The sequence below is a fragment of the Carica papaya genome, chromosome 2, assembly GCF_054855325.1.
Source record: "Carica papaya isolate Zhongbai chromosome 2, ASM5485532v1, whole genome shotgun sequence".
Classification (NCBI taxonomy): Eukaryota; Viridiplantae; Streptophyta; class Magnoliopsida; order Brassicales; family Caricaceae; genus Carica; species Carica papaya.
The window spans coordinates 2,340,948-2,473,946 of NC_142310.1; the positions used below are offsets into that span (position 1 = coordinate 2,340,948).

General features: G+C 32.0%; 13 protein-coding genes, 1 long non-coding RNA gene and 2 other non-coding genes across 19 annotated transcripts; 10 read left to right on the plus strand and 6 right to left on the minus strand.

The window, feature by feature from the left end:
- The first annotated feature begins 4,942 nt into the window (after nucleotides 1–4,942).
- LOC110809190 (transcription factor TCP15) lies at nucleotides 4,943–6,723 on the plus strand. The gene has a single exon (XM_022034946.2). The coding sequence runs from the start codon at nucleotides 5,262–5,264 to the stop codon at nucleotides 6,423–6,425; it is 1,164 nt and encodes a 387-aa protein (XP_021890638.1). The 5' UTR covers nucleotides 4,943–5,261; the 3' UTR covers nucleotides 6,426–6,723.
- A 3,776-nt stretch (nucleotides 6,724–10,499) lies between these two features.
- Nucleotides 10,500–12,581, plus strand: LOC110809164 (HVA22-like protein c). Its single transcript, XM_022034897.2, has 5 exons — nucleotides 10,500–10,769; nucleotides 10,898–10,924; nucleotides 11,015–11,137; nucleotides 11,891–12,134; nucleotides 12,346–12,581. The coding sequence occupies exons 1-5, from the start codon at nucleotides 10,711–10,713 to the stop codon at nucleotides 12,412–12,414; spliced, it is 522 nt and encodes a 173-aa protein (XP_021890589.1). The 5' UTR covers nucleotides 10,500–10,710; the 3' UTR covers nucleotides 12,415–12,581.
- Nucleotides 12,582–12,752: 171 nt separating this feature from the next.
- On the plus strand, nucleotides 12,753–12,825 carry TRNAA-AGC (transfer RNA alanine (anticodon AGC)). The gene has a single exon. It is a non-coding gene; the product is annotated as a tRNA-Ala (tRNA).
- A 67-nt stretch (nucleotides 12,826–12,892) lies between these two features.
- On the plus strand, nucleotides 12,893–12,965 carry TRNAA-AGC (transfer RNA alanine (anticodon AGC)). The gene has a single exon. It is a non-coding gene; the product is annotated as a tRNA-Ala (tRNA).
- Nucleotides 12,966–13,287: 322 nt separating this feature from the next.
- Nucleotides 13,288–20,753, plus strand: LOC110809123 (Regulator of chromosome condensation (RCC1) family with FYVE zinc finger domain-containing protein). 2 transcript variants are annotated; one of them, XM_088212600.1, is made up of 9 exons: nucleotides 13,288–14,226; nucleotides 14,500–14,586; nucleotides 15,208–15,297; nucleotides 15,606–15,686; nucleotides 15,854–16,018; nucleotides 16,100–18,208; nucleotides 19,321–19,467; nucleotides 19,865–20,139; nucleotides 20,328–20,753. In XM_088212600.1, exons 1-9 carry the CDS (start codon nucleotides 14,179–14,181, stop codon nucleotides 20,419–20,421), a joined length of 3,096 nt encoding a protein of 1,031 aa, XP_088068726.1. In that variant the 5' UTR covers nucleotides 13,288–14,178; the 3' UTR covers nucleotides 20,422–20,753. The 2 variants fall into 2 exon arrangements, with proteins under 2 accessions (XP_088068726.1, XP_088068727.1); XM_088212601.1 differs by having other exon boundaries at nucleotides 16,109–18,208.
- Nucleotides 20,754–21,097: 344 nt separating this feature from the next.
- Nucleotides 21,098–23,147, minus strand: LOC110809154 (Pentatricopeptide repeat (PPR) superfamily protein). Its single transcript, XM_022034887.2, has one exon. The coding sequence runs from the start codon at nucleotides 22,848–22,850 to the stop codon at nucleotides 21,108–21,110; it is 1,743 nt and encodes a 580-aa protein (XP_021890579.2). The 5' UTR covers nucleotides 22,851–23,147; the 3' UTR covers nucleotides 21,098–21,107.
- Nucleotides 23,148–23,501: 354 nt separating this feature from the next.
- Nucleotides 23,502–30,502, minus strand: LOC110809113 (mucin-like protein; the record flags this gene model as incomplete). Its single annotated transcript, XM_088213096.1, has 4 exons — nucleotides 23,502–24,124; nucleotides 24,514–24,703; nucleotides 28,710–29,159; nucleotides 30,285–30,502. Coding segments are annotated over 4 exons (1,065 nt in total), but the record flags the coding sequence as incomplete, so codon positions are not given.
- A 1,480-nt stretch (nucleotides 30,503–31,982) lies between these two features.
- LOC148268659 (uncharacterized) lies at nucleotides 31,983–34,220 on the minus strand. The gene is made up of 3 exons (XR_015816704.1): nucleotides 33,740–34,220; nucleotides 33,148–33,244; nucleotides 31,983–32,184 (listed from the first exon to the last, which is right to left on the minus strand). It is a non-coding gene; the product is annotated as an uncharacterized LOC148268659 (long non-coding RNA).
- A 6,682-nt stretch (nucleotides 34,221–40,902) lies between these two features.
- Nucleotides 40,903–41,776, minus strand: LOC110814475 (uncharacterized). Its single transcript, XM_022041985.2, has one exon. It carries the CDS (start codon nucleotides 41,656–41,658, stop codon nucleotides 41,158–41,160), a length of 501 nt encoding a protein of 166 aa, XP_021897677.1. The 5' UTR covers nucleotides 41,659–41,776; the 3' UTR covers nucleotides 40,903–41,157.
- Nucleotides 41,777–58,606: 16,830 nt separating this feature from the next.
- Nucleotides 58,607–61,885, minus strand: LOC110807115 (F-box/kelch-repeat protein SKIP11-like). 2 transcript variants are annotated; one of them, XM_088212602.1, is made up of 2 exons: nucleotides 61,543–61,885; nucleotides 58,607–60,775 (listed from the first exon to the last, which is right to left on the minus strand). In XM_088212602.1, the coding sequence occupies exon 2, from the start codon at nucleotides 60,724–60,726 to the stop codon at nucleotides 59,128–59,130; it is 1,599 nt and encodes a 532-aa protein (XP_088068728.1). In that variant the 5' UTR covers nucleotides 60,727–60,775; nucleotides 61,543–61,885; the 3' UTR covers nucleotides 58,607–59,127. The 2 variants fall into 2 exon arrangements, with proteins under 2 accessions (XP_088068728.1, XP_021887835.1); XM_022032143.2 differs by having other exon boundaries at nucleotides 58,607–60,883; nucleotides 61,543–61,884.
- An 11,937-nt stretch (nucleotides 61,886–73,822) lies between these two features.
- On the plus strand, nucleotides 73,823–84,405 carry LOC110807112 (Cyclophilin-like peptidyl-prolyl cis-trans isomerase family protein). Its single transcript, XM_022032140.2, has 8 exons — nucleotides 73,823–74,023; nucleotides 74,706–74,819; nucleotides 74,896–75,044; nucleotides 82,168–82,240; nucleotides 82,339–82,428; nucleotides 83,082–83,121; nucleotides 83,863–83,945; nucleotides 84,030–84,405. Exons 1-8 carry the CDS (start codon nucleotides 73,916–73,918, stop codon nucleotides 84,048–84,050), a joined length of 678 nt encoding a protein of 225 aa, XP_021887832.1. The 5' UTR covers nucleotides 73,823–73,915; the 3' UTR covers nucleotides 84,051–84,405.
- A 6,686-nt stretch (nucleotides 84,406–91,091) lies between these two features.
- KDR (basic helix-loop-helix (bHLH) DNA-binding superfamily protein) lies at nucleotides 91,092–92,416 on the plus strand. Its single transcript, XM_022032167.2, has 2 exons — nucleotides 91,092–91,565; nucleotides 91,950–92,416. The coding sequence occupies exons 1-2, from the start codon at nucleotides 91,440–91,442 to the stop codon at nucleotides 92,100–92,102; spliced, it is 279 nt and encodes a 92-aa protein (XP_021887859.1). The 5' UTR covers nucleotides 91,092–91,439; the 3' UTR covers nucleotides 92,103–92,416.
- A 1,391-nt stretch (nucleotides 92,417–93,807) lies between these two features.
- On the minus strand, nucleotides 93,808–100,644 carry LOC110807124 (BRCT domain-containing DNA repair protein). Its single transcript, XM_022032158.2, has 9 exons — nucleotides 100,499–100,644; nucleotides 100,215–100,344; nucleotides 99,170–99,610; nucleotides 95,892–98,119; nucleotides 95,540–95,809; nucleotides 95,382–95,462; nucleotides 94,684–94,795; nucleotides 94,531–94,597; nucleotides 93,808–94,176 (listed from the first exon to the last, which is right to left on the minus strand). Exons 2-9 carry the CDS (start codon nucleotides 100,333–100,335, stop codon nucleotides 94,077–94,079), a joined length of 3,420 nt encoding a protein of 1,139 aa, XP_021887850.2. The 5' UTR covers nucleotides 100,336–100,344; nucleotides 100,499–100,644; the 3' UTR covers nucleotides 93,808–94,076.
- A 1,108-nt stretch (nucleotides 100,645–101,752) lies between these two features.
- SUT2 (sucrose transporter 2) lies at nucleotides 101,753–109,862 on the plus strand. 2 transcript variants are annotated; one of them, XM_022032145.2, is made up of 14 exons: nucleotides 101,753–102,495; nucleotides 103,354–103,419; nucleotides 104,960–105,058; nucleotides 105,142–105,206; nucleotides 105,296–105,380; nucleotides 105,475–105,508; nucleotides 105,646–105,745; nucleotides 105,848–105,923; nucleotides 107,194–107,550; nucleotides 107,750–107,893; nucleotides 108,060–108,293; nucleotides 108,391–108,454; nucleotides 108,542–108,585; nucleotides 109,233–109,862. In XM_022032145.2, the coding sequence occupies exons 1-14, from the start codon at nucleotides 102,205–102,207 to the stop codon at nucleotides 109,401–109,403; spliced, it is 1,830 nt and encodes a 609-aa protein (XP_021887837.1). In that variant the 5' UTR covers nucleotides 101,753–102,204; the 3' UTR covers nucleotides 109,404–109,862. The 2 variants fall into 2 exon arrangements, with proteins under 2 accessions (XP_021887837.1, XP_021887838.1); XM_022032146.2 differs by having other exon boundaries at nucleotides 102,423–102,495; nucleotides 105,167–105,206.
- Nucleotides 109,863–118,714: 8,852 nt separating this feature from the next.
- ATHB13 (Homeobox-leucine zipper protein family) lies at nucleotides 118,715–120,800 on the plus strand. The gene is made up of 3 exons (XM_022032177.2): nucleotides 118,715–119,114; nucleotides 119,214–119,590; nucleotides 120,164–120,800. The coding sequence occupies exons 1-3, from the start codon at nucleotides 118,985–118,987 to the stop codon at nucleotides 120,545–120,547; spliced, it is 891 nt and encodes a 296-aa protein (XP_021887869.1). The 5' UTR covers nucleotides 118,715–118,984; the 3' UTR covers nucleotides 120,548–120,800.
- Nucleotides 120,801–125,209: 4,409 nt separating this feature from the next.
- LOC110807123 (NAD(P)-linked oxidoreductase superfamily protein) lies at nucleotides 125,210–126,071 on the plus strand. The gene has a single exon (XM_022032157.2). The coding sequence runs from the start codon at nucleotides 125,259–125,261 to the stop codon at nucleotides 125,856–125,858; it is 600 nt and encodes a 199-aa protein (XP_021887849.2). The 5' UTR covers nucleotides 125,210–125,258; the 3' UTR covers nucleotides 125,859–126,071.
- Nucleotides 126,072–132,999: the final 6,928 nt, after the last annotated feature.

Genomic DNA, 132,999 nt, shown 5'->3' on the forward strand with positions numbered 1-132,999 from the left:
TTTTAATCTATAGTTTTTGAATTTTCTTTCAAAAATACTTCTCGAACTCAAGTTTTTACTTTTTTTTTCTAAAATTATTTTCAATGTCATCTTCCACCTATTTTTTTTTCTAATTTTGTATTAAATAAAAAAATTTACAAATCTAAATTTTTTTATTTTTTATATATTAATTTAATTTTTAAAATTAATTTCGGATCAAATTTTTGAGCCAATTATTACAAATTTAGCAGGAGGTTGAAGAAGAAGAGAGCGCGAAAATCACAGTTTTTCCCAAAGAAACGAAATCATCAAGTATGTAAATATTTCATTTCACCTAAGATATATACGAGCTAATTACAACTTCTAAACTAAACACTGTATATTATAACGATTAAAATATTTTTTTTATAAGAAATTACGAGTTTGAGTCTAACTTTGATTCTATATATGTCTATATTCAAAGATTATTTGTATTGTGTCATTATGTGTATATTGTATATTTTTTAATTGATAAATGTATACATGCTTTTACAAAAAAAAAGAAAATTACAATCTCTAAACAATATATATATATATGTTTTGTTAAATATAAAAGAAATAGATATAAAATTAAAGGGAATATTCATGTATTTCTACACCATCCATTGAGTTGCATATCAATATTATATGTACCTAAAAAGTCAAGATCTGCTCTTTAAGTAAAAAAATATATATATATACCAATTATAATTATATATATATATAATTTTAGCTAAAAATGCTGGCAAGGCTAAAATCTAGTGAAGATTGATTGTAGCATATGTATGCATGTGTGTGTGTGTGTGTATATATATATATATAATGTAAAAGGTGAATTGAAGGATATGAATGGAGGCCCATGGGTGTGCTTGAGGTTGGTTGGGAAAGAGATCACGTGAGTTGCCACCTCTGCCGGTGATGCCGATGGCTCACCTTCCATTTTCCCCAAATCATTTATTCATTTTTGTCGGAATGTTGGCGGTTGATCCCCTCCCCAATTTAACTCTTTCTTTTTTGGTTAATTTCCCATCTAATCCGAACGATCATCTCGATCTGGAAATATGTATATATATATATATATTTACATCTTATTAATTAATATGATGCCAATTGACTATATATATATATATCTCTCTCTCTCTCTATATATATAATTACAAAGGCAAATTAAATCTTCACCTGAATATGTATATGTATTTCGCAATCATCAGAAATTTATACTCATTTGATGATCGTTACTGTTTTTTCACGGTTCATGACACTCCATCGATTCTTTTATTTTTACGTGATTATAAATTTTTAAAGTAGAATTTTTATGTACTTTATTAATTGAAGAATATATATATATATAATAATAATAATATAATTTTTTAATAAAACGTATAATTAAAAGTTATTTTCTCTTACTATTATTCCGTAGATTCTTCGACTTCAATCAATCTCATAAGAAAATTTTGATCGGACAAAAGATGAAGAAGAGAAGGGTTATTTCTTCTACGAAAACCCTAGAAACTGCACCAAAGAGGGAAGAAAAGCAAGAAAATCACAAGTCACCATTAAAGGAGAAAAACCCTAACCCACCAAAATGCACATGTTTGTCTTTCTCTTATTCAGAGAATTTCTCTCAATCTTTTCTCACTTTCTCAACCATAGATGAAGCGAACTGGCTAATGATTTTGGATTTGGAACTTGCTTTTGGGTGTATATATATATAGTTTGTATTTTAATTATGATCTATGTATTATATATCCATCATTTTTTTTTATAAAATATAACAATCGTTAACGAATATCTAAATTTTCAATTATAAAACCGAAAGAAAAGATTTCAATCTCCTCCAATTTTCGCTATACATATATAAAAGTTATTTACATGAACTTAAAATTTTCTTTTATACTGTGAAAACCAATTTTTTTCCATTAAAATCCCTTCCTAATTTATATGCTTATATGATTCTTCAAAAGAAAAAAAATTTAAAAAATAAAAATTCCCTCTGGTTTATGGCAAAGGGAAGCATTAATTTGCAATTTCGGAGGAGAAAATTTTTTTCCTGGTTATGATTATTTTTGGTGGTAATATTAGAATTATATATATATATATGTATATGTATGTATGAGTTGGTGTAGGATTTTCTGATACACAATAATTGCCAGTCCTTAATAAGGGTTCCAGAGGCAACGTGATTATGTCGCAGGCCGTGGTGACAATTCATGAGAGACAACCTACATATTATTGCTTTCCTTCTCAACAACTATTTAGCTACTATTTACAAGAACAGCAAAGATATATATATACACACACACACACGCACACCACATATATATACACACACATATTATAGGGAATCAATTGTGTCTTATGCTTATATATATACGTGCTATGCAGATTGAGACAAAGGATAGTAAAGGAGGGAAAAGATTTTAGATAGATATGGGTGCATGGAAGGTACATATATATATTTTCAACAATAATTTTTATAACATATATATATATATATATGATTATGTGATATGACTAAGTGTCAATTAAGTAAAGTGGGAATTATAGTACAAATCAAAACTTAATGTGTTAATTATATAATTAGGGTCTTGATAAGTGTAGTGAAGGATCATTATTGGGTTCAACAACTCTTATGGTGGTATTTACATAATTGACTTGAAAATTTAGGGTTCATGATTGGGTTAGGTGTGCTGGTTGTTGCATACTATATATATATATATACATATATATTTATTTATTTCAAGCATTGCCCATTTTTATGGCAAGGTCTTCTTGATTTCATTTTATGTATTTTCTTCCCTTTTTAAGTGCTTTGGCCTGTTTGGCACATGGCTTAGACACCCCATGATCTCTCTCTTTCTCTTATGCCTGGTGGGTCTCATATACATATAAATATGCATATACATATACATATACATATACATATACACATACACATATACATAATTTTCTATTTTATTTATATCCCATTTTTATTCTCATTCGTTGATATCGAAATTCAAATCAAACTAAAAATTACCATAAAGATTGGCCTCCTGCAATTTTTTTACCAATCATTTTAACTTTGTGGGTTCTGTCAATATCAATCAAAATGATCTATACATATATATGGGTTAGTATATATTTGTTTTGGATTTTGTGGGTATCATTTTCTAAATTAATGGTTAAAAAAAAGCTAAAAGTAAAATTGAAAAATATGAAAGCAACTTGTGTATACTTTTAGATGATGAAAATGAAATGAATTAAGAAATTAAAGATTTCTTAGATAAGAATTTTATGAGGACCACATACATATATTATCTTGTTAAATATGGTTCACATGTCCAAAGATGGAGACTTTAAAAAGTTTTGGGTATTGACTCAGAAATCTACTGAAAGGATTTGCAAAATCAAACTACATGTATATGTGTTGATCCCTTCTATCAAACATATTCCTCCATTCACACACACACACATATATATATATACATACATACACACACACATATATATATATATATATGTGTGTGTTATATAATTTGTAATTATCATAAGAGTTAAAACTTTTTTAATTTTCAAATTATGTTTGAACTTTATTCATAGGTCATGATCGAGTTGATTTTGGGGTCTTTTTGACAATGCCATCTTAAATTATGGCGAGGAAAGTTAACTTAATTTCTTTCTTTAATTTTAACGTGTGTGTATGTATATGTATATAATCCATATATATATATATATATAACTTTTTTTGGGGGAAACAAAAAAGTAATGTTTTTTTGTATATACGGCCAAATAAATATCATGTTATATGATTTAAATGTTGAACTTTAATTTAAACCATATAGTTGAGAGATTCAAATTTTTAAATTTTATAAAACCCTATTTTTCACACACACACACACATATATTTATATAATTATAAAATCCAAATATCTTTTACATCTCAAATAATAGCATTTCATAAAAATAATTTACTAAAATATTTTTTTAATTAAAACTTACCCATTAATCAATTAAGTGACATATAAATACTAATTATTAATATAATATAAAACAATTTTGAGAATAAGACCTCTCAATAATAAATTATTTGGAAGTTGACAAATTGGTTGAGTGTATAAAGAGAATCATAATTAAAGAAACAATTAGATATGCATGGTTGAAATTACTTTAAGCAAATTATAACTTTCTTGACCCAGAACTCATAATTCACTCTTGCATATATATATATATATATATATATATATATATATATATATATATAGTATTTATATTTATGTTCACACAATTTTTTTCTTGAAGAAAAGAAAGTTTTGCAATATCATAAAAGTAGCTTTTCTCAAAAGGCACAATTATGAAGGAGAAATTTTCAAAAAATTTAAAAAAATAATAATAATAAAAAAAAATTATTATATCATGCAGTTGAATAAATTTAATTCCCGAAAAAAAAAAAAGAACCAATGAGAAAAAAAATTAAGAAAATAAATAAATGAAATTAATTAAAATGGAAAAAGGAAAAAGCAATCATTACTAGTGATTGTTAATTGAGAAATGGGAGCCACGGACAAGATGATTATTATAATTAATAGCTAATTAAGATTCTAATTAAATTTAATAAAAAAAACTCTGATCACGTATGCAGTTTGGACGGTGATTGTGATTGTGTTTAAATGAGATGGGATGTAGCGTAACAAATCTGTGGTTCAGTATTTTTGACTTGGAGAAAGTGGGTCCCAGCAGTGGCCACCACTGTGGACTCTTGTCTTTATGGATTGAATGATAAACAGCACCGCACGTGGAGTCTGAATCAAAGGTCTGAGCAACCACAAACCCAAATTTTAATCTCAAAAAAACCAAAAACCATCCCAATAAAAATCTACAACATACATACACATTCATATACATACATGTATGTATATATATACATGTATGGATATATATGTAGGAAAAAAAAAAAAAAGGTTTTGCTTTTGTTATATCCCATCCTTATAATTCTCACTCATTGTATATGTTGCTTTAAGCTTGCCCACTTTTCCTTCTTTCTCTTTCTACAGAAAACAACTCAGCTCCCATTCGCGAGGAATTTTCAAGCTTTCCCTCTCTCTAATCTCTATCTTCTTGGTACAGTAAAGAAGACAGACCCACCTGGCCACCAGTTCACTGAATTTAGGGTCACCCCTACAGATATGTACTACTAAACAGAAAAAGCAAACAAAAAAATTTAAAAAAGAAAAAGAAAAAGAAAGAAAGAAAGAGAGAAGACATTGACATAGTCCCATTTGAACATGGATTCAGAAAATGGGATCCGCAGACCCAATTTCCCTCTCCAGCTTTTAGAGAAAAGAGAACACCATAATCATCAACAACCTCCATCTTCATCTTCTTCCTCGGTTTACAACACGTCTTCTTCTTTACTGGGTTCGACTGAATCCAACCCCAACGTCAACGCCAGCCGACAAGCAGTCAGTAACGCTCAAGAGTCGGCCGCTGCTAAGAAGCCGGCGCCCAAGCGGACCTCCACCAAGGACCGACACACCAAGGTTGAGGGTCGAGGGCGCCGGATCCGCATGCCGGCGACATGCGCAGCTAGGGTTTTCCAGCTCACTCGAGAGCTTGGCCACAAATCTGACGGAGAAACCATCGAGTGGCTACTCCAACAAGCCGAACCCGCCGTCATCGCCGCCACCGGAACAGGTACAATTCCCGCCAACTTTACCTCCCTCAACATCTCTCTCCGCAGCTCCGGTTCTACTATCTCAGCTTCCCACCTCCGCAGCACTTACTTCCACCCCAACTTCGCCGCCCAACAGCTCAGGATCCGAAATGAGTGGGAGAGAAATTTCGTCCTCGACGAACAACAAAGAAGAAGCATCATGTTCCCCGTAGCTTCCGACGATAATCCCTTGTGTAATTTCCCCGGTAGCAGCAGCACTAATAGTAACAACAATGTCAGTGCTTTCTTGCGTGCCAAGCAAGAGCTCCGGGACGTGACAATGGAGGTAAGTCATGACGGCGGAGACCATTCCAGGAAACGGAGACCGTTAGTGGAGCAAGAAAACCAGATGGGTAACACTTATTTGATACAATCAAGCACGGGATCGATTCCGGCGAGTCACAGTCCAATTCCGGCGACGTTTTGGACAGTGGCGAGTCCTAGCAGCAGTCAAATGATGGTGGGGAGTGATAATATGTGGCCGTTCTCATCTATGAGTGGTAGTACTATTCCTAGTGGGGTGCATTTCATGAACTTTCCTACTCCTATTGCTTTATTGCCTGGACAGCAAACGACTCATAATAATTCGGTCGGGGGAGATAGTCATTTAGGGATGTTAGCCGCGTTAAATGCTTACCGTCCGGTTCCCACCGGCACTGGTAATATCTCCGGTTCCGATCAGGCCAGCGGGTCCCATCATCAGCACCATGGAGGAGGAGGAGAAGAGGGAGCATGACGCAAGTCAGAATTCTTCCCAATTACAAGTAGTGTATGGCTTGAATCTTGATAATATATCATATATCATATATATATATATATACACATATATATGGTTTTAGCTTTCTTACTTACCCTGATTAATTTTTGTTTGTTTCTTGGTTTTTATTATTAAGTATATATATATGTATATGTGCAAGTATATTTTTGCAACACAGGCGCAAGTTTGTTTGCTTGAAAATTGAGAGCTTGATACATATATATATGGTGTTCGATTTTGGTTGTGAGAGTAATAAAAAATTTTAGGGTTTGATGAATGACTATATACATATATAATTAACAATGACGTTAAATTATTCATCAAATTGTCTTGATTTCTTGGTGTGACTTGATCTTATCTTGGTGGGTTTTGTTAATTAATATATATCTTCAAGATTAGCTTTGAATTACATACATGATTCAAGAAATAGCTACTTAAATTATATATATTTCATGCAATGTTAATGTCATTGATCAACATTAATACTATCAGTCTTCTATGTGTATATATATGCATATATGTATGTATATGTTTGAATTTAATGGCTATATGATCAGTGACAGTAAGCAATTGGGTGTTTTGTTGCTGCATTTGGGTGCCCATGAAATTAACACATTCACCGGCCTCCATCCATTTTGATTTGTATAAATATATATGTATATATATCGGCCATGAGCATTTTGTACCCTCTGATCACATAAGCAAAAGGGACCCATCCAGTGGGATTCTAGGATGTAGGAGCCCACGCATGAGCTCTCTCAGGTGTTGAGGCAATTCTATACATATATATATGTGTATATATATACTTGTGTATACGACTGTACATGTCCATATTGCTTAAAAGAAATGTACAGTCTCTGGGAAGAACCCAAGAGGATCATTCCTCTTTTCTCATATATATATATATACACATAGATGCGGAAGTTTGGTGAGCAAATATATTTATATTGATGGGTATTGACCCTACTTGGTTTGTCCCATACATTCAACCATCTCTGATTAGATATGGATTATGATCATTTGTACTATAATATACAGACTATAAATAGTATATTTTTCTATGTAATTAGTGAGCCATGCAATTATATTATATAATATAGCTGTAGAGTTCTTCTGAAATAATTTACTATGTTTATATACATGGCAAAATTACATGTACAAAGATAGGTAGGATTATTTAATCAGTTGGTTTTACTTTTGCTGCTGTGGTCCAGATAGTGTTATCTTAATTTGGTTACTTGTTCATTAATTTGGGTTGAAGAGAACCCAAATCCTTCTTTTTGGGATTTTCAAAGGGTTTTTTTCGTGTAACTTTATAACCACCCTAAATATCATAATAGATTAAATTAAAACAAGCATCGATACCTGTTTTATTAATAGAAAAATATTTTTTCTTAACTCTGCATATCGAAATATATCACAACAGTATGATATAATACTAGATTCTAGATAAATTTCAGAAGAAAAATAAGACAACCAACGAAATGAGGTATGACCCAACCATTGATGCCATAATGATCAACACACTTCTCATGTTGCCAACAATGTGAAGATGTGAATTGTTTAGTAAATTTACTAACAGGTAATACGTGGTATTTGAATTTATATATATGTAAAATAACTTTGGCAATGAGGTTGGAAGATACTTTATCGTAACTAATACAGAAAACTAAAATAGAAGACCCATTAGACAATTGAACAAGTAAAGGGTGAGTCGATGAAGTAAAATAAAGGAACTTAGATAAAAAAAGATATGATATGTTCATATGTACCACCATCAATTATCCATTCATAATCATGATTTTTATTTAAGAAAATCTTACCGTTAATATGAACTTAATCATCTTGATCAAGGTAGAGAAGGAAGATAAATTATTGACATTGTTTTGGTGTGAACGCAAGTGGTTGTTCTGATTGCATATTTTTATTAAAAGGGTGGCCAATTCGTGCGCAAGGGATTATTTGTACGTTGTTGGCCTGGATCGCATTATTGATAGCATGAGGAGTGTTTTGATCATAAAAGACCCCATTAGAAGTTGTAATTGCATTATTAATATATGAAAATTAGTTAGAATGAGGTCTTGATCCAAGGTGATCAAATCTGTCTCGGTTTTGCCAATTAGCAAGATAACTAATAAATTTGAAACATTCGTATTTGAGATGACCTGGTTATGGCAATATACACAACATTCTTTAGATTTGAAACATATATTAACGCTAGTTCTAACGGCAAAAGCAACAATCTCAGCAATTTTAGTTTAATAAAAAAATGTATAATTATTATTGTTCTTCTTGAATGATCAAGGAATCTTCTTTAAAAAGAAAAGGTAAAGGTTAATCGTTTAGGATTTGAGAACATACAATACCAAAGGCATCATTAAGTCCACGTAAAAATGGTGCACCTTTCTTGTTCATCCTGAAGTCCTTTCAACTTGGTATGATAAGCAATAATAGAACAATTTTCTTATTTCAAGAAAGATAATGTTTGTTTTAATTGATAAATATACAGCACTTTACCTTCAAATAATCTTTTTTCAAAGTTGACCAACATTTCGTAAGTCATTTCATTATAGGTTATGTTATTTTATAAATCTCTAATAAATAAGTTAAAAAGTCATGATATAACTATGAAATTATAATTTTACTGAATATAAATATTTAGTGAATCTACTGAAGGTCTTAGTGAAGAACAATCAATAAAACAAAATTTATTTTTGGCACGAAGAGCATCAGTAAAAGCTCTTGTCAAGTAGAATAATTATTTATATGGAGAGGATCTGAAGTAAAATTGGCTCTTAAATTATCATAAGACTGTGGAAAGAAATGTGAGAAAGGATTAAGCATAATTTGAGTTGAACATTGGAAGTTTTTTTTATTGTTAATATTGGAAATTTTAGTGGTAGAGTCTTCGTCAAAATTTTGCTACTGTTATATTGGCTAAGTATTGGAAAAAAACGAAGAAAAAATTAGAATTTATGCTCCGATACCATTTAAAGATTATATCAACTTATCTATTCATTGATTTGATATGAATATCTATATGTATACAATACAAGAAATAAATATAGGTATGAAATGGCTAAAACTTAGTATGTAAATCTCTTAAAATCATTCAAATCTAAATCTATTTGTATGGATAAATTATTGAAGTTATATTCTAATACAAATCATTGATATCATATCTTAATATGTCTAATAAATCTACAAACATATTTGTACGTCTACCTGATATGATCGATCAATTTATATAATTAATAGAAAACTTCTCGATCATTCTAAAATAATTATCAATGACTCAAAAATTTACTTTGAAGCTCAACATCTGCTTTATACTGAAAAAAGTCAAACTTCATTAATTTTTTAATAATAGAATTTAAATCACGAAAGACATTACTTTTAAACTAGCAACTTTATTATACATATATATATATATATACATGTCATGCTTTTGAGTATGAAATTTTATGTGTACATGCATATACATATATAAATATATGATGCATTATGGGGACATATAATAACTTGAAATGCTTTCCAGTACTGTCTGAGTTTGTGTTGGATACACCATCTCATGTCAATAACAATTTATATGTATACATCCTGCTGGCATGAATTTATATAAGAATTAATACAGCATTCGGCACGCAATTATTATTGTATTAATGAGTCTAATCAACATGCTTGTTTAATTATTAATTATTAATTATTTTTAAAAGAGACCTAATCATATTTACTCAATTCGTCGCTCTTTCAATTTTTTTGTAAATTAATTTTTTTCATAAATTTATATATTTTTTTTTGTAAAGAAAATGATAATAATATATTTATTAAAAATATAAAATAAAATTTATTTTACAATAACCATGTACAGTACTATTTAAGAGGAAAAAAAACGTTTCGCCCCAATAATTTAAAAATAAAATAAAATAAAATAAAAATACATGTATACGTGTAGATGACATGTAGTGCATGTATATATATCCATGACCCGACCCGTTTGAGGTGGCAACTTATAATTGGCGAACAGTCAATGAATTCAAAATTCGGTGCCTCTTTTCTCGTGCAAATTAGATTTTCCCGGAAAATCAATTGCTACCCAGAAAGTCCAAACGAAAACATTTTTCCTTTCCTTTCTTCCTTTTTCCTCTTGTCTTCTTGCTTTTTCCCATCCCCATTTTTTCTTGTTCCCTCTCATCACTCCTTAATCTTCTCTCTGAAACAAACAACTAATCAACAACCAACCATTTTCGCTCGGATTCAGCACATGAGTTCCTCCAATAATTTTCTCCAAGTTGTCGCCAAGAACTTTGATGTTCTTGCTCTGTATGTCCGATTTCACCTCCATAGATACATATATATATATATATATATATCTCCGATCGTCTAATAGATCGACAAGCTTAGTTTATCATACAGAGTTCTGACTCGAATTCTTTGTTTCTGATTTGTAGGCCTGTAGTCACTCTTGTTTACCCTCTGTAAGTCTAGTTTTCTACTGTTTTCCATTTATCACTCTTTAATTTACAGAGTTTTAGAGTAATCTTATACAGAGTGTGTTAGTTTATCAGATATGCTTCAATTAAGGCTATAGAAACCAAATCTATAGCCGATGACCAGCAATGGCTTACCTATTGGGTTCTCTACTCTTTAATCACTCTCTTTGAACTTACATTTGCCAAAGTCCTTGAATGGTAAGCAATCTGTTCATCTGACCACCAGATGCCTGTATATCTATATATGTGTGTGTGTGTGTGTGCATGTACTTCAACAATGTGGTTCGATTCTTGGAATATTTTATGTATATTTTAGGAAATATTTTGGAGAAAAACCTTACTACTTTATCTATAAAGAAGTTTACAACCTATCAGTGATTGACTTTCATTTTTATCATAGCATAAAAAAAATTTTTGGTCTTAAGTACATTTATTGTAAAATTTTGTGTTTTTCCTTATTTTATTCTTTGCTTTTACGTGATTGTATGCATATTGAGAATTTATTTTCTTAGCAGTTAAAAATCTGGATTGTAATTTATGTGATCTGAAAGATCTTAGATTGATTCTTGGAATAATTTATGTATGTTTTAGGAAATATTATGTGCATATCCTGGAAAATATTTTAGGAGGAAATCATATTACCTTAACTGTTTAAAAGTTTACAACTCTATTAGTGATGAACTCTCATTTTTATCATAATAGAGTTTCTTCTTGGTATTATCTGTAGATATAGATATATTTGTCTAACCACATTAAATTTTTTATTTTTTATTTATTTTACTTTTTACTCTATGTGATTGCATGTATATTAGAGATTTATTTCCTTAACGTTTAAAAATCTGAATTATAATTTATCTGATCTGGAAGTTCCTGGATTGTAATTTACGAAGCAGAGAGTAGAGAGATCTGGTAAATTTGAAGTAGAAAATGTGGTGTTGATGGTTTCTGCAGGTTTCCCATTTGGCCTTATGCTAAGCTGATTGTGTCGTGCTGGTTGGTGTTGCCGCATTTCAATGGCGCAGCGCATGTTTACAGGCGATTCATCAGACCTGTTTATATAAACCCACAGGCTAGTCAGATCTGGTATGTTCCCAGGAAGAAGAATATATTCAGTAAACCTGATGATATTCTCACTGCTGCTGAGAAATATATTGAAGAACATGGCACAGAAGAGTTTGAAAGGCTTATAACCAAGGCAAGTAACATATATTCCCACCATAGAGATGCTCTGTTTCTTCTTCTTCTTTTGAGTTTGTTTTTCGAAAAGTACAATTGTTTCTTTAAAATCAGCACAGTTTTGCTAACTTTTACTCAACCCCAGTATAAAATAAAATTCCAAGAAAAGAAAAGAGTAGCGATCTAAAATGCAATCTGATGTTGGGTTAATTTGTTGGTGTATTTTGCAGGCTGATAGAGAAGAAAGATCAAGGAATAGCAACAATTACATGTTGTTCCAAGATGACTTTATATACTAAAAATTATGGTGTCTGTATAAATATGATACCTGCAAATGCTAGTAATGAATTTTTATGGACTTGTATCATGTTCCAGTCCTCTCAATTTCTCTGTAAGCCAGTAATCCATGTGTGGAAATGCTGCAATGGCGTATTCTTGTTTATCCGTAATTTTGCTTTCTTTCTCATTTTCCCATTATTTTTACTTTTTCCGTTTTTCTCTTTCTGTTTTTTCTTTTATTTTTCGATTAATTGATATTTTATTCTCATAATTTTCTATTATAATTATTATCAATTAAATTCTAATTTTTTTCTCAAGTAGTATTTATTATATTCTAAGACATTAAATTTTCTCATTCGGGGATGTAGCTCAGATGGTAGAGCGCTCGCTTAGCATGCGAGAGGTACGGGGATCGATACCCCGCATCTCCAATTTCGATTTTTTCTTCTCTACGGTAAGTTACTATATTATGTTTTGAAGTCATTGAAAAACACAACTGGGGATGTAGCTCAGATGGTAGAGCGCTCGCTTAGCATGCGAGAGGCACGGGGATCGATACCCCGCATCTCCAATATTTATTCTTTTATCTCTTATATTTCTTTGTCACTTAGCCTCAATAAATGCATATTCGTTTTCTATTTTTCATGTTACTTCTAGTTGATAATTTCATGTGAAGACATTATTATTCTCAATGCGCCGGTACTAAGTAAGATATTCCAAATTTTACTGAATATTTTAAATTTTCTTGTATATTAAAGAATAATTTTTATCCATATAAAATTATTTAATTATTTATTTTAATTAATTTTAAAATTAGTTTTTCGAAGTAAACCTCCGACAAACAGCTTTTTTTTATTAAAAAAAAAAAAAAGGTTTGAACTTCGAGTGTGCAGCCGACAAACAAATTGAAAATGACCGTTGATGACGTGGACAAGAAGCCGAAAATTCCCAGGATCACGGAGATTCAGCTGCTGACGTGGATATTTCGCGCTTTATAACAAGAACCCGAAAATTAAGTTGCTGATTCATTCTCTCTGACAGTTAAGCTCTCCGTCCACAGAGAAACAGAAAAACGAAAACCAGAGAATTTATTCGATAGACGTAAAAGCCACCGAAGAGCAAGAGCGCGCGCGCGCGCACAAGCTAATGATCCTCGCATGAAACCTGCAAATTCTCATTTTCTCCTTTAAGCCTTGGAACCAAGCTTATTTTCATCCACGATCTTTCTGCCGCGCGAATTCTTTACTAGTTTCCGATTATTTGGCTACTCAACGTTCCAATTTAACCCAATATGATTCAATTTTGCCGTTTAATCCATTGCAATCTCATGTAATGTAGGTAATCTCTCTCTCCGTTGCTTTATTTTCAACTCATCTTCGATTTATGGTGCTTCCTGGATGCTTATTATCTGCTAATCGAGGAGTCCTGTGGAGGATTTTTACGCGTATTGGGAATTTTAGGGTTTTTGTTTTGTCCAAGAAGTGAACTGAGCTGTTTTTGAGCTGATCATTGTTCAATGGAGGTCGTCTGTGGGGCTCCTCTCGCGTTTTTTTATTGGCATTTGGTGATTCCTAGGGGTTTCTGACGAAGTTCATGAGCTGTGACTTCTGATTTCTGACGAGCGGTTTAGCATTATGCTTATGCTTTCAAATTTTAGAGTGGGAGGTTGGTGAAATACGATTTTTGAATGGGGCAACGTTGGAGTTTCTGCTTTGGTATGCATTACAGTGGGGCTGGTCGATGTTCATATGGGTATTTCATCAACGCGTGGGCCAGCACCTTGAATGGCTGATTCTCTGAGAAGTGGTCTCGTCGAGAGGGATATTGAGCAGGTTTCTTATGTTTCTAGTAATTTTCAATTTTTCTTTGGGATAAATTATTAGTTCATGGAAATGGTTGCTACTAGATGTTCAAAATGTTCAATTTTCTTTTTTAACTCAAACTCCTTTTCTTTATGCGCATAGGTCAGTTTGATCCATTATTGGCATTCTGATATAAACATAAATATAACGTGCAACCTCAACATGTCTCTACAGTTGTATGATTATTCCATTGTCTGAACATACTAGTTCATGAAATGACATTTCCTTTGGATTCGTTTACAGGCCATAACAGCACTTAAGAAGGGAGCGTACTTGCTAAAGTATGGTCGTAGAGGGAGACCAAAGTTCTGTCCATTCCATCTCTCAAATGTAATTTGACTGCTCAATTTTCAGTAGTTTGGAAATTTTACCTTACCGCGCCAATAGTGTGTAAGATCATTTTATAGGAAAATACGGTGAAGGTCCTCCAAATCAATCAAAACAATGAAATTTCCTCATGAGCCTCATTGCTGTAGTTATGATGTTTCAGTTACAACATTTTGAATATTGGCTTTGCCCATGGATGCCACCAGACACTGAACCTGTATATTAACAAACCTTTCTTCTTCTTCTTGTGTGCATATGATGGTTGGGGGAGCTGGGGCAGTGTTCAGAAAGTAGGATCTCAAGCAAAGTGAATTATTATCTTGAGTAATACTCAAAAGTAGGAAAATATTACTTCTCTAGGTGCTATTGTTGACCATCATTTGTATTCAGTTCTAAGTGGAAAAGCATTAGTGTGAATTGGGTCAGAAAACTATTACAAAAGGCTAGAAGTTTTTTTGGGGTGAATAGATAAAGCAAATATTCAAAATGTTTAGGGTGAATAAGGTTTCTGATTCTTATGCAATATGGCATGTAAGTTTCAGTCCTTAAGTTTTTCTACCTACATAAAAACAGTATTAGAAAATGGAGTTCTCTCTGATTACTTAGTATTTGTGGTTATTTCAGGATGAGTCTACATTAATATGGTATTCTGGCAAAGACGAGAAGCATCTTAAAATCAGTCAAGTTTTAAAGATTATTCCTGGACAGCGTACTGTAAGTTTGTCTTAGTGGGCATGTTTATATATTTTATTACGTCTACATACTTGTCCATTTAATGGTTTTGAAAGTATCCTCCAAGATACATCTGAAATACTGTTTCAAACTCTTAATGAGTTCTTAATATGCACTTGAAATGAATTGAAAGATCAAGTTACTAGAGGAGATTCATTTGGTATGTTGACCTCATAAGTTTGCAAAATATGCTTTTATCCTTTAAATAGATGTATTCTTAATTAAGTTGAATGTTCTCTATCATCTAATTCCCAAACCTTTCATAAAATTAACAACTTAATTATTTTCAGGCAATATTCCACCGATATCCTCGTCCTGAAAAGGAGTATCAGTCGTTTTCACTTATATGCAGCGATAGGTCCTTGGACTTGGTGAGTCTTTGTGGTAATATATTTCAGGACAAATTACTCGTTATAATCTGAATGCCATAATGTTACTCTTCCAAGAGTTCTATCTGGTTAATATCCAGAATGGATTCACATCCTGTGTAATTAGAATTTAAATATCTTAATTGACATTGATGCCAATCTGTGGACAGATTTGCAAAGACAAGGACGAAGCTGAAGTTTGGTTTGTTGGTCTGAAGGCATTGATTTCTCGTGGTAATTTCAGCAAGTGGAGAATTGATATAAAAAGTGACAGCACATCGTCAGAAAGTCCGAAAACTCGTAATAGAATTGGTCCTTCATTTGAAACACCATTTGTCAGTAAAGCCCCTTTGTCTCCCTGTTGTTTTTGAAGATATGATGACCTATTGACCATTTATGGAATTTAATTTTTTCAGTTCCCACAGGATTCGGCAGATGCTCAAGGAAATCAAGTGCATTCAGATAGTGTTCCACAGAACAGACTGGGGAAGGCTTTTTCCGACGTGATAGCATTAACTGCACCTGCCAAGGGTTCCAATCAGACAGATGCAGTTGCTAATTCCAGTAGCTCATTATCACAGGGTTCTGTTGAGAATTCAAATTCAACTTTTCGAACTTCTGTGGCTGAGGCTGCTCGAGTGAGTTTATCAAGTGCTGTAAGCTCATCAAGTCAGGGTTCATACCGGGAAGACTTTGATGCTGTGGGCGATGTTTTCATTTGGGGAGAAGGTTTTGGCGGTGGAGTGCTTGATGGTGATGGACAAAGAGTTGGCAATTTAAATAACTCCAAGACAGATGCTCTTCTACCAAAGGCATTAGAATCAACAGTGTCTCTGGATGTTCACAATATTGCATGTGGTAGCAGACATGCTGCGTTGGCTACCAAAAAGGGGGAGATCTTTACTTGGGGGGAAGAATCAGGAGGCAGGCTGGGGCATGGTGTAGAAGAAGATGTTAGCCACCCAAAGCTCATAAACACTCTTAGCGGCTTGCACATCGAGTTAGTGGCATGTGGTGAATATCACACTTGTGCAGTTACCCTCTCCGGGGATCTTTATGCATGGGGTGATGGTACTTACAACTCTCGTATGCTTGGGCACAGAAGTGAAGCAAGTCACTGGATCCCTAAAAAAGTGGGTGGCATCATGGAGGGTATACATGTATCATATGTGTCCTGTGGACCTTGGCATACAGCAGTTGTGACATCTACAGGCCAGTTGTTTACATTTGGAGATGGATCGTTTGGCGCCCTTGGCCATGGAGATCTAAGCAGCACAGGAATTCCACGAGAAGTAGAAACTTTGAAAGGGTTACGGACAACAAGGGTTGCTTGTGGTGTATGGCACACTGCTGCGATTGTTGAAGTAATAATTGAATCACCTAGTTCTGGAGCTACCAGTTCCACTAGTCACCTGTTCACATGGGGCAATGGCGATAAAGGCCAACTTGGACATGGTGACAAAGAACCTAGACTTGTTCCTGAATGTGTCGATGCATTCGTTGATGAAAATATCTGCCGAGTTTCCTGTGGACATAACCTTACTGTTGCTCTGACAAATACAGGTCAAGTCTATACGATGGGGAGTACCGTTCATGGACAGCTGGGAAGTTCTAAATTTGACGGGAAGTATCCTACTCATGTTGAAGGTAAAATAGCAGATAATTTTGTGGAAGATATTGCATGTGGTTCTTACCATGTTGCAGTGTTTACTTCCAAAGCAGAAGTCTATACCTGGGGAAAGGGTTCAAATGGACAATTAGGCCATGGAGATATGGATGATAGAGATACTCCTACGCTTGTTCAGTTTTTTAAAGATAAGCAAGTTAAGAGTATAGTATGCGGATCTAATTTTACAGCCATTATATGTCTCCATAAACGAGTAACTAGTGCTGATCATTCTATATGCTCCAGTTGTCGTAATCCATTTGGTTTCAGAAGAAAACGCCATAATTGTTACAACTGTGGGCTAGTTTTCTGCAAAGCATGCAGTAGTAGGAAATCCCTGAAAGCTTCTTTGGCTCCAAGCATGAATAAGCCATATCGAGTGTGTGATGACTGTTTTGTCAAACTGAAAAAATCAATGGAATCTAGTCTGGCTGGACGAACTTCTAAAGTTAAAAATGGGAACAAGCATCATAGATCTGTTGAGCCAGCAGATAAAGAAATTCTAAGTCCTGGATTACTTGCCCAACTCCCTAGACCATCATCTGCTGATTCAGTCAATCACTCAGAAAGTAGGCGTCTCAGGAGTGATTCGAGAGTAGAATCAAATGATCGCAATCTCTTGCTTCCTATGAATGGTAATTTTCAGTTGGGGTGCTTTTTTCCATGTCAGGCATCAACTTCTCCAGTTGGAACTGCAAAAAAAGTTTTATCAATTACCATTCCTAGTTTGACAATGAGTTCTCGGTCCACCTCTCCTGCGTCAGCAAGATTTACACCTCAGTCTTCTGAATCAATCAGTGATAATTTGAAGCAAATGAACGGCACTTTGAGCCAAGAAGTCAAAACTTTAAAGGCACGGGTATGTCTATCAGAAACACTAATAGCTTCTTCTTTCAAGTACACCTTTTAAGAATTAGTTGGGTGTTATCCTAAAGATTTAAGTTGACAGGAAACAATCAAATTTTCTAACTTGAATATTTCTATGGTGCAACTCAAACAAAGTTTAACAGGTTCTCCACAAACATACAGTTGTGATCAAAAAAGTAGGGAATAACACAGTGAAATTTCGTACAGTTTAGATTCAAACATGTTTTTGTATTAAGAATTAGCTGATTATTTATGTTTGGTTATCAAAAAGCTATTTATGATCATACTATTCTTTTTACTTCAAAAAAAAAAAGGTTATCAGAAAACTATTTAGGTTCGGTCACTGTATATTTTCAAAGCTGAAAACAACTCAAGGGAAGAATTATTTGTAGTGATAAATATTATTGATAAGTTATCCTTTGTGTTAAATTGGAGTGTAGATAATGTTTTTTTGGCTTCTGCCGTAGAAAATGCATTTAGTAATTTTATTCAAATTTCTATTTTGAGGGTAGTTTTAGTTTCCTATTGATAATCTTTTCTTTGTATATAATTCAAACTTCAGTCCTGCCATTTTGAGAGATCAGGACATGACCAATGGGCGAAAACCCTTGGTAATGATAGAATTCAGTTTCCTATATAACAGCATTCTTTATGAGGGTGCATAGACAGCTTGTTTTTATTTTTCTGTGGAAGTTTCTGAAGTCCTATGATTGATATTTTATTGTTATTAAGAGTTTGAGATCTTAGATGTCTTATTTGTATCATTTCTTGCCGAATGTCAACTTCTCTTTGCTCTCCTATTTCTTTCTTTCTCTGCCTCTAGTTTCTTCTATTTTCTCCCTATTTCCCATGTTCCCTTTTTCTTGCTACATCACAATACCAAGTTGAAAGAACTTTCCGGAAATAATGTTAAAAATCATCTAGGATGCATGTATACAAGAAGACCGCTCTAAACTAAGCTCCAGTTCTGGAAGCTGGGGAGGAACCTGAGGCATATAGCTAACAGCTAGCTGAAAGAGTGATTGTTGATTTTACTTATACTCTTTAATTTGATATAAATGATGAGAATCTCCTAAGTGGAACTTTATTTGATATCTTCTGTAGGTAGAGGATCTTACTCGAAAATCACAATATCTTCAAGGTGAACTTGAAAGAACATCAAAACAGTTAAAAGAGGTCACCACAATTGCAGAAGATGAAGCAGAAAAATATAGATCTGCAAAGGAGGTTATCAAGTCTCTAACCGCTCAGGTTGAGTGGTCTCTTTGCTTTATACTTTCCATTTCAGAACTTGGAAAATTAGGGTTTTGCTTTTTTTTTTTCACTTAATCTGGGAGTATCACTTATAGCTTGTCAGTTCCAAGTATCTGAATATTCTATGTCACGCAGAAAAGTAAGGACTAGTAAGTCCCTCAATTTGAGTCAACAGAAGTCAATGGCATGGCTTGAAACTTTTATGGTTACCTTATGGAAAATTGTGACAAAAAATATAATATCATCCAAAAAATCCCATTAGTCATCTAGTTGTTTCAGATTTTTCTTTTTCTTCTTCTGGAAGTTTATTTCATGTTCAGCAATTGCTTGTGTATTGAGCATTTTGCATATTCTGTTCTGATCCGAACTCTAGGTAGCAACATTTGTTTTACAGTTGAAGGAGAAGACTGAAAGACGGCCAGAAACAAATGGTGCCAACTCCAATTCATCTTTGGCTGCCAGACATTCCTCTGGTGTACAAAATCAGGTCCCTACCGAAAATCATATAGGTAGCATCTCTCATAACTCTCGAATTTCAATAACTCAAACATTTGGAACAAAGACACAAACTGAGAAGGTAGAGCGTGTGGTGCAAGATGAACCCGGTGTGTACATAACTTTATGCTCCTTGCCTACGGGTGGAAACGAACTCAAGCGCATTCGCTTCAGGTATTGGTATACTACATCTCTTCAATGTTTTTATGCCTTTCGAATAGTCGTCTAAGGTTTCAACTTTACCCTATCACACATCTACGACGTTATTTATATTTAGGCCAAGGAAAGTGATTTAAAGTGACTCTTGCATGATCTTTTTATTCATCCTCTTGTTTACTAAGAACTAGGATATTTTTTCCCAGTCGGAAACATTTTACAGAAGAACAAGCAGAGAAGTGGTGGGCAGAAAATGGAAGTAAAGTATGTGAACGGCACAGCATCCGGAGTTCAGTGTGACATTCAGGATGGCAATTCCCTTCCAGGAAAGGGAGGGGCTTTATTGACTGAGGTTACCATTTGCCATAACACAGAGTCTCCACTGAAATTGTAAATTTTTTTTTCTCCAATTACGGTGGAGTTTTCCCAGGGATGCTGGGTTGAAAACCAGTAGGTAGTCTCAGAAACAGTGGTAAGACAAAAACAACCGTAGGTAGAGTATATAAAAGAAGAATATGTATACAGACAAGCATTCTAAAGAATGTTGGTTCTAAATTTCCACTTACCCAAAAATCAGTTACTGAAAATTCATTTTTTTTAATTTAGAGTGAATTGTTCATCATTTTTTCAAAGCATATTTATGTGAGATATCAGCAAATTGCTATCTGACAAAATCGCAAGCATATTTATGTGTGTCCTAGTGATTTTCTTCTTCCATCCTTGAGAAAAGAATTCGCTTGATAGAAAATCATTGTCATCTTCTTTATAGACCGAAGATGTGTGTATATATATGTATATAAAAATTCACACAGACAGAATCGATTTTAACTAATAATTTTTTACCTCCTTTTGTGTACAACTAAAGCAAAATTTTTGCCACGTGGAGGGTGGTCTCAATCTTTGCCATGCCACCAATTCATAACTTCAAACCTTTAGCAGCCTGAGCTTGAAGGCATTAACAACCATGCTTCTTCAATTCTCAAGTCTTAAACACCCATTTCAATGGTGCTACATCCAGCTTCCTTCTTCCCAAGTGACCTATTTGCAGTATCCTTCTCCTCTTCCAATCTCCTTTGATCTGCCAATCTTCCAGCAATTGCATAAGTTCCAAATAGAAGCATTAAGTCAGCAGGCAGTGCATCATCAAGTTTGTCCAACACACTTTTCACTCTTTCACCTAAACTGACATCTCCATATACTCTACAAGCTGCAAGTAAAGATCGCCATGCAGTAGAATCGTCTTTAATAGGTAGCTTTGTTATTAGATTATATGCTTCCTTTAGCAACCCTGCACGGCCTAAAAGATCAATAACACATCCATAGTGTTCTACCTTGGGCATAAAACCATACTCCTGAACCATCCTCTCAAAACATCTCATGCCCTCCACCACCATCCCTCCATGGCTGCAGGCATTTAAAACTGCCAAAAAAGTTACCTCATTAGGTCTACATCCTTTTCTTTCCATCTTATAGAACAGTTCAATTGCATTTCCTGCCAACCCATGAGTCCCATAACCCGAAATCATGGCTGTCCAAGATTTAACATCCTTACTACTCATCTTCTTGAAAATGTCAACAGCCTTTTCCAAAAACCCAAATTTAGCATACATATCAACCAGAGAGGTTCCAAGAACTGCATCCAAAGCCAATTCCTCCTCTTTGACATAATCTCCAATTCGTCGGCCTACATCAGCGGAACCAGAAGCAGCACAAGCAGATAGCAAACCTACCAATGTAGATGAATTCGGTTTCACTTTTTCACATCTCATTTGCTCTAGAAGAGCTACAGACTCCTCAAGCAGGCCACTTTTGGCATACTTATCTATCATACAATTCCATATGATAACATCCTTTGCAGTAACATTGTCAAAAATGCTACGCACTAAATCGATATGCCCGATTCTAGCATACATATCAATCAAAGCAGTGACCACATTTAGATCAAAAAGCAAAGCTGTCTTAATGCATTGGGCGTGAAGAGACTCCCCTCCAAATGAGTCTTCCAGATCACCAATGGCTGACAAAATGCTCAGCAATGCAGTAACACTGACTCCCAAACCACTCCTGTACATTTCCTTGAACAAAATTGTAACTACATTAGGTTGAGAGACATGAAGATACCCTCTCATCAAAGTGTTCCATGACACCAAATCATTCCATTGAGGAAATTCATCGAACAGCTTATGGGCATTTTCAATCTGACCACAAAGAGCATAAACATGCAACAGAGTATTCTTTACGTTAATAAACAACAGATGCCCAGATCTCAAAACAATCCCGTGAATCCCCTGACCGGTCTCAATGGATGATTCACGAGCACAAGATTTAAGAGTTGCGACAAAAGAAAACTGGTCCAACGTAAATCCTTGTGCTCTCAAGTCACTGAAGACACCAAAAGCTTGTTTCGGGTTATGGCTGATTGAGTAGGCTCTAAGCATGGTATTAAAGACGAAGAGATTTCGGTTCTGAATATGCTTAAATATGGAGGCAGCATATTGGATGTCTTGTATGGAAACAGCAAGGAGCTTGCTCAAAGCGAAAGAGTCCTGGTGAAAACCAGCCTTGATCATAAAGCCATGAATTTGAGAGACTTGATTGGTATTCTCGCACGATTTCAATGCAGAAAGAAGGTTTTGGTATTGCAGGGATGTAGAACTGTGTATTGGGTAAAGATTTTTGCGCCAAAGCTTGAAATTTTGAGTCAAGAATAACGAACTGGCTAAGCTCATGGGCTGCGGCCAGAAGCAGTGACTGAATTTTGAACGACCGCGTTAAGGATGTTGTAGCTAAATCGCCGTCGAGACCCAACTGTTTCTTTTGGCATACTCAGCACTTTTATATCTGCTTCATCTTTATTCGTCGAAAGCAAGACCAAGAATCGTGGAGTTTACTGAGATTAGCTTATTTTTTGAAATTAAAAATACCATACCAGATGATTGAAAACCCATTGAATCTTACATTATGATTTTTTTTTTTTTTCCAAATTGGATTTTACAAACTGTTTAATTTGATTCAGCTGTTTAATTTTTCAGCTGCCATTTGATTAATTTAAAAAGAGAAATCGGTCTCCTTCAATTTTTTTTTCTCAATCTCTAATCTGTTTCTAATATCTTTCATACTTAATTTGAGATTCCTGGTTTAAGAAACCATGATTTCCTTTTTCTTTTTTTAGTTTCAGTTACTTATATCGCATTTTAAATTATCATTCTCAAAAAATTTATATTCAATGTTAAATGGAGATGACTCATATTCAAGTTTAGTGTTTTTATTATTTATTCATTGACAAACGAGAATTTACATTTATTCTAGAATAAAAAATAATATCAAATACGTAAATTATAATTGAATTCTATATTCCGAACAATTAAAACATAAGAGAGTTAAATAAAAAGGTAATATAATTGAATTAAACACAAGGCAATTATTTACTGAATCCCTTTTTAACTCATTCAGAATATAAAAATTGCAGAGGACTTGTTCCTCATGGACATCAGGTTCACAATCCATAGTTTTTTTTTTTCTCTTTCTTTCTTTCTTTTTTGGGTTACTAAACCATAAAGATTGGATAATATTCCGAAGATCAAATGGAACATTATATACAAATAGCAGGATCCGAAAAGCCACCAACTTCAGAGAAAATTCATGGGAGAAACTTCGCTAATACCTTGAGAAGTAGGTTTTTGGTACCATACTACCCTAAGATAATACCGCATCAAAAAACTGCTAAAACTGCTAGAAATGGTAGCGCCCCAGAATAAGTGCTCAACTGGATAATGACAAGAATTCAGAGACAAAGCTACCTGCCTCTTAAGGGAGTGAGATTGCCACTGATTGGTGTTTTCTCCTCTTTGAATGGTTGTGTTGACGCATCCGATAAACTTGGTAACCTTGAAACACTACCTTTCCCTTTCTTGGCATTTGGTCCTATCTCCTCTATCATATATTTCCAGCCATCAATTGGTCTTCTTCGGCTAAATATGTGTTGTTTAATAAAACTAGCTATCTGCATTGCAATTGCAAAAATGAGAAGGCCGCACCAGCTTGAAATGAAAACTTAAATGGAAATAAATAATCATACAACTATTGGAAGGAAAATCATGCATATATATGTCAACTTATTTATCATCAGAGCTTCTGTAATTCAACATATACATCTTGAATCTACAGATTTCTTCACAAACAACATGATGCACAACACACAGGTAGCTGTAAAAGCTGGAAGTTGGTTTTCCTGCTTTATGCACATGAGAATTGGTTTTTTAATCCTTCTTTTGCCGCCTATGTTCATTTATTAGTCAAGTTTCAATTCCAATTCCTTGTGTCTTAACTGCTAAAAGATCTGATTAAGCTGAAAATTCTAGTGCACCAATACAACAGATTATATTGACAAACCTGAAATTTGCAGTATGCAATTCGACGATCAAATTCTTGGAGTAGAATATCTTCTTCCCTCTGTGACATCTCCCATACATTTTCATCTTGTGCCTTTGATGTTGTTTCCCATCCATCGGGCTTGCTTTTGAAGTCCGAACAACCTGAACCTTCAGTGTTGTTGAAATCATGGGTTACAGAGTCAAACATCCTGCAATTGTTAAGCGGTAGATATATTACATTCACTTATATCCCAGAAAACATTTGCAAGTCCAATTCTAAACCAAAAAAAAAAAAGCAAGTTTCTGATAGTGTTGTTTGAAACTATGATAGTGTTCAGATAATGAGTATTGAAGAAACTCTGGGATTAAATTTTATCATGTGAACATAAACAAACATCAAAGATATTCATCAGCCAGTAATGCGATTGATATTCCTATTTCCCTATCATACAAATGACACAAACAAGACTAAGTTTTGTCTATCTTTTCATTCCATTTGTAAATATTTCTAGCTCTAGTTTTCATATTAGGGGTGATTTGCAGAATTAGAACTTGATTTTCTGCTTGAACTACTCCAACAACCTTGATTCCTTTTTCCTTTTTTAACAAAAAGACCACACCTTGAATTTGATTGGAGGTTGAGAGTAACACAAAAAGATCTTGTTATAATTACATATACCAAGACTGTAGGCAGTCTGATCAAGAAGGTCAATGCATCTCATGGAGTACCTTTTCTTTTTTGACTGGGAAATGGTGAGAGGATGTATCCTAAAAATGGACAATCTGATCAAGAAAGAAATATCATCATTAACTGGATGCTACTTATGCAAGAGAATTGCAGAGTCTGTCAACCACCTTCTCCTTTTGTGTCCTTTTTGCTACTGGCTGGGTGAAGTGTGTGTGACTGTTCAGTCAAAGAGATATGGGCTTGGAGAGGCATCGATGAGGAAAAACACTACATCAAGAACTTAGGTCTTATCTCTTTACCTATCTTATAAGTTATTTAGAAAGAAAGAAATATAAAAGCTTTTGAGGCTGCAGAATTGTCCCTTGATAGTATTAAGAACACTTGGTTCCAAACTGTCAGGAAACCATTTAGGGTGTAATAAGAGGGGTAAAATAAGAAATTCACGAAAGGCAAATTGGTAAAAGCATAGAGCCAGTTAGGGTCAGGTCTGACAAACCCTAACAGGCTCATCAGTTCAACCCGCAGCCAGCGCCCTGGTCATCATCATCTCATTCTGCAGCCAACGCCAAGCTCATTACCATCGTGTGATTCCGGCCACTGAGGACGTTTTCTTTATTGCTTTTAGGCCTATAATAACCCCTTTTCATTGTTCTGTAACCATCGAATCAGAATCAATAAAATTTACCTTTATCCCCATCTTCAATATTCTTCTTCGTCTTCTCTATCTTCTTCTTCTTCTTCCTCTTCTTCTTCATTAATTCACAAATCAGAGCCATGTCCAAGGCTTCTGACACAAACCTAAGATTTTTTTTATTAAGGATCATCTTCTTTACACTTGTGAGTACTTAGAAGACCTAATTTAGGTATCGATAGTCTTGTAATATTTTTGTATATGTATTTCAAAAAATATATATATTTTTGTATATGAGTTGCACTTTTTTGGTGCTTTTTTATACTACATTTTTTAAATATATATATATATAGACCAACAGTAATATGAATACTAAAGCTATAAATTAGTTAGGAATTAAAGAAGAAAAAAAGCAAACAAGTAGTTCTAGAATTGGGATTTGAGATTATGCATTAATTACTCCAATCAGCATATAGAGAACCTGAAGTCTTTACTCAAAATAAGGCAGAAGGTAAAGGACAATCTAGAGCAACCTTTACTAATTTTCCCTGATGTTCTTCTACCACTGTTCTTTGCGTCAAAATGATGATATCTCATCTTGTATCCATATAGCATTTTAAAGAAAAATGTATTTGACCCCCGCATGGCTTTCAACTGCTTGTTTAATCTTGTGACTTGTGTTACAAGCACAATTGCCAGGGATGGCAACAGGTCGGGTTTGAGGCTGGTTTGGTGAAACCCAAACCTGACCCATAATTATAATATACAAGCTCGAGTCTGCTTCGAACCCTGAAGAGGTTCAAAAATATAATTCTTATTCGGACCTATTCGGCTTGCGAATTAAACCCGCCCGCCCTAACCTCCCCCTTTCCTCGCCATGAGAGTCAAGAAGTTTGGATTTTTCAGTTTATATATGTATATATATATATCCACACTCTGAGTGTATATATATATATATATATATATATATATATATATATTTGTATACTGATTATACATATATAACAACCAAATCCGAACCCGACTCGTCCTAGTTAGGTGAGATAAGAAAAACCCACCCTGCTCCAGCCCACCCCAATACAGTTGAGATCCTGCTTAAAACAGCAACGAACTCAATGGATCAGCTGGGATTTGAAACATCATGGTTTCTTTTGCCATCTCTAACAGTTGCACGGGAAGAGAAGCCCGAAGGGAACAGGTTTACTAGTTTGTTATACAGTTCTGGGACCCACAGGAAGAACAGGGAGATCATGGCTGCAGCAAATGATTCCACCTAATTTGGGATTCAGGATATATGCATAATTCCAATGTAACACTAGAATTACCCTTTATAGTTTAGTCTCTCAATTCCTACAATCTAGACTAGTTTCTATTTCCTGTTTTCATCCCATAAATTAGGACATAAAGTGCAGCTTCTTGATCCCAGAAATTAGGAAACAGAGAATGGTGGCTCTCCCAATAGCATCCGACTATTAAGAAAACAACACAGTATTCTCTAGAGATTGTAACTTATCCTCTAAAGAGAGCTAAATGCAAAGGCTGAATTTCAATCAAGCAAGTCCAGGACACCAATCAACTTAGTATTGAAGTGGAAAGTCATGGGGGCTTTTCAGAAATTCTGAGAGCACTTTGAGGTCTTCTTCAAGGCACATAATGAGTATCTCATGCAGATTGAGGAAAGGAAAATGGAATTCACAATTCAAATTAGGGCTCTATCTTGAGAACTCTTTGCAACCAAGTCGAGGAAGCGCCACAGGGCCAAAGCCAACAGTGTCATTCACTAGGATAAGCCCCCTCTAGAGCTGGCGAGCAATCTGAGGAGGAGGGATAATACTTCGATATGCTAAACGCTTTCCATGCATTAACAACAATTCAGAACCCTTACTGGCTAAACCATTATAACACTTCTTTTTCGGTATCAACGAACAACAAACAAAGAGAAAGTTGGGATAACTTCTTTACATTTAGACGGGGAAGCAAAAGTATAGTTCCTGAAGTTGGAACCAAAAAAACCAATTTCATGGAAAAATTCAAGACCCATTGCAATTTGCACTTTGGTCCCCTAATTTCTCAACACTTGTACGAATATCGAAGTGACTGCGGACAGAGGGCGACAGGCATCTTCCATCCTCCCCCCGCCCGACACCAGAGCCCAATTTCCAAAAAATATATATAACAGAGCCAAAATGGAGGATCAGTACCAGACAGGTTTGTGTCTCATTTACGACGAGCTATATGTGCCCAAGCACACTTGCAAGCAGTATTATTGTCACCAAAAGTGGACCGGCAGGTCCAACCAACAACCGAACTACTTCAACCTTAGGTATTTGTTAAGACAACAAGTGCTCACATCTCTCCAACGATATTGATTCAACGAATTAATGGATTTTGATTCTACCCTACATATGTGGAAGCTGGTCAGTAACATATCTCCACTGCAGGCAGTTTTTCAAGGTTATTTCCAGCAAAAACCAACAAACACAACTAACATGAATGGCTAACCTCTTCCCCTAGACAATTACAACATTGCTCCAACTGATCATTCTGAAATATGCTCGTAACATGGCCTCTCAATAGCAACTTAGAAGCTTAGTTTATCACAAAATTAGCAATTCTGAATAAAATATCATTATTTATAATTTCAAGGTACGTTTTCTCAACACAAAATCCAATGATTATAATCATTCACAGAAGAACTAGCTAAAAATTTCTTGCATATGCAGGCATAGTGCTTTGATACCCATTTTCACCACAAAATCAATGAAACCACACATCGAATTCGACAATAAGCAATTATGTGACACCCAAAATAAAACAAAAGAAAAACAAGAAACTCCCCAATTGCTATAGTGAAACAGCATATATATATAGCAACAAACAGAAAGCAAGAACATACTCAGAGCAGCTATCGAGCAATCTCTCAATATCATCACCAACACCGCCACCTGAATCCCCCAACTTAGCCTCCTCTTGCTTCTCAATCTCCTTCACCCACAACCCAGCATGGATCCTTTGCTTCTTCAATCTATAATCCTTCTTCATAGTCTCCAAGCTATAAAGCGAATCACCATTGACATTCTGTTTCGTCTCCTTTTCCTCCTCGTTCTTTGGCGCTCTTCGCCTCTCATTCCAGTTTTCATTCATGTCCTCAACAAATGCCTTGGTATCTGGGTCAACATCTGATGGCATCACAGTTGTTGATGTCATGGACGGGAAATTGACATCCGTTTCCCAAGGAGCCCGATTCTTGCCCGTGAGGTCCTCTGGAAGCCAAGCTGATTCCCAGGCATCATTCCAATCATCATCGTCGTTTTTAGAGTTGGTAGGCGACTTTGTGGACCAAGAACTGAAAAGAGATGTAGCTGAATTTGAAAGAGGATTTAGAATTGTTGAAGAAACTTTAGGAACTGTGTTCACTTTTAATCTGGATGTTTTGGAAACGGACATTGCTACTCGTTGAAGGGAATGCATCTTGTAAATCTACTATGGGGCTTTGGATTTAAACCAATAACTAACAATAAAAACTCATGTTAAGAAGAGACACTATAAATCCTTGCCGGTCTGAATCCAATTGTTCAATAATTTAGCAAGTTCCTGTAAATAAAACCAGTGAATGAGTTGAACAATGTAGCGTCATTCACAATCTTGTATGAACATGTCATAGCTAGAAGAGATTTTTTCACTTAACAAAAAAGAGATAAAACAATATTTACCTTATTCACCTAAACGACATCTATAAAAATTAAAATAGCAAGCAGTATGTATAAACTCTCGAATAAAATACATATCCAAAAATGAATAACGAGGTTATAGATCAACTTTCTTCTACTTGAACACAAGCATATGTGAAATTAGTAGACTAATGCCCAATACACGAGATGCAGGCACGCAAACTTAAATGTTTGCTTCAAAAAGTAAAAGAAACTGCAGCACTAACTGAGAACTAACGAATAATACATTTGATGATCCAAACTAAACACCAACATCACTAAAATCCCCTACCAAATCAACCATGACAACCAAACTCCAGATAGTTAAGGGAACAAAGTTAAAAACAACAAGTAAAAATAAACATTAATATTTCAATTCAAACAGTGTGGAATGAATAACCTGATACGCTTAACCTTAAAAACCCAATGTTAAATTACTACATTATCTAACACTATCAAGCATCAATATTTTAAATCAGCAAGTCCAAACGGGCAGCAATACATGTAAATAAATGGCTCAAATGTGTTCATCAACGGTTTTTATATCTAGAGAAGCAATGCTAGTGGTGAGTCCGTTTGCAGAGTAAATAAAACGAATTTAAAAAGGAAAAAAAAATCTGTAAGATCAAATGCTAAAAGATAGAGAATTCAAATCAAAGTAAATAAACTATTTTTGCTAAACTAATTCGTAAAAGTATACTCTTTTCAGCTAGGATGAAAGTTCCAAGTAAATATTGAGAGAGATAGAGCAGAGAATTCACCAACTATACTGCTGCCGAAGAAACAAATGGAAATCAACTGAGAAGTGGCCAAGTCTTGACAGTAATATTGCGAGGTTGCTTCCAGAAAGGAGATTAAATTGAAACAACAGCGAAAAGTTCGCGACGAGAAGGAAGTTGCTGCCGGCGATACTACAATGATAACGTGATGATCGAAACAGATGAGAGACAGCGGAAAAGGAGAATGGAAATGGCGGAGATTACTTGAGACGAAGGAGAGAAAAGAAAGAGAAGATTGGAAGGAGCATGAGCCGGTATGGCGGAAAGCGAGAGAGGGCGGAGAAGCCGAATTGGGAATTTACAGAACGGGGAAAGAAGAAGAAGACTTGCAGGTGAATGGGCCGAAGTAATTGGGCTTTTTTAATTTAATGGGCCGAAGACTTTGGGCTAAATTTCCTTTTTAATTTTTATTTCTTTTTTTATTTTCACTACTAATTAAAAAATAAAACTCTTAAATTAGTTAAAATTTGGTAAAGTTTTTACTTATATTGAAAAATTAATAAAGATTAAATTATTACAATAAAATTAATTATTTTTTAAGGATAAAATTTTTAATTTAAATATGAAAAAATATATATTTAAAAAATTTTGTATGTCATATAAATCTATTGCATTTGGGCAAATAAATTCAAATATAAATTTATGGAACTCCATTTAGAAAACATAATACGTGGGCGGGCTCTCCTTGTGAAATTTGTCAAGGAGATTAGGATATTTAAATCGAAAGAACTTAGTCGATGATTTTTTAAAGTTATTTCACATGTAAGATTAGATTATCTACGTTAATTATTAACCCGTGAAATTAAGATGATAATACGTTGAATTTCAACCGATTTAAACTTAATAGGGACCCTAATCTTATATACTTGTGTTAAATCTAAATTGAAATAAGGTAAAAGAACGATAACCAACTCACCATGTTGGGATGTTTGAAATATTTACGATCTATCTTAAATTTTAATAATGAGTATGTTTAACGTACCTATATGATTGAATAAATATATACAAGACCATGATTGAATAATTGAAAATAATACCTATATGAATTGATTAGTTTTTTTGTTTTGTTTTTGAATGATTGACCTAACCTAAATCTGATTTTTGAATCATCTTATTGAAGATGAGACAGTATGATTGCTCCTAAACTATAGCCACCATTAGGAATGATCATATAGATTTGGGACAATATCTAAAATAATTGAATATGAATATCTAAGAATTCAGAAAACCTATATACAAACACATTTAAATTTTCAATAATTTTATTCCAAAAAAGTTTCAAGTGACCCATATATCCAAAAACTTTTACACATACATTATTATGATTTACACTAATACACATCTAATTTCATAATTTTTAAATATATTAAGTATTATGGCATTATAATATAAATAATAGTTGAAGTAGAGAACAAAGTATAAAAAGTAAGATCCATCCCTATCTAAATTAAATCGGGAATTCAATCCTACCCATAAGAAGAGATGTTTTTTTTATTAAAAAAAAAAACCGAACGAAACACAACAACATTCGACAAAATTTAAAAGTATATACATATATTATGTTAGATGAGTTAATATTATATTATCTTAATTCACTAATGCATTAATAGAAGTATAGTGATTTAGTTGAATTAAATTTCGAATGTAACGGCCTCGGAAATTTAGAATGAAATATGTGTATTAAAAATGTCAAATGCGGAAGTGTAATAAAAATTTTGATCATTTCTTACACAGAAAAACTAAAAACGTGCTCAAAATATAAAAGAACAACTAACTAAAAAAGATACTCGAAAATAAGAACTATAAATATAACTACAGAGTCTTTAGGCGTCCTCTTCACCGTCTTCCTGCGGAACGGGCTCGGGAACAATGTCTTCATGATCTGAAATGGTTAAATAAGGAATGAGCTACACCAGCCCAGTAAAGACATCACACTATCTCACCGCCACGAAGGTAAAGGTGAGTAAAAAATACAAAAAGACCAATGGAGCATAATTTATAATAAATTTTTTTATTAACATAAAAACTTTTACTGTCCACTTACCTCGGTGAGATCCATAAAACAACATGTGAAAGCAATAACATTATCATCATCATGAAATCATATGAACTTTATAACATAACATATATCACACCTTTACATTTCAATCATCAGAAAACAGATTTCATCTTTTACCAGCCTACTAGTATCCCTGGGGATCCATAGGGGGTCCCCTCTACACGTGAACCTTAACATTTACAACCTGATTCCAGGGTCGTCCCCATACCCCGTCCGGTATGGGCACCAAAATCATGAACCTCAATACCCCGTCCGGTATGAGGGTGAAACGGGCCGTCCCCATACCCCGTCCGGTATGGGCGTCAAAACACATAAGGTCTCCATATCCCGTCCGGTATAAGAGACCACGTTCCCGGTAGGGTTCCCTACGGACCCGATCCGTCTACCATCTCCCAGGATATCTAGTCAAGTTGTCCACATTATCCACTTATCAATTCACATAACCTTTTTTTGCCCTTTTTTCTTGGTTTCAATCATCCAAACACACACAACATATAAACTAGTAATGAACACCAGACAAGACAACATAGTATCAGGTTCATTATAATACAAACTATAATAAAAGAAACCATGATTCATGCATACGAGACCATAACATAATTACATCAAACATCATGTTGCATTTAATACTGAAAATTAAATCAAACAATAACAGATCAACACTGTATCAGACTCGGGCTCCATTGACAACCTTAATCAATTATACATTTATAAAGTCACACAGTACAGTTTAATTATTTATTTAGCTTTAATACCGTGATAGGAAATAGGGTGAGGAGTCCTTACTTATTTCGGGGTCTGAATACGGCTCTACAGTGCGCCTACAGGCTGTCCCTAATTTTTCCTGAATTTTTCTTGGGGAACTGAAACGTACTACTGGTACCTGCACGTGTCCCAAAAAATCCCAAATTAGACCTAGGGCCCCTTTCGGCCAATATCGCAATTCCGGCACGGCGGCTCTGTTGTGCTCCGGCGACGGCGATTCGCCTCAGGTTGGCCATTTTCGGCCGAATTCGGCCACGCTTGCATCGGTCCCTGCGATAGAACAACCCTAGGACCCTCGGTGGGCCGAAAAATCACGAAAAACCGAAACTTATCGACGGCGGTGCTCTCGGGTGCGGCGGCTCCTCCGGCGTGAGTCGTGTTTTGATGTTTGGCTCCGATCAACATGTAGAGAAAAGAACGGTGATCACAGTGGTATAGAATTTGCATCAAACGGAGGCCGGGAAGGGCCTCATCGGAGGCAAAAATCGAGGAGGGGCGCGGCGGCGCCGCTGGGTTTCGGCTGGGTTTTTCGACCGTTTGGCCGGTGGTTTGGCTCCGGTTTGGCCATAGGCGGACTCAGAGTCGAAAAAGGAGCAAGGGAGAGAAAAATTACCTCGATTGGCGGTCGGAAACTTCTCCGGTGCGGCGGCGGGTGGCGGCGACCGGCTCCTCCGGCGTCTGGTTCTTCTTCTCCGGCGATCATTGGCGGCTAGGGTTTCTTTGGTCAGGTGTGAGTGGGGGTATTTATATCCTTTGCCTTTTAATCTCGACCGTCCATCAAGATTGAATCTGGGCCGTTCGATCGCGATTTAATTGGGATTAAATCTGAACCGTTCATCGCGATGCAATCTGGGTCGTCCGTGCCTGATTGAATCTGGGCCGTCCGTGCGCGTTAATCTGGGCTGTCCGTGCGCGTTAATCTGGGCCATCCGTGCGCACGTTTGATCTGGGCCGTCCGTGTGCGCGGGAACGGATCTGGGCCGTCCGATCGCGCGCACGCGGATCGCCACGTGGCTCGTTCCCTGGTCAGCGTTGCCTTGCCATGCGGCGCATTCTGGTTGGTCGGGGCCGCTGACATGGTTGCTGACGTGGCACAACTTTTTTAAATTACGTTTTGACCTCCCGGTTTCTGATTTTCTTTTCAAAAATACCCACATAATCTAAATTTTCACCTTTTTTTTCAAAATCAATTTCAATTAAGATCAAATAATATTTTTAACCAATTTTATTATTTTTATTATTTATATTTTCATTGAATTAAATTAAATTAAGTTAAATAAAAAAAATTAAATAAATAAATAAAAATAAAAATAAATAAATAAAATTTTTATTATTTTTTTTTATTTGGTTGTTACATCGAACACCCTTTTTAGAATTTATTAATTTCAGTAATTAAAAGTACATATATTATATTATATTGTATTGAAATGAACTAATTATTTAGGTTGGAATAGGATTGGTGCACGGCAGGAAGTGGGTTTTGGACCAAAAAAAAAAAAAAAAATGAAATGAAGATAAGAGAAGATCCTCAAGATCTCCTCCATCGAAATGTGAAACGTACAGATTTTGTTTTCTCTTCTTTTATTTTAATTAATTAATTAAAGAACCGACAAAATATAAAGTTATATATATATATATATATAAAGAGGTATGAAGACAGGCTGTGTATTGATAAATAGCCATGTCGTACACGTACTTTAATTAGCAGCCTTGCTTTTTGTGGTTTTGGATTCTGAAATTGACATCCAACCATCTAAGTTTTTTCCTCTTAACCAACCATTTGATCTCCCTAGTCTCTTCATTTTGCTTTTTTAGGTGTTTGTATTTGCTCATTAATATTTTTTAAAAAAATAATTATATTACTTTTTAAACTTTAAAAACTAGTTTCAAAATAATTTCGATCAATTAATAAAATATAATTAGTTAAAACTATTATTTTAAATTAATTATCATCTAATTATCTTATTTTTTTCATTAAAAATTCAATAAAAAATAATATAAAAAGTTAGAATAATATGAATTATTGTTTTATATATTTTTTTTTACGAGATGTTTAATATAAAAAAATAATCAAATAAAATATATTATGTATTATAATCGATAACGCATGGCATCAAATATTAATAATTTTAATGATAATTGATAAATAATATATTAAGAAGTAATTAGTTAAATATTGATACATGAATCAAATAAAAAAAAATATTTAAACCTAATTTTGGATCACAATAAACACTAGTAATAATTGTAATTACGTAATAAATATTTTAAATTTCTAATAATTGATATAGTTAGATATTTTTATATAAAGGAGACAAAGTTAAGTAAAAGTCATAATATATATATATATATATATAATATTAAAATATTAATATTAACGAAACGTGGAAATGGATCATGACCATGCATGTGTGTGTGTGTGTGTGTGTGTATATAATCATGCTATACAACGTGAGGCGTGATATAATACTTTTTCCAACACGTTTGTATGACAAAATAGTCAAAATTAAAACAAATAAATTTCTCAATTTACCACCTTTCTCCAATTGCTTTTTTGAAAGTTGATAAAAAATAATTTTGAATACGTATTGAAAAATTAAACTACGTGACTTATGAATACGCAACAATAGCATGCGCCAATTTAGACCTTTACCCTTTTCATAAAATTAAAAAAAGAAAGTAAAACATTACTCCACTTAAGTTAATAGTAATTATATTATATCACTATTTGTAATATCTATATAAATAATTTGTTAATATACAAAAACGTGTTGGTAACTAAAATTCTTGACCTAATTTTAATTGGTCATGCCAAAAAAATTAGGGAGAAGAATAACCCATTTCAAGTGGGAGAAAGAACAACCTTAGTTTGAACGAAGTGAGCAATATCCCATATTCTATGTGGAAGATATTTTTATGTTATATTATTATATATCGTATGCTAATCACGCTCAATCAATGCGAATATACGGTGTTCACACACATATATATATATATATATACATATATAGACGTATACACACACACACACACATATATATATATATTTATTAAATTTAGTGTGAATTGTAAAAGGGATTTTCTTAATTAAGAGGGAGGCCCCACAAATTAAGACTTTATTTAGCGAAATATCTAACAAAATGTCAAAATAGAAGAGAGACGTAACGGGATGATACTCACCTGCCAGTGCAAATACGCACACACCACCATCAGGGATACGGGACCCACTTCCCCAACTCCATGAGTGGGAGATGGCTAAATCAGGATCACACAAAATGATCACAGGTCCACCTCATCTTATCTATCACGATTGATCATCGCAAATCAATCTAACCAACCATCCATCCATCCGCGATGACATAAAACGACATGGCAGACAGCACTTAGCCAAGTCATCAACTCACAATCAATTGATGGACCCCACCTGTCCCGGTTTGCGGGCCCCACTGAAAAAGCAGAGTCAGAAAAGAAATCCAAGTTGTTGCTGTTCACGGAGTCTGGGGCCAATAACCTTCTTTTTCTTTTCCGGCACGTCAATCGATGCTACTGTGTCGCACCTTGTCCAATTTACTCAAAAAATAAAATTAAATTAAAAATTTCTTTATTTTTAAATATAATAAATCATACCTAATTTTCATTAAATTAAATTAAATTTAAGATAAATTTTATTTATCGACCTATAAATTTTCTTCGATTCTTAATTCCGCACCGGTATAATCTCAATTAAGAGAATATAAAACACTAATTTAGTAAACGTATAGTTGTCAACACAAACGGTAATGCTTAATACATATATTAAATCAAATAAAAATATTATTTTGTTAAAATATGCGATGTATAAGGTATCTTATTCGAATATAATATGATATTTTTTTAATAAGCAAGTGGTATAATTAGAGTTACTTAAAAACTCCCACAATCAAATTGAGAAGGTACGTATGGGCAATCAGTGTCTTTGAATTTTATACAAGTGGTGGTTATCGTAGAATTTTGAGTATCCGTCTAAAATAAAATAATAAAAACTATCAAACTATCAATAATTTATGATAGAATTATTAACGACTATCACGAACTTATAATCTCTTATCCAAATTTTGATGACAGTAATTATTCACAATTAGTAATCAAGTAGAGAGAACATATAATATAAAGCCATCATTTATCGATAAATCGTATAAATGTCTCTTGTGATAAGTTCAAACGACAATAACTTATGAATTATTTTTCCTTTATGCATTTCTAACATTTGAATTTATTTTATTATTTTAATATTTAAATATATTTCATAAACACTCGAGATCATTTGTTTTTGTTTTGATATAATATAAACAATAGTATAATTAGGGCGAACAAAGTATTGACTGCTAATAGATTGTCTCTGAGTCATGTTATACCGAACATCAGTTTTTATTTGTTGACCATCTATCATCACATAATTGTCAATCCTTTAATTTTCAATACAATCATTTGAACTTTTTTTTTTAAAAAAATTAACATCATTAAGACTGTTATTAGTTTTTTTAAAAATAAAAATAGTAATTATATAAAATATAAATTTAACAAAAATATATAATAGAATTTATAAAAGAAAGTAATATTTTAATTCGTGAATTATTACAATAAATATATCATTAAACTTATAATAATACATTAATAATAATAAATTGTTATAAATTTATCTATATAATTAATTGTTAAAAAAATATTATGTTGAACTATTTTTTAAAATATCTAAATATGATATAAGTATTTTAATTTTTTTGTTTCGAAAATAAATTGTGACAAAAAAAAATAGATATTAAATTGTAAAAAGTGTTAAATTTCGAGAACTAATTTAATAATTATCATAATAGTTATAAAATATTGCTACGCAGATAACAAAACAATCAATAATACTATAATTTTTTAAAAATAATGCATATTAATTATAATTTAACTCACGCTGATACTATCATAAAAAAAATAAAAATACAAATTATATAATAAAAAATTATTAAGCTAAAAATAATAATTAAGTGTTGATTACAATATAATAATTTAGTTGAAGTTTCTCCACTAGTTAATCGGGTTAATTGGATAACTATCCCACATTAAGATAAGAGATATAAATAAATATCGTCTTTGACATAATTAGTTTTCTTAATGAAATGTAAGGAACTATATCTAATTGTATATAAAAGTACTAACTAAACTATACATATATTTGTGGTATTCATTCAATTATAGAAGTTGTTCTTACTTATTTAAATGTTGTTTTAAAATTATTTAAATAATTTAACTACAACGATTGAGTGATGTGATATAAATATTTAATAGCTAGAGATATACATATATATATTTATTTATTTATTGAATTCAACTATTGCAATTATGTACAACTTTTTGAAATATATATATTTTAATTTTGACTCGAAGACATTAATCCATCATTGAACTTTATATTTTTTGAAATTGAAATTAATTAAAAGGGTATTTTTATTGATTAATGAGAAATAAAAAAATAATTCGCCTATATATAATTAAAAATTAAAAGAAAAAAGAAAAGGATATTTATTAAAAGCACACCAAAATGATACTTTTATTTTTTCAAAGTCTTATACGAGATTTCGATAAATTATTTTGAGAAAAAATTTAGAAAAATATTTTAAAAAAGAAAAAAAAAAACAGATTTAAATTGTCAACAAAGGAAAAATGTGTTAATTTTAATTTTTTTAAAGTATAAAGTAATCTTATTTAAAAAAAAAAAACAATAATTGACATTTTTGTGGAGAATTTTAAATATCATTATGCATTTTGACACTTTGCAACATGTGATTATAATTTATTATACAATTTATTTTGTTTTTTTTTCAAAAATTATTATAATTTTAATAAGGATATCTCCACTATCAAATATTACAATTATATGGGCATGTCACCAAATAGTAAGTAAAGGTCTTGTCATAAATTAAATTGATTTAAAATTGAAGTTTCCTATTTTATTTTTGAAGTTTCCTAATTCAAATTGCAATATTGCAATTTCCTTTTCTAAGTTTCTTCATTCAAATTCCCACCTTAGTCAAGATTAAAAAACAAAACAAAAAAAAAATGGAGTTTCTTTGTAATTTATAAAGAAGAAGAGAAGACAAGAGGGGGTTATCCTTGGAGAGCTACAATTAATCAATGGGGAGAAGTTGTGGCCATTTGTTAGATAACTACAAAAACATCTATATCTATCTATCACAAATTTAATTCAAATATATATATATATATATAAACAAAAAAAAAACCCACAAGATAATATGATTAAAAAATTTATTTTCCATCACTAAAAAAAAAAAAATGAATTATTTATTTATTTTTATTACGAGAGCAAAAAAATATTATTTAAAAAATAAATATAACACGAAGAACTTTTTAAAATTTAATTTAAATAAAAAAAAAAGAACCCACAAGATAACATGATTAAAAGCTTTATTTTTCATCACTAAAAAAAATACATAATGGGTATTTTATTTTTTTTTGTTACGAGAGAAAAAAAAATATTATTTAAAAAATAAATAAAACACCGAGAACTTTCTAGAACGTCACTCGTTTTAATACTGTTTTAACCCAAACACTCTTAACTTCAAAGTTTTGATAAAATTTAGTTCTGAACACGAGAATTTTTGAAAAATCACCCATGCTAACACAATTTTTTTTTTAGAGAATTTGTGTTTAATAAGTTTCGGTACGAGTTATACATTTTTATCACTAACAATTATAAATAAATTAAATTTATTAATCGATTTACCCTTAATTCATAATCTACCTGTGAAATTGGGTAATTAAATTGTATTAAATTTAAGATAATTTATTATTTTTATAGGTAAAATGAACATTCTATAATTATACTCTTAAATAATTATATTATCATTTTGATATATACATATATATTTATTAGTACAAATACATTTAATAATATATTTAAATTAATAAAAATTAAAAGTTATGTAACAAATAATTAAATTTATCGATAAGAAATATGAAAACTGAAATTCGGAGATGTCTTTTAATTAAGTAGGCAAACTAAAAGTTCTCTTTAATTAGAAATCCCACGTGGATACTCTGTTGCGTAATGCGCCGAGCGGCTCATGTTAGCAAGAGACCATGTTTTGGAGAGAATTCAATGCCGAGTGTGAAAGATTCCTACCAAGTTGGTACTTGTACAGGCATGGGAAAAAAAGAAATTAAAAGATAAAAACTTTAATTTTATTTTTTAAAAAATTAATTAATTTATTAAAAAAATAAATATGATAAGACAAAATTAATTACATATTCAACGTATAAATAAATAAATTAACTTTATTTATAATTTTCCTTTTTTTTTTCCTTAAATTTCGATCTCATTGAAAGTGGTTTTGTGTTTATGTTAAAGAACAAAAAAAATATATAATATTAATAAAATTATAAAAAAAATTAATATAAATTAATATTCTAAAGAGAAAAAAAAAAGATAATATTAAAAGATAATATAAATTAAAATATTAGAAACTAAACTAAAATAAATTATATTATTTAAGATTAATTATAATTAATCTGAAAAAAATTAATATTTAATAAAATATAGATGAGTCAAATCTATTTTCGACAGAAGAGAATGATATGGACACTACCTTTGACACTTTAAGGGCACCCATGAAAAGCAAATTACAACTGGGGGCTAAAATTGTCTTTTCCCCATGTTTATAATGTGGGGACAAAACTCTTGCCATAGCCACTGCGGGTGCCCATATCAAAATAAATTAATAATAACAATGGTAATAAAATAAATTTAAATTACTTTTGTTACGGTAAGAATTTTAATTAATTCTTCTAAGCTTTGTAAGAAATAGGGACATTTTTGAAATTTTGACAAAAGATGAGGGCATTAAAATGAATACACAAAAATAAGCTTCATTTCTTCTCACTCCTTCTTCTTCTTCTTCTTCTTCTTCAGATTTTAGCTTCTTTGTTTCCCTATTTAACCCTAATGTTTTTCGTCATTTTCCTATTTTAAGTCCTCCGCCATGGCTACATGAACAGCTCAGATTGCAGCAAGGCGTAGTAGTTAGCAGCTTCATCTTCAAGCTCCCATAAACCATCACAAAACGGAGCTGAAAACCCATCTCCATCTCCGTTGAAAACAAACCCTTGTTCGCCAACTACATCAGTACCATCTCTGTTGGGGATTCCAAGCTCGTCATCAGACGCTTCAAGCAAATGCCTTATAACTCTCTCCCTGTCATCTTCCTCGTTGGAGCACGAAGAAGAGGAAGAGGCGGGAGTGGTGGTAGGATTCGCCGAAGGAGGACATGGGAACGTGTGGTCAAAGTCGGATTCTGAAGAGAGTTCTTGTTGAAGAGTAGTGATGAGAGAAGACAAGTCCTGGTTAGGCTCATCCTCTTCTGCATCAAGCAAGGAGAGGATATGGGTGTAGGACTTATGTCTTTTATTCTCTTCAACAACTTCATCTTCAACATGGGTCTGATCAGTTTCTTCTCTCTGGCGCTTCAAGGGTACTGCATCCGCCATTGTTGACAACTCGTGGGAGAGAAAAGAGAAAGTGGGTAGGGCTTTTTTGGCTGTGGGTTGAGGTATTGTACGCAGAGAGAGGGAGGGAGAGAGAGAGTGGATGATGAGAGAGATGAAGGGAAATGGAGGGTTATATAGAGATGAAAGGAAACTGGAGTTTCCGGTCAAAATCGAGTGGAGAAATGAAAAAGCAAAAGAATATTTAATGTGAAATATAAGTAAATCGTACGACGAGACTTTTATTAAAAAAACTAAAAGTTTTTTTTTTTTTTTTTTAAATTTAAAGCTTATAATAACTATTAAAAAATTAAAAATATTATAGTACGTATGTTGAGTTGGTGTTCCTTGAACGACCACCGTTGGTTTTACTTTGGGAGATGAATGCGGCCGTGGAGGATAATCAACGGTCGAGATTGAGAGTAGAAGATTGACTGAGAAGGAGGATATCAAATCTCATAAGATAAGGACAAATTTGGGGGGGAGGAGGGGGTGGGCGCAGATGTTTAAGAAAAAGTAAAATTGTTTACTTTACTGGGCCACAGTTTAATTTTTTATTTTTTTTGAGGAAATACTGGTTCAGGCTTTGAGATAACATAAACGGCAAAAAAATAATTAATATATATATATATATGTATGTATGTATAAAAAAAGTGGTCTCCTATTGGGTAATGGGTACTGTAGACGGCGACCGGATTAATATTATATTTATATTATATAATCAATAATTAAACAACTTCTTTATGGCAGATGCACGTATAGAGTTTCTTGGGAAATGAAATTAGTTAATATTTTATGAAAATAATGGGATTACGAGTTATTAAACAATATTCTATATTGTTAAATAATAAGAATTTGTAAATTATATGCCTAATGAAATTATTATTACAAAATTTAAATCATATAATATTATTATGTATAATTTTTATTATTTACTATTTATTATATATTTTATATTAATAATATTTTTTACAATAAATTTTGTCGAACACTGTTTTTTTATCTTAAAATTAAACTTAGTAAGTCGAATCACGATCTAATTAACTTTATGTATTTAATCAAAGACCTTTTTTGTAACACCCCGTTTTTTTTTTCTTAACGGTGTACAATAAAGCACTCATACAACACAATACCGAAATCCATATTATTCCAACCATGCACAAGAGAAACTTGTCCACCTTCCTTGTTCCAAATCAATTGTACATACATCTCCACCTCTACAACACATAGTAATACAATATCAACATTCCTAAATATTCAATATCCAGACTAAACCATCCTTTCAAACTACTTTAAATCACAAACAAAACTTGTGCCCTATGGCACTACCGACGGGGCTCCGTTACCAGCCGCTCGGATCCCAATTCCGTCCTTACTCCACCTGTGAATGATGAGAAGTGAGTTCACATAACTCAATACGATAAAAATCAAGTTGTAAGTGTAATATGCAGTGACAAGAATTTACAGAAATGTCTATATGCATTTATCCTACCCAACCCCAAACAACTCATAACCCCCTCCCTACACTAATTATCAAGGTCCTATTCCAAGGAAATAGCACGGCCAAACAACCACACCCACCCAACAATCATCCATTAACTCCCGTCACCAACATCGGCGACTCATACACTCTTCCCCCATCTCCCGACCTCACGAGGCCACACACACACACACACAACCACCTTCATTCCACGTCACCAATATCGGCGACTCATACCCATATCTCCACCTCTCGACTTAATAGGCCACGCACACACACAAACACCATTATTCCGCGTCACCAACATCGGCGACTCATACTCACTCCTCCACCTCTCGACCTAAAAAGGCCACACACACACACAAATACCATCGTCTCGCGTCACCAACATCGGCGACTCATACTCACTCCTCCAACTCTCAACCTAAAGAGGCCACACACACACACAAATACCATCGTCTCGCGTCACCAACATCGGCGACTCATACTCACTCCTCCAACTCTCGACCTCGTTGGGCCACGCACACACACAAACATTTCCACCTCTCGTCACCACCATCCGTGACTCATGCACCCTTCTACCCCTCTCGGCCTTGCTAGGCCACACTCACATACATATCCCCTCCCTGCTCCACCAACATCGACAACTCAACCCGCCCCTCCCAACGGCCTCCAAATCTCCCATCCCAAACCGCATGCTCCCATCTCCCCTTATACCATGCTAGTCCCAAGCGTTCTAACTTGCTAACTCCTACTGACCACAATACTCCTCTTCTCCCATCCAATCCCCCTCAAATCCTGTTTTCTAGTCCCCTCTGCCGTACCTTCCAACCCCCTTCCCTCTCCCACTGCCCCCTACCCGCTACCTCCCCCATCCTCCTGCCTCCTCCCGGTTCCTATACACTTTTGCCTACCTAGGGCGATTAACCTCTCAGCTTGCACCGTTTCACGCCACATACACGCCCTCACCACCGTGCATTTCGGGGAAACACATCGCCGCCTATTAGCGGCTCCCTCCACATCCCCACCCACGCACACACCTCTTCTGTCCTCTCGAGTTTTTTATCCCACCCGCGCCCCCTAGATTGTCCTCTCACATCCTCCTCACTCTGTTCTACCCGCACCACCCCATCCTTCCCCACGGCTCCCCACACGCCTCCAACACCGCCATACCTTCAATTCCTTCCCCGATCACCTCCGTGAGCGCGCGGGACAACCCCACGCTTACGGCCTACCTTCACTGCTCCACTCCGTTGCGCCATTGCCGACGCCGCAACCTGCAACAAAATTCTCTACACACACACACCACACTAAACAGCTCAAATTTTCACCGTACCTCCCGTTTCCATCTTCCTTCTTCCTGCCGGTCGCGTCGTCCGTCCACGGCCTCCTTCCCTCTCCCTTCTCGCTCCCCTCCGCCCCGACTCTCTCCTCTCTCCTTCTGGAACTTTCCTCTTCTTCTTCGTCTCCGTTGTCCTCCTTCCCTCTTTTTCCCTTTTTCTCTTTTTCCTTTTCTTTCTTTTTTTTCTTTTCTCCTTCTCCTTCTCCCTTTCCCGACCTCCTTTTATACTCTGCCAGCCTACCCCAAAACGACGTCGTTTTCCTACGTCTCAAAACGACGTCGTTTTTCTTTCTTTCAAAACGACATCGTTTTTTCCCTCTCTAAAACGACGTCGTTTCCTACCTGATAGAAATTTATTTAATTATTATATTATTATTATTATTTATTATTATTATTTTTTTATTTTTTTTCTTTCTAGTCTTTCTACTTTCTAGTCCTTACATTTTTAACTTTGACTACTTAGTAATTTAAAATTGTTGTTATTGAAAAATTATTTTCGTAATATGTTTAACATCCCACCGTACTAATTTATTGAGTTTATGTACTTTGTCGATACATGTATTGCAATTGCCTTAGTTTCATAATGCGCAACTCCTCAATCGTGTGCATTGTCTCCAAAAAGTAATCAATGGTTTTGAATTAAGAGCATCGATAGGTTAATATTAACAAGGCTTTTAACAATTTTGTCTAAAACAATATTTTTTTTATCGAGCCAAATTAGACTTTTTTGTTCCACACGGTTTTATTCTTTTTAGTTTACATAAATGATTTAATTTGAATAAAAAGCAACATCTGTATTATCTGTTACTTTGTTAAAACTTTCGAATCTCAATCCTCTATCAATAATTTGATGTATTAATAATTTTCATTTGTCTTGATACAAGTGCGCTTACTGGCATTTTATATTGATAAATATGTTTAATGTTAGACTTGTCCAAATACCAATATTCACATTCAGTATATTAAAACTTTCGTGATAGTTGTCTCTTTGTGAATGTTATACAGTATATAAAATAATTTCTTAGTCCTGCAGGATCTCTCACTAACAAGAAATACACATCTAGTTTTTCATTTTATTTGTACTGACATGTAGTAAAGATAATACTATTGATATCTCAAAGTTATCTCCATTAACAATATCTGACTCGATATTATGTGTATTTTAAATGATAACCACTAAATATATAAAATAAGTTGCATCGTATGTGGATGACATAAGTATGATATATTAAAATTACATGTCAAGTATCTTCGTTAAATACATAATACGTATTAAACAATGTCATGCTAACTAGTAGATAATGAGTCAAAAATACTATGGATACGTGCCAAATATACTTATTAAATGAGCATATATATATATATATTAAGTGAGTGTGATTATTAACATGTAAGGTAATTGTGCAAAACACACAAAAAGAAATGTACATTGGTTACAAACTCACATACACATTTTGTATTGTGTGCTCTGTTCAGTCACAATATATCATTTGCATGTATCAAATTGTGCGGAGACACTATTTAAACATGACATGAAGAGTACGATAACTATTAATATGAATAGAAAAACACGAAAAATAACAAATATATAACCTCATAAATGGTTTGTGCTTATACTAATACACATGTTTTTCCTCTTACTAACTAACTAAGCACATTTTCATCAACTTTTATTTTTTTTTTAAAGTAAGATCATGAATGGGCTTCTAAATGTGGATAATATTACAACTCATGATCAACTTGTCAATCTTTTCATAAATCAATATTCTTATTCTCCAAAGTCTTAATCTTGCAGGACCATGTTAAAAGTAAAATAATGAATAGGGTAATTAATTTTTTTAATAGATAACTAATTCGTTCCATAATAAAAGTGAAATTTAAGTATAGTAAATAGGTATAAATGAGTATGGCACTTGTTATGATGGCATCTATTTCGAAATTTAATTTAATTAATTTCTCTAGGTGATATGTGAAGATCAATTTCACACTTTGACAAAACCTTGATCTACCACAACATCTCTTGTTACATCTCTTGTTTGTTTGGTTGATCATGTGATGTGGTGCACCATCGCACACCATGCTTATTTATTTATTTATTTATTTATTTTTGAACTGTCAATTTATTATGGAATTTTAATTTTGTATCCAACTTGTGAATGTCATAAAAGAAAAAAGCGAAAAAGAAAAAAAAAACTTTATCTTAAGAAGCTTATGAGGACCACACCTATCAATATTCATGGCCTTTTCTCTTTTTATTCTTTTTTAAATTGAAATTTTATAATTATTTTTTCAAAATTCATCTAGATGGTACCTAATATTCTTTGAGAAAGAAGGTGGGAAATTGGGGGGAAAAAAATATTTATAATAATTAATTGTCAACAATTTTTTCTAATAAAAATATATATTTGAATTATTTATAATAAAAAATATAATTAATATTTTTTAAAAAAATAACATAGTTCGAAATTAGATCAGACTGAATCAATATCGATTAAGAATTAAATTCAGATTGAAATAAATTAATATATTTTTTAAAAAAAATTTATCAACTAAAAATAATAAAAGTAAAAAGTAAAGCAAAAAATTATATTTTATGTTTTATTTTTCTTTTAATTTTTATCGACTTTTATGGTTGGTTGGTATATCTGACTTAATATCATATTAAACGTTGTTTAGTGCAACTTAGTTCGTATCAAACAATTAGATTTGATACTTTTTCGGCAAGGATAAAAAAAAAAATTATACATGTAAACACTATTAATAGTAACCTTAAAATTGTTAATTCAATCTCTAATTATATAGTTTTATAACTTATTAAATATTTTAAAGTTATTTATTTTATTTATTATTAAGTATAATCAATTTAATTTATTATTTGAAATATTATCAATTATTCTCAATACCTGAAGTGGCAGACACACACACACACACATATATATATATGTGCTTGTTTGGTTAAGATGCCATTTTACATTATTAAGTATTGCCTGAGGAATTAGAACAAACCCTAATGCAAATATCTTTCATTTTACATGTATGTGTATATATATATATCCAAGGAATATTATTTTCCAAATGCATAATTAGAAAGTAAACTTGAAAAACTTTAACTCAGAATCAAATCCATGTTTCATAGTTTACAAAACCAAAGATATGAGTATAGTTAACTTAACTATATATCTATCATGTATATATATATATATATATATATATACATAGACATTATAGTTAATCATTATATAAAGGAAAAGTTTATTGGGTTCTCATGTTTTGTTCCACTACTGAAAAAAAATATTCCACACCATACTTAATTTGCTTTAATAATATTGTTAACTTAAAATTAATATTTAGGGTTATTCATATTATAACTTAGATAATTTACAATATATATACATATAATTTTACTTTAAAATTTGAGAAATATATTTTATTAAATAAAACTATTAATTATATTTTAGTGATCAATTTATGCACCCATTTCCAATTTATGTATGACTTAATTAACCAATTTAATTAATCAAGTAAATCCCATTCCACTTGTTCTAAATTAGTAATTTAATTATTTTTTTTAAATATTTGTTTTTTATTTAAAAATATTTTGCTTAATTTTTAATATAATATTTTCTTTATTAAAAAAAAAAAACTAATGCCAACTTATTGGTTAATTAACTATAAATTATGCATTGGGGAATTAGTTTTAGGCAGTCAAGGAAAGTTCATGAAGACCAAAGTGACCTACATATATTTTATATAATTAATAATAATAATAATTATTATTACTATAATCTTAATCACGTGTGCTTTAGATAAACACTTAACAAAATGACCCGTTAATAATTAATACTTAATTGAGTCAGGGATCTAGATCTTTGTAATTTTACGAAACAATATGTAATTTAAAAATTAATTAATTAATAAATTTTAATCGTGCAAGGAATCATTCCTAGTTTTAGGCAGTGTATTATGCAGTTCTAATACGTGCTTATTATGCCAATTAATTTATAAAATATCATATGTTAAATATTAAATTAAGTATCAAAAGTAACAATAATCAAAGATTAATTAAGAAATGTTAAACACTCTATCAGTCGGTCAGGGTTATGCCGGGTCAATTAATCATGCCCAAAATAAATATAATTAATTTGTAAATTAATTAATTAGGGTGGTTTTGACTGATTAAAAAAAATGGCAAAGACAGTGAAGCAATTAAATTAATTAATTAATTAATTAATTCCAACCCGGTTGAATATAGAGAAAAAAAATAATAATATAACTATAATTTTTTTTTTGTAAATTAATAAATTAAATAAATTTTAAAGTTTTTTAAATAATAGTTAATTAAAATTAATTATTTAAAATTTATATAATAAAGTTGAAATAGGAAAGTATAAAGAGGTCTACAATTAATAAATGTAGCAGGCAATGAAGGTTCCCATTAATCCTCACGCAGGGGGTCCATGATGGTACCAGGCGGCAGGTTTCCATCAAAAGTGATATCATGCTCCTAACCCATGCTCATAATTATATATGTAAGTATATATATGTATATGTATGAAGAAATAATACATATACATATGCTATATGCATATATATATATATATAGTAGTGGACCAATAGGCATTGTTGATTATTTTGCATAAAAGGAAAAACAATTATTACGTACAAACATGATAATTAAAAATAGAAAATATCATAAATTGCATTATAGAAAGGAAAGGAAATATACTTTGCAAAACCCATGTGATACATCAAACCTAACATTAATATGTAGAGACACCCATGTGGATGTAGGTACTTGAAAGTGGCATCCATGTGGGTGAGGGTAAGTGGACCTAATGCTCTCTCATATATACACACACATATGTATACATACATACATACATACATATATCTATGTATGTATGTATGTATGTAAGATCATTGGATCTAAATTGGCTTAAGAGGGTATCCCAAAATCTAGATTGCACAATCCCTTCATGTTTGAGCTGGCCTCCTTACAATTATGATTAGGTCCAACACTTTTTTTTTTTAAAAAAAAGGGGTTTGTAATACCCAAATTAATAATTAATTTCTTTAATTGGGATGATGTGTTTTTAAAAAGTGGTATAGATATAGGAAGATTTATATATAAGTTTTGCATAGTGTTTGTGCCTCAACCACTTGGCAAATGGACCATTGGGTTTGATGTTGTGTGACTTAATTTTTATTCACTACATCGATATATATATATATATATATATATGCACTTTTGTAAGTTATGTGTCTCGACTATTACATTATTGCTTGCTAACTACTAAACTATTATGTATCCCAATTACCTACCACTTTTGTATTAATTGTACACCACCCTAGCTTCTTCTATATATATATATATATATATACATATTTTTTATAGTTGTATTGTATGTAGGGTAATATTAATTTCACAAACTAAGGAAGTATGAATGGGTATCTCTAAATATTATTTTAAGTATTTTTTTTTTTAAATTGATATATTTTTTATTCGATAAATAGTCATCGGTTTAAAGCAGACTGTAATTTTTTATGTATTTTAATTTGAAAATTATTTATATTAATTATATTTGATATATATATATATATATATAACTTAGTTAATGAATATATAAATTTATTTTTTTAAAAAAGTATTTTTATGAGCACCTAGCTCATATTAAATTTGATGCTATGCTTTTTTTGGATAAAAATTTAAAATAAACTAATAATATTTAGAGTGTTTATCAATTTATCTTTTCTATTTAAAAAAAATCATTGATATTTAATAAATTCAAAATTAATAGTACAACCAATATATCACTTAATTTTTAGATAACTTTCAAATTAGTTCTTTAATACAATCCAACACATGGGTATAAAGCTACTTTTTTAAAAAAATGTAGGTGAATAGCATAAAACGAGTATGAGTATGAAAAAAGTAAATAATCTATCCCGTACTTGGTATGTATTCATGAAAATTATTTTGTCTACTCATATTTATCTTCGAAACTCTTTAATTTATTTGCTTATCTAATTTAACGGGATAAGTAAAAAAAAAAAAAACAAAAGTGATATGTTTTATGTAGTTTTGAGGAACTAAAAGTTATTTGAATTTTTGGAGTGAAATGGTTATGAAACTATGCATCATTAAAGATTAGTAGGACATTGTTCATAGAATAATTTAAGAACAAATTACAAAACATAGCTAGGTTTTATAATATTATATAATTAGGTTTTAGAGCTAAAAACATAACTAATGTTATACACATTTAGAAAAATATAATTAGGAAAAAGCAATTCAATCACAAGAAGTTTTGTTTACATTTTTCGGCTAAAGGAGAACAAAGATCTTAATTACCCGAATTAATTTAAAACTCTTGAAGTTACTTATAACTCTCAAAAGTACATTTAGGTAAATGTAATACCAAGAAATGCTTCTTAGCATCATAATGCCCAAAAATATATAACATTATAAAAGACTTATGAGTATTTGAAAAAAAAATAAAAACACCCTTGAGTACTTAACCCTAGAAATAAACCCATATGAATTTTTAGGTATTTTGGATAACTAATGTATTTCTAGTATATTCAAATTTTTTTTATAACATTTGAAATATCTTAAAGTATCTTTGAATTTTCTAAGTCTGAATGATATATTTTATTATTTCATATACTCAAAATATTTCTAAATATAATAAATTTCTTAACGTATTTAAATTAGGTTCGAGATATTTTTAAAACATTTAAAAATTTGATAATTCCAAATATAAATCATGTACCTAGTATTTGTGGCTCAATAAATATATCTAACAACTATAAAATTAGTTGAGACCAATCAAAATCAATAAAAATTGACTACTCTGATTAAAATAAATAAGTTTAGATAACAAGATTGGATCATTTTGGCATTTCTTTTATTTTTATTTTTGTAACAATCAATTTTGAAATTTAAAACAATATTTATATTAGTTTGTAGTTATATATTATTAACACTAATTATAGTATTTTAATAATAAAATTATTAATTTTTTAATTTAATTTTATTTATTTTTTAAATTAGTTAGTTCGACTGATAAATCATTAAACGTATTAGTAAACTGGTTGACCGATGTATTGGTTGATTCAATAGTCATCTATTAACTTTGACTTTAGACAACTAATAATATTTTTAAATATTTTAGATACTTATGTATATTTATATACATATCGAATATTTGAGAACGTTTTTAGGTATCTGGGTACTTTCTGACAATTTTTAATATTCTAAATACTTAGTAATATTTTTAGGTACCATGGGCATTAGATAGTATATATATTTTAGATATTTGAATTAAAAAGTTTTTTGTTATTTCATACCGCTAGGAGAGTTCTAAGATATTTTATGTATTAAAGAGTATTTTCAAGCATTTTCGAAAACGTTTTGAGTACTTAGAGATGTAAGTAAACGTTTCTTCATTCAGAAATATTTTAAGTACTTGGGATACTTGAGGGCGATTTAAAACTTTTGAATTTAAAATTTTTTTTATAACACGTATGAGTATAATTACATTGCATGATTATATATATTTGTGTTAACCAATAATTGTAACATAATGCATGATTGTGTAAAAAAATATTACTTAGTAAATTGTAAAATTAATTAGATTCACATTATATTTACCAAATTTCTAATCCAATAAAATATACTCTAAAAAACAATAGTTATTTCACACTGGTAAAGTGTGCCCAAAAGTTTTTGACTATTTGGTCAACACTTTTCATCTTCATCAAGGTAAAAATCCAATATTACCCAACCACGTTATTACATAAATATGGTTAAAAAACTATGTTTTATAATTTAAATATATAGTCTGATGAAATAAAAATCATTATAATGAATTCTTTACAAAGTCTATAATATATTTTGGACAAAAAAAGAAAAAAGTGTATTATTATTAATGATTATTTGGACAAAAAGTATTTTCATTCTCATACACAAATGATATTTAACTAGCATTTTCTTATGCAGGCTTGCCTGCCACAAATGCCTCTTGTTTTTTTTATAAATATATTGCTTATATAACGGTATATATATATATATATATATATATATATATATATATATATAGACAATAACAGCTCCACATGTGTGTGTATATATATGTATGTATATATATATATATATATGATAATTTTTCGACTGTCCTTTACCTAAAAAGAGTGCATAACTACAAGCAAAAATGGCCTACACGTAGCATTACCAGACATGAATACATACATGTTTTTTTTTTTATTGCTAAGTATATTATTTATAGTTTTTTATAAGATTGAAACTAATTTTTTTTTTTGTATTAAATTTGTTCTTATATTTTAGTTGTGCTATTATATCCTTACTTATATATACATTATATTGAAATAATTCGAAATTTATTCTATAAGCACCAATAAAATATACAAAAAAATACATCCTTAATACAATTATTGATTTACCCGTATATAATAACCTAATTTCAAACCCTAATCTATTCGTAAACCTAAAAACTTCCATCAAACACACCATTAAACTCATAGAAATAAACTATAACTTCGTTTATTAACTTAAGAGAGCGGGTAATGCTTAGATCAATTCGCAGATCTTATGATATAAGTAACTGATTGAATTTTTGTACTAACGTAAGTTTTTTTGTGATAATCAGTTTAATATGATTATTTAATTTAGTGTTGGAGTAGATATTTCGTGTTTAAATCTTTTCTATTTTCAATCAAAAATTAAGTTTGTATAAAGACTTAGTTTGTTTATATATAATTCATATTTTCAGTACGATAAACTTATGTATTAGAGGACATGTGAGTTACTACGATGGAGATAAAAAAAAAACACACACACACACACAGTTGGTGCAACGACACGAGGGAATCATACTTAAGAGGAAAGGGTGTAACTGAGGAGGTGGTGAATGATTATAACATGAAAAATATTATTCAAATTTGTGTGTACTATTATATATATATACACTTCTATATATATTTTTAGGTTGATGCTATTAGAAACAGAAGGATGATGAGTTTTGCTGTGGGAGAAGAAGCAACTAAGACTGGCTTTGCTGGAGAGGAATAGCTTTGATCGGTGAACAGGAGAGAAACAAGAAGAATAATTATGGTTTAAGTTTATGTAATCAGTATATATATATATAAAAGAAATATGTACAGCTCCATGGTTTGAAGAAAGAATACCTACACAACTCTCTATTCTGATTACATGCATTCGGTTGTTATTAGTAACTTTTAAGATACAATTCTAAATTTATCAACATTTGTTTAAACCCTACTTTTTTGTTAGGGTTTTCAGAGTGATGGTTTTGAGGGAGACATAAAAATGAGAAATAACCAAACCCATTTCACTTTGTTCTTTTCTTTTCTTTTCTTTTGTTGTTAATTGCAATTCGAATTAGTGCAAGATAGACATCAGAGCCACTACAAGGAGCATCAAAAAGGAATTTCACACAAAGCAAACACCAAATTTACTGTAGAAAAAAGAAAGAAAAAGCACCACTAAAACTTGAGCTGGCAAATAATTAACAAAACACTTTATGCTTTGTGATGGGCCATCTGGGTTTTTATTCTTGAACTAATCAACATAATTTTTACTCTTAAAACAAACATGTCTTGATTTTGATTGAAAGTCAAGTTAGATATCACTAGGGTTTTGATAATATATATATATATATATATATATATATATATATATATATAACAATACTAAAAAGACCCAAAATCAATTGGGTATCTGCAGATTCTTATCAGATATCAATTGAAACTTAATTTGACATCTGGGTACATTTTGTAAAAGATGATAAAAAAAAAAGTGTTTGTAATGATAAAAATAATAGAGAAGATAGTGGAGAATACCCACAAAAAAGTTCATAACTGATTAATGACTTAAGTATGGAGGTGGGTTTTGATTCCTTATCTCATTGAGATTTCTTAGTCAAGGTTTCATGGCTTAAGTTGATTTGGTTAAGCATTTTCTTGACAAGGAAAAGCATATATATATGTATCTGTGTGTGTGTGAGTGAGAAAAAGTTTTAGTAGGAGACTTGAGAGTTGATATTGGAATTATATATAATGAAATCTACTTCAAAAGCAGAGAAAAAAGAAATTATAAGTGGGAGATTGAAGGATATGTACTCAAAGAAAAGATCATGCTTTGCCAAATAGGCTCTGTCTTCTGTGGCCACCTAGCTTAATCCCCTAATTAAGAAAAAGTTTTTTTTTTTTTTATATTTAATCACAAGTTTGATCAAAGTGCTTAATCATGATTAAAGCTTGATTTCATAATTAGCTCGGTGATTATGAAGATTTTGTTTAATTTTTCTTCTTTTTTTATGACATTTTTAGGTTGAAAAAAGCTTAAAGAAAAAGAAAACATCGAAATCTCTGTCAGTTTAAAAGACCAAAATTAATATTGCAACAAATTTCTTTTTCCTTTTCGTTCTACCAATTTTTAGTCATTTAAGTACCCAAATTTTTAGTTAAATTAAAATTAAACAAGAGGATTAGAAGAAAATAAATTTAAAAGAGAAATGAAAGAAAAGGAGAAAACATCTCTCGCAGTTTCCCATTGTTGGGCCGGGCCCAATACCCAATGGGCCGGCCCAATATCCTCTTTTCGCCGGGTAAATAAAATTGAATAATTTAAAAATGGCCCATTTCCACCTTCAATTGGGCTTGTGCAAAATCACACCAATCAAATTATATGCAACTAAATTAAGAATTAAAGTAAAATTAATTGGGAACTTGTTGTAAAAAACCCATGTAATCTTAATCATAATTATAAGAATACATAAAAATGACTGTAAAGAGGGTATATGGGATGAAGTAGACAGTCAAATCCAAAGTCAATTATATGTTTATCTTTTGGTGGATGTTGATGCATGTTATGTAAATGGGATTTTTATATGCTTGGCAAAACAATTCATCATCATCATCATCATCATCATCATCATCATCATCATCACCACCACCACCACCACCACCACCAGGACCACCAGAAAAAAGAAGACAATTTGGGGTCCAACTGCAAATTGCTCCCATTAACAACAAGAAGAAGAAATTTGAACAGTCAACTTCAGCCACATTCCATTCACTTTCCATTTCCATTTCCCCAAAAAGCTTAAAAAGGAAAAAAACTAGCAGCATAAACTGATACCACAAAAGTTAATTTGAGTGTTGTATGTATACACGTATATCTATATTTTATAGCCCATCATTTGTACACACATTCTTTGATCGTTGCAGAGCAGAGCAGACTGATAAAAAGTACAGAGCTAACTGTTTCAGAGTTTTTTCAAGTTTCAAAACCAAGTCTCTCCTTAAAAAAATAGAAACTGACCCACCAACAATTTCATATTTTTATTCAATCGTATCAGGATTTCAATTTCTGTAAAGTGGGTCAGAAAATGGTACACTAACTACATCATACAAAAACTACCTGAATATCACGTATACATATAATATATATATATATACATATATGATGACATGAACAAAACCACCTCAAATTCTACACGCTTTCAACAGCTATACCCTAAACAAGTGTACTAGCATACACCACTCGAAGGATTCTATGATCAATTTTTTCAGTTTTGACATTAATAGTTTCACCAACCAAATTATACAGTACAACTTATTTTTAATCCATAAGACTCTCTGCAAAATCTCCTATTTTTTTGTTCTTCTGTTTCACCGCTGCACATAAAGTATAGGCTAAATGCTTAGAATTCTATATATGATATGATTCTTTGAAAGGAAATAATAATAATAAATTTCAAGGAGTAAATTTTTATTTAGAACAAATAAGCAATAAAGTTTTTGGATTAAATCAAAAAAGATATATAATAAAATTCGTTTGGATCACTACAGCTAAGAAAAACTCAAGAAGGATGATCACTCAACAAGATCACCATAAAGGGCAGTATGCAATTTTGCCATTCCTATCTTCACCACAGTTTTCAAGCTTCAAGGAGGAAGAAGGTTTAATCGCATTCATATCCAACACAGCCATTAATCTAAACCCTTAAAAAGGAAAGCACAACATTAACTTAAATCTAACATGCAAATACCATATATAACATCTATAAGATATAGCGCTCGCGGTTTGAAACATAAGCTGAAATTTCGATATCAACTCTGGCCAAGCTCGATAACATTCTATGATCAAACAAACCGAAAGCTGTTTCTAATTTAGTTCAGGATAATGAAGAACTCTACAATGAATTAGATGCAAACCTAGTAACTGAATGACAGCATTGGATATAACCAAATGAAATGTACTCGTCTCCTGGAAAGCAACAAATCAAAGCCATAAAAATCTTAGGATTTTCTCTGCTCTCTCTTCCTAGAAAATTATTTTGGATTTTCATTGTCTAAATTGATATATGTATAGTTTTCATTTTCACTATCATTACCCAAAGTTTACTTTCATGTTCAACAACTAGACATGGTTTTATATATATACAAACATATATGAGGTTAAGAAAATAAAATAATCAAAAATAAATTTGTACGAGTAAACAGGGCATAAGATGTTTAGAATTATCAATTTATCTCTGTGTATAAACAAAAGGGCAAAACTACATGAACACCCCATATCATCATGGCCAATTGCTAAAACATTCACAACAGTAACAAATACTACTACAACTGCTCTGGTTAATTTAACAACCGTACAGGAAAACCTACCCCTAAAATCAGTCACCTGTAGCATCTACCAACAGACGCGAAATAAATAGGCTTGCTTCATCACGTGCTCAATACTAAAGCAAACTTCCTATTCAGGCTTCCTGTTGTTGCTTCTACTCAATAATCTTCCAATAAATATGAGCCTCAAATCACTATTCATTTCCGTTTGACAGCAGGTTCCGAGACTAGAAAACATAATGAATAGAAAATTTCACATCAAACACTGATCTCCCTCAGATTTACTTCGTTTCTCAAATCTACAAATGGGATTTTCATATTTGTTTTGACTTCCATATCAAACATTTAGATACATTAAATACTTTATAACTTAGAAGATAACTTAATCAGTAGTCATGTAGGTGTTGCGTAATAAGGATATTTCTATTCAAGAATTCAAATCAACTCTTCTGGAAGCAAACAGTTTGATTTCTAACAAAATAAGATAATCAAGACTTCAATACTGCGATACCTTGGAAAGCTACCTTGATTTCTAACATATCTAAACAAATGGTTACACCGAGAGGATATTCCAGAAAAACTCACATTATTTACACAAAATAAATATGAAGACTTCCATCCACCATGAGGGATGGAAGATAATCAAAGGGCAAATTGCCTCCATCCACCACAACCACAAATGATTAAAGCCTCAATATATCAAGCATATACAAGTAATATCTTTTCATTTTTAGACAAGAGCTGGGACCTGCTTATTTATACATTAATTTCCCATTAATAATTGTGCTAATGGGATATCCATGCATCCAATTAGACTTTAAATAGATCATTATTTCTTGAATAAGTAAAGGTTCATGTGGCCAATTCCCTAAACTAGTGGTTACCTAACTATTTTCTTCAAAGGTGAATTTCATATTCTCTACTAGTTGTGTTCTAAAGTGTTCAAAAACAGAAACCCCTCACCCCCAACCTTTGCTCTTAAGGAAAGAAGAGCCATGGGTATCAGCTATTAGCAGCAATTGGTAATAGATTTCAGCTCCACAGATAAGATGTGATCTCTGCATATCAAAGGGCTCAATAATCAATATACTAGACCTTTTGTGTAAGTTTATGATTCAAGACTGTCAAACTTTGGCTTTTAACTTTTTTTGTTTTTTGTGCAGCGATCATCCCTCTAATAGGAAAGCACTAGGGGTTACAATAGACACGTCGACTAATTTGACTCTATATCTTTCATACCTTGGTGCACCTCACTGGTACCTTGTGAATGAATTTTTTGCTTTTTTTACAGAAAAAGAAAAAGGAAAAAGAAAGTACTCAATAGCATTTAACTCATCGCAATCCCAAACAGATGGCAACAAGAATAAAATGATCAATAAATGCTAGATCTCAATAAACAGAAGAGAAACCAAAAACCAAAGAAAATTTCCACAAGAATTACAAAGATAGCAGGGAGATGCTCATAATATATAGCTCATCAATTGCCAAGATAAAGATAATCATTACATAAACCACCATTCAGGATAAATCTCTCTAGACTTATTTTCTCCCTTGAAGACAATACCAATAAAAATAAAGGATTGAACTGATATAACTAGCTCTGTTTTTTTAAAGAGAAGTTTCATCAAACTCTTGCGATAACCTACCAATGTGTTGGTACTTCAAATTATTAAAACTATTTCTGTGCTACATAACGCCAACCTCTGACATGTTGCTAAAACTGGGGGAAGGCATAAATTCAATGAAAGAAAATTTTGAATGAAGTTTCGAAGGAAAAAAAAAAGAACTCAACTTCAAATAAAACATTCTGTTGATTTGAGTTCTTGCCTATCCTTCCCACCTGAAAGGGGAAATATATGAAAAAGAAAGAAGGGGCAAATTACCCATTAGCAAGAATGCTGTGTTGAAGTAGAAACCAATCTTGTACATCTGTTGGCAGCAAGGCACCATTTGAAACAGGATACTCTCAGAGTCCAATTTAGCATCCCATAACAGCACAATTATAGACAAAGTTACTTGACTGCCTTCTCGCAAGCAAGTTCCATTGTGGAGGGCCTCCACTAGGAACCCAAGAATTGAGCTCTATATAACCTGCACCCAAAGTCCTAGCTCCACTAATCACAATAAGCCGATCTCCACAAGCCCTAAATGCAAGACCCCATCCGTTCATTGAGACTGCTTGCTCAGGCAGTCTTCCCACTGTATACCAGGATCTGCTGTTCTTATCATACTTTCTCACCTCCATATCAGCATAGTCAGCAGCATAGAGTTCATTATTTACCACCGCAACAAGAGGAGGTGCCTCAGATGCCACAGGCTTATCGTTCTCCCCAGCTGCAGCACATCGTGCTGGAGACATGTTTGGGATCTCAGTCCACTTCCTAGTCTCCAAGTCATACTCCTCTCCACATGTAAGAACCTTTGAATCACTTCCTCCAATTCCTCCAATTACATAAAACTTCTTATCCATAAAAACCCCAGAACACATCTTCCTCGGTTTGTTCATACTTGGCAGTGTTGTCCAAGTTTGGTTCTCTGAGTTATAGAGCTCAGCGGAGTTCAAGATATTTCCACTAGAATCACAACCACCAGCTAAGATTGCAATCTCTCCAAGGCTGGCAGACCCAAACAGGCACCTAGGGAAGTTCATCCTCATCCCAGAAGACCATGAATTTGTCAAAATACTGTATCTATATATTATATGAGAGTTCAAGCCTTTTCCAAAAACAAGAAGCTCAGTGCCCACAGCCAATGATTCCTTATCCGCCCACATAAAGCAATCGTTAGAAGCCATCCTTGGTAAATTCATCCACCTTTGACCAATAGGATCAAAGGCCTGCCACTCAAGAAGCTGGCAAGAAAAATACACCCAATGTTCAACTAGCCCATTCTGCCTCCTCAATCTGTAAATCTCCCCACTCCTTATTAAGGAATTGAAACTCCGGTTCAACGATGCAATGGACCCATAGTCAGCCCTGGAGCATCGAATAAGACAACTGATTGAGTTGTCTCTACCAATGGGATGGATAAGAGGATCCGAATCTGATGAATCCCCAGCATGGTTTTCTTGCTGCAGCTCATCATCCAATTGCTGGGGCTCATGGTCCTGGAGCTGGGCATCATCTGAGGGCTGTTGGTTTTGCCTGGTTTCATGAGAGCAGAACTGGGACAGGTCATCATCAGACTGCTCTTCCTCATGATCATAAGGCTGGTCATAATCAGATTGCTCTGGCTTGTAGTCATGAAGATGGTAGCGGTCCAACTGTTCTTGCTCTAGCCTGGCTTCAGAACAATCCTCAGAAAGATTGTCTTGACTATCATCCGACTGCTGTGCTTCATCCTCATGGAGTGGAGAATCCTCCGATTGTTCTTTCTCTCGCCTGGCTTCTGGAGAAGAATATTCTGATAGCTTAAAAGACTTACTTAGCCCGCCGTCATCTTCACTTTCCAATGGACGCTTGCCAGTATCACCGCCTAGCCTCGGATACATGTAAGAAGACCACTTGGTTTCTTGCTGGCAAGAGCTGGAAAACACCCTCGAGACCAGACAAGAGTTACAGGACCGACCCTCCAACATATCTTCGCGGTTCAATCAGTAAAGAGAGGCACCAAATTCGCCGTCTCACCTGGATCCAAAGTTTTAATCTCCAGTCACGAGAAGAATTTCCACAACCAAGAAAAACTAAGGCCAAGCACCCCGAGTAGCCGACAACGCGGTCAAAGAGAGAATCAACCTATGAAGAGAGAATTAATTGCAGCTTTAATGAAAGAAAGAGGGTTTGGTTTCAAGAACAAACGGAAATTTAAAACAAAAAAAAAAAGAAGCTTTAATGGTTTGGCACAGTAGGAAGGATTAGGGAAAAATTTTTCGCGTTTCAATCTATGCTATATGCATTACCGTCTGAATCCAAAGAAACAATGATACAGATTGAGCATATAAACAGATCTTTTCAATTCAATTCTTTAGCTTTGTTTCACAAAAAAGTCAAAGCTAGAATCGAGAAAGCTCCTTCACCAAAATCAGTACAAACAATCCAAAAAGCCCAATTAGAAGGAGAATTAATATGAAACTAGGTCAAGAAAAGAGAACCAGATCTCCAAATTCTCAGAAATGTTAAAACTGAAAGGCAATTGGATTAAAGTGAGAAAACCCGAATTAGATCCGTTTCCAATTAGTTAATCATGTTAAACTCCCCATGACATCAATTATGTCGCTTGAGAAAACATTAGAAACTATTTATAACACGAAATGAAACACGGAAAAGAGAAAGCAAGAGAGAGAGGAAGAAGAAGAAGAAGGAGAGAGAGAGAGAGAGAGAGAGAAAGAGAAGAAAAACACTAATAATAATAATAATAATAATAATAACAATAATGGCAATGCAAAGGGACTTACAGATTGGATAAGAAGAAAAAAAAATTAAAGGAGGAGTTGATTGGAGTTTTTAAAATCAACTATCCCTCTCTTTCTCTTTCTCTCTCTCTCTCTCTTTCTCTTTATATATCTTTCTATTCTGTTTCTGTTCTTGGCGTTCTTCTTCTTCTTCTTCTTCTCTGTCCTTTGGATTCTCTCTGCAAATCAGAGGGTTTGGGCATGGAGAGCAAAATCTTTAAGAGGTCCCCTTTATCTCTCTTAAACCTTTTATCTATTTATTTATTCTTTTATATACATATATTTCATTTCATACACTAGCATATTTATATATTCTTTTTTACTATAATAATATTATTAATAAAATCAATCTCCCCAATATATATATATAGAGAGAGAGAGAGAGAGCGTTTGCATATGTTTTGGGTGGTGGACGGGAAGTAGCGGCGGTGGCGTGACGGTGGAAACGGCGGCGGCGGTGGGGCCCACAAAATGTCGGAGCGAGAATTTTGGTTACTAAATTATTTTTTATTTTTATTTTTTTGGCCGTTCCTGAAACCGGTAACCGGTAAGCGCCGGTGTTGACACGTGTTGACTGGGGAGAACAAAAACTGTCGACATACTATTTTCCTTTTTCTTTTTCTCTTAATTCAAATTTTTTTTTTTTCTCTTAATTCAAATTCTCTTTTTCGTTTTACTCGATTACTATTTATTCCAAATTATCGTCCGGTCAATGTCTCGTACTTGAAAGTTGAAACCAGTTTTCACTTTGGCCTCTTGCTGTGTGTGTCGGGTCAGTAATTATTACATCATCACCCTTACGTTTTTTATTTTATTTTTTAATTAAACATAATTAATAAAATTTTATTTATTCTTTTAAAGAAATGTATCTAAAATATTGGGGTTTCTTTCAAATTTTCATCTGTTATTATTAAAAATAAATAGTTATTATTTATATATATAATCTTAATTATAAAAAATAATTCATTTTTTATGTTGTTAATTTTAACTAGATAGAGTATTTAAATTAATTAATTAAACAAAAATAAAATAGTTTTATCTAATGATAAGGTGTGATCCGGTGTATTAAGTAGAAGTTGCATCCATTAAGTTAATTCGGTGATTGATTAGATTAACTGGCCCACTTTCCTTAATCGTGATTTGACCAGTCTAATCTTATCTTATCAACTATTTAATCCTGATCTTAACGTATCAAAGTAATCATAACTATCAACACTGTATTTTTAATTTGACTGGTCAATCTTCCATTTTATCATTCCAAATTTTCTTCTATTTATTTTTTTTTTTAAAAATTCTTCCACTCAATTATATTTAAAAATAAACATTACCATAAATGGGAATTATACTATTCTCGTTATTAAATGGGAAATTTATTTTTACTTATTTATTTTAATTACAACGTGCTTTGATTTTTGTCTTATATATATATATAAATATATATATATCGTGTGTGTGTGTGTTTGTATATACCTTGCATGTGTACTATATAACTAAAAGAGAATTTAATTCCATGGGCAGAAAGAATTTTCTTTATGCCTTTATTTCGTTCTTTAAAACTTTTTCTTGTGGTGAAAATTCACGAGAGGTTCAACGAATATGGTTGGATGTATAATCAAAAATTCAAAAATTTTAAAAATAATATATTCGCATATATATATATACATACACATTTTTTTCCTTAATTAAAATAATTAATTGGGTTAAAAAAATAAATAAAAAATACACTGTGGGTAGATTCTCATTTCATCATTTCAATATTTTTAATTATAAAAATCTTATATTTATTTAGTGTCCGACTCAATACTTTATTACCTGTCACCATGAAAATAATCATCGTCTCTTTTTCTTTTATATTAAACTTTTTTATTAAACGAAAATTAAAAAAATAATAATAATATTAAATTACGTAATAATTAATTTGTTTAATTAAAAAAGATTAATAATATTAATTATAAAATAACACTCGTACCGGCCAGCACCACCAGTCAATCAGACAAACCGAAACAGCTAATTGTGCTCCATTGTCGTTGTGGTCATTATCGCATTGACCATCATCTTTAAAATTAATTAAGAGTGGAGGCAGGTTTAACAAAATTACTAAACTACCCACGCCGACTCCCCGCAAAACGACAACGTTTAGTAGGGAGAGTATCGTAATTTTACCAAATTGCCAGCGCCGCGTTTTTTGTTGTCCTCGTGAGGAAAACGGCAGAGGACCAAGTCAATGATAATCACAAATTAAAATCTGGGGATTAAATTAATTTATCTGTTTGAAAGCTGACCGCTATTTGATTAAAAACAATTAGTGAGTGTTAATTAATTATTTTATTAATTAAATTAGTTAACGTTGTTTTTGAGTATGAAAGCTGGGGTGGCTGGTTGGGTGGTGAAGGTGGCGGTGGCGGTGGTCCCACCGACTTTTAAATCCATACGTCTCTCAAAAGATATTCACAGGATTACACGGCTCCCAAAACAAGCCAGCCTCTTGTTTGTATCACGAGGGTTTGACCCGCACGTAACTTTAGAATTTTTCTCTACTGGTTTTATCGACTAATAAAATAATTAACTTTTAATTAGTGATTATTTTATCTTAAGAAACGTGAAAATGTGGGCATTATCAGTTGGACTCTTTCGGCCGTAAAGATAATTTGAATTTAATGGGTGTACTTAGCACTAATACGCAAAAAGTAGAATAATTACAGACCCAAAAAAAAAAAAAGGCAATTGGATCAAGACTTAATATTTATAATAATATTCGGGTAGGTTTATCCCTTAATTCAAATATTTTATTGCATTAATAATTGCAATTTTGTATTTTGATTATTATTCTACAAATTTGAAACTTAATTATTATATATAACTAATAATTAAAACATTTGAAATCAAATTTATTATTCTCGTGAACTCATCATTAATTTTGTTATTATTCTTATTATCATTATTATTGTGGTCGTTGCTGTATTTACAAGTGTGATTAGATAAGATAACGAGACGAGTGAAGTTTTACACATTTTCATTCAAAAAAGAGTAAAAAAAATTACCCATTTTTGATGTTATCTAATGATAATTAATAGTAACTTTTCTCACCAATTATATTTTATAGTAATTAGTAGTAATAACTTTATATTATTATTATTTTTAAATATATTAATGAGCAACGATTAATATTCGGTTGTTAATTTATGATAATATTTTAAAAAATAAATAATTATTTATAATTATATTAGACTTTATTAAAAAAGACATATGGTGAAAAGTTAAAGGCTCACAGTAATTACATGACATTGCCCAATTCGAAAGTCGACGAAATTGTGAGTCCTCGTGTGATTTTCTATACAATGGGTTCAAAAAGTGAGGATAATGTTTTTGGAGCGGCCATACGAAAGATTAATGAGGATAAGTATTTAGGGGTCGAAAGTAGATGTTATTAGCTAATGAAAATGCTTAACATATAAGAGGCACTTAGAGAACCCATATCGCTTAGTTGAGCATAAATAAAAAAGGAGCACTTATTATTAATGTGCGATTGTAGGGTACAACTTTTCATATCAATGATCTAAGTAAAACATTTCGTGGAATAAAAAAAAGTGAAAGACAACAGTAAGCTGATTTTATACAGGAACTGAGATAATTTCACGTATAAATTCCAAGTCCTCTTATTCCTTAGGAAAATTGTTGGTGATGCATTATTTGGAACTTTGGTGATAAGACATTGTGTGCAATAAAAATTTGAATACAAAAATGCAATAAATGTATTATGGTGAAGCTTTTTTGAATGCTCATATGGATTTACATGTGCATGTTGATTTCTCCACAAATAAAGTAGGTATGCTATGATTGACCTACAAAAAAAAATGCCCATCCGTGTTTAATATTGTGATCTAGTTTTTAAGGTTTATTAAAGTACACATAGAATCTACTACGACATTACAATATCTCAAAATGAGAAAAACGTATTCCCCATTATGAATGAAATCATAGAAGTTCGGTGAGAGAACACTCAAGCAAAAGATGATGATATGCATCTTGTCTGGCTAATATAACCTATCTAAAGTAGGATTAGTAGAAGAGTTAAAAATCATTCATGGGAAGGACTAGTATAGAATTCTCCACTAGAGATTTTTGTCTTTGGACAAAATAATGGATTTCCAAAGAGTCCTCTAGAGGCAAAACTTATTTAGGATTTAAAAAAGGCTTATAAAGCATTTTTTGTAGTTAATGATGAGGACGGAGTATGTGGGGTACTAGGTACATTTATCTATTTCATGACAATCTAGGACTTGGTAGTTGGGAGGATAAATAATATAATAGAATGAACAAATTATGCAGAACGGGAACAGTGATTACAATAGTTGAAGAATTATGTAGAACAGGAATCGAGAATGGCATCATCGGATATATTTTTTGTATTTTCCCGCGGCGGCGCTTTACCCATAATTTCCAGCCAATTTGTCAGTCATTTTACTCCGATTTGGTCATGGAGATGTTTAAAATCGAATTTCGACTAAAGAGGAACATTTTTACCTATTTGGCGGTCGAAAGTGGTTCTAGTGCGGCAGCGGCGGCGGTCGGCTTCCTTCCCAGCTGCTAGGGTTAGGGTTTTGTGTGAAAAGAGTTATTTATATCTGTTCTCTTTTAATCTGGATCGTCTATCGCGTTTGATCTGAACTGTTCGATCGCGATTAAATAGGGAGTGAATATGGGCCGTTCATCGCGATTTGATCTGTACCGTCCGATCGTGTTTAAATAAGAAGTTGACATAGATTGTTCATCGCATTTAAATCTAACCGTCCGATCGCGTCTGGGGAGGAAACGGATTTAGACCGTTTGTGCACGTGGCAATGAATTTGGACCGTTCGATTGCAGGCACGCGAATCGCCCGCGTGGCCTCCCGTGTTGCACCGCGTCAGCGTCCATTGCCACGCGGTGCGCTCCGGTTTGTCGGGGCTGCTGACTGGGCGTCCTGCGTGACATAATTTTTTAAAATCTCGTTTTGACCCCCAGTTTCTAATTTTTTTTTTCAAAAATACTCACAAAACCCAAATTTTTACAATTTTTTCTAAAAATTATTTTTAATTTCATTCTCCATTTAATTTTTTTTTTCTATTTTTACATTAAATAATAATTAAAAAAATTAAAATTAAAAAATATATAATAATTTGAATATTACAAATTAAATTCCGGATATTACATGTAAAACTCCTGATATCTCTTGATATCAAACAATAAAATCAAAACAGCCATCTTTCACGAATCCTAAAATCTCATAGCAAGCCGAGGAAGTCATATATAACTTGTCATATGTCTCGATGATCAATTCTTCATAAATATCATTTTGAGTTAAGAAATATATGATTTTTCTCCATTATCCAACTTTTTCTAAATTATTATTCAACTATCTTTTGTGTCAACATTACCACTTATTTACGTAACGTTGAGTTTTTTTTTTTTTTTTAATAAACTTTTTAAAATCTACTAAAAAATTAAAAACACAATGGAAATAACAAATTTATTAAAATGGCAAAGTATTATCATTATAAAAAAAGTATATAATAAAAAGTAACGAAATAAATCCAAAATAAACTTGCAAAATTAACTGACAATATAAAAATATACGGTAAAAGATTTTCTGGGTCGCCAAACACGACTTTAAGTAAATTAATAAAACAGGATAGACTTTTTTTCTGGTTGAAGGGGGGCAAAGACATCAGCATAGGAATGAGAGCCACGTGTCGGACGCACGTGGGAAGCTCTAAGTGGATGATCCTATTGATTTTCTTTAAAAAAAAAAAAAAAAAAAGCCACTTTGCTTTTTTATTTTTTTATAATTTCTTAATAATTATGATTGTTAATAATTTAGGCTTAGCCGATAAATTCGAGCAGTACACATGGAATAATGTCCGACCCTGCCGGCTTTTTGCTCCCATTTAATTTTCACCCTTATTATTTATATAAAATATAATAATGATACACACACACATATATAGCATTAATCTTGAATTTTTCTTTCTTTTTTAATATTATTTTCTTTCGCTTTTTTTATTTTTTATTTTTTGGTTTTATCCTAATGGGTTTTATTTTTTGTTATTTAATTATTTTATATTGTATGTCTTTCATAAATATAATTTTATTTTCGTTGTAATTCTCAATTGGGCATTAGGGAAATTACAAAACATGGTCACGTGCATACATAATCTTGATGCACTTAAACAATTAAAAAAAAAACAAACTTCAAAACCAAGCAACTCCACTATCTCCAATCCACACAAATTAAAAATTAAATTTAAATTTAAATATAAAGAAAAGGGAGGAGGGGGGAGGGGGATTCTGGCGTGCACTGAGTAATTATAATAATCCCCCCTACTCAGGAAACGAGACACCTAGTAACCAATAAAGAGACGACGCGTGTCCCTCGGTTATGTAAAGACGCGTTGTCATGTGAATCATTATTGGACGGTGCGAAAGCTGTTTAATGACTAAACTCACTCGCTAACCAACCATTTTTTACACACCAATTTCAGAAAAGTAACGGAAAACGGTACAACACCATCCAATCCCATCCCCCCCCCAATAAAAAATGCTTTCATTCTCAATTCCCTCCCACTATATTGACACGTGTGTATATATGTACATCTACATCATATTATATATATATCTCTCTCTCTCTCTCTCTCTCTCTTGTTTTTTAAAAAAATGGGTCGAACCCATTGAGATAGTTGAGGAGGGGGGGGGGGGGGGAGGGGACATGGGTTGATTAGTACAAAATTTGTTGCAAATACATGTAGATTTGTGTATGTAGACATGCATAAAACAAAGGGTATGTTGTTATTATATATATATATATGTATATGTAATTGCCGGAAATGGGTTGTAATTTTGGTAACGAGGGATTTTTTTGGGAAAGCATTATCATATGGGATCCAATTATTAAGTAGAGTATAAAACGCAAATGAAATGTGTCTTTTTCTTACAACTAATATATTGTGTGTTTTGGAGTGTAAGGTAAGTGAAATGGTGGTGGTGGTGGTGGTGGTGGTGGTGGTGGTGGTGGTGGAGGGGGCTACCCATGTGGTATGTATGGTTGTTTACATGACATATATCTGGCATGGACCCATTTCCATTACAAATATATATTTTAATTAAATATCATCACCATTCAATATTTTCTTCTTTCTCCCTAACAAAAAAAGCCAAAAAATTTAATTTATTTAATGAAGAGCCCAATCAATTAGTTAACTTCCCCATTTCTTGTTTTCATTCATTTCCCTAACTTGTTGATTTGGGATACTCTTAACAACATAAATCAACACAACAAATAGTGTATAATATATATATATATATATATGTGCATTTTTGTATAGTTTTATAACTATTTGATATGATTTCTTGATAACAACAATTACCCAAAATTTTTTGACAATGAATATTTCAATAATATAATAATAAGTCTTTATCTGAATGACAGATACGTAATAATATTTTTAATTTTAATAGTTATAATATTTTATTATTAATTTTTTTTAATCAAAATTAAATAACTTCTCGTTTCAATTAAAATCAAGTTAAGAGAATTTATAAAAAAAATTAATTAATTATCAATAGATTTATCTCTTTTGAAATTAATCTTAAATTTTTGTAGAAAATAAAAAAAAAAAGAAGAAAAACATGTGAATTTATATGAGGGTGTGAAGATTGGATTATAATAAAAATGAAAAAAAAGGGTATTTTCAAATGGGTTTGCAAATGGAAGTCATTGGTGCATGATATTATATAAGCTTAGTGATTAGCAAGTTGGTAAGGAAAAGAAGGAAGAAAAAGCCAAAGTGGAAAAGGTCAGCAAAAGAGACGTATTCCTTCTGCAATATCCTCTCCATATGTGTACGTACAATCTCTTCACTGTATATATACATATATGTATGTCTATATATATATATATGGGTATATATTGATTTTGCAAAATTGTAACTCCACAAGGAAGAATAATATTATGTGGGAAGAAAAACATTGTTAGGCAAAGGTCACCTTCACTTCTCTCTTTCTTCCTTTCAAGTATTTTGATATGCATATTATACTTCCTACTCCTTCTCCTCCTCCTCCTCCTCAAGTCTCAACTATATCATAATCTTGCCTTTATGTCATCTTCAAACACAATAACATTAAAGAAGGGAACAAAATATCCGTGAATTTCGCCTAACCGATTTTTACAACTAAAAAGATTTTTTTAACATTAAGTTTCTTTTTTTAAAAAAAAATTAAAAATTAAACAAATCCATAAAAAAAATAATCAAAAATACCCACGTGATAAAAATATTAATATACTAATACAATTATTATTAAAAATAATGGGTATTTTCATTTTTATATAAGAGATTATAAATTCGAAATTAAATTATAAATTTTTTATATTTATTTAATTAATAAAATATATAAATACACAATTAAAAAAAATATAGATTGATATAATGATTTCATAATGTATATAAAGGTAATGGTAATTAGAATTAGTTGCTTCTCTAAATTTTTCTATTAATTGGCCCATCGGCTTGTATAAAACCAAAAGAATATAGATTAGATGCTTTTCTTGCTATTAGTGACATGACTTGCAACACTCCCCTATCTCATCACTATGTCATGTCTATACACCCCCCTCCCTCCCAAAATAAATACCCAATTTTTTATTTGTTAAAAATGAATTAGAGATTCCATTAATTGATAATCCAACGGCTAAAAACCTCTAATCATGGCATCATACCCATATAAATATATTGAGTGGGGAATATTTTTAGTAGCTTAAGGTGTATGAGACCACATTGGATTTTTGTTCAAGTTATTTGATGGCTTGTGTATTATTCCTTGATGGCTTGTGCTTTGTGAATATTTTGCATGTTCTTCTCGGCAATTGTCAAATTTGGAATTTCTTCCCTCTTGGCACCATAATGGACACAAGATAAGATAATCTTTTGTTGTTGTGTTATTGAAGATTAATCGTGTGTGTCGATTAGATTAATTTATGAAGATGGAGAAAGCACAATGAATAAGCAACCATCAAACTCATTTGAATCTTTTGAATTGTATATAAATATATTTTTGACATCTCTTGCTCCCACCCTATACACATGTGTATGTAAATGCATAGATACACTTTTTCTTTACGTTCATTTCCCTTCGAAAGCAAATACCCAAAATTAAATATTTATACTAATCGAGTACGATTGCAATTTGAGAGAAATTATCCCGTAAGAGCGTTGTAGGTGCAAGTTGTAAGAATTTGATTTTGAAGGAATTTTTTGTATACGTTGGTTCGTTTGAGATTTTTAATAAGAAAAAACAAAGAAAAAAATATATTTTTACCCTTTAATTTCTCCCACCCAATTTTGAATTTGTTGTAGCAATGGGTTTTAATATGTGTGTGTGTGTGTGTGTGTATATATCTATAAAAGCTTAAAAGGAGGAATGAGTAGGTTTTGTGGGTAATTGTTTTGCTCATACATAATTATTAATTGTCCCAATATATTTGCTTAATAGATGGTAGTTGGGTATGTTATACACAAAATTAAATCATTACTAAATTAAGAACTAAAATTGATGGTTTGTTTTACCATTTAATAACATTGTGTGGGATGGCATCCAAATTCTTTACACCAACTCCCCTAAACGAGTGGGGCATCTCTCTCTAATTTTACAAATTAATTATGACTATAAATATTTTCATCTTCATCTAGAAATTCCCATTTACACACAATTGAAAAAAAAAAAAACCAAATTTTGGATTAATTAATTAATTAACTAATTAATATTTCCACTAATTAGCTTGTTTTAGTGATGATAAATATATCATTTTTGAGCAAATTATTAAAATCTAATTATTATTTCCATAATTATGTTATTATTTCCATCCATTTAGATTTTTTTTTTTTTTTTCAAATTTAATTGCCAATGTGTAATATATATCATATGGGTAGTTCTATTTGATCTTTACCCTTTAATATTGAATTTTATATATATATATATATATATATATATATACACGCGCACACACACACACACACATATATAACGAGCATACCGCTAAATGACAATAAACGCCGTCTATAGCTCTATATTATATAACGTAATCTTTTAGATTCTTTGAAAATGATGATATTAATTAAAGTTCAACGAGTAATTATCAATCAATTTAGGCTTTTGAAAGAAATTAAAAGAAAGTAAAAAAACATGAATATACATACATACATACATACATACATACATATATATATATATATGTTTAAAAGTCATATTGATTGGAAAGGCAAGAGTTTATGGTGTTTAACAAAATCATTTGCGTCTCCTCAACCTATTCAAAGTTTTGCAAAGAACTAATAAACTTTGCCAACCAAATAATTGACTTAAATGGGATTTTTAAAAATAAAAAATAAAATATATATTTTCAAACTTAATGGGCCAAATGTATAAATATAGAATTTTAAAGGATCAAAATGCAATTAACTAATGATGGAGTGGCTAATTTGTAATAAATAATTTAGGTAACATGAGTTATACAGTGTGCATTGATTGAGTTTTAGATGTTGATAGCCCAACAAAATAAATATTGATTTTTCAGCCCTAAGAGGATTTGAATTACTCTGTGGAACCCAAAATTAATTTTCTAAATAATGAAAATTTAATGTTGAAATTAGGAGAAGATACTCTTAATATGTATGTATATGTGTGTGTGTATATATATATATATATATGTATATATATAATGGAATAGATGCTGGTGGGGAAAAATGCAATCAGTAGATTATAATTTTGATAAATATTCTTGATTGATTTGAGATGCAATATTGGTTTTGTGATGGGTAGGTTTCAGTGTAGTGGAATGTGAGAATATAACTATGCATAATGATGCTTACATACATACATACATACATGCATACATGCATACATATATATATATATATATATATATATATATATCCAAATTCAATCTCATCTTTCAGAAAAAAAAAAGAAGAAGAAAAGCTAATGCTGACTCAATCTACATCCTCATTCTACCCATAAGAAAAAAAAAAAAAGTGCATACTGTGATACAATATACATCCATATATTTATTGATTACAATTAATAAAATTCATGTTTTGAATAATCACATTAAAAATTAATAACAACAGTGTTTAATTTAAATGCTATGATATGATTATAATAAAAATATTGAGTTTAATTTATTGGGTTTTGACCCAATACAATAGGACTTCTATCCCATACATATATATATAAATATATATATATGTATATGTATATGTATATATGAAAATATAGGTGGAAAGAGGTGGGTATATCCTATATAGGCTTAGGGCCTGGAATTTGGGGACATAATGAAGATGTCTGTTTAAATTTTTAAGGCCTAAGACATGGGCTTTGTCCCTTCAAAATCTCCCTCAAAACTTTTATTTTTGGTCTCTTGGATTTATTATATATTAATTTTGTACTTTCCTTATTTTGTGTATTTAATTTTTAAATACTTGTACTTAAATGTAGTTTTTTTTTTTTAATAAAAAAAATAAAATTATTTTATTATTTAAAATATTAGTGTATAATAATCATTATAATTTGTATTGTAAAGGAATAAATTAATTTGGAGTATTATTTTGTTTTATTTTATTTTTTCAAAATGTAATGATGTAAAAGAGGTGACATCTTATTAAAACAAAAAGAAAAGGCCAATTAAAAAAAAAAGAAGGTGATTATAGGGATTTAGACTTAACATCACATTAACTTTTTTCTTTTTTTAAAAGCTTCCCATATGTATAAATATAATATATATATATAGAGAGAGATATATATATATATATAGAGAGAGAGAGAGATTTATTGTTTGTTAATGTGAACCACATGCATGTAATTAATAAAATATCTAATTTTGATTTATACTAACCATAATTTAGGATGTGAATTCTTTAAATGTTCAATAATTAAATTATTCATTAGTATGAGAAATAATTTTAAATTAATTAATTTGGTAGTAAACTTAATGATATAAATAATTATTTTTTAAATAAAATATATTATTAAAAATTAAGAAAATAAAATAAATAAAAGACTATACGTTTACATATATATATATATATGTAAATAGAGTGAAATTAAAATTAATAATGGATGGTAAAGTAAAATAATATAAAAATTATAATTGGAAGTGAAGATTTTAATTGAAGCCCATTGGGCCTATATCTTTCACCTGACTGGGCCAGGCATACCCGGCCCATTATGTGATGAATATATTATTTGCAGGAAAGAAAATTAAAAAAAAAAAAAAAAAATTGTTTTGAGTCGATGATGATCGTGGAAGATTGGTTGACAAAATCATAGATCAGCACCAGAATCGCAGGGAATGGGAAAGAAAATGTGGGTGTTTGGATGGCTGTGTCTGATATTTATCGGTGTCAATGTTGTATCGTCCCAGGAACCCGAGTTTGGTTCTGCTCGTGTTGTTTTCCAGGTTCTTTTTACTAATTTCTCTGCGCAAATATCTGAATTCAGCTTTACTTTGCCAATCTCATTTGATTTTGTTTATTAGTTCCTCTTGGTGCTTAGTTATATTTTCGTATTGGTTTCTTCAATTTTGAGTTTAAATTATGTTCTGGTGGTTTTCTTCAATTCCTATATTCTTGTTTTAATTACGAGATCAATTGGGTGAATTTCTAATTTGTATGAGGGAAGTGAAAGTTCATCATTTATAGTGGGGTTATATATGAGGTTATTGTGAAGGAATGAGATATAAATCGAATGATAATTCAACTGAATGTGATCTTCTTGTCATTGATAATGCTGTTTTGATTTAATGTGTATTCAATTTGTATCTTATTCCTTTACTTAATTACTAGAAGCAAATTGGGTCTTAATTGTTATGTTTGATAAATATAACTTCAGTTAAGCTCAAATAGACAGTTTAGATTATCGGTAAAACAAATGTATGTAAGTCATTGCAAATGAGAAATTACGACTTAGTTGATTATATATTAAGATTTTTTCTTAAAAAAAAAAAAAAATTATGGGTTGGTGTTTGAGGTACTGCAACAAACTAAACTTGTTATTGTTGTCTACACAGTTCTTGCATGTAGATTCATATTTATTCAATTGATAAGTTTCTTAAAAATTTATGGAATAATTTTGAATTGCAGACCAACTATGGAGACATTGAGTTTGGGTTCTTTCCAACCGTTGCACCTAAAACTGCTGAACACATTTTCAAACTTGTTCGTCTGGGCTGCTATAATACCAATCACTTCTTCAGGGTACTTGTTTGGACTACAAATAATGACTTTCTGTCAAGTAGCAAAATTTGGTTATGGGAGTTTGTACTTGTTCCAGGTTGACAAGGGTTTTGTTGCTCAAGTGGCAGATGTTGTAGGCGGGAGATCTGCTCCCATGAACGAGGAACAAAGAGTAGAAGCTGAAAAGACTGTTGTTGGCGAGTTTAGTGATGTTAAACATGTGAGAGGCATTCTTTCTATGGGAAGGTACATCTTTTTTGAATAGCCTTATTCTGTCTTGAGGTTATGGCTGAACTCATTGTACCTATTTGCATTGCTTTATTTTCCTTTTCAAAGGGGTTTAGATTTTTATTTCTTTCATTGTTAGTTGGTCAGAACTCGAAAGGATTTGTTGTGAGTGATATTTGATTTTCATCTTGCTTTTTCTTTTAATAGAAAAAGATACACGCGAGAAGGAGCAGCTGAATAAATATTCTGGTTAGTGTAGTATCTTAAGGTGTTAGAGGCCTCATAGCCTTGTATAAATGGAGTTGACTGCTTATCAAACTTAACTGAAAGTCTTCTAGGCTCTTTTCTTGCTGAGTTATTCTCTTAATGGGTCTCTCCTCTCTTGTTTGCTGTTTTGGTCAATGGAGTGGCCTTCATATTTTTTGAATTCCTTCAGAGGTATCTTAGATTTTGACAAGTAGACCCCCTCTTTTCTTTTGTACTCATCTTAATTGTGGAGGGTTCAATAGAATAATTTGGAGGGCACCTCCTTGTAACCTTATCCAGGGTGCAGTCGCCAGGGAGAGGCGAAAGAAGATCGACTACTTCCTCTTTGCAGATGCTAGCCTCTTGTAAGGGCACTAAGGAGTATCCACTGAACTTTTTGTGTGATTTCTTTTTTTTCTTTGAGGGTCTGGCCTGGAATCAACATGAAGAAATCAAAGATGGTCCCAAATAGTGGGAATGTGGTATGGAGGAATGTTCTCAAATCCTCAAATGTAAATCTAAATCCTTCTCTTAAAGTATCTGGGGCTTGAGGCTGACTCTTGCTCGCAACTTTTAAGGATCTTGGTGCTTGAGACTCTATCATTTATGAGATAGAGAAGATGTTGGTCAGGTAGAACAGGAGTTATCTCCAAAGGTAGGTAGGCTCACACTTATCAACCGCACCCTCTCAGACCTTCCAAATTTTTTTCTTGTTGTTCTTCCCTGTTCTGGCTAGGGTGGTAAAATTATTGAAAGCTATTTCAAGCAGGTTCCTTTAGGGAATCCTATTAGAGGAAATATCTTATGGTGGCTTGGGAGACAGTGAAGAGGGTGCTAGCTGGTGGTTTTGTAGCCAGTAAACATAGTCTTTGGAGGAACATCACTCGTGCTAAATGTTTTCTTGCAAATGGGTTGCACGTTTGGAGGAGTGGAAACATAAGAAAAGCTTATGGTGTTATTTTTAGAAATGGATTTGCACAGGTTGGAATATTAAGGAGGACTCTCTGCACTTCAAGATTGGAAATAGTTGGTTGGTTAGCTTTTGGGAGGACATTTGCTGTGAAAATACCCTCTTGAAGGGACCATAGTGGCCGACTATTGGACAAGAAATGGTGAGAGTGACCCTCTATAGAGTTTCCTTTTGTCTTATAACCAAAATGATTGGAATATTAGTGGTTTGACTTCATAACTGTTATGTTGGCTGGATGCAACCATAACTCCTTTGGGGAGTCTCTCCTGTGTAATCTCGCCAAAAATGGTCTGTTCCTGGTGAAATCTTTCTATCACAACTTAATTATCTCAAAAGTGCTGTGGATATTTTTCTTTGAACCAAATATCAAAAGCAAAATATTTCCCTTAAATCTCCTCTTTCATTTTATCTTTTTCTGCTCGGCAGCAGTTTGCTAAAAATTCTTACTATAGATAATCTAGTGAGAAGAGGTAGACTTCTTGTAATTCCTTTGTTATGATCCTTTCTTAGGATCTAGTTATGGGATTTTTGGATAGGCTCGTTAAGAAAGAATTCAAATGACCTTCTAGAGTTTAAAATACTCAAAAAACTTTTTAATAATATGGTTTATTCAGATTACCTGTTTATACAAGAAAGTCCCATAAACTTGAAGGTAACATATGACTGTTACATCATTGATCCTTTTGCCTTCAAGAAAATGAGTCCACTAACCATCTACTCTTTTGTGCCCCAAGGTTATGGGATTCTACCTTCAAGATAATGTCTGTGGGGTACTTGTGCTACAGTGTTGGCAGTGCTATGGCCTTGGGATGGTTGTCTCATTGTGTGGCAAGTTGATGAAAGAGGTTACTTCTTTCATTTCTTGACTACTTTCTGGGTCATTTGAAAAGAAGGAATATAATAATTTTGGGGCTATTTTGCCACATTTGATATACTTAGGGATCATTAAGGGTGGTCACTGCTTTGAACCTGTATGGAGAGGTGGTGAGGAAGAAAGCCAAAACACTTGGAAGAGCACATTGTTTTCAGGCTTATGGATGCCATGTTGGAGCAGAATCACAAGATCTTTGAAGACTGATCTTTTCCTTTTCAATTCTAGTGGAAAAAACTGACCTTTTTGGCCTCCCTAAGAGTAAGGCTCAATTATCAATTTAACAGATATGGCTATTATGTGTTACACCAAATGTGGGGGGTGGGGGGGGCGGCGCGCTGAGAATAGTTCGATGAGTTTTTTGTTTTTGCTACTGTATTGATTCAATCTTCATGAATTAAAGACTTTAGAAGACATCTAATTTTTCAATGTTATATCTTTTTTTTTCTTGCTCTTAATAATACTTCTTTTTTTATATATAAAAAAGAAGGCCGTGACTTCTTTGGTGGAGAAGGTCTTAGGAACTTCACAAATATTTTGAGGAATACCACTTTCTAAACATATTTTGTACTTGGACAGCATCCCTTAATGCCTAGTTAATATCATATCATTTGCAATCTAGTATTTTTTACAGTTATGGAAGGTATGAAGTCAATGCTCCATTTCAAAAACAAAGCATGGAGTTAATGTTAATAAATGCGGAAATATGTCCAACCTTATTGTTTCCAGTTTGAAAACTGATAAGAGAATTGATGTAGAATAACAAGATCTTAATTTGGAATCTATTTTCTATTAAAGAAGTTGATATAGGACAAAATTAATATTAATTTGCCTAGTTTGAGATTTGGTATAAAAACCTAAACGTTACACCAAAGATTTCTTAGATGTCATGGAAGTGGTTGGGGATGATTATTCCAGTAGGGAGTAGTTGGTTGGTGTGACTAGAAATCTGAGTGACAGTGAAGTGGAGGAATATGAAGATTTATTAGAGCTCCTGGCCAATGTTCATCTGAATCCAAGTGGCGACCAGCTGATGTAGAAATTGAATAAGAATGGCTCCTTCACGGTGAGATTGCTGAATAATTATCTGACAACTAGGGAGAAATGGGGGGGCAGCTTTTCCCGGCCAAGCATGTTTGGAAAACAAAAGCACAATCTAGAATTGCGTTCTTTGTATGGGAACCAGGTAGAGAATGTATTTTAACCATTGATACGCTGATGAAGAAAGGCAAAGAAGGGGTTAACAGATGTTATTTATGCAAGAAGGCAGCGGAAACATGCAACCACTTATTGCTTTGGTGCCCGGTGGCTTGTAGCTTGTGGTCTATGGTCTATGGTTTGTTCGGGATTTCTTGTGTTATTGTGGGGTCGGTCAAAGATGAGATATGGGCTTGGGGAAGCTTATGTAAAAAGAAAAAAATTACTAAAATTATTCCTTTTATTATGTTTTGGGTCATTTAGAAAAAGACAAATAGTAGGGTTTTTGAGAGAGTAAAAAATGAAATTCATAAACTAAGGGATTGGTGGTTTCATTATTTTGATTATAGTTTAGTGAGTTATGATATATATATAGGTTGGAAGATTTTGGGTATATTGTTGATACTTTGACTAACTTGTAAATAGTTTGTACATCTGCAGTATCCCCTTGGTATCTTCGATTCTTTAATACATATTCATCTGTCATATTAAAAAAAAAAAAGAAGTTTTGGGCATTACATAAGGCTTAGTTGCATCGGAAAACTAAAAAATTAAGATACTTTTAAAGTATTTTATTGAATAATTAAAGTCTCTCAAAAAGTCATCAAAGGATATTTATAATGCTTGTTAAATAACTTTTACTAAATAGGATTGAATTAAGAAATACTAATACTAATAGAATTAGGAAGTAATACTACTAATACAAATAGAAAAAACTAGATATGGATAAGAATAAAATCTTAAAGACTAAAACTATAATAATAGACTCTTAAATAATGTAGTAGTTTTAAGTTTAATAGAATTATACTTTCTGATCTATTTAAGCAATCTGGAGGAAAATCTATTCTGCACCAAAATTTTTTTTGTAGTCATTATTATTATTATTATTATTATTCACTAATTTATTTTTTATTTAACTTATGTAGGTTAATTTTAAGTTACTGATAACTTAGCTATTTAGGTAGATTCCATAGAAGCTTCTAATTTTCTTTTTAATTGTTTGATGTTTTCCTTATTAGTTATAACCAATGCCTATATGTAAAGGTTAATAACTGTAAATAAATAAAGATAGATGATGATGAACTAAGAAGTTCTTTGCTAGTTTTATTCCCTGTTATCTTATGTATATTTGTTTTTCTGATTATTATTTTGTCTAACCTATACCATTCAATCTATGTCCTCCTAGATTTCTTCAGATTGATCTTCACTTTCCTCTGATCTATTTTTGTTCCAGTTTCTTGCCTAAATTTAGTAATTTTTTTGAACTATTCAGGACAAGTTAGTTTAAATACAGTTTGTTATGCATCAACAAGGTCCTCGAAAATGGACTAAACTATAGTAGATTAGGGTGTTAAACCTGTTTGCAACTTCAACACTATTATGAGGGTGATTGAGGAGATTATGTTAGGAAAAGCAAATGAGGATCTGAAAAAATAAATATGAGAAGAACATAAGGGAAAAGCAAGAGTGTAGTTTAGGTGGATATCTTCAATTGTTACTGGTTTCACATATAGTTTAGATTGGATCAATTTGTCAATTTTGGGTGAGATCAGTTTTGACATGGAATTTTCTGAACCGTCAACCAAATAATTTCTTACAGATATACCAAATTTGAATTTATACAACAATAAATACTTCCCAAGTAAATTATGATATATGACTTTCTATTTGGAAAAAATTGATGCACTATTATAAGATGATCATTTTGATAATTGAAACATTCCAAAGGGTAAGATAGAGAAAACCAACACACTCTGGAATTTTTTTTTTTGGGTTGGGGGGAGGCTGTGGAAGTTTCTTATCTATAATTTTCTGATGGTACCGTTCTTTTAATGCCTCAGGAAAAGAATGTTTTTCTTCATACAATCTCTCTATTACAAGTGTTTGAGTTTCCTTGGATATACATTTTAATTCAAATAAGAGTAGATTGACTGGTAGTAGCATTGAGAATTATTATTTTTTAAATAAAAAGTATGAAGTGAATTCATTAGATACAGTCACTAAGGAATACCAACCCGTATATAAAAAATATTTACACAAATTAGCGTTGAGAATCATATCCTTGATGGTCTTGCTCAGATGGTTAGATGCACTATTTTTCAATGGCCTATTACTTTTTTGGAGGTGTCTCTTTGGGCTATTCATGTACTAGTTCCTTTTTGAATCCTATTGTGAGTAAGGTCACCAAGCGTCTTCAGAATGAGAAATTTGCTCTTGTTGGGGCAGATTAACTCTCTTTCCAGCTTGTCTTTTAAGTGTCCCTTTGTGTTTTCCTTCTTTATTTAAAATCCCAAGGTTGAGGAAGTTAAGGAAATTATGATAAGAGTTATAAAGACCACCTACGTAGGTTGCATGTGTGTTGCATGTGTGTTGCAAGCACAAAAAGGATGGTGGCCTGGAATCTTGTGTCCAAGAACCTTGCACTTGTAACTAAATGGCTATGCACTTTCTTTTGGAGCCTTTTTCATGGTGGCAACAGCAAAAGTTAAGTTTGAATTGCTCTTGAATGATTGTGGTGCCAATACTGATTCCATTGTCACTCACTGAAATCCTTGGAAATTCATCTCTTAGGTAGATAGTTCTTTTTCCTCTTTACTTCATAGTAAGGTGGACGATGACCTTCGTTTTCGCTTCTGGGAGAATAATTAGAGGGAAGAGTTGTCTTTGCCTACTCTTTTTCCTAGATTATATCATATCTCCTCTACACGTTTGCACATTTCTCTACTTCTTTAATCGCCTTGATGGTCAGGTTTCAAGGAACTTATTTTCTCTTCCATAACCTGAATGATAGAGACATGGTAAATTTGATTTTTTTTATGGATATTCTTAACAGTTTTTACCCTATCCTTAATTCTGATTGTCGCATTAAGAACATTGAGCCATCTTGTGTTTACACTAGTAAATCTTTTTCTGGATTTTCTCAATGGAAATCCTATTATCGATTCTCTTTCCATATTTCGTGGAAGGTGGAAGTTCCCTCTGGTCAAAGTTTTGGTTTGGATTGCAATTCTGGATAGGAACCACATCAATGATATTCTTCAAATTAGAGCACTTTCTCCTGTCAGTTGTTTGATGTGTCTTCAAAGTTCAAAGAGTACACTTGTCATCTTTCTCTAAACTGTTCTGTGAGGATTGAGTTTCATGGACTAGATTCTTTTCTTTGTTTGGAGTTGAGCAGGTGTATCTTAAAGTACCCTAGGGATTTTCATCTCTTCGACCTTATGAGGCATTGGAGACCAAGGAGCATAAGCTGTTGTGGAGATGTGTTAATTTCGCTAGTTTTTGGATCAGTAGGAACAGAATGTTAGAATCTTCAATCATCATTTTCAAATGCATAACATGGTTTGGAATGGGATTATTTTCTTCGCCCATGGTTATTTCAAGGGCTGCAGTTATCTACCTTGCTTAGGGATTGGACTTCTATGTTGATCCTAAGTTTATATTTAAATTTTATTTCTTGTTTCAATTGTTCTGAGGTGAAGGATATTTTATCCTCTTCTATTTTTTACAATTTTTCTTTCTCTTGAATAAACTTCTATTTATCAAAAGAGAAACATTTCCTCACATGCAACCAAAACAAAACTCTATATACTTCGATTTGAAATTTAATTTTAACTTTAATAAAAATATTTATTTCAAAAGTATTCGGTAGAAAGATTAAACTCTATTTTAATCATTATATTAGACCGCAACACTGGTTAGTTCACAATTAGATACCTTTTCATGGAGGAATCAGTCCCTGGCTTCTTTGAGGGAAGACCATGTATCAAAACCTTCTGTTCAGGATTTCCACTAGAAAATATCACTTAATATGAAGCTTAATGTGAACTAACAATTTTACTTTTGACCTTGTGTAGATATTCAGATCCAGACAGTGCATCATCTTCATTCTCCATACTTCTTGGAGATGCTCCTCATCTTGATGGGCAGGTTTATTACTCATACATGCCAAATAACTGACAAATACTTATTTTAATCCCTGTTCAACATGACAGCTAATGAAAAGCACTGCTATGATTTATGCCTAGTATGCAATATTTGGCAAAGTTACTAAAGGTGATGAAACATTGAGAAAGCTTGAAGAAGTCCCTACTCGTCGTGAGGGGATTTTTGTAATGGTATGTTTCTAATATGTTCTTGATATCTTCAATGTCAAGGAAGTCTCTGCAATATTAACTCTAGGTTATTATTTCAAAAAAAAAAAAAATATTAACTCTAGGTTATTAGTTTTAAGTATATCCTGAAGATGAATATTGGTAAATTCTTTTCCTGAATCTTCATTATTTTCAGTTTAAGCAAGTTCTACCTACATAGAGGTAACAGGTGCATGGGAGGAGGGAGGCACACTTAATTTTGTAGAAGACTGAAAAAACAAAGTTTTTAATCTTTTCATGTTTGTTTACAGACCAGCATTTTTTAGGCTGCTTTGAGGAGAGTCATACTTCAAAGAGGATGCATTATTGAACTATCTTCATGATTAATTATGTATTTTTCACCATGTGGTGCATCTTTTTTTTCTGAAATAATAAAAGCATAGAATTGTGGTATTAATATGGAACCTAGGGGGTCCTGATCGATGAACTGATTGACTTGTAAACACCTTCTGGTGTATCTTACTCCATTTATTTTATGGCCGTATCTCTGTAGTTATAATTTTGTGCTTTTCTGACACATAAACTAGGTGAAGGAGACTAGCATTTATCCTAGTTTATCTGACTTTGATGTTCATTGAGTTGTGTGTAATTTTGTATTTTTTCTTCGCCCCTTCCAGCCAACTGAGCGCATCACGATTCTGTCATCCTACTATTATGGTAAGAATTTCCCTATTCCCTTAGTTTCTATTATTGTAGTGTTTGGTTCAAATCTCTTCTATTCTTATTCAATTCCTATATCTTAATCATTTAACATGTAGAACTTAGTTATAATTTATATATTTGATGCATAATTAAACCAACTTTGTTTATATAATTAATTCCACTAACAAATTTATATTCTCTCTTGTTAAAGAAAGAATAATAACAACATATAACTTTGATTAGACATAAAATTGACTTGGAATTAGAATAGTATTTTCATTCAAATTATATTTCTATTCTTATTCCATAAAATTAAAATTTGAAACGAACTCAACTTCAGAATTTTCCATTTAACTGGAACTTGCTCAATTCAGTTGAGATTCCCTTGAATGTATAGCTTTCTTAGCACCATTTTTATGGTTCTGATTGCCCGTGGGTGCTTAAGAGTTCTTTGCATATATGATTTAAGGTTGTTTGGTAAATATTTTTGTAATTTAATAAAAACATAAACCGACTAGAAATAATGCTGTTACCTGGACTCATAAGAATAAGGTTTCTGCAGATCTTTGTTAGATTTAGTTGCATTGATTTGGTCATTTAAGTGATGTTGCCTAGTAGTGGAAAGATAAAACTGTCACTGTTTATATTTTATTGATCCATTTTCAACTGTCGGCAGACTTCTTTGTTCAAAAGAGAAAGACTGGAGTGTGTTCATACTGTTACGTATTTACTTCTTTCATTTGCTTATTGATTTAGATACTGAAATGGAGAGCTGTGAGAGGGACAGATCAATTTTGAAAAGAAGGCTGGCGGCATCAATTGTTGAGATAGAAAGACAGGTGACTTGAAGTTTTATCCTTGACACTGTTACTTTAATGGCCTAGCAGAAATGAACTTACTTTTCATCCCATGTTGTGTTTCAGAGAATGAAGTGCTTTGCGTAACATGTTTTTGAAGATACACGAGGAGAAATGCTATAGTAGCGAGTTACCCAGAAATATGCTGTTTGTGTAGAGTCAAGAGTACTTGTGATAAAACAGTTTCGCTAAGAACCTCCGTGATACATACAGGTGAAAAAATAACACCAACTGATACTGTCAATTAAAAAGATTCCATTCCTTGTTATACTTCAGTCTGTGCACCACCTTACTGCCCTGCACAGATAGTCTGTGTTGGAATTACTGTTCTTTTTGTCATGCTATATCAAGTCAGTGGAGTGTTAATTAGAAATAACTACAGAGATTCTTTAACTTAAAATTTCCGGCATTATCCAATTCTACAAGCTAGCTTGTGAAAACATTTTTATTGTGTACAGAGCTTGTTGGTTGAGTTTTTGCTTCTTCTAAGACAAATTTTGATTACAAGCCATGGGCATACGTACATACACCTATTTTGTGGATCATTATCACATTAATGGTCCGATGAAGGGAGTCATTACCATGAGACAGGGAACGTGACTTTCCTTTCATTAACCGTTTCTGTTGTTTTGGAATATATATTAGACACAGTCTCCAGTTTCAAATTTCAATTTCACAAAACAGAACATGTGTCCCCTTACCCTAAAGTGTAGCCAGACTAAATTTTCACTTCATTGACAAATTTATGATTGTATGTCCCCATTAGTACCCCTAGCATGCATTATGATCAGTATCTTTTTGGATTTTATCTTCAATAATTTTTCGTTGCACCCGATTGGTTAAATAACCATATAGAACCAGTTACAACTTTTCAACACCTCATTTGGGGATCACCTAAGGTGTCATCGTCGTTGTTATCATAATCATAATCATCATCATCATCATCATCATCACCATCACCATCAGAATTATCACTATTGCTTTCTTGGGTACCCAGAAAGATCTCCTTAAGAAAATGAAAGTGAAATTGAAGCAGTGAGCTATTTTATTGGGTGGATGAGAACAGGAGAGGATTCACCATGACTTTTGTCTGATCAGAAGTTAAAATAAGAAAGATAAGAGCTAGGTTGTATATAAAAGTAATTTTTGTTAGCTACCCAGATGATCATGTTCATAATTTTTCTTCTTGGTATGATTGTCAGCTAGATATTTTCAATCCTTTGATGGAAAACAAATCATGTGATAAATGAAATTTGTGGAAGAACCCATTTGAATACATACACTTCAGACATGGTTAGTCACTGTTTGCTTGCTGCAATCTTAGGATTCATATAGATTTGAAATTAATGTTGAGAAGGGGAAAAACACAGCACATGGGAGTGAGACCAGCAGACAGAAGAGTGATGTTCTTAAGTCAATTTTAACCACATAGGGTTTTTGTGTTTTTTGGTGCTGTTGGGTCAATTCTTGGGTATTGACTGCAGGTACATGATTAGACCAACAATGCCAACAATCACATGATCAACCTCTATATTTTATATGTCATGTGTTGTTTCCATATCCTTCCAAATTCTTTGTTAAGCTCCTCATAACCCTCCAAAAACAAGAAACCCACAAATAGAAATTGACAAAAGTTCTTCCTTTTTTACATTTTGATTAAAGGTTACCACTCTGACACAAAGCAATTGGGTAACTAACCATTTTTTTTTTCTTTTTTAAATTTTTACAAGAATTCAGTAATTTTATCTCGTAACGACTTATATTATGAAATAGCTTGACTATTATATATAACGGTCATCAAAACAATAGCTATTGTAAATATTAAAATTTTATTGTGAAAGTATCGTGAATTTTACAGAATTCTGCGGTAAGTACAAAGTGAACTATTATTTTATCTTTCACTAAAGTTACGACCAATTGATCTCGTTATCAATATGTTTTATTTTCTTTTCCTGACTAGGGTTTGGTTCAATGAACTTAGCCGACATTATTAGAAGTTTTACATACATTTTTTTTTTAAAAATATAAAAGTTCAATTAACATGGAAATTGCTAAGGTCTTAAACAATAAAATAAATAATTCAACTTTTTAGGAAATATATTTTTAAATTCCTTAAATTTTTTTTTTTTAATTTTTTCAAATAACTTAATTGTTTATTCCATAATTTGAAATAATATGTCATAAATGAGGGGGCCAATTTGTGTTGTGGGGATTTTTAGGGTTCATAAATACATGAAAATTGGATCAAGACATTAGGCTGCAACTTCTGGCTTCTTCTTTTTGATCATCAATCAACTACAAAATTTGTACACGTGACAGACAGGTTTCATCTTTCCCTTCAATGAAATTTCATACTAAATTATTCTAAAAATATTTTAATTATTATTAAAAAATAAATTTTTATAATTTTCTCCAAAAAAAAAATATATATATATATATATATATATATATTAAAGATCAGAGTTGGCCGACTGAAGTGTGATCGTTATGGGATAAGAAGTCTAGCAGGTTGGGTTTTGCCGCCAACCTATATTTAATTATCCATGTTTTTTTGTCTTAAATAGTAATTAAGCGACAAGCTCAATAATAAACATCAAATCATCAAGACAACTTATTTTTTTAAGTGTCCCAAATCTCCATTATTAATTAAAGACCTCACTAATTAATCAAATCTCAAATTCTTAATTATGTTTAACTTATTCCCTTCATCATATAAAGTTTTTTTTGCCTTTGGTTCATCACATACAACAAACCCTTTGGTCAATTTTTGCCTTTCAAATATTATAATCAATTAAAGACAATTAAACATAATTTAAAAAACTTTTGTTAGTGAGTAATCTTCATCAACCGAATTAATTTTAATTTAATTAATTAATTAATCAATGGAAGTTTCCATATAATAATTACTGTTCGTTTGGTTTCATGTAGATTTTACGATTTGGGTGAAAAATATATGTCGGTTGGTAATTGTAATTGTACAAAACATGTCTCCAAATGAGGTTCCCACATTAGGAAACACATTAATCAATCATTATATGTATATATATATATATATTATTGAATCCTAAACTCTTGCTTAGCTTTTTCTTCTGATTTACATGTCATGTATGTTTATTCAAATATTTACCCACATAATCTAAATAACACTTGGTAACAACTTTAATTTTGAAACTCGAATAGCTTTTTTTCACATACATAATTGTTTATTAAAATGATTATTAATCTTGTGCTATTATAAAAATCGATAAATGATTTGTATGTTTATGTAGGGTCACAATAAACAAATCTTTATTGTTACTTTAAGCTTTTGAATTTAAGCTTCAAACATGAAATTTTCCATTTTCGGTCAATTTCAAATCTATATTTGATGATCGTGTCTTTCCATTATTGTTATTAAAGTTCTTTTACCAAATCAAGAAAAAAATTGAGGATATGTGTTTGTTTTAACATGCTACATGGATGACATGCATTACTAAGAGAAGTTAGTTAATCGAAATATCTCATTTACTTATATAAGAGATGACTACGGTAATACATTTTATATATTTTCCTCAATAAGTATGGTGTTCCCCATACTATAACAATGAAGTAAAGAAGATACACCTTGAATTCGATTTGTTCCCCATATGCCCGATTTTGTAATTCTTTATATACACTTTACTTTTATCATCATTTAACAAAACGATTCCACAAAATCTATTTTTAAATGAATATTGAACAATTTCATAAACTATCATAATATCTTCAATACTTGTAAATTATTTGACCTTTAACAAGAGAAAAAACTATAGCTTTTTACACAGATATTTTGTTTTAAATTGAGAGTATTATTATATAACTCTTTGATCTTCCTTTTTACCAAGCTTGGAACTAGTTTTTTCTCGATCTACTATAGTTATCCTCTTTTGAATCTCTCAATTGTCTCTTTTTCGAAATTCAAAAAAATTTCTAATTTCTCTCGGACAGTAAACTCTCATTTTTTATTCACCCTCCTCTATTTTTCTCAAAAGACCTCAAAATTGTCCTATACATTATCTTTTTCTGATTATCTTTTTAGATTACATCTAATTTTTTATGAAATATTTTTTATTTATTAGCTGTAATTTAAAGAACTAAATGCTCATTTTTTTAATTTCAGTACGTTTCTCATCTCTTTGCTAACCTCAAATAAGTTTCTTAATCACTTGTAACTCTTATTTTTCTTTTAATTCCCTCATTATGTTCACCCCCATCTAGGCTTTTTTTTTTAAGCTCTTATAATCTCTTTTTTCCCTTTACAAATGCCTTTATCTCGTTTGTTCTTCTCTTCTCTTTTTATAGATTCGAAGGCTTTTTCTCCAAGCTTCCTTAGACTCTTTTTTATTTTTAGAATTGCTCTCATTAGCTCCGTCAGCTTCAAAGCTCTCATCTTTTGACTTGTCTTTCCCGTACTTGAAGATTGATTAAAGATAAATTGGAGTTTAGATTGATTGGTTAGAAAATTTCTTTCAGAAATAACTAAAATCACTCTAAATAGGTTACGTTTGTCTTTCATGTCAATATATTTTATATTTTTATTGAAAATATTCACTATTTACTATAAGTAAGTTGAATATATGTTTAAGAGGGTTCTATTAGATAAACTGATAAATAAGAGAAAAATTCACTCGATTAATTGAAAAGTAATTTGTTTAAAGAGAGAAAAATTCGTAATTTAGCTTTTGAAGTGTATATTAGGTCTCTTTGACTCGGCTTGAGTTAATTAAGAACGGATAAGATGATTTTTTTTTAATGGGTCTTTTTGACTTTTTGTTTGAAAAGAGGCTTTGCTCTGTTAATCTTTTGCTATAAATAATTAGGCTTTATGCATACAAGATGGTAAAATCCAATCCAACCCAACCCAACATAACATTTCCTTTCTCTTTTCTTGCGAATTTAGAACCTTTTGGGTTGATAAGATTAGAATATAACAATGTGTATGTATCTATATACGTGCATACACGTGTTGTGTATGTATACATGTATTATTAACTCATATAACTAGGGCTCTATATATTAAATTGAATCAATCCAAAACCACTCATCTAAACTCTTGTTTCTATTTGCTTAATTTGTAATTTGGTTTGTCGTCATTATTGTTGATTACTGCTCATATGAGGGAGGAATATTCTCGTGCTAATTTAAATTATTAACACCATATTCATTTTCCCACTCAAAAGGAAAAAAGAAATCCACAGCAACAGACCCAATTCAATTGATTATGGATATTGTTGGTTGATATATACATATCATTATATATATATATATATATGCATACCCAACAACATATACTGCCATTTTAAACAATGACCTGATAAACCATGCATAAATCTCGCCAAAAAAAATTGGCCTTTCACGTGTATGCAGTAAAGAATATGGTAAAATGACACAGGCCATAGCTAGGTATAACCATTAAGGTAGGATTCATCACAGATTACAAATAAAATATGGAGGACTCAGATAATTAATGCTCTTCACAAGTAACATGACATGTTTTGGCTTTAATCTTATGAAATGCAATATATATATATATATATATATATATATATATTTACACACACATGCATACATATACATATATATGTATGTATATCATATCTTGAATTTTACTTTTGATCTTAATATATGCATCTATGTCATATGTTGAAATTTGCTTTTAATCTTGATTAATTTTCTTGTGCCAATAAATAATAATTATAACTACCATATATTAAAAGTAACTCATAATTTATATATATGTAACCTAATTAATTATTGAAATATAAAAATAATGTAGAAAAAATTAATGTGAAAACCATACTTAGCCCGTTTATTTATGGAACTAATTAATATTATAAGTTCCATACCCTACAATAAAAGACAAACAATATAGAACATATATATATATATATATAATGTATAAAGAAAAACGTTGTGGGTGGGAACTAGGAGAGATGGAACTTACTCGGTCAACATTAGTTACCTCCTTGAGCCCTTTCTATACGGATAGTTCTATATATATATATATATACACTTAGTCACACATACATATATATTACCCTACAACCTCTCCCCATGATGATTTCAAACAAAAGAACCTGAAATGTTATCTTCTTATACTCTCTCACTGTATCTCAGTTTCTGTCTACCTATACCTACATGTACATAGATAAACACACACTCCCGTGGGTGTGTGTGTGTGTATATATATATATAGTTAAGAAAGAGTACTAGCTTTGATTACACATGCATAATATAAATTAACGAAGATTAACATATAATTAATAAGGTTTGTAAGTTTGTGTTTTATTAAATGGAGAAATGTGGAGGGTGGGTATGAACATAGAAGCGATCATGTTACATGTATAATACGATATGTATAAAGGATATATACATATATATAAAAGGAAGACAAGGAGTAATAGGATAACGTGGGTTTGCGTGGCGAGAGTGACACAGAGAGGGTCAGATCGTTGGGTGATACACGAGCACATCTCTCTTTTCCCACTTGAACTCTAACCCCAGTTTGGGGACACCAAGAGAAGGACAGTATGGCCTCTCAAACCCTAATTTATTTTCCTATTTTATATTTTATATTTAACCAACATAGCCCACAGCTTTCTCCCATGCACTTGTCTTCTTCCACCCAAACACCTACACTGACAAATTGTATATCTCTGTCTGTACCATTCTTTTCAATACTTGATATAATCATTAATTACTATCTCTAATACCATACACATATAATCTTTCAATTTATGCATCATTTGTTTGTAAGGTTAAATGAGTTAATTTGTGTAAACCCTAATAACTAAAAACGTAGTAATAGGTTTGAACATGTTTAAAGTGGTTAAAGTAGGGTTTTTCTTAAACCCAAATTAATTTTTTAGTTAACGGGTATGTATAAATGAGTTTAATTCGTTAATGACTTAATTAAAGGATTGAGATTAAACTCAAATATGTTTTATTTTCATGTCTAAACATGTCATATAAAAAACATAAAGGGTATTAAATTGAGCTAGTACTACAAACACCCACCCATCTCTTCATTTCTTAATAATTTCCTATCTCTATCATATAATACTAGATACTCTTTATATATACATATATATTTGTTAAATTATAATATACATGTTCAGGGTTACCTTATCTCTTTCTCTTTATAAGCACTACTTCTCATTTGCTCTCTCCTCAGCTTACCTCTCTTAAATTCTCTCTCTCTCTCTCTCTCTCCCTAATTACATCTCTCTCTGTTTCTTTTTATGCATGCCCATTTCTCCTGCATTATTCTTCACTACCACTGACAAAACCCCACTGCAATTCCCATATTCCTTTGCGTAATTGCTATCTTCTTCCGCACATATATATACATATACCCATCACTTTGTACACCCATCACTTTGCCTGACAACCTGTTACACACGTATATACATACGCCCATACAAACAGAGTGAGAAAGAAGAAAAAGAAAGAGAGAAAATGTCTAGCAGAAGATCACGTTCAAGACAGTCAAGTAGTTCGAGAATCAGTGACGACCAGATCACGGAGCTCATCACCAAATTGCAACAACTTATCCCTGAGCTCCGCCATAGACGCTCAGACAAGGTAGCTTTCATTCATTTTCTCTTTCTGCCCATATTATGTTTCAAACTTGTGTGGCTACTATTTTCCTTTCTAGATAACTCACATTCTCATTTAATTTCTCATCCTGCAACTTGATGGGTGGGACTCCATTTGTTCCCTATACATCCACATATACACACACACATTTATATCATCATCATCACGTATCATATCTATATATACTTACACTTGAGATACCCATAACAAATTACAAATTATATATATATATATATATATAGAAATGAGTTACTACATGTACTGCTACTTAATTAAACAAATTAATCATAATGATCATTAGTAGCTGACCTATACGTATGTGTGTGTGTATGTACATATAACATAGTGGGTGTATGGATATTGATGCAGTTATCAGCTTCAAAGGTGTTACAGGAGACTTGTAACTACATCAGGAATCTGCACAGAGAAGTGGATGATTTAAGCGATCGCTTGTCTGCTCTTTTGGCTTCAACCGACAGTGATAGTCCTGAGGCTGCAATTATTAGAAGTTTACTTATGTAATATCTATATATATTTATAGAGAGAAAGAGAGAGAACTGTTCATCAGATTCTCCTTTTTAATTGCTATATAATATATGTTCTTGCACTTTTTTTTCATTAAAAATTATGTATATCTAGGGTTTAATTAGTTGGTCACTGTAGACCACCACAAGGGTACACATGGACTATATATAGTTATCTACTAAACTATATATATATATATATATGTCATGCTTTAATGCCCTTAATTAATTTTATCTTTCTAATTAGCGATTAGCTAATTAATATACTTGTCTATTAATAAAAATTAAGAACTCCTACAGAGTTTTCAATTTCGAGCTTATTCTACAGACACACACACATATATACGTGAACGTAGTACTGCACTAATATTTAAATAAACACCTAATTAAGACATAATCAATTGTTAAAGTTATCTAATCTAATGCTTGGTTATTAAATTAATTAATCGTAACAGTGCTTGATTCATGTGTGACTTGATATTTTTCCCAAGTTTAATTAATTAATTAATTAATTAATAATTTGTTTGATATAATTAATTAATACGGTAGTGTATATGTATATATATATATATGTATATGTATATATATTAATTAATGTGATATGTCTATATGGGAGAATTAAATTTGAGGAGGCGAAAAGGTCAACCTTGAAGCTGACATTGACAACGCCAAGCATGTGACTTTGGGCTACCCCACTCCAATTTAATTTTTTCTAATGTTTTTCCTACCATATATATATATATATATATGTATATATATTACCACGTATACATATACATGTATATAACCCACCCGTGATATGTTATAGCAATATTATTTCATTTTGGACACTCAATTAAACTCGTGAAATTAACATGAAATTTTTTCTCACGAGTTCATACACACACACACACACGCAGACACTCTTGAATGGTGTATTAGAATACGTACGTATAGTAGCTATAGCGTCATTATGTATATATATATATTAAAAATATAAGTATACAAATGAACATGTCGAACCGGGCCCAAATTTAAAAGTCCAAACAAATTTAGTCCATTGGCCCGGCCCATTAAAAACTGGGTTTGGGCTTGACTTGATCTTAATGGGTCAGGCCCGAACCGTCCCATAGGCCATAATTTTTAGTTCATTTCAGATAGAAATTTAATTTTTTAAGTTCTATTATTGTTCTGATATTTTATTAGTTTTTTTACTAATTTTTTTTTTTGGTTTTATTATTGTTTATTATTCATCTTATTACTAAAAATTTTAATACTTCAGAGCTGGACCAAGAATAAGACTTCAATTTAAACAATCAATTGTGATTGAATTTGAAAATGTACTTTTCTGTTTCACTAAAAATATTTAGAAGTTTCTGAATGCATTTCACAAAAATTCATGATATCTTCCGAACCTCGACTTAAGCCTATGTATAATCTTTAACCTTTGGTGTCATAACACATCAATTACAGGAAAGCAAAATTGATTGAATGTCATATTTGACTCAGTTCTGGGTTTCGAGAGAGTCATGAGGAGCTCCGATATGAAGAAATACCTTTCCAGCAACTTTGCACCTGTTAATCTTGTTAAACCATTAAAGTTCTACTTTACACGAACAAAAACTCTCTACTTTCTTCGCTCCATTGATCAAAATCGAGATTGCAGGCACTGCTGTTCTATCTAGGCTCCGAAAATCAACTACAAAGTTAAAAGCCCCCACCGATTATACGAACAAATGAAGCTTATGCAAGCATAACAATGCCTCAGCATGTCATCTCTCTATTGGCTCTGACTAACAGATCACTGAAAAACTATAATAAATATAGAAATTCTGAAAAGGTAACTATACACAATCTTACATTCATATATTCCTTCATTCTTCATATTTAAGAAGGAAATACCTACTTAAGTTTATGACTGCATGTAGCTCACTGCGTGCCCAACACAAACCATGCCAAAGCGAGAATAAACAGCAATAGAATTGGATCGGAGCTATTTCTTATTATTTGCCACAGGAATGAACTTGCCACTTTTACTTTTTATCCAGATTGTAGACCGGGTTCTCTTAACATGATCTGCAAAAAGCCGGTACCTGCCATAAAAGATTGCATGTTCGAAGGATGATCAATGCCAAAAGTTTTAATCACCAAAGATGCACTTCAATATTTGCACAAATGATGCAAAATCTATACAGCTTCATACTATACCCTGATCAGAGTTATATTCAAGTTTTAAGATGCACAAAAGAAACAAAGTTTTTATATAACACTTCAGCAAATAGAGAACAAGGCAGAATTCCAACAGAGTAAAGATTGTGTTACTTGTCAGACTAATGAGAATGATCAGCAACCAATTATTAAGATTAATGGACAGACTGAAAACAAAATGCATCTCCCATGAAGAAAAATATTATTTTTGCACAATTACACCATATAATAATACCAACCTTTCATACTCCAGCTTCTGAGTAACAATTCCATTCAATAGCAGCTCTGAGCTATAAACTGCTGCCCCTGCAAATATGGAGCAAGCATAATTTTTATCAGTCTCTAATTAAGGATTTATTAAAAAAATGTAGAACCATATACACAATCCTAACCTCTTTCAAGGAAAGGCACACATATGTCATAATCCTCTTCACAAGACAAAACCAGAAGATCATCTAAGACTTTATCATCCTTCAGAGCAGATCTACCAATTCTCTCCACCACCTGAAAAGGATTTTACTCATAGATCAGTTCCCAAAAGAGTTTTTTCACAGAAGCTGGAGTAATTGAAAATTTTCAAGTATGACTTTCACGGAGGTGACCCGCAGCTTTAGCATAAAACAGCATAAAATCCAATATGTATAAACTTAAGATTATAGTTGTGTGGATATACAAGGAAATACGGCCTCATTTGTACCTTAATGCACCTTATTTGTACCTTAATTATGCCTTCTTTATAATCATAATTCACTAAAAATAAAGGTCAAAAAACAGAGAGCACTCCAGCACAAAGGTTTCTATGTGAGAGAAGAACAGCAGTTTGAGAAAAAGATAACAGAAGGTTGAAAGAACTAGAATCCAAAATTTAGAATCGCCAGAAAGTTATAACAGAACCCAAGGAAGTAGAACAAGACAATCAGGAAACCAAGAAAAATAATCAGCATCCAACTTGAACAAAGAAACCACCCAAAACCTTGAATGATGATATCCAGCCAATACTCCATATTATTGGAATGCGCAGATGAAAATTGCTTTGAAAACCTAAGGTGAATTAGCGAAAAAGAAGAAGGTAATTCGAGAAAAAACGTACCAGACCCTCAACTGCCCTAACCAAAGTTGAAATTGTTTCTTTACCAGGCTTCATATTTGGAGTAACCAGCACTTTTCGCCCCTGTAAAATTGTCCTACAATTAGCAAAAAGGCAGGAAAAAGAAAATCTAGCAAAAGAAACATGAAAGAACATTCTACCCGCAAGAGTGGACACTGACGTGCACATGCCAAAGAAGCAGGCATCCTAAAGCCCAAGTCCTTCTCCTTTTTCGTGTCCCTTAGTATGTAACTTTCCTCATCAATGTAAATGTTAACCTGTCCAATGCTCTCAATCCATAAAGGTGTGACTATAGGTTTGCCAGCAGCAATTGCCTCTAACATATTCCTTGTGCGCACAAATGTATCTGCTATGAAGTGGGTTGCATCCATAATGGAGGATGCTAAAGAAATTCCTAGCCGAGCCAAAATCTGTGGGAAGAAAAAATTAATGACATGTTGTTCAATCAAATTTCATGCAACCAAACAGTGCAACAGCAATAGCATATATTACCTTTTTCTGTTGCTTAATTACATCCTCATCCAAGTGGTGGCTGAACAAAACTCTAAGATTGGATAAATTTCTTCTTTTTCTAGACTCTTTCGACGAAGGCAAAGCCAGAGGCTCAGTTAGACCAGTGACTTCTTTCAAAAGGCGTGATCCTGACAGTCTCTTCTCGCATGATTTTCTAAAATATTCTTCACCCGCGCAAATGGGTGATGCAGTACTTACAGGCATCATCGAGTTAACTTGGGTAGTTTTGGTGAATGAGTTATCTGGCGTATTACATACTAAATTAGACACTTCACTATTCCCCCTTACTGATCTTTGAATCCTAGAATTGGCTTCTGTTTTTTCTTCAGATGGTAAAGAATCTAAATTACTCCTTTTAGAATGTTTTAGGACCTCAGTTTCAGTTAAAGCTGTAGATATTGTCTGCCCATTTACAGTAGAACAATTACATGCAGCATCCCCTGAATTTTCTTTTTCCAAACTTTCCTTCCTTTGTTGCAAAAGTTCTGGACGTGCATCCTGAGATAACTGCATTTTTCTTCTCATGGTTGAATCAATGTTAGAACTTATGCCATTCCTCACTGATCTTTCACATCCACCAATATCTTGTCTAATCTCTTCAGGCAGCACAGACAATTTGTGTTGAGTACCCAAGTTATCATATTTAGTAATCTTACCTGACAAATTTCGGCAAGATCTTCTACGTCTTGGATAGCTTGATACATTACCATCCTTTTCCAGTTGATTCTGCATCATGGAGTGTCTTGTTCGGTGGGCAATGGGTGAATCCTCCTGTATATGCTGGTTTTTTACTGAGCTATGTCCACTCAGTTCACTGGGGCTTTCATGTCGGCTACTCTCCGAAGCTCCTACTTTCTTTCTTTTCTTAGTTACCTTCGTAGGCATCTTCTTCATGTTTTCACTGCATTTGACAGGGAAACGGGCTTCAGCATTTGACCTAGTCCTCTTGCTTTTTGTTATTATAAGTTCAGTGCCACAGTCTACTGAATTTTTTGGACGCTTGTGAACTGACGAATCTTCCATCAACAAAGCATTAGTTCTCTTTGTTCTCTTGCAATTCCTTGGTCCAACAATGTCAGAAGGGCATAACTGCTCTCCTGACGACAGTTGCTTTCCTATTAAAGAACACTCCTGACCCACTTTGTTTTGAAGACATTGATGGACATCATTATCATTAATACTGACCATGCCCTCCCCATAAAATAAGGCTTCCATAGCTTCAGCAGCCATTTGTGTGTCAACACCAACACCTGGCATTTCAGGCATATCTGCTTTGGTGGCATTCCCACTTGATAGTCCCATTGAAGGATCAGTATTAAACTGTTCATCCAGATCACTGACAAGATTCCTTTTAGATTTCTTTCCAACAGCTTGGACACTCTTTTCACTCTCTTTTACTTTATGCAAATTTAATCTTGAATCAGAATAAGCCATTATTTTGCCATGGTCATTTAGTAGTTCTTTCTTATCCCTCAATTCACTAAGTCCTTTTCCTTTCGGCTTTTTAGGTAAGCTAATAGACTTCCATGCCCGATCTCTAAAACCCAACAAGTCTTCTTTCCTTCTGCAAAAAAAATCTCCACCTCCTTCATCCTCACAATTATCATCCCAGTCAAAAATCCCAGTTGCTGCAACAGTGGTTCTGGTACTTCTATTTTTGGCAAAGTTTTGTGCCCCCTTAGCACTAGAAAGATGTTCAGATTTTCCTCCAGCAGCCTTTCCATTGTCAACTTCCTTATCAAGTTCTGTACAATGGTCATTAATGAACTGCTCTATGAAGTTAAGTGCATTGGCCTGTGATGCCTCTCCAGGTTCTTGAGAATCAACATAACTTAAGCCTCCCAATTCTCCATCATAAGAGGGAAACTGAAGCGTGTTATCTCCTCCACCAATGTTATTATTATTGCATGGAGATCTTTCATTTTGCATAAGTGAGTCATCAGTAAAAAGCTTTCTCACTGTTTTGGTTCCAATCTTTAACCCTTTTATTGTCTCAATGCATCCTCCGAAATGAGGAAGCTGATCCACTTCCTCCCCAGCTTTGGATTCTAACCGTTTACTGTTCATGGTGCATTGATCAGAGGAATAGCAATTAGTCAGAACAGAAAAGGATCCACTGCTTGTTCCTTTTGAAGCTGCATTTCGAGCTGCTAAACCAGAGGCATGACAAGAAGCTGTGCGAACTGATGTAAAGCATGCAGCAGATCCTGAGCAAAAATAAAAACATCAGTACAAGACAAAAATCTGAAGTCCCCACAAAGATAACCAAGTTTAAAAAATACAGAAAAAGGTAACTCTCGTTTGGACATACTTAAGATGGAGGCGTTAGTCTTAGGGAGTAAATAAGTCAAATATAAGTTCTGGTGTGACCTTCAGAAAAATAAATTGTTATTATTAAAACAATCGGAAAATCAATAAATTGACACAGATCAGAAAGAAAATATCTTGAACAATACCCGCAATGATTAGTAAAATCTCACGAAGCACAAACTGGTCATAGTAAGAAAATAATGAAGAAAAATTAAAATATAGTAACAAATAATCAAAATGTCATGAAAGAAAACAGGGCTTGAGATAATATATGGTGGTTAAAGAAAACGCAATAGTCTGGAAAACAACATTTAGAAAAACACAAAAGCTCAGTGGACATCAAATTAGAATTTTATGTTTCAGTGTTTAATAAACATTCAAAATTAACGATGGATTATGCTCTTGGTACATGATTTAGCCAAAAATGAGAATTATATATTAAAAAATGAGTAGAGCAAGCACAGGTGCCAGGTTGTAATTCTGGGGTGCCTTAATCAACTGATGTTGCAGTAGACAGCTTATAGCCTGATAAATATTAAGAAATAAGGGTCAGAGGTAACTTGTTTCAATGCAAAAGTTAGAAGGAGATAATAATTTGAGCCTTATGTTTCATTGTTAATGTTAATTTCAAGAAATCTCATCCATAAAAAATAATTTTTCAAAAAAAAAAAAGAAAGATTAAACCAAGAAATTGCTATTTGTTTGAAGAAAAGGTACTAATCATCAGACCAGTTGCATACTTGTATCTTCCTCTTTTGTTTCCCAGACAACGGATAAAATGAACAGGATTGCACGGCCTTAAGTAATAAACCTAATGACTAAAAAAAGGAAATAGAATACCAGCCAATGCATAAAAAGAATTATATTGCATCAAATGATGTAATTGCTATTCATGCAACCAATGAACATAAATTTGCTAATTCCTTAGCACAAAAGAAAAAGAATACCTGTACTTTTTCTTCCATTCATCAATGAATCAGATTGCTTAGGTGTTTCCTTCTCATCATCTTCACAAGGAGAAGTATGTTGAATCTTCTCCCCGTCAGATGACAGACCATTGCCTCTTCTTGATGATCCATCATCAAAGGCCATCTCATTATCATCCAGAACTTCAGTTTCATCTGACCCTTCGCCATCACTATTGGGAATAATTTCATCATGAAACCCATCTAAATATTGTGTCTCAACATAATCCAGGTCAACCAGTACTTGAGTTTCACCAGGAAGATTCAGTAATTGGGTTTCACCAGCTAGATTAAGCATTTGGGTTTCACCAGCAAAGTCCATTACTTGAGTATCGATTGCATCTTCTACTGAAACATTATCCTCAAAAGGTATTGTGTCATGTACATAAAAATTGTCATCATCCGGAAGATTGAAAGTTTCACCTGTTCGTGTGAAGGAATCTCTCATAAGTAATTTGTAAAAAGCAACTAAAAACCAAAACTCCAAATTTCAAAACGCAAGCGAAATATCAGTGGAAGATACCTTCTGCCCATACAACCCCTCTTCCGAATAAAAAAAAAAAGAAAAAGAAAGAAAGACAAGCTGCAATGAAGAAACATTTTGTGAAAAAATACTAACAATAGCAATCACCAAATATTTGATAGGACGCCACAAGCGTTATATGTCTGAGATGATGTAGATGATTCTTAGTAGATGATGGTTAGTTACAATTGCTAGGTAGATTAGTTACAAACACGGAGAACTATTGGCTGTGAGAGGGAGAGGAAAGCCTAGTCGCAATACATTGAACGAATGAAATTAAATTATAATTCATTCTGTTTCTTCTATCTGCATCACTCTACCCCTCTGTTGTGGAACACCTCTCTAAATTCTCTTCTTTCTGTATGTCCCGTATCAAAGTTACGGAAGTACTAAATTACACACTCGCGAGCTTCAACAAAAAAAACTCCTCCTTTTAAGGCATCAAACGAGAAAATCAATGTAAAGGACATACTTTCACAAGAAGACGAAAGTATCAACTATTACCATACGGCGATAGCGGTGGAGATTGAGAATCTAACGGCTGTGTCTCGTTACGGACAGAATCGACATTTGCATTGGCTCGAATCGGACTGAGTCCAGCATTTATATCACCAGGAGGAGCCATTCGATTCAGCTGCAAATAAATAAGTGACACTCTAAATTAAATCACCGATCTCCACACCAAAGATGAAGAGTTCTGCACGTATAATTTACGACGGAAAAAGTTCGACTGCGAAATTAGGGAAATATCGTTGATGTAAATAAAGAAAAATCGATGAGAAGCATACCGCAGTGAAAGACTTTGCAGCATAGAGAGCGGAGAAGTTAGGGTTGCAGATGGCTGGACTCTGGAAAGTGGAGTAAGAGAAGAGGGAAGAGAATTTTGGAGGGAAAAATGGCAGTACCAACCGCAACCAATTTCGTGATGGTTTTAACTGCGACAATCGGAATTTACCCTGCTGATCCACGAACAGAGACTAAACCGGACCGAGCAGGCCGGTCTGAACCGAGTCACTGTATTAAAATTATTTTTTTAAGAAATTCTCAAAATTCTTTTGGAATACACAAATTAGTTAATGGAATTTATTTGTAAAATTACATTAATTTTATTTATAAGAATTGATTTTTTAATATTAGAATAATGAATTGGGTAAAAGAAAAATTAATGAGCAAATTAATCAAAATAAACTTTTATCCAATAATGAATTAAAAAGACGAGCATTATGATTCAAAATTAATATTATTATTTTTCTGATCTATACTAACAAATTATGATCGTGACAATCTAGTTTAATGATAACTGCATAAATAATAATAAAAATAAAAATAATAATAATATTATTATTAATAAAAATAAAAATAATAATATATATTGACTTAGTAAAATCAGTGTTGATGATTATAATAACTAAAGTGACATAAAAATATAATATTAATAATATTTGTGATAGTAATATCATAATATTAATAATAAATAAAAAAAGACTATTATAATATTAATAAATAGTAATAATAATAGTAATATTATAAAGAATTATATATATTTTTATTATAATATGATACTAAATATATTCAATGTAGTATTATGTCATCAAAATATTGGTAAATTAGGAAAAAAATAAAGTACCAATAGTGTTATTTATGTAAATAAGATATAAAAATGTAAAAGTATATATATATATATTATGGAAACTAAAAATATGATAAATATTAAATATTTCTTGTAAATTTTTAAAATTCAATGATATTGTCGTCACATTACTATTTTTTTTAATTCGAATTTAAATTTAATATTTTGGTCATATTTTAATAACTTATCCAATAATTATATATATATATTTTTTCAGAAAATAAAGTTTAAAACGATTAAACGACGGGGAAGTATCCAACGTAAGGCAATAGAATTTCCGACCCAAAAAAATCAGATGACGTCATTTCTTCCCAGAAATTTATTTTATAATTTATATATATTTTTTTTTTTGTTAAAGAGAAGTTATTTATATTCATATACCAAAAATATCGTCTTCGTACATCAGACGCCTGAATTTTTCCGCGTGGAAAAAACAACTTGAAGAGGAGGAGCTACGTGAAATTGACCTCACACCATTACGCTGTCGGCAAGAATCATCCCTTCTTTACCAAGCAAGCACCGCTGACCGTCCGATCTTCTCACCGTTCAACGGCTCTGATTCAATTCTCTCTCCTCCGCTATCAACGGTACAAACTAAACCCAATCAGCACAGTTGATACTGCTGCCACGTACCAGACTTGGCGGGGACTCCCATCTCCACTCTCGTCCTCCTCTCCTCGTCCGCTCAAATTGACCTGCTTAATCTTCTCCAAATCTCGGATTCTCTCATCTAATCTCGAAACCGCATCTACTAATCAATACTACGTCATTTCAGTTCCATTGCCGGATTTAATGAGAAGGTGATTCAGATTATAAACGAAAGATTGTTAGGATTATTGGTACTGAGGCGCGAGAAGCCGAGTCATGGCCGCGAAGACTGACGCGGTGTCTTTTAGGGTTCCGTACAGGAACCTGAAGAAGGAGGCGGAACTGGAAATGGCGACCGTTGTTGATGAGAATCACCACCGGATCGATCTAAATTCTCCAACGTCTTCTTCTTCCTCTTCTCCTCCGATTCCGAATGGGGACTCGATGCATGCTGGGTTAAGGTCGAAGAAATCTAGCTTGAGGATGCTCATTCTTAGTTGTACGGTCGCCGCCGGTGTTCAGTTCGGCTGGGCCTTGCAGCTCTCTCTTCTGACCCCTTACGTCCAGGTATCGTCTGATCTCTATCTGCCACTCGCTCTCACACTCCCTCGGTGTTTGTGTCTATCGCGATCGACTAATTGCTCGTGAATGTTTTGTTTTATATGCATTATTGAGATCTGTTACCGTCATGGCCTTGCAACTGAATTAAAGGAATAGAACAGTTGTTTGAGAAAGAGCTTAAGTTCGATGAATGTCGGTAACTTTATTTCATTTCATGTAGGTCATGTTTTTGAACTTATTGGCTAACATGAGTTCATCATTTAAGTGGTTTCACGATTTGCCGGGGAGGAAAATTAGTAGTTTCATGTATTCTACGAATGAATTTTAACCAGTAATGACATATATTATCATGCGCTTTTTTTACTGGATGCTCCATGGTTGTGCAGTTTCATTCATGGTGTAGCCTGAAACCCGTGGCGATAGTGTATCAAATGCTTAACTCGAGGAATTTCCCAAGAGTATTAAAACAATGATATAACTGAGAACTAATGTTCCTTAAGGGGACATTCTCCCTATCAAATTGGTAGAAGCCCCTTATCCTTTTAGCGGGAGACATGGGCACTGTGCTATGCAAATATAAATGGAAACTTTAGGTGGAAACTTTAGGGGAACAACCAAGAGGATGTTAGAGATAGTAATTTCTCAAATGCCTTTATTATGAACCCGAGTCTCTCACACAGCAAACTTGCTCTCCTATCAGAGAATATCTGTTGGAATTAGTTGATTCATCAATTTTATTTCCTTATGATAGCAAGAATAGATTAATGCAATTATTAATCTTATTGTTTATTTTGTCTTGTTTATTTTTTGAAAATCTTCTCTGAGCAGTTACCTAACTTTGATTCACTTGACTGATTAATGCAGACTCTTGGAATAGGACATGCCTTTTCTTCATTTATTTGGCTCTGTGGCCCAATTACAGGTCTTGTGGTAGGTTAAAAGCTGTTTGATTTTCTAGAACTTGCAACAAGTTAATTTATCTGAGTTGCATATAATTTTGTAGAGAGTTTCTTTGATATTACTTATTGTCATACTCTATCAAATTCTGATAGAGCATTATTGAGTATCAATATAGATTTTTAATATGCTCGTTTAAGATAACATCTGCACTGTGTTATGTTGCTAAGCCAGCATTGTTTTTTAAAATAAAAAGTATAAATTTATTAATGACGCACCAAGGGGGTGCAGTCCGTGCACAAATTTAATTACATGTTCTTTCAAAAAAAATGTTAGTAAGGCAATCCATCATATACCCAAAATTAATTACATTGCTAAGGTAGCATGTCAAGCAGCTCGTGAGAGTGGGGTGACTGGTACAACAAACCTCAAGGCCTTAGAGTTCTGTACTTGATGTTGTTTCTTCAAAAAATTTATTTATGCTTATGCTCCTGCTACAACTATAGCAGTTTACCACATTATTCGCCCTCCTTTCTGAATCTTGATTTCAAATGTGCATGTAGTTTGTAACTTTCTTGTATTATTTAATTGCATTCGATGTAAACTAATTTAATTAACTTCATTATGAACGAGATGTTTTGTGTTGTTAAAGAGGTGAGTTACAGTTGAGTTGGCTATTAGATTTGTTGTTGTCAGGGCTGAGTTTATATGTCAAATATTTTATTCTGCAATCTAATTTTGGATAAAACGTATATGATTCTTGCTCTTTGTATCTTGTATGATTTAGTAATCACTCCCTTTTTCCCCCTTATTTTACCTCGGATTAAGATCTGGCTTCGCTTCATTTATTTGTAAATATTTGTCTGATGCCATGTTTTGAAAATCTCGGACATGCTAAAATATGTTATTTAGTAAATACAAATAAGTATTTTGTTATTTTTGTGAAACCAAATCCTGAAGTAGCTTGATGGTTTTGTCTTCTTCGTCAATAATCAACCAAATGCTTCATATTGGGAAAAAAATATCAGTATATGCATCTCAAAAGGCATTAAGCAACTTCTCTGCAAGAAGTCTGACTTTTGTCTTTTACTTTATTGTGAGGATAAGTGGTGTATAATATGGTGAAGTATTTATACTTCATAGTTAGTTAATACACAAATTATTAACACTTTCAGGAGTTCATTAAAATAAAAGCACTTCCATCTTTTTCCATATTAATCAGTACGGATCATTTTAAAATTTGTTCATTTAATTACACCACATCTCATTCTGTCTACGAGATTATGATTGTATATGGCAACTTGAGTTGAATGTGTTTTGAGTATTAACTGAAGATGGTTTGTTAATCTTTCCCTTTTTCTTTAATGGAAATTTGAAGGAAATAATGAAATGTGAAGTTGTTGATTGCACCTGATTCATAATTTTTTCATATATCATATCCAAAATGGCTATTCTCTTGGTTATTCATGTGATGGCAAAGTATATGGCTGATTATAAAAAAAATGTTTGACCCGCATATCATCTGCGTGATTTATGTTAAATTAGCCTGATCTAATTGCTTTTTGGATTTTAGGTACAACCTTGTGTTGGTATTTGGAGTGATAAATGCTCTTCAAAGTATGGAAGGAGACGACCATTTATTCTTGCAGGGTCTCTGATGATCTCACTTTCTGTAAGCATGAGTGAACTTAACTTTTCATTTGAAATATGCTCTGCATAGTGTTTATACTGGCTAAACAAAGTCTTGCAATTTAGGTGATAATAATCGGGTTTTCTGCAGACATTGGATATCTATTGGGAGATACAAAGGAGCATTGCAGGTTTCTGTTATCCTCTCTCTAACCTCGCCTGATTTCCTTTCATTGAATGTTTCAGATTCAAATTGATATACTTTAATATCTAAATGCAGCACTTTCAAAGGTACTCGTACTAGGGCAGCTTTTATTTTTGTCATTGGCTTCTGGATGCTGGATCTTGCAAATAATACAGTGCAGGTAAAAATATCCATTCTGTTGTGACTGCATTAGACCAGTGCTGTTGACCACCATATCTTTTTATTAGCAGTTATGAAGCTTATACTTTTTTCAGGGACCAGCTCGCGCGCTTCTAGCTGATCTATCAGGTGAGCACCCCTTCTTTCTCCCATCAAATTTCTATTTGGACCAGGTCAAATGTCTTCTTATTTCACTTAATTATGGATTTCAAAAACTGTATGCATATTTATAAAAGAATGACAAGATGCGTATGACTATTTCTTAGGTTCTGATCAACGCAATGCGGCAAATGCTATATTCTGCTCATGGATGGCTGCTGGAAACATTCTAGGATTTTCTGCTGGTGCTAATGGAAATTGGCACAGGTGGAACTCGTGCTTTTCTCATAATATGGTGTTTCTTGGGTACATGTGCCTGTGGTTAGAATTTTTGGTGATTGATTTGTCTCAAACTTGTTTCTGAAATAGATGGTTTCCGTTCCTGAAGAGTAGAGCTTGCTGTGAAGCCTGTGGCAACCTTAAGGCAGCATTTCTTGTTGCAGTGGTGGGTAATGTCCATTAGTTTTCTTTAATCAAAACAAGTAAATTGAAATTTCATACTTTTGTGCTTGCATGGATCTTTCTAGTGTCTATAATAAGACTCCATTGAGGGTAAGTAGTACATTAGTTTTCAATCACATGACACTGTGTTCAATATTGTGGAATATTAAGGGTTCTTTATGATTTATTTCTTGGAAAGTAAACATCACTTACGTCTGGTTGTTTTTGCTATAATTGAACCGGAAATCATGTCCATGCTGTTTATACTGTCCACCTGCTACTTTTAGAATTTTCTATCCATAAGTTTGTTGCCATCATGTTCAATTTCTTGTTGTTAACCCATACTTTCTGCTAAGATGACTAGAACTATGTTAGTTCTCTTGATATCTTTGGTGAGGGATGGAGATCGGGAGACCTTTTGGTTCATAGTTTACTTGATAGTACTTATGTGGTCCCCTGGTGACTGATTAAAGACATCATTTTCATTTACTAGGGCTCTAGCCAAATGGTCATGTACTGGCCTCTTCATGGCTCTAGACCTGCTTTCTGTTTTCTTCCCTGTTTGAGTATCTCTTTATTTCATTCAGTTGATTTTTCAAGTGGAACTTTTGATTAATGCCCTTTCTTTTGTGGAATTTAATCAAGGAAGCTAGCATAGCATATTGAAAAGATACTTTGACATTTTTCTATGTAAGATGTATATACATATATATATATATATTTGAGATAAAAAGTGTGAAGTGTGTATTGACAAGGTACCAAAAGGGGGTGCCAGCCCATGTACAAAAATATATATATTTTAATGATACTCAACAATTTCTCTATTCATATAACCATTAAATGCTAATTCACCATCCTCACCAGTTATATATACAATTGGAAAATCTGATTCATAGTTTGATTGGTATCCATGGTTTTTAAAATTTTTAGAAATGGTGGTTGTTTTGCTAAGTCAAATTTATGACTGATAAAATCTTAAATAAAATTATTTTTTGAAGAGGAATTAGATGTTGAGATGGTAGAATAAAAACATTTTGATAGGAATTTAATAACCCATGAATGTCAATTCAGCTATAAATTGGATGCTCCGATTGAATATACAATTGGAGAGGATTAAAATCTGTCTTTAGCCTGAGGTACTCCATCTTTTTGTAAAAGGATTAAGATGTTTCACATTTGTCTCTTTGTTCAATTGAGAGTTCTGATTATTGCCATTTTCTGTTGATGGGTAGATCCTTTTCTAATTTGTGTAAATGTAATTGGTGCTTTTCCAGGTATTCCTCACTTTATGTACTCTTGTGACTATATATTTTGCGGATGAGGTTCCGCTATCTGCAAATCTCTCAAAAAATTTATCAGATTCTGCTCCGTTGTTAGATGATTGTCCAAAAAATAGTGTAGATATTTCAAAATCTACACATGGTATGCAAGTTGATGCCAGTGCTAATGGAAACAATCCTGGGAGCAACTATGAACAAGATATAAGTCTAAGGCAGGTCAACTCAACAATTGAAGGTCAAAATGGAGATTTCAATGATGGACCTGGAGCTGTAATTGTCAATTTCTTGACCAGTTTAAGGCATTTACCACCGGCTATGCATCCAGTGTTAATTGTTATGGCTTTTAGCTGGGTAAGTGCTTGAATCGTTGTGCATTAGCAATTTGTTACAAAAATTCCATGGTGCCTTTGAAGTGGCTGATGATTGTTTTTGCTTATACACCTGTTATTAAATTCTCTGGAGAATGGTTCCAACTGGGAGCTTCTTTTAACTTTTCTTTTTCACTTTGTATTTCTCCTGTTTTCATTTGGGACCATGATTTTACATGCAGCTGTCCTGGTTCCCCTTCTTTCTTTTTGATACGGATTGGATGGGAAGAGAAGTTTATCATGGTGATCCAAAAGGCAATTCTTCAGAAGTGAAACTGTATGATCAAGGTGTTCGAGAAGGTGCATTTGGTTTGCTATTGAATTCAGTAAGAATCAGTTTGGCCATTAATAGTTTAAGCTTATCTAGAAATCTGTTACACTTAATTCAAACTAAAATCAGGACAATGAAAATTTGTGAAGTATTCCTTTCTTTTGAATAATTTTTTTTAAAATCTTCCCACATGTTAATTTTGTTTTCATCATGTCTTGTAGGTTGTTCTTGGCATTAGTTCATTCTTCATTGAACCAATGTGTCAGCGGCTGGGTGCCAGAGTTGTTTGGGCAATTAGCAATTTCATTGTCTTTGCCTGCATGGCGAGCACGGCTGTAATTAGTTTGATATCTGTGGAAGAATATTCCAAAGGGATTGAACATGTAATTGGAGGGAATGGAGTAATAAAGATCGCTTCCTTGGTTTTATTTGCTCTTCTTGGCTTTCCTCTCTCTGTATGTATCAGTTTTTCTTCAATGAATCTGTGTTAATCTGTATCAATTCAGATAAGAAGCCATTTTGCTTTAACTGTTTTCTGTTTCGTTTGTACAGATTACTTATAGTGTACCCTTTTCTGTCACGGCAGAGGTCACGGCTGATTCAGGTGGTGGCCAAGGTTGGTACCAAACATTTTTTATCCAACAATTCTTTGTACATTACATGGTTTTGGCAAATTGATTGGAGTGACTTTATGACATTGCAGGATTGGCTATAGGAGTTCTGAATCTTGCAATAGTTATTCCACAAGTATGTATATTTAGCATTTTCATAAGTATCTGGTATGCAAATTTTCTAATGTTTCCTTGTTTGAATGAAGGCCTTGCACTTAATAAACACATCTATCAATCCTTTCAAATTCCCCTCATAGAACAGTCGAGCTGTTTAGTTATACATGCTTAGTTCATTTTTAGTTCATTTGTTGACATAATTGGAATTGTATATGCTAGACAATTGAATAGATCCCCATGTTCATAATCTTTTACTGATTCTGGAATAAACAAAGGCTCAAATTTTTCATGTTAATTTTCTGGATACCAGGGCCATAGACCCATTTTGTGCCCTTGATTGGAAAAGACTTCCTTTCAGGTCATTATTTTTAACTGGTTATTAGTTTTGCATAATATCCCCAAGAACCTGTTCTGTTTTTTCTTCTCCCCCCTCCTAATCACAGTTTTGCCTGCAAAAAGATCAGGAATTCTCCTGCTTCTATATTCTTATGACCCTTGTCATATCTTACTGGTGCGCATCAGAAGTAGAAGCATCATTGACGAGGAAGGAAAATTAAATAGATTATTCTACCGTTTCTTTTTCTCTCCCTGGTGAAAGATGGTCTGCTTGCTTATAGGATGTTTTTTCAGTTAAAGCTGATTTCATTCATGTGTTTTTTTGTTTAGATGATTGTGTCTCTTGGTGCGGGTCCATGGGATGCTCTATTTGGTGGTGGAAATATTCCTGCATTTGTTTTGGCAGCCTTCTGTGCCCTCGCAGCTGGCATTATTGCAATCCTCAAGCTGCCAACTCTTTCCAGCGGTTCATTCAAGTCATCTGGCTTTCACTTTGGTTAAAGGCAAACAACTTGTCATTACGGCAAGAAGCATGTTGTATAAGGTGGTCGGTATCCCCGTGAAATGCCTGGGCAATACACCTTCGGAGAGTGGCGCTATTCATATGCATACAAATATTTCATATCAAAAGCTCTATGCATTACATATTCAATTCATTAATTTTTTCCCCACTTGTGGGCATCTGTAGCTAGTTTAGAGTGTAACATGCATTATATTGGAAGGCGTAAAGAATGACCGAGTATAATTGCTAGCTCTACAATTTTTTAGAAGATTTGAGTTTTTCACTTGAAGTTATACGGGATATATTATTCTCATAGCTTTGTAACAATTATTGCTTGTGGATCATCTGATTCTTATCATACCCATGTATGAAGTGAAACATTTAACAGTTGCCATATGGATTGATCCTGTATTCCGACAGCCTCTTTCAAATCTACTCGGTGGTTTTTGCTTTTCTTACATTCAATATTATCTGTAATTTAATTTACATATTTTTCTGATTAAATTAATGATGAATTTGTAAGTACGTTTTGCGTAATTTCTAGATTTGTTTGAAATAAATAAAGGGCAGAATTTCTTTTATATTTTAAAATATATGTGATATGAAATTGGTAGGACATTTATAAGTAGGTTGTAAAGTTGATTGGATTGAATAGGTTAATAAAGATGGTGGAAGATGCATGTATGATGGATGGTTGGCAGGGGCCATGGTGGGGTTGGGTGTAATCTAAAAGTGATACCAGAAAGGGTTGACATGCTCCCCCCCTCCTCCCCGATTGATTTACACAACGCTCAAGTTGAAGTTTGGAAGAAGAAGATGAAGAAGAAGAAGAAGAAGAGAAACAAATTTGCCACCACCACATATTTCAAACGTAATTGGTGGAAAAAGCAGAGAGAGAGAGAAAGTCGTCACTTAAAATTGACAGTACATATACATATATATATATATATATGTATGTATATATTGTTGGGACAAAAATAAACTCAAAGAAAAATAGAAAATAAACAAATTTTTTTTAGCTAATTGACTAATTTTTAAATAAACAAATTATAACCAAAAAAAAAAAATTAATACAAATAAAAATTTATCATAATTTTAAATGATATGAATAATTCATATAGATAAAATTCATCACTTATTATTTTTATAAATATTAAATAAAATTTTTATAGACAAAATTTATCACTTATTAATTTTTTTTATGGAATACATAATTTAAATTAATTAAAATTCTAATAAAGGATAATACTAAATTTGTTTAACATATATATATATATATATGTATATGTATATTGGACCCGTTTATTCTTTTTTGGGAAAATAGACACTACGCCAACTTGTGATTTGTGATTTCAATTTTGAACTTACCCACTGCAATTTAAATACATTATATATATACATATATATGTTGTGATTTATAGTTTGAAATTCCATTTTTTTTTTTGGTTTATAAAAATATATAAATATATAGTTTGTGATGATGATGATGATGATGATGAGGATGAGGAGAACAAAGCGTGGGTAAAAGAAGGCGAATCCAAAGAGGAGTTGGGTTAATTTGGAGGCCCACCGCCCTTGACAAACCCACGAGCTCAAATTTTTCATTAACAAAACATAACTCAACCGGTTGTTCATACATCATAGTCATCCCCCCATATACATATATATATATATATATATATACACACATATATATTATTTTTAAATATGAATAATAAATATTTATATTTAAAAGAAGAAGAAGAAGAAGAGAGAATGACTTCTAGCATGAGAAGAGGGCACATGGGATCAGTCTAAGCTGTGCTCACCTCAAGCAATGTGGGATGTGGATATCAAGCCTTAATTCAGTCTCTCCTTATCTTAAACTTCTTTTTTGTTTCTTAATTCCCAAAATATACATACACAATATATATATATATATATATTTAGATATAGATAACGAGGACATACGATATATATGTGGGGGAAAATTTAAAAAAATAAGATAATTTTAGGTAAATTTTATTAAAAATTAGAGAAAGAACGAGAAAAAAAACTAATATAAAGATTTAATTTTTTTAAAATTGTGTTTATTACTATAAATCTTCGAATACATGAATATATATATAAATTCTAATACAATTTTTAAATTTCTAATACACAAGTTATAATTACTCCAATATGTGAACTATAATTAAATTTAATATACGAATTATAATTAAACATAACGCATGAATAATTTATATTTAATTTAACTTTTTTGAGAAGATAAAGAGTTTAAAATTTATAAATTATTATTTTTAATAATATATATATATATATATATTTCTATATGTATGTAACAGATTTCAAGTAACATGGATTTCCACCCCATTCCAATGGCAAACCCTTCAGCTTCCAACTAATAAACTCGTGTGGTGGTCTCAGTGTCTCAGCCTTTGCTTGTCCCTTCGCCTTTCTCCTCCGCCCCCCCTCCAAAATAATATTTAATTTGATTCTTAAAATATTTAAATTGCTTGGGTCTACACAGATCATGATGATGATATGATGATGATGATGATGATGATGATAAGCAGATTGATGGGGCCCGCATGGGCTTGTAGATACATCCCCGGTGTATAATCATTTCCTGCAGATACATGCCCATCAAAACTCCCATTTCCCACTTATATTTTCATAACTCCCTCTCCCTCTCCCCATCCCATGCATGCACTCATCTCTTTAATTCCAATACCCTTCACCTTATACACACACACACACACATACACATATATTACCTACTTCTATGTATGTGTATGCCCAATTGCATGTACACATACCGTGATATGGGAGAGAAGGAGATTGAGAAGAATTAATATAAGAGTTTGTGGGATAAATGTTATTAACATAAAGTTGGTACATATATGTGTGTGTGTGTATATATATCTATAGGTTAGATTGGTGAGGGTGGAAGTGCATGGGAAGATAGAATCATGGCATGCCTTGAAATCTAACATTGAATATAATATATGTCATCAGCATAAGAAAACGGGCAACCCATTACATCATCTGGCTAAGAATGTATTATGTACGTGGGTGGGTGAGTTAGCCATGCATGTTTTGGGGCCAGGTGTGTTGGATACCTGAATTCTTTCAATGGGCCCTCCCCTGTATGCTTTATTAATTGCTCCATCCTATGAACCGAACTTCTTCTGAACATATATATATATATATATACACAAACAAATACACATGTATATATATAAATGTATGTATAGATTGCAAATTCAATAGTGAAACTCTTGGTAATTCTTGGCTTGCTAACCTAGCTAACTAGTGTTTGTTTTCCTCTCTACAGATGGTCGTAGATTCTCTCTCTTTTTACTCTTTAAAGTGGAAAGTTGAAAGTACAATTAAGATTCATGAATATACAATAACTTCACCATCTCATCTTATATATATACTTCTCAAAGCCCCCCACAAATCAAATTGCACCCTTTACTAGTAGTAGCTGACGAGCTAGTAATATATATATATATATATATATATGTGTGTGTGTGTGTATATGCAGGTTAAAAATATGGTATATGTATAGATTGGAGGCGAATTTAATTCTTGAACGTAGCTTCTCCCATTTGTGTAAAAAATTTTCGTTCGTGTATTGATGTTTCATTATGGTCTTTTGGTGGATTGAGGGACAAAATCATGGTGGAATATGAAATTGATTCTCAAACCTTATTTTCTTCCATCTATTTAGTAACTCTCATTTTCCAAACCTCAAGTTTATTTGGAAAAGTGTGAAAGGTTAGTACAAGGGTTGAATTAGAATAGCACATGGTTTCGGATGTGAATATCATGATTGACAAATCTAAAATTCTCTTCCTAAGAAATTAGGAATTATGCTTGCATTTATATCTAAGTGAAATATACGTATGTGTATTAATGTGTATGCGTATCTATGTACAGATATGTAACACGCACAAAAAAACAGTGTCCTTATTTTGAACTTATCATGGCTGAGGAGCATATTTTGCAAATCAATTCATAAAGTCAAAATAAAATATATCGTGCAACAATTTCAAAAGAAAGATAAACTCAACAATCATTCATTATGAGGTATCAAATAATTATCATTTTGAGACTTTAATTAAGCATTAATCAGACAAAATAAGAGAATCGAGAATTCAAAAAAATGTCAAAAATCTTTAATGAAGGGAAGCGTTGATATTCTCCATAGAGATAAAATTTCTATCAGATAATATGATAATAAGAAAATTACTATAAAATTAAGGTGCTAAATACAAAAAATTATTTTTTAATCTTTTTCACTACCTTCACATTTAATGTTTTTCAAATTCATCAGAACTTTATTAAACTCATCAAGATGTTCGTATTAGATATCTCTTCGCTCATGTAAAGAGTATAAAATTATTATTTTAAATGCATGTAGTTTATATGCAACTTGGCCATGTAAAAGCGCCTTAGCTTCAACTAAAAACTTTGGGGTTGAATTTTACTCTTGAATCTCTCATAAGTTTATATTTAAAATTGAGAGTTGAATTGCACGTATGTATGTTTTATCATATCTTTTTATTTTTTTTATTAAAGGGTATGACAATATCTCCTTGCATTCCATACCTTTAGAAGTTTTATTGGACAAACATGACATATGGTTTGTAAAGTGTGAGGCTTTTCAGTATGTGTTTTGCAAACCCAATTAGACCTATAGCACCTCATGGAGCACAAAACATACAAACATTATATGAAAGAGGGTAATAAGCTTTGAAGCGGCTTATATGTCAACACTATGTAAATAAACGAAGTAATTGTCTTGTCCAAACTGGAACATTGTTTAGCTTTTTAACTAAATAATTATTAGAGTATAAATAATCAATTGATTCTCTTTTTATCAACTTAAATTTTTGAGGTAATTTATTTATTTTTTATTTTACGAGTAATATTGTAGTACTCTATTAATAAGAAAAAGATGTTTACGTTAGTTAGCATGTGGTGATAAGATATTAATTAGTCCCTCGTAAGTGATAAATTCAAGTGAAAAGTATACGATTCAAAATTGAAGAAAATATTTTACAACTAAAGATGGTTCATACTTGTCACTTTTAAGCTTGATTTGTTACCATTGTTCCATTTCGACACCTCAAGGACATATATACCCCTCAGCCCAATCTTTAAACCATAAACTTTTTTTCCTATTTAACACATATCAACTCTTACCCTTGGTTGTATCCTCACTGCTCGCCTAGATCTTAATGTCCCTAATTCCCTATTAATCTAGTGAAACGAGTATTAATCCCTTATTCGTAAGATCCTTGCAACAATCCCTTATTCATCCCATTTTAGTCTAGGTGTTTAAAGTAATAAAAGTAAGTCGGCTGCATCATCAACCATTGCCCTACCTTTTATGTCTCTAATTCTCTATTAGTCTAGTGAGAGGTGTATTGATTCTCCATCTTTACCATCTCTGCAATAATCACTCACCCATAGAGATGAGCACGAGATGTGGTTATATCCATTCTTATACTTGTCTCACTAATAAAAATATATAAATTTTATACATGCATTATATTTGAAGGAGATAAGAGATTATTCACCTATAATTGTCTCTATGGGCAGAATTTTTCACCCGTCATCTATCTCATTTACTTTTTAAAAAAAAAATTAAAGGAAATTGTAAATATTTAAATATAATCTACTTAATAATAAATGTAAAATAATATTACATATATAACATTAAATATTTAGTAATAGAAATTTGATTAATTTAAAAAAAATAAAAATTAAAAAGAATTATCCTATATATATAGGGGGATGGTGTAGGTTGATATCGAGACGAGTATATCATTAAATTTATATTCATCTTATATCCATTTCGACTTTATAATTTTTTATCTATATCTGATTCATATCCTGTTAATTACAAATTTTTAATTGCTTTATCCAGAATGGTTGGTGCAGGTTAGCACGTAACATGCTCATATGCCTATATCCGCTCATCCCTCCCATTTTAGTATGATTCATCATACCAACCTAGCTTGCGAGAAAATTATGCACGAGAAAATATTCTAAATATGTTTAACTATCATTTAAAGTTGGAAGTGAACAAAAATCAACCGAAAACATAAAAAAATTAGACTGATTAAGGATATCATTTCAATTTATTGAGGTTCTTTTTTTTTTTTTTTGGTAAATCGGTTAAAAATTGAAAAATCAACATCTTAATCGATTTAGATTTGGTTCTAAATTTTAAAAAATGAACCGACCAAAACATCGACTAATGTTTTTAGTTTTTTTTTAATTAATAATTATATTGATATTACATTAATAACTATATATACTAGTTTTATGAAATTAATAATTATATATATATACCCATTTACTATATGATACACATAATTAATTAATATATTTTATTAATTTACTTTCAATTTATTCAGTTATTAACCGAATCGGCCGAATGCTCAATCCTACCAAAAATCATATTAATTTTGTATTTATTAAAATAAACTCGAATTTTTTACTTACTTATATCATATATTATAACTTATTCACCTAAACTATATGAATGGTCCAACTTTGTCAATTTTTTCAAAATCTATTTTTAAATTTTACTTAAACCAACTAGAAATTAGAGTGTTTTACTGAACATAAAATGTATTATACACCTTCCTAATTTGGTCTTAAGTCAATTAGGCCTTAGGAAGAATACCAAGTTGTTTCGTAGTCTAATTTGTAATTGTCATTTGCAATAATTTACCTTCTGAAAATATGTATATCTATCTTTTTTTAGAACATGAAAATCACAACATAAAAAATTTACTACAAATTTTTACGGTTTTAAAAATGGAGTGTATACGACACCGTAAAATTCCTCAATTTTTAAATAAATATATTCATTTAAAAAGTTATAAAATACACATAAACAAGTTATTTCTATATAATAAAAAAAAACATGTAAAAATTGTAACTTTATATTAACTTAGAAATGCCAAGGATGAAACGTACTCTTCTAAATTGAGGGTAGGTTATGATGCTAGATATTTATAATTATATACTTACCTCTTGGTAATTGTATAAAGAAATTTCTTGAAGCCAGAAGGAAAAAAGAAAAGGTGGCAATAGGAATATTGCCAGCATGCATGTAAAAATATATATATATATATATATATGAGTAAGTGTAGAGTGTTGTGCAATACAAGAGAGACTTGGAAAACAATCAAAGGGATGGATCATAGAACACTCTAGTCTCTGTGTATGTATATATAGCTACTTATAATATCCAGATGTGACAGCAGACATATAGTGACCTAACGAAAACTACATATTTGACTTTTATATAGCTTTCCTATATAACACCAAAAAAAATTTAACGGAAAATAGAAAACTTAATTAGAAATTTTTTTAAAAATGAATTAATAACAAACAACACCCGAAATCAAATGAATGTAAAGTTTTCAAAAGGTGTAGCGGTATCAGCTATAAAAAGATACACACACACATATATATATATATATATAGGCTTTGAAAACAATGTAATAAATATAAATGCTTCTGTATGTCTAATCAGCCTCCAAAAAGTTTTTAACTAAAGATGTCTGCCATTCTCGCAAACTTTCCTGAGTTTATACTCCTTACGGTACTTTTTTCTACTTCTTTCGTGAAATTATCATATGGGTATACATATACATAGTCACATGTATATACTATATAATAAAAGAAGTGTATTTGTGTGTTTTATATAAATATATATATATAGAGAGAGAGAGAGAGAGAAATAGAGAGAGGGAGAGAAAGAGAAGTATGTAAAGGACAAAAATGGTGGGAGAAGAGAGGAGGGGAGTGGGGATAGAGATGGAGAGATGGGGTACAAAGACAAAAAAGACCAGCTCTTGTGGGGTTGTAAACAACAGGAGTTGTGGTTGGGCTTTTCATATGTTTACCCCCACTACTTTTACTTCTTTTTTCTCCGGGATAAATCAGTATTTTTTCTCGTTTCATAAGAATTTTTTTTTCTCGTTTTACCAGAGTTTATGAGTTTAATTCAGATCATTAAAAAAAAAAAAAAAATTTGATGTTACAAATTAGTGTATACGTACTAACAGCAAAATATACGTGTACAGGAGATACTATTCTGGCTACAGAAACCAATGAGGAAGAAGCAAATTCCAATGCAGAGAGGGAAAGAAAAGATAATGAATGGGAAAAGAGGTTAGTCCTCCTGCACGATACCTGTTGGTGGGTTAGGTAGCAAACCCTGCCCCCCCTTCCTTGGACCCATCCTCACCACCCTAGATTCCTCTCTCTCTCTCTTCTCTCTCTCTCTCTTCTTACAGTTTTTACCTTTATCACTTACATACATCTATACGTACACCCACTTGTATATACATATCATAAATTACAACATCAAGCAACTGATGATCAACTAATAAATATGTACATGGAGGAAATTGAAGTCACTCCATTCTCAGCTTCTTTAACACAAATGGGAATCACTGTTATAAGCTACTTGAAAAAAAAAAACAAACAAAAAAAAAAGTTGTTTAATTGCTTTCCCATCCATTCTAAAAATTCTTATATACATATATATATATATATATATATATATTGTGTTTAAAGCCAACTGTCTTTATTGAGAAAACACCACTACATGTCTCTCAACTTGGAAGATTAACACCCATCAAAGAAAATGACACCAATGTATGTATGTATATATATATATATATATATGTATTTTATTACAGCTATCATAATTAATATATAGATAAATAGTGTTATATATGACATGAATTTTTTAGTTTATAGGATTTAATTCCTTCAAATTGATTAATTAATTTCAGTGTGTCATAACTGGAATCTTTGACAGTTCACTTTTCCTTTCATATTCTTGGATTTACACAATAAATAATATATATATATATATAACAATGCTAAAAAAATAATAGAGAATTAGACATAGATGAGAAGTTGAAATTATCCTCCACTACCAGATGTCACGTTGAAAATCACAGCAGCAAGAAGAAAAATAAAATAAAAGAGAAAAATTCTTCATCATGTAAATAGAAGCTGAACTAGCTAGAACTAGTTAGTAACTAAACTACAATCAATGTCATTTCATATATATATATATAATATTATATGTGTGTGTATATATGTATACATATACTCTCTCTCTCTCTCTCTCTCTCTCTCTCTCTACCCCACACCCCACAGCTCTTCTTTTCTCTTTTTCCTTTTTTTTTTTTTTTTTTTCTCTTTCAAAATATAAAAGGAAATCAATCTCTTTCTAGGAGTTGTTAAGGTATATAAGCTATTAATTGCACCATTGTATCCATCTCCTTCCAATTGAAGAAAAACTCTGATTTTCTCTCTTTAAATTTTTTTATTTTATATCTAAACAATCATATATATCATATCATATATATCTCATGTACTACCACCTCTCTCTCTCCTTTCCTTTTCCCACTCCAAATTCTGTCACCTCTGATCACTCCACCCCCTGCAAGATCCTTCTCATCATCTAACATGGCTGCAGTGAGATTATCGTCTACTCATCATCGCCTTTTTTAAAATCATCCAACAAATCAAAACCAACCAGACCTCTCTTATGTCTTGCAATGGGATGGCCTTCTTCCCAACAAATTTCATGCATCAAACCCCTCCTCCTGATCATCAAGATCACCATCAACCCCCTCTCCACACTCTTCTCACCTCCTGCACTTCCCAAGACTTTCATGGTAATCAAACCCTTTTCCCCCCTCCCTCTCTCTCTCACTCACACACACACGCACTCTCTCTTTCTGGTTCTTGGGTTAATATGGTTTTGTTTGGTGCAGGGGTGGCGTCGTTTTTAGGGAAGAGATCCATGTCGTTTTCTGGGATCGAGGTGTGCGAGGAGGGAAATGGGGAAGATGAGTTGTCTGATGATGGATCACAGGCGGGAGAGAAGAAGAGGAGATTGAACATGGAACAGGTGAAAACACTTGAGAAGAACTTTGAGTTGGGTAATAAGCTTGAGCCTGAGAGAAAAATGCAGCTGGCTAGGGCTCTTGGTCTGCAACCTAGACAGATTGCTATCTGGTTTCAAAACAGGAGAGCTCGATGGAAGACCAAGCAGCTCGAGAAAGATTATGATCTTCTCAAGAGACAGTATGAAGCTATCAAAGCAGATAATGATGCTCTCCAAGCTCAAAACCAAAAGCTCCATGCAGAGGTATCTGTAAATTCTTCTCTTGTTTTTCTTCATTTTGGTTCTTATTTGCTTGGTATATATCTCCTGGGTTTAAACAGATGATGAGATTAAAGTTTGGAACTTTTGAATGTGTTCGTGCTGATTCTAAACAATCAGAAGTGTATACATACATATATATATATACACACACACATATATGCATTTGGAGATGATGATCATGGTCTTACATGTCTTTTGACTTCTTTTCATTCATAATTGTTTTTCAGAATCTTCATTTCTGTTAACTTGCTGGAGCCAATGATTCCTTTTAAAAAAGGCTCCTTTTTCATATCATCATCATATTTATGTCAAAAACTTTTAATATAGATTGATTGCTAATATATAAATATATATAGGTGCTAACTAATAGGTGTAAATGATTACTGAAAGAACATTTTTTTTTTATTAAAAAAACCCAGATCTCTCTTTCATATATATACACATATAAAGAGTTTCCCACTTACCATTTTTGCACCATGGAGAACTTGATCAAACATATATACAGATATATAAAATGTGATTGATGGATGAATGGAATTTTAATGAGTGGTGCAGATAATGGCACTGAAAAGCAGAGAACCAGCTGAGTCAATAAACCTGAATAAAGAAACAGAAGGATCTTGCAGCAACAGAAGTGAAAACAGCTCTGATATAAAATTAGATATTTCAAGGACGCCAGCCATTGACAGCCCTTTGCCTACCCATCATCATCATCATCATCATCAACCAATTACCAGCAGAGCTCTGTTTCCTACATCATCATCAATAAGGCCAACGACACAGCTGTTTCAGAACTCATCGTCATCATCAAGACCTGATAATCATCTGCACCAGAAGATGGAACAGATGGTGAAAGAGGAGAGTCTCACCAACATGTTCTGCACCATTGATGATCAGTCTGGATTTTGGCCATGGCTTGAGCAACAACATTTCAATTGATGATCATATTATTATCATTATTGGCAAAAAAAAAAAAAAAGAAGTTTCAAAACGAGGGTAAAAACTAATTAACAATATTCAGAAAAAAAGTATTCCCTTTCCCCATGTTTTGGTACTTGTGTTATTATTACTACTATTACTATTTTGGAGTGGTGTATAAAGTAGAATTATATATGATTATGATGATGATCAAGTTGAATTTTCATGAGAGATTGAGAAGAGGAATAAAGGGTATCTATCTTTTTTTGAGCTATATACATATACATATATATTTTCTTATTTTTACACAGAGTGAGATAGAGGGTGCTTGTGAATTTGGTTGAGTTTGGAGTGTAAAAGAGAATGGTAATGAAGTGAATCAATGTCTGGTTTATATAATGAGATCATTATCCGAAACAAAATTTACTTAGAGCTTAATAAACTACACAAATAATTCAATAATACCCACAAACATATATATATATCTATCTGAATTATAAATATTTACAGTGACAGTGTTTTGTAGAGTAGAGAGAGAGAGAGAGAGAGAGAGAGAATATGGAACACACATTCCAAGAAGAGAAGAAGACAAAGAGATGGAAGAGTGGAAGAAAACAAGGAGGGTTGGAAATGGTCATTCTCGTGAAGGAGACGTTACCAATCAACCAAACATTTCTCTCACCTTTTCCCTCCAGTACTTTTTTCTTTTTCTTCCTTCTTTTATAAAAATAAAAAGGAACACTGATTTACACATATATATATATATATACTATGTACATCTATATAAGTATATGTATATGTGAATTCATGTGACCCACTGTCTGTCACCCACTCCCTAGCATCCAAACACTGTCCTCCCTTTATCCCACTTTCATCTCTTCTTCTTTTCCACATCATCATCTCCTCCCTCTCAGCATTTTCTTCCATTGTTTTCCTCCTTTATTTTTTCCTTTGTTCTTCTCTTTGCATTTTTCTCTTCACTTATTATATTTTTTCCAATCTTCCATATCTATTTTTCTCATCACCATGTCTTTTGTCTCCCCCAACATCCCAAACCCTAATTAATGCTTTAAAAAAAATCATTTTTTTCTAAAAATTTAAACGAGAGTCTTTTAATAATTGATAAATATATTTTTTTCTCTATAAAAAAATATAAATTTAAATGTATATCGATTACTTAAATAAATATTTTCGTAATATTATAATAATTATAGCTGTTACTTGATAGATATATAAATTTTATATGATACAAAAATTTATATTTCAAAAAAAAAAAAAAAGACCTAATTTTGTCAAAGTTCAAAATTCTATTTCACATCAACAAAGTTAAAGCTCTTTAATGGAGAGTAATTGAATTGACATTAATTAACCTTCATCTCCACGCAAAGTTCACCATTTACACTTTTCTTTCCATTAACTCTACTTTATAATTACCACCATCCTCACAACCTAAAAAGCTACCTGATTAGACGTTAATATATGAATCTTAACCACACGTATATCATTATAACTATATATGTATATACACATAGTTATATGATTTCATCCGAGTTCATGATGTTTATTTCACTCCTAGGTTTAGGTTACATGGAGAGTCGAGCAACGTTTTTTAAAGAAGATCCCACTATCTATTTATAATATGATATTATACATATATGTTGAATTGTCAACGTAGAGCTGGTAAAGTTTAGAATAAACTGTAAATATACACACACACACACACATATATATATAGACACATAATATAATTTAATTTAATTTATTGAAAGGCAATCTGCTGGCTGTCTTCGTAATATTCATTAATCAATATAGTGGGAAAAAGAGAATTCAGATTGAGAAGAATATTTACAAATGGATAAATCTGTTCTTCTCTCCATAGCTAGCTAGATTTTACGATACGAACGCAATAAAAAAAAATATACACAGAAGAAGAAAAGTATGCGTAGATATTATTACCTAAAAATAACCCACAATTTTGGACAAACAAGCATGTGACAGAATCTGCAGAAGCCTTGATCTATATCTCCATAATGTAATTTAATCATTGTGTTTACTTGAATACATAAGATGGGTAATTAAAATTTAAATTGCGGCGTTTACATATATACATATATACATATATATGTATATATATGTGCATTAACATTAATTAATGGATCGCATCTTCATGGGATCATGTGATGAGTTTAACAAATATTGCTGGAAGCTTTTGGCATCTGATGACAGATTTTTTAGATGCTAACCCACACAAATATATATATATATATATATATATATGTGGGTGTGGGTGTGTGTGTGTGTGTGTGTGTGTATACATAAATTTTGGGTAATTAAATATAGGGTTTTCTTTTTTGGGTGTAGTGGGAAAAATTAATTAATACCCACTAAGAGGATCTTGTTAAGTGGCCACATGCTTAGTGTTAATCAAACCATTTTAATATAATTGAAAATTAATTAGGGAATAAGATGATTCTAAGCATGTCTCTAATTATTGTTACCAAAATATTCAAGACTGCATGTGAAGGGCAATAACATGGAAAGATCATGCATTATTGTTTATTTATTTATCAAGTCTTTCAACTTTCTTTTTCATATATAACTATATATATATATATATACATGCATGAATGTATGTATATAATATTATTAGCATTTATGAGATGAATATGGGTCGGGTCAACGACTAGGATAATATTTAAATGGAAGTGTAACTTTTAAAGTAATCATTTGAGAATTGAAACTCTTTGTTATACACACATACATATATATATATATATATATATAGAAACATTCATTTTTATAATTATAGTTTTTCTAAAGGTACTAAATAATTCTACTTTTAACTTGTATCTTCATTAATGATGTAAAAACAATATTTATGAATAGAAACTCAAATTATTTGGTATAGGACGATTTAAAATGGTGATGTTCTTTTGAAATGACTAATTGATAATATGTTAAACTATGTGGATAAAGCTAAATAGATAAAGAAGAAATAATATAACGAATAATTGTTTAAAATTATATTTCATGTTTTAAGATATAATATTAGATATAAAATTTGTATAAAATTACACATTAATACATAAGAAATTTAATTATTTTGGATGTTATTCAAGAATAAACTTCGGGATTAGAAAATAAAGTAGTCTAAAACCCTACATTTCCGTTATATCTAAACGTTGCTCGAGAATTTAACACTACCTCATACACCATATTGCTTAAGAATTGAGAGTTGTTTAAGAATTTGAGCATCGTTAATTCGAAACTCACGAACTCAATCAAGATACCAACACTGTCCAAAAAATTGTTTCAAAAAATTAATATTACTCAAAAACTATAAATTATCTTAAGAGATTTGTAACCGCTCAAGATTCAAAAGTTATCTTAAAATTTCATGCTTTTAAACTTAAAATTTGTTTTAAGAACCTAACTATTGTTATGAAATTATATTATTATTTTATTATTCTAGCTTTGGCATAGTGCACCCATAAACTGCTCTAGCCTATACCAAGGATTAGTTTAAAATCAAACAACTAATGAAAGTAGTCTTGAAATTTTGATGCTATTGATAGATGTTACTTATGAACTATCTTGAAACTCTAATATTTTTCTCATACTACAAAATTTTTCAGGATTTTAAATTGTTTAGAGTTGTCACAAGATCTCATTATTACTTTAACATCTTGAAAATAGTCTTTAAAGACCCTGGATGCAATCCTAAAACACTAAAATTTTCTTCTAAATGTCTGTCTCAATACTCTTTGTACTTAGTTATTCTTTTGAAATAAGTAACAAAAACTTTGATTTGCTATTTGTCTCTAATTCAATATACTATATAATTAATAGTATAATAGTTCTTTTTTGTTATTTTTTTAAAAAAATAAATAAAATTTTTATTAATAATACTAATTATAAGATACATTGATTCATTGTATCCGGCCAAAATAAAGAATAAAGCTCGTGGGAAGTAAGGGTATGTATAAAGCTCAATCTATGGCACAAATGACATGACCAACTCTATCTAAATCCATCTATACATGTGTTGATGTGCTAATATATATCTTTTGAAAGGAGTCACCAGCAATCTTGAAGGAAAAATTTTGAATCACTTCGTCTTCTGAGAGGTATAAAAGATATCGTGAGTAATTTTGACTACTTGTAATCTTTATACTGTGCACGAAGAGGGTGTTCTAAAATTATACTCGCATGATGTAGTGATCAATTTAATAATTGCACCATAATCTCCTAATAACATGTCGTAATATATTTACTCCTAACTTTGAATCTTCAACTAGTCAACAAATTTACTCGAAACTTAGTTTAGCGTTTATAAATTAAAGTTATATACAAATATTATCCTATTTGGATATTATTCTTTTAAAATAAATGGTGACGCTGTGAAATGATTCTAAAATTATTAGGTAACATTTTATCTAGTATGTACATAATATATTTTTTAATTTAATAAGTATATAATATATTTATATATATATATATATAGAATTAGTCCCACTGGATCGTGTATGAATGCTTCTATTTCGTTATAAATATATTTACCCCTTTCATTTTTTTTTTTAATTGAAATATTTTTATTATGAGTTCAAAAAAGAAAGATAGTGATTCATGCGGCGCCACGTGGCAAAAAGTTGGCCAATGACGAACCAAAATACTTCGCACGCACAACTCTCGTCTTCTCCTCCTCCTCTACTAACAGATAACCCACCCTCCAATGGCTTCAACCTCCACCTCCTTTCTTTCCCCTGCAACTACCTCCTCCGTTACCCACCAATCCCGTCACCTCTCCTCCAAACTTCCTTTCTCTAACTTCCCTTCCAAACCCCTTTCCTCCCACAACAGACAAATCACCAAGCTCCACGTCTCCTCCCCTCCCGACAATCCCACCACTACCGCCACCAAACCGACCGGCTCCAAACCGCCCAAGGAAGAGACCATCTTCTTCGACGGCGGAGCCCACTACGGCGACCTCGTAGCAAACCTCCTTCTGGGTTTCACACTGCTATGGCTTCCATTAACTCTGGCGGCCGTCTCCAGGGCATTCTTTCTACGCTACAGATTCACCAACCTGCGGGTGACGGTGATCTCGGGACTGACAGGCCAAGACAGGAGCGATTTTTCTTATAAGGTTATCAAGGATGTGCAGGTGGTGCCGCGATTCATTGGTGAGTGGGGGGATATTGTGATTACGTTGAAGGATGGGACGAAGGTGGATTTGAGGAGTGTGCCTAAGTTCAGAGAGATTGCTAAGTATTGTCTTGCTATGGCCGAGAAGCCTGTGGTGTTAAAGGAAAGTGGACCTCAAGGGTTTTGATGTTTGTTTACTGGTTTTCTGTGGAAAAGGTATGTAAATTTTTTCGCCTACTAACTGTTCGATAAAATGCTTAAAAGAAATTTGCTTTGTATCTAATTTTATATATGAACCATTTCTGCTTGTAACTTGAATTTCTGAGGGGCTGATGTGTAATTCTGACTTTAAGGACCAAAAATAAAAATCAAACAAGAATGGAATTGTTTCAAACGTAAACGTATAATGCAATGATTCCTCGAGACTTATGAACATTGGTTGGTAAAAGAGGAGACATGATGTCATGACAACGGTCAATAATAGGTGCAGCTTGAAGATGGAGCATGATTAGTGTAAGCTAATCAAATTGTGAGGATATATATATATATAGTGTGTATATATGGGCTGTATGTAGTGTATTGATCTGGGGTGTAGGCCATGTGGGCATGTATGAATATGTTGAATTGGGTTTGAAATGCTAGCCTTGCTTGAATTTGAGTGCATGTATGGATTTGTATTGTGAATATCTTAACTGGGTTTTGTCCAAATGCCCAGAAGGGTACTCCAATTCAGCGTAAATTTAAAACAACCTTGGGAGGATATATGCATATATATACAGTGTATAAATATGGGGCTGTTAGGTAGTGTATTGATTTGGGGTGCAGGCCATGTGGGTACGGATGAATATGCTGAATTGGGCTTGAAATGCTAGCAATGTTATGCTTATCAAATTGAGAGGATAATCCAGTGTGTAAATATGGGCTACATGTAGTGTATTGATCTGGGTGGAGGCCATGTGGGGCATGGATGCATATGTTTGAATTTGGGTGGGTTTGTCCAAATACCTAGAAGGGTAATCCAATTCACAGCTTAAACTTAAAACAAAACTTGTTTGAACCTATAAAATTTTATTGATCTTCCTCTTTACAACTGAGTCCTAATTGTTTGGACAGTTATTACTCCGAGTCGATATATTTTAAACTATAGAAACTGTCGAATCACACGGCCTTAGATTCATATTCGTACTCAAATCCGATACAAAGGTATGATTTAATAGAGGATTAAATCAAATGAAGTGTAATAACAAGTTGCTTTATGGGTCATAAAAATTTCAATCCTTTTAAACCTCTAATTGCCATTTCGAAATAAATTCAGAAGAACAAAAAATAAACCTTTTAGAATTAAAATGCAATAGATGTCATACTTGAAAAACTAAAAGTAGATATTTATCTTGTTCTAAGGAATTAAAAATAAATATTTAAAATGGTAATTAAACTCAACCTTATAGTTGCAAATAAATTGAAAAAGATTATTTAATTCATTAGCAGTTAATTTTGATTTAGAAGTTGAAATAATATTTATATGTAATTATATATATATATATGTGTGTGTATTGACGAGAGGTTGAGCAGGCACAAAGCTTGACTGGTAGTTAGCTGAGCTAATATGACGTAGCCCATGTGCATACTCTTATCTTTTACTTCAAAAAATATAAACAATTAATTAATTTACAACACATCAAATTTTGTATTATGAGTGAAATTAGAATTTTCATTTAATTCACTTCACATTATCTGTAAATAATATGTTTGTTTTTTTCTTAAAAAAAATCAAAAGAAGAAACTTCTCTCTCTCTCTCTCTCTCTCTCTCTCTCTCTCTCTCTCTCTCTCTCTCTATATATATATATATATATCTGTGTGTGTGTGTATATATACATATACTGAAAGGGAAAGGAGCAGGGGGACTGGGACTGGGACTGGGTGCCACAGATAATTAGGGTTGGGTCCCTAGAGGAGGGCTTTTGAAAGTAAGTAATCATAATTCATAATTTATCAAATTCAGTTTGTAATTTTATAAAAATAAACAATTTTTCATGTGGGTTTTAACTTATAATTAGATCCTGACATGAATGTGAAAAAAGAAAAAAAAAAAAAAAGAATTAAAAGCTGAATACCTACTTATGATGCTATATATATATATATATATGCAAAATTTTGATAAAAATATATAAAATAAATATCAATTTAGTCTCTAATTTTTTTTTATAATTTAATTGTTAATAGTTTTTATTTGTTTTAAATATTTAATTTTCTTCTATTTTTAATTAAAAAAATTTATTATTAATTAATTAGTCAAAAGTTATTTTTTGAATTATTTTTTTAATATATTTTAACTTTTTTAAGAAATAAAAAATTTAAAATTTAAAATAAATAAAACAATAATATTAAAAATGAAATTATAACCAATGTCAAACTTTAATAACTAATTTAATAATTTATTTTAAATTATTAAACTAAAAAAAAAATTCAATTTGAAATTTTCAGTTAGAATATATCATTATAATTATAATTATGAGTGTACGTATATATCTATTTTAAATATAAAATTAAATGTACTGTACGTGTGGTCTTTTAAATTAAAGTTTGGTGTTATGTATGTATAAATGATATAAATGTGTTCAATGGAGTGAAGACAGAGAGGTTTGATATCAACTGTACGTATTGATATGGATGGAGACACCTTCCCAGAAGTTTCAGAGAATTTTCCCACTTTATTATAATTTGGATGCATGCATTTCCAACTCCTACTGTTTATCTTTTATAATTACATTTTCAAAAAGTAACATCTTACATATATACATACACACATATATAATTTATATATGTTTACTTCCCATTTCATTGGATTGTCCCTTAGTATTGTGGGTGGGTTCGAGTGAATACATAAATTTATTACAAAAAAAAAAGTTTTATACACACTAATTATACATTATTAAGTAGTTGGTGTTTTCTGCATTTTTTATATAAACATGTAGGTTTGAGTCAAATTGTGTGTTTCATATTGTATCATCATTAACAATTAATTATATTGTTACTAATTTATATATTCTTGAAATATATAAAGTTTATACATGTAATATCTACAAATTAATTATAAGTTATGATGGTGCAATTTCATCTCTCCCACTTTAATAACCTAATTGTTGTTTGGTTTTATACTTTTTTTCTATATATATATATATATATATATATCATTGAATTAGTATATGTGTATTGTAGAATGATATATTTATTATAAAAAACAAATAAAGAGACTGTCTTAATGGAGTAAAACTGGTAGTAAACTAGAGAGCTTAGGGTTTTGTGTTGGAATGGACTTTATCATCACGATCAGAAAGAAAAAAAAAAAAAGAAGGGAAAAAGAAAAATTGGGTGGCAGATAATTTGCATAGGCTCTGAATACTGACAGATGGTATTATATATTTATTCCCATACTTTTGTATGTATAGATCTTTTGTTGTGATATGAACCCTACACACTCGCATACACTAGGCCAGAGATACATACATATGTATGTACATATATATATATATATATATAAAGGGTAAGCTGCAAAATGGACATGGGGTACATACCCAAAATCTATATGAACTTTTGACCATCAATTACTTCCATATCTTTTTCATTTTTAATTAAAGATTTGCAGGAAGTTTTAATTAGGTTAGTGATGGTTTCCTTAAGAAAAAGCAAAGGAAGAATGAGTGTAGCTTTGGGAGGGGGTATACCAGAGAATGATATATATGTGCATGTGGTGTCAAGTCTGATATTATTCAAAGTTTAGGGCAGGCTACCCTTTGAGAAGGCAAGTTGAGTTGTTCAATATAAACACATATATATATATATATATCTTTATTTAAAGTGGATTTCGAGACCCATTTATTTTTAGGCTTTAAAGAGTTACAGAAGGGTACTAATCAATTTCTTTTTCTCACTTTGCAGGGTTGTCTCTTACAAAACCCTGCCAGTTCTTCAGTAAACTTTCCCTTTTTGGGAATTCTTTGTATGAATACTTGATTAATGTAACAGTATTCATATATACATATATATATATATGTATATATACACATTAATAATATGATTAGACATTGATTCTTTAATTCTGGGACACATTAACTGGTTAATTAAGGTAATTTCTTCACACAAATAGTCAAAGCAGATTAATACCTAATATCTAATAAGACAATTCTGTACTAAAAAAGTTATGTTGAAGGACAATGCTAATCAAGTCAAAGAAATAGTGATTCATGAAAATTTCAAACACATAATCTATATTGATTCCACACACTTATATACATATATATATATATGTGTATGTATAGTTTTAAATATTATAAAGTAAAATGTTTATATTTTAAGGTTGCTAATCTTCACAGTGAAAAGCACGGGAAATATAATTGATTAATTGCACGAGTGACAAAGCAATTATATATATAATATTTAATGAATAACTATAGCAAATAATATGTATATATTTATATCATATATATATATACACACACTCACGACACACACTGACACATATCCCTACATAAAAACCAACTTGATGTGTTATTATAACAAGGGTCCGGTTTGAAGAATATGTTGTTATTGCAAAACTGTACCAAAAGAAAAATCAATTCTACAGGTTAATCATCATATAAATTATTCACTTAAAAAAATATATCTTGGTGTGTATACGTACATATATATATTTATGTATACATATACCTCGCAATCTGAAAATGGATAATAAATACAGACTAAAAGATACGGTCAACAAAGGAAAGTCCTACTGAAAAATTGGTCGTCAAATAATATATATATATATATATATATTTGGAAAGAGGGCTTGATGTGATAATTAATCATTTGGATATATATATATATATAGATATATATTGTGGCATGAAGATGCGTATATATATATATATATGTAAAGAAATAACAAACCGAATTCTTACAATTGGACAAGGAATGGCAACTTTTACTCATTTATAAAATCTTTTGAAAAAAACAAGGTTTTGTATGTATCTCAATAATTTTTAGCATCTCAAAAAATGGAATCCTAAGGGTTACTAAATTCAACAACTACTTGAGCATTCAATTAACATATATATGTATATATATATATATATATGTATAATATGTAACATGTGTGTGTATATATTCCAAATTATTCAATCAAATATAATATGTATTATTATCACCAGAAATGAATATATTTTTTGTATAGCTTTTATATATTGCCACTTATTTTCCCGAATATTGATCAATTTCTTGCTTAATATCTATACATATATATATATACACGCATACATATTTAGTCAGCATTTGATCATCCGAAGGTAGCATATGTGTAGATGTATGTAAACAAATATATATACATATATATATAAGTACCAACAGGTATGTATAGATTAAATTATTAAACTATTGAAAGTTGAAAGAAAAAACCGTGGAGTAAGGCGTAGGTTAGATAAAGACTCATTAAACCAAGAAACATATACGTGATTATTAATGTTTACAAGGAACCCTAATTTGAGGTTTGACCTCTCTAAACCCAACAACTCATATTTCTATGTATATACATACACACATATATGTATATTTGCAGAATGTGTGCTGCATATTGTATGAGTTATAAATACAAAATAAGATATGTAGTACTCACATTTATTAGGTTATATGTGTAGAGAAAGAGAGAGACGAGAGATTACTCGTATGTGTATATATATGTGTGTGTGTGCGTGTGTGTATGGATACGATTCAGCAGATGAGATTACGTAAAAGTGATGTATAATACGTGCATGATATAGATATAGAAAGTAGGCTATAAGTAGAAAATATTAGAGAGTGATGATGATTTTCATGGGAATCTAGTCATCACAGGGAAAAAGGGATGCATGATAAATAAGAAGGCATGCAGTTAAGTGAGAGAGATATATGTATATGTAGAAATATATATATATATATATATAGATGATGATGATGATGATGGGGGGCATAGGATTCCTAAAACTTTTTCTTTAAGAAGAGCGTGCTTTGTAGAAAAGATGGAGAAGTGAAGTTAGCCTCCTTCAAAAAGTGCCTCATATATCAAAAGGAGGGCTGCCCCACATTTTGTGTAGGAATCCCAAGCAACTCAAACCCACCATCCGTCCCACATATATATACATACATACATACATTCAAACCTTAGTTTCTCAACATTAAAAGGAATTAAAAATATAATTAGGGTCTCCCATATGCTCCAAATTTTGTTCCACACGTGGGTCCTTTTTCTTTTTTTAAAAAAAAAAACTTATTTCCCTTTTAAAAAACATACATATATATATATATATGTGTGTGAGTATGGATATAATGATCAAGGAATATTTTGGCACTCATGAAAATTTGGTTGAATAAGAACAAAAGTTTGTCATTTCAGAAAAAAAGGAAAAGAAAAAGAAAGAGAGCAATCGATCAGCAAAAAATTAAAAAAAAAAAAAGAACAAGAACAAGAATGTACGATATATATATATATACATGCAAGGTCACAATTTTGATTTATGTTTTCATGTTAGCCTCCTTGTCTTTGTTTGTTTCTTTTATGCCAGGAATCCACGAGCTTCAAGTCAGCACAACCTGTAAATAATTAGCAAGCATGGAGAAAGATGACAGCATGTTTATAAAGTTTCAGAATAACCCATTCAACTAATCTTAAAGATTATATGTATATACTGTGATATAATTCTTTTAATTTATATAAGAAAAAAGAAAAAAAAAAGACCCTCTTTTTTTAAAAAAGAAAACAAAACAAATTAGAAGAATCCAAGAAAAATTTGTAGAAAGTAATTTTGTACTATAGTTTTTTTTTTTAGGGTTTGTTCATGGATTAATTGTTCAATCTTTATTCCTATGGTAAAAGGAGATTATTTTTTGTGCCTAATTTTTTTGATTCCTTTTTTGATTACAAGTCTTAAGTAATTGAATTGAGTGAAAAAGCAATAATGGGGGAGGAGCGGTATAAACAAATCTGAATTTTGGGTCTTCTTAATTAAGATTAGTGTTAATTAATTATTAATAAAATAATAAAAAGTGCACAAACAACAAGACAAAGTAATTTAATGGTGTACTTACTTCAAAACAAAAATTAAAATTAAACAGGATTTGATTGGCATTGTATTCTATTAAAAAGGAACTTCTATTACTAAAGTTGTCCCAGACATCCTGCTTCCCCTTTCCCAAAAACAGTGATGACACCTTCCTATTTTACCATATCTTAACCATTCAAATTATGATTATATAATTCATTACAACAAATTTAATTAAATATTTCAAAAATTACTTACACACACATATGTGTGTG

Coding starts and splice junctions, on each gene's coding strand:
- LOC110809190 (XM_022034946.2), top strand. CDS start 5,262: ATGGATTCAGAAAATGGGATCCGCAGACCCAATTTCCCTCTCCAGCTT.
- LOC110809164 (XM_022034897.2), top strand. CDS start 10,711: ATGAGTTCCTCCAATAATTTTCTCCAAGTTGTCGCCAAGAACTTTGAT. Junction 11,138..11,890: donor TTTGCCAAAGTCCTTGAATG/GTAAGCAATCTG, acceptor TGGTTTCTGCAG/GTTTCCCATTTGGCCTTATG. Junction 12,135..12,345: donor TTGAAAGGCTTATAACCAAG/GCAAGTAACATA, acceptor TGTATTTTGCAG/GCTGATAGAGAAGAAAGATC.
- LOC110809123 (XM_088212600.1), top strand. CDS start 14,179: ATGGCTGATTCTCTGAGAAGTGGTCTCGTCGAGAGGGATATTGAGCAG. Junction 16,019..16,099: donor CTTCATTTGAAACACCATTT/GTCAGTAAAGCC, acceptor TAATTTTTTCAG/TTCCCACAGGATTCGGCAGA. Junction 19,468..19,864: donor TCAAGTCTCTAACCGCTCAG/GTTGAGTGGTCT, acceptor TTTGTTTTACAG/TTGAAGGAGAAGACTGAAAG.
- LOC110809154 (XM_022034887.2), bottom strand. CDS start 22,850: ATGAGCTTAGCCAGTTCGTTATTCTTGACTCAAAATTTCAAGCTTTGG.
- LOC110814475 (XM_022041985.2), bottom strand. CDS start 41,658: ATGGCGGATGCAGTACCCTTGAAGCGCCAGAGAGAAGAAACTGATCAG.
- LOC110807115 (XM_088212602.1), bottom strand. CDS start 60,726: ATGTTGGAGGGTCGGTCCTGTAACTCTTGTCTGGTCTCGAGGGTGTTT.
- LOC110807112 (XM_022032140.2), top strand. CDS start 73,916: ATGGGAAAGAAAATGTGGGTGTTTGGATGGCTGTGTCTGATATTTATC. Junction 74,820..74,895: donor ATACCAATCACTTCTTCAGG/GTACTTGTTTGG, acceptor TACTTGTTCCAG/GTTGACAAGGGTTTTGTTGC. Junction 82,241..82,338: donor CTCCTCATCTTGATGGGCAG/GTTTATTACTCA, acceptor ATTTATGCCTAG/TATGCAATATTTGGCAAAGT.
- KDR (XM_022032167.2), top strand. CDS start 91,440: ATGTCTAGCAGAAGATCACGTTCAAGACAGTCAAGTAGTTCGAGAATC. Junction 91,566..91,949: donor GCCATAGACGCTCAGACAAG/GTAGCTTTCATT, acceptor ATATTGATGCAG/TTATCAGCTTCAAAGGTGTT.
- LOC110807124 (XM_022032158.2), bottom strand. CDS start 100,335: ATGGCTCCTCCTGGTGATATAAATGCTGGACTCAGTCCGATTCGAGCC. Junction 98,120..99,169: donor GAATGGAAGAAAAAGTACAG/GTATTCTTTTTC, acceptor ATTTTTGCTCAG/GATCTGCTGCATGCTTTACA. Junction 95,463..95,539: donor GTCAGTGTCCACTCTTGCGG/GTAGAATGTTCT, acceptor ACAATTTTACAG/GGGCGAAAAGTGCTGGTTAC.
- SUT2 (XM_022032145.2), top strand. CDS start 102,205: ATGGCCGCGAAGACTGACGCGGTGTCTTTTAGGGTTCCGTACAGGAAC. Junction 105,059..105,141: donor CTCTGATGATCTCACTTTCT/GTAAGCATGAGT, acceptor CTTGCAATTTAG/GTGATAATAATCGGGTTTTC. Junction 108,294..108,390: donor TTCTTGGCTTTCCTCTCTCT/GTATGTATCAGT, acceptor TCGTTTGTACAG/ATTACTTATAGTGTACCCTT.
- ATHB13 (XM_022032177.2), top strand. CDS start 118,985: ATGTCTTGCAATGGGATGGCCTTCTTCCCAACAAATTTCATGCATCAA. Junction 119,115..119,213: donor CACTTCCCAAGACTTTCATG/GTAATCAAACCC, acceptor TGTTTGGTGCAG/GGGTGGCGTCGTTTTTAGGG. Junction 119,591..120,163: donor ACCAAAAGCTCCATGCAGAG/GTATCTGTAAAT, acceptor TGAGTGGTGCAG/ATAATGGCACTGAAAAGCAG.
- LOC110807123 (XM_022032157.2), top strand. CDS start 125,259: ATGGCTTCAACCTCCACCTCCTTTCTTTCCCCTGCAACTACCTCCTCC.